We start from the raw sequence: 144,179 nt of genomic DNA on the forward strand, positions 1-144,179 counted from the left end.
ATGTTGATCTAGTTTAAAGCTCTCCTTACAAGTGTAGCAAGGCGACTTCCAAATACATGCTTTCCAGTCTTCGTAAGGTGCACCCCATCTCTAGCAAGTAGTCCATCGTATAAGTAATTCACTCCGTGATCCAGAAATCCAAATCTTTGCTGACGGCACCATCGACGTAGCCAGTTGTTCACCTGCAGAATCTTATTCCACCTCCTTGTTCCATGGCCATCCACTGGGAGGATGGAAGAGAAGACCACCTGCGCTCCCAGTTCTTTCACTTTCTTGCCTAAGTCTTCAAAGTCTCTGCAGATGGTTTCCAGGTCATTTCTTGCGGTGTTATTTGTTCCCATATGTAGTAGCAGGAATGGGTAGTCATCTGTAGGTCTGAAGAGTCCTGGAATCACTGAAACTTGGTGGGACAATACACATGATTGGAATACAAGACTAGAAGGATACAACTTATTTGCAAGAAACAGACTTGATAAACGAGGAGGGGGTGTCGCATTGTATGTTAGAAACACGTATATCTGCACAGAGATTGAAGCTTCAGAGACTGGGAGTTCTGTGGAAACTGTTTGGGTAAGAATACAAGGACAGAACAATGGAAAGGACACCATTGTAGGCATTTACTACAGGCCGCCTGTGCAAGCTGAAGATATGGATGAACTCTTTATGCATCAAATGGCCAAGTTCTCCAAAAAATATGATATAGTTGTCATGGGAGATTTCAACTATCCAGACATTTGTTGGGAATCTCTCTCAGGCAAAACTAACAGGTCAAGGAAATTCTTATCCTCTCTTGCTGACAACTTTATCTTCCAAAAGGTAAGGGAGAAAACAAGGGGAACTGCTACCTTGGATCTAATCCTTATAAACAGGGAGGAAATGGTTGAGGAGGTAAAAGTGGCTGGGACCCTAGGAGGTAGCGACCATGCTATTTTAGAATTTTGGATAACTAGAGGCGGAAGACCTGTGAAGACTCAGACGTCAAGGTTAGATTTCAGAAAGGCAGATTTTAAGGGATTCAGAAAGAGAATTGGAGGGATCCAATGGCTGGATATCCTAAAAGACAAAAATGTCCAGGAGGGATGGGAAATCTTGAAAAATGAAATTCTCAAAGCACAGTTGTTAACAATTCCGAAAAGAGGGAAGAATAGGAAGCATTTAAGGAAACCAGGATGGATGAACACAGAACTTAAGCACATGCTAAAAAGGAAGAAAAAAATGTTTATAAAATGGAAAGAGGGAGGCATATCGAAAGAAGAATATAATGCAGTCTGCAGAACCTGCAGGGCACAAATCAGATTATCTAAAGCTGAAAATGAATTGAGGCTTGCAAGAGATGTCAAAAGCAATAATAAAGGATTTTGGGGATATGTCAAAAGTAAAAGAAAAGTCAAAGATGCTATAGGATTTTTACAGGATGAAAATGATGAAATGGTAAGACAGGATGTTGAGAAGGCTGAACTTTTAAATTCCTATTTTGCATCTGTTTTCTCTCAGAAAGGAAATGTAACATCAACTGTTATTCACTGTCCTATTAAGGGAATAGAAGAATCCAGGATATCTATAAACAGAAAGATAGTGAGGAAACACTTAGCTAACCTAAGTGAATTCAAGTCTCCAGGTCCAGATGAATTACACCCCAGAGTACTGAAGGAGATAGCAGAAGAAATTTTTGAACCCCTCTCCATAATCTTTGAAAATTCTTGGAGAACAGGAGAAGTGCCAGAAGACTGGAGAAGAGCAAATGTTGTTCCTATCTTCAAAAAGGGGAAGAAGGTGGACCCAGGCAACTATAGGCCGGTGAGTCTGACTTCTATACCAGGAAAGATCTTTGAACAAATTATTAAACAACATGTATGTCAATACCTGGATAAGAATGAAGTGATTAAAACAGTCAGCATGGGTTTGTAACTAATAAGTCATGTCAGACTAACTTAATTTCCTTCTATGACGGTATCACTGATTGGGTGGATCAAGGAAATGCTGTAGATATAGTATATCTTGACTTCAGCAAAGCATTTGACAAAGTCTCTCATACAATCCTTATTGAAAAAATGACTAAGTATGGAATGGACAAGGCAACTGTTAGGTGGATTCATAACTGGCTTAGTGATCGGACCCAAAGAGTGGTCGTAAATGGCTGCACATCCAGTTGGAAGAATGTCTCAAGTGGGGTACCACAGGGCTCTGTCCTGGGCCCTGTATTGTTCAACATCTTTATCAACGATTTAGATGAAGGAATTGAGGGTAAACTGATTAAATTTGCTGATGACACAAAGCTAGGAGGGATAGCTAATACTAGAGAAGAGAGAGAGAGGATTCAAAAAGATTTAAATAAACTGGAGAAGTGGGCAGCAACTAACAGAATGGTTTTTAACAGGGAGAAATGCAAAGTACTACATCTGGGCAATAAAAATGAAAAAAGCATATATAGAATGGGAGGAATAGGGCTAAGTGACAGCACATGTGAAAAAGACTTGGGTATACTAATAGATCACAGACTGAATATGAGTCAACAGTGTGATGCAGCAGCAAAAAAGGCAAATGCAATTCTAGGATGTATTAACAGAAGCATACAGTCTAGATCACGTGAAGTCATTATCTCCCTCTACTCCTCTTTGGTCAGACCTCATCTGGAATATTGTGTCCAGTTTTGGGCACCACATTTTAAAAAAGACATCAACAAACTGGAGCAAGTTCAGAAAAGAGCGACCAGAATGGTGACCGGTCTGCAAACCCTGTCTTATGAGGAAAGGTTGCAGGATTTGGGAATGTTTAGTTTGCAAAAGAGAAGACTGAGAGGAGACTTAATAGCTGTCTACAAATACCTAAAGGGCTGTCACATTGTAGAAGGATCTACTTTATTCTCATTTGCACAAGGAAAGACTAGAAGCAATGGGATGAAACTGAATGGGAGGAGACACAGATTAGATATTAGAACTTTTTGACAGTTAGAGTGATCAATGAGTGGAACAGGCTGCCACGAGAAGTGGTGAGTTCTCCTTCAATGGAAGTCTTCAAACAGAGGCTGGACAGACATCTGACTGGGATGATTTAGCGAATCCTGCTTTGAGCAGGGGGTTGGACCAGATGGCCCAGGAGGTCCCTTCCAACTCTACGATTCTATGATATCCTGTCAGACACATCTTTAATTTTTGCACCTGGAAGACAACACATTTCTCTTGAAGTTATATCCGGTCTGCAGATAGCGGCCTCTGTTCCTCTCAACAGGGAATCCCCCATGACCTCCACTCTCCGTTTCTTCTTCACAACATTTTTCTTTTCTCCATCCAGGAGGACTCTGAAGGCGTACAAGGATGATATAAGAGGGGCCAGTTCAACCAGTCTCCTATAAATAGCGCCCTTTTAACCTCGTTCTCTAGTGGGCGTCTGACGTCACATTGCCAATATTAAACTAAATGCGTGAAAATCATCCCCGTCTGTAGCGTCACTTCCGGTGGGTGTGCCCAGTTACCATGATTACTGTGCGGTTCACCTCCTGGAACGCACAGCCAATGCGGAAGTAGTCATGACTTCATGACCCTGTCTCCTCCACTACAGCACCACAATTCATTGTGGGGTATCCAGTGTGCTTGTCATTTAACCCCAACATCGCCGCATTGAAACTTTTAACATAGCTAATAGTGATATAAATGCCACTCATATTTATTATTCCATTTTTATTATTTCTATTTATGTGTTCGTCAATAAATCTCAAAGATTGGATGGGTTAACGCTCAATTGGATCAGTGGATCCAGAGCGCATCAAATTCCATAATTCCTTCCTGTTTCTCACAATTCAGATTGGAGGATTCATCAATTAATTATATCCTGAGACCACACATAAAAGGCAGACATGAACCCACATGTGGTTAAAAAATCCAGGGTTAAAGGATACCCTGTAAACCAGGTCTCACAAATCTGTTCGAGTGACAGTTTTACCCAGACAGGGAGTCAAAAATGAATGGATATTGTACAGTTGCATTCAAAATTGGGACCTATGCATCCCCATTCTTCTCCTATGTCAATGAGTGGATTCAGACATATCTCCCTCATTGAATCTGTTTTAATTGGTGTCCTCATATCAATAAGTCACAGAATTGGACATTCAGGATAACATACACCCAGTATCCATTCCATGAATATAAAGGGAAGTATCATGGATTAAAGGTTTGTAAGCCACTCTCAGTCCGTATTTCCAATTATATTCTCCATCTCCATGTCTAAACCACTACAGAGGGGGGAGCGGGAAAGGGAGTAAAGGATGGGGAGGAGGGGGGGGGATAATGCTGAATTGGAACATAAAGCTATGCAATAGGCCTTATAGCTGACCCGTAGGGCATAAGATCACTTTGGAGTCCAACAAATGACCTCTAGTGTCCAAATTACAGGAAACACCCAAAATTAAGTTGTTCATTAAGGCCTCTTGGGTGACAAGTGTCCAATTTATATATCCACCTGGCCTCTCTTTGCATTACCATATTATCAAAGTCACCACCCCTCAACGGTGGATTCACTATGTCTATACCCGTAAATTTAACTGCACCTGTTCTCCCTTCATGTGTTTACATGCTTGGCCAGCGGGGTGTCCCTGTTGTTTCTAATATCTCCCAAGTGTTCCCCTATCCTCATTCTCATTTCCCTGATAGTATTACCAAAGTAAGTTAGACCACATTCGCAGACAGCTTTGTAAATGACCCCTTTGCTTTTACAGTTAATGAACTCATCAATGTTGAAGGTTTCCCCTGTATTCTCATTGTGAAATTCTTTTCCTGTCTCAATGAAGTCACAGATCACACAATCTCCACACTTGAAGCACCCCTTCGGTCTATTGGGAAGCCACATACTGTTCTTTGGTATGATGAAGTGGCTACTTACAAGCCGATCTCTCACACTTTTACATTTCCTGTATGTTATCCATGGTGTCTCCCCCACTACATCCTTGATATCATTATCCATCCTTAGGATGTTACAATGCTTTTTTAGAATTTTTCTGATCTGGGGCGCCCCATTATCATATGCACAGATCAATCTCACTTTTTGATTATTTGTCTCCATCTTCTCATGTGGTTTAAGCAACATTGTCATTATCCGTCTCCTAGACAAATGATAGGCCTCCGTAAACACCAGGTGAGGGCACCCCCTAGCCAAGAAACGTCTCAGGTCATTGGCTTTGATTTTAAAGTCCCCTTCGTTTGAGCAATTGCATCTCAGTCTCAAGTATTGCCCTTTGGGTATCCCTCTTTTTTGTGCATGGGGATGATGGCTCTCCCACCTCAACACAGAGTTGGTGGCAGTGGGTTTTCGATAGATAGTTGTTTCAATGCTATCACCCCTCCTCGACTTTGCAATAATAACATCCAAGAATGGAAGAATGGAATTTCATAGATAAATTTTAATCCAATTTCATTCACATTCAAGGTCAGCACAAACTCCTTGAAAGATCCTCTTGTACCCCTCCATAATATAAAAACATCATCAATGAATCTCACCCAGAGATCAATGTTTGAAATATACCTCTGGTGAGTGTCTGTAAAAACAATGGTATCCTCCCCACCAGCACAAGAATAAGTTGGCATAACTTGGCACGCAGGAGTTACCCATCAAAGGAGAAGTTAATTTTCCAAAACAAAATCGAGGAGGGTCACTATCAATTTATTGTGAGCCATATATTGGCAACCTCTCTTGCTCAAAAAATGTATGACCCAATTATCCTCCAATGATGTGGTATTGAGGAATGTAAGGCCTCCACGTCTATACTGGCTAGTAGGACACCTGGTTCTAAAAGGATTCCTTCCAATCTCTGGAGGAGATCCATGGTATCTCTTATATACGATGGAAGTGAGCTTACAAACGGTCTTAAAATACTATCAATATACACTCACTGGCCACTTTATTAGGTACACCATGCTAGTAACGGGTTGGACCCCCTTTTGCCTTCAGAACTGCCTCAATTCTTCGTGGCAGAGATTCAACAAGGTGCTGGAAGCATTCCTCAGAGATTTTGGACCATATTGACATGATGGCATCACACAGTTGGCGCAGATTTGTCGGCTGCACATCCCTGATGCGAATCTCCCGTTCCACCACATCCCAAAGATGCTCTATTGGATTGAGATCTGGTGACTGAGGAGGCCATTTGAGTACAGTGAACTCATTGTCATGTTCAAGAAACCAATCTGAGATGATTCGAGCTTTATGACATGGCGCATTATCCTGCTGAAAGTAGCCATCAGATGCCTGTTCTTAGCTGAGAGGAGTGGTACCCAGTGTGATCTTCTGCTGCTGTAGCCCATCTGCCTCAAAGTTCGACACACTGTGCGTTCAGAGATGCTCTTCTGCCTACCTTGGTTGTAACGGGTGGCAATTTGAGTCACTGTTGCCTTTCTATCAGCTCGAACCAGTATGCCCATTCTCCTCTGACCTCTGGCATCAACAAGGCATTTCCGGCCACAGAACTGCCGCTCACTGGATTTTTTTTCTTTTTCGGACCATTCTCTGTAAACCCTAGAGATGGTTGTGCGTGAAAATCCCAGTAGATCAGCAGTTTCTGAAATACTCAGACCAGCCCTTCTGGCACCAACAATCATGCCACGTTCAAAGGCACTCAAATCACCTTTCTTCCCCATACTGATGCTCGGTTTGAACTGCAGGAGATTGTCTTGACCATGTCTACATGCCTAAATGCACTGAGTTGCCGCCATGTGATTGGCTGATTAGAAATTAAGTCTTAACACACAGTTGGACAGGTGTACCTAATAAAGTGGCCAGTGAGTGTATATGCCCACATTTTGACTCACACTTCCTATGCCAGATACGATGGGCCAACCTTTGAGGGAATCTAGGTCCTTGTGCAACTTCGGGAGTGCATAAAAGGTTGCCATCACCGTTTGCCTAGGGAGAAGAAATGCGTATTCCTTTTCATCAATCAGTTTATCCAATTTTGCTTGTTCAAGAATCCCTTTTAATACTGCTAAACACTTCAGGGTAGGGTTCAGTTTTTAAAGATTCTTTTCTTCAAAATTTGCATAAACCTCAGGTAAAGGTAATTTAAAAAATCCAAGCACCAAAATGCCGCCACCATGGGGGACCTGTCAGCGATAGACATATTTTTGAATTTGACCACTGAAGAAATTAAGAATCAAAATCAAAACTGTCAGAGACACAATCTAACAAAGAAGGAAATTATGGTACTGTGTAATCTGGAGAATGACAAAACTATTGATGTAAAACCCTCCGACAAGGGGGGAATGTTGTGGTTATGAGTACTGAAATATACAAAAATGTGTCTATCATTATTGAATGAAAAAACTACCTACACGCAGGTCCGTACTAACCCTACCCTGAAGTGTTTAGCGGTATTAAAAGGGAACCAATTTTGAAAGCCTCTATACAATATCCATTCATTTTTGACTCCCTGACTGGGTAAATCTGTCACTCGAACATATTTGTGAGACCTGGTTTACAGGGTATCCTTTAACTCTGGATTTTTTAATCACATGTGGGTTCATGTCTGCCTTTATGTGTGATCCCAGGATATAATTATTTGATAAATCCTCCAATATGAATTGTGAGAAACAGGATGGAATTATGGAACTTGATGCGCTCTGGATCCACTGATACAATTGAGCGTTAACCCATCCAATCTTTGAGATTTATTGAGGAACACATAAATAGAAATAATAAAAATGGAATAATAAATATGAGTGGCATTTATGTCACTATTAGCTATGTTAAAAGTTTCAATGCGGCGATGTAGGGTTTAAATGACAAAAACACTGGATACCTCACAATGAATCGCGGTGCTGTAGTGGAGGAAACAGGGTCATGAAGTCATGACTACTTCCGCAATGGCTGTGCGCTAAAGGAGGTGAACCGCACAGTGATCATGGTAACTAGGCACGCCCACCGGAAGTGATGCTACGGACGTGATGCGTGAGTTCCACGCAGACTAACAACATGAGGTATAGACATGTGGGGACATCACGATGGGGATGAATTTACCGTATATAGTTTAATATTGGCAATGTGACGTCAGACGCCCACTAGAGAACGAGGTTGAAAGGACATTATTTATAGGAGACTGGTTGGACTGACCACTCTTATATCATCCTCCTCCCACATGGGTTATATTGCATATTAATGCATAGGTGATTCTGGATACTCACCATTGCAGGATCCTTGTATACCCATCATTTTTTTATTCCTCTGATGAATCCCCATAATTGGGGAAGAAACGCGTTGATAAGCGTTATGAATATACATATCTTGGTGCAATGTCAGTAGCAGGTCATATTAGGGTACCGTCCTTATAAGGACAGAAGCTTTACAGGGCCACGACAGGGAGTGATAGAACCTTCCCCCCCCCTTACTTCATTGTTACTATAATAGTATAGCTCCCGTTTTCTGATTACCTGGACACTACTGGGTGATTGGCACGATAGCCTGGCTACTGACAAGAACCTGCAAAAGGGTGAGATTGAGCCATTTTTTAATGAGCACTGTTGAGCACGAGCACTTTACATGTTTATGTTAACTGCGCGGGGTTGCAATAATTTTATATAAAGGAATAAAGGTTATGTTTTAGGAATTTCCTATATAGGCAATCCTCTTTGCTTGAATCTGCTTGGACCCTGAGGGTATTGGTGGGATCATAGAGACACCACAGCTATATTAGTGAGGTACGCCACTTTAATAGGGTGTGTGAGGCAGTGACCCGTTACAGCTAGGGGAGGCTGTTTTCTCCCCAGGATAAGCATGGAAGCGTATTTATGCTATGAGAATGCATCGCGGTCACAGGCGTAGCTGGAGTTGCAATAACAGGATTTTTGGGTTGCTTACCGTAAAATCTGTTTCTCGGAGCCTTCATTGGGGGACACAGAGACCTTGGGTGTATGCTGCTGCCACTAGGAGGCTGACACTATGCACAAAAAAAGGTTAGCTCCTCCTCCGCAGTGTACACCCCACCGACCGGCAGAGAATTCCTCAGTTAGTGAGAAAGCAGTAGGAGAAGTAACAGAATAGGTTGACAACATAAACAACTCAACTGTAACCATTCAACCAAAGTAAGAACAGGAGCTATAAAACATGGGAGGGTGCTGTGTCCCCCAATGAAGGCTCCGAGAAACAGATTTTACGGTAAGCAACCCAAAAATCCTGTTTTCTCGTTCGCCTTATTGGGGGACACAGAGACCTTGGGACGTCCCAAAGCAGTCCCTGGGGTGGGAAACAAACTTCCATCAGGCCAGCGGACTCACCACCGCGGCCTGCAGAATCCGTCTACCTAGGCTGGCGTCCGCCGAAGCGTTGGTGTGGACTCTGTAGAATTTCACAAACGTGTGAACCGTTGACCATGTTGCAGCTTTGCAAAGCTGCAGTGCGGAAGCTCTGTGGCGCACCGCCCAGGAGGCACCCACTGCCCGAGTAGAGTGGGCCCTGATACCCGGAGGGGCTCCGCGACGCTTAACACGGTAGGCTTCCAGGATAGCCGATCTGATCCAGCGAGCAATGGTGGCCTTTGACGCCGGGTGACCTTTCCGCGCTCCATCAGGGATAATGAAAAGAGACTCTGTCTTTCGCAAGGAAGTCGTCCTAGACAGATAGACTCTTACCGCCCTAACCAGGTCCAGCTTGTTCAAGGACCGCTCTCGGGGATGAGTTGGATTCGGACAAAAGGACGGTAGCACGATATCCTCGTTGAGGTGAAACGAGGACACCACCTTCGGAAGGAACGAGGGCGGAGGCCGCAGAACTACCTTATCCTGGTGGAGAACCAGAAAGGGAGAGCGGCACGAAAGAGCTGCCAATTCCGACACGCGCCGGACGGAGGTGATGGCCACCAGGAATGCTACCTTCCAAGAAAGGAGAGAAAGGGAAATATCCCTGAGGGGTTCAAAGGGCAGACCTTGCAGAACCTCAAGAACCAGATTAAGATCCCATGGATCCACGGGCGCCCGGTACGGCGGGACCGTGTGAGCCACGCCCTGAAGAAAGGTCTTAACCTGAGGACGGGAAGCCAACGTTTTCTGAAACAGAATGGACAGCGCCGAAACTTGACCTTTCAGGGAACTGAGGGCAAGCCCCGCATCCAATCCTGCCTGAAGAAACGCTAGGACTGAAGGGAGTGAAAAGGACATGGGCGCGACGTCATTGGTCTCACACCAAGTGAAATAGGCCTTCCAAGTACGGTAGTAAATCTTGGAAGATGATGGCTTTCTGGCTCGGATCATGGTCTGAATTACGTGGTCGGAAAATCCTGCTCGTTTCAGAACCTCGGTCTCAACAGCCACGCCGTTAAATTGAGCGGCCGAGAATTGGGGTGGCAAATCGGACCCTGAGACAGCAGATCTGTTCTGTCTGGAAGCTTCCAGGGGGCGTCCGCGAGAAGGTTGACAATGTCCGCGAACCAAGACCTTCTGGGCCAATTCGGGGAGATGAGAATGACCGGAAGTCCTTCTACCTTGATCTTCTTCAACAGCTTGGGAAGAAGAGGCAGAGGAGGGAACAGGTAGGGAAGCTCGAACTGGGACCAAGGAACGGCCAGGGCGTCGGCGCCCACTGCCAGAGGGTCCCGAGACCTGGACACGAATTGTGGGACTTTCCTGTTGAGGCGAGACGCCATGAGGTCTACATCCGGGGTTCCCCACCGAAGGCAGAGCAGATGAAACACTTCCGGATGTAGGGACCATTCTCCCGCCGCGAGTCCCTCGCGGCTGAGAAAATCGGCGGCCCAGTTGTCTACGCCGGGAATGTGAACCGCAGAAATTGTCGGAACGGAAATCTCCGCCCAACGAAGAATCTTGGACACCTCCGCCAGGGCTGAGACACTCCGTGTTCCCCCTTGGCGGTTGACATATGCCACCGCTGTGGTGTTGTCTGTCTGAATCCGTACCAGCAGTCCCTTGAGGAGCCTTTCCCAGTGGACCAGAGCAAGATGGATCGCTCGAATCTCCAGAACGTTGATCGGCAGCGCTGATTCCCGATCCGACCATCGACCCTGAACAGTGTGGTTGCGGAACACAGCACCCCAACCGAGGAGACTGGCATCTGTGGTTACTATCTGCCAGTGAATGGGAAGGAAGGATCGACCCGATAGAATGAGAGGTGACGACAACCACCAGTTGAGAGACCGCTTGATCCGGTAAGAAAGATGGACAGGGCGATCCAGGGACCGAGGCGACCTGTTCCACTTCGACAGAATGGCCTGCTGGAGAGGCCTGGCATGAAATTGGGCAAAGGGAACTGCCTCTATCGCCGCCACCATCTTTCCCAGGACCCTCATGGCTGTACGGAGGGATGGGAATCGCGAGGTCTGCAGCGATCGTACTTCCTGCTGCAGAGAGAGAATCTTTTCTTGTGGGAGAAAGACCCTTGACCGACGAGTGTCGAACAGAAGACCTAGAAAGACCAGGCGTTGGGTAGGAACCAGACAGGACTTTTTCCTGTTGACGATCCACCCGAAATTGGAAAGAGTGTCCAGGACGATTGACAAACTTTGGTGAGCCTGTTGGAATGAGGGAGCCTTGATCAGAATATCGTCTAGGTACGGGAAAAGAACGAGGCCTCTGACTCTCATCAAAGCCATCAACGCAGCCATGATCTTCGTGAAGACTCTGGGAGCGGTGGCAAGACCGAAGGGCAGTGCGACAAACTGGTAGTGGTGCTGTCGAATCGCAAAGCGCAGGAACTTCTGATGTCCGGAGAAAATTGGAACATGTAAATAGGCATCTTGGATGTCTATTGAGCACATGAATTCCTGCTCCTCCATGGAGGCGATGACCGAGCGAAGCGACTCCATGCGGAAGTGGCGAAGGCGGACCCTCTTGTTGAGCAGCTTGAGATCCAAGATGGGTCGAACTGCGCCGTCTTTTTTCGGCACTACAAACAGGTTCGAGTAGAACCCTGTGAAGCGCTCCGATTCGGGAACGGGCACAATCACCCCGGAACTGAGGAGAGCGGCGATAGCCGTAGAGAACCCCGGGATCAAGGCTGGATCCTTTGGAGGCCGCAATTCGAAGAAACGATCCCGTGGGAGAGAGACGAACTCTATCTTGTATCCTGAGGATACGACCTCCCTGACCCAGGCGTCCTCCACGGCGGCCAGCCAAACGTCCCTGAAGGAAAGAAGTCGACCTCCCAATTGGAAAGGACCCTCGCGTGCCCGATGATAGTCATGCTGAAGTAGACCGTCCAGATCTAGATCTGGGCGGTCTGCCCTGGGAGGAGTGGGGTCGCCAGGAAGGAGTGGGTCTGAAGGAAACTAACTTTCTCTCCTGGCGAGCCTGCGGTCTCTGTTGGCTGGAGGAGTTGTCCTCCGTATTGAAACGGCGGAAAGTCCGAAAGGGTCGAAACTGACGCCTTAGTGGGGGTCTGCGAGGCTTGGACTGAGGGAGGAGTGAACTCGTGCCTCCGGTGGCGTCCTTAATAATCTGGTCCAATTGGGACCCAAAGAGGCGCACCCCCTGAAAAGGCAGGTTAGTGAGGGACTTCTTAGAAGACAAGTCCGCTTGCCATGCCTTTAGCCAAATTGTACGTCGAATTGCAACAACGTTGCTTGACGCCTGAACTGCACAGGATGCAGCATCCAAGGAAGCGGAGAGAAGATAGTCCCCAGCATGGGAGATCTGATTGGCGAGATCGGCCAAATGCTCCGGTTGCGCCTTATCTAAGATGCCCTGACGAAGGTCGTCTGCCCACGTGGCTATGGCCTTTGCTGCCCAGGACGAAGCAAAGATTGGACACACCGCCGCTGAAGCCGCTTCAAAGGCAGACTTCGCCAGGGATTCTATAATCCTGTCATTAGAATACTTTAGGGACGCCACGCCTGAAAGCGGGAGAACCGTGTTATTGGATAGCCTGGACACGGGCGGATCGACCGAGGGAGAGGCCGACCAGTTGTCCGGGAGCTCCTTAGCAAATGGGTAGAGTATGCCGAGACGTTTTCCTCTTTGAAAGCGTCTGGTCGGATCCTCTCTTTCCTTGGTAAAAATTTTCCCAAACTCGGAATGGAAAGGAAAAACCCTGGAGGGAGTTTCTGCCCGTCTGAACGAAACCTCCTGATCTGAGGATTTCGCAGGGGAGTCAGCAATATCGAAGGTATGATGGATCGCAGCAATGAGGTCCTGCACTGTGACCTTCATGCTTGCATCCTGGTCTGAATCCAGCTCTAAAATCCCCTCAGATGACTTGTCCGAAAGCGCTTCCCCTGACTCGGGAGACGAGGCCCGAGAGGGAGGCTGGTGAGAAGGGCTATGCGGTGAGATGGGACTAGGAGAGGATTCCGGCTGGGAATCTTGCCTGGGTCTTTTGCGACTACCGCTGGCTGATTCAGATGGAACAATTTGGGACCTGCTTGGCCCTGCTGAAGAGTCCAGGGGCAACTTATCAAGAACGGCCACCAGGGACTGAGACACCCTGGTGAGGTCTGCCACTGACTGAGATAGCGAGGAGGCCCAGCCAGGCATGGGGGGCTCACTCTCACCTGGGGCCGCAGATGGCTCCTGGACGGCGTCAGGCTGAATTGGATTGCTACAATCCAGGCAGAGGGGAGTGGACTGGCCTGAGGGAAGTTTGCGATTGCACGAAGAACATGCAAAGTACTTGACTAAAGTGCAGGGGGGGGCGGTAGAGCGGGTACGATCAGACTTAGAGTTAGACATAGTGAAAAGCTGAGGTAATGCCGGAAGGTTGGGGGACAGAGGGCGGAGAAGGGTCAGTCTGCAGTGCAGAGCAACTCACGGTCCGGTGTCCCCAGAAGCGATGCTCTGCGACCTGTCAGTGGATGCAGGTCAGAGCGAAATCCGGCCGACAGACCTCCTGAAAAAACCAGCTGGAGATGGTATCCAGTGAGGAGCTGGTGCCCGGCTAACAGGCTGGGAAAATGGCGCCTTCCTGAGAAAAAGCGCGCGTTCAGGAGAGGAGGGAGGGCGGAGCACCACGCAGGGTTAACAATTCACCGCCCTCTAGTCAATAACAGGCTGGGCAGGTGAAGGACAGGCGGTGGGAGGGTCTGGGAAGAGCGGGAGAGAAGCCCGCTTAGAAGAAAGGGGCGGGGGGCGTGGCCGCGACGCAGCGGTAGGCCCGAACTGAAGCCGGGGCCTAAATTAGTTGCGGCGGCCGCCTGTCAGCAGGGGGTCGGCGCGGAGGTCCGAAAAAGTGGGACGCCGCAGTCGCAAGCCGCTCCCAATGGGAAAAAACCCTGTGCTCCCTGTCCCCAGAAAGGGGGGAGGGAAGGGGGGGATGCCCAGCAACATTGAGCTGCTTATAGCCTTGTGGCGACTGCGAGCGACCGCAGCGCCTACAACCGGGGTTCCCCTGTGACCATTGAAGAGGCGACCGTCGGGAATGGGCAGCCAGGTAAATAAATACTCACCCATCCACGATCCGTTACCTGTCTGAAGAAGTCTTGCGTCTCATCCAACCGACAGGCTCTGGTAGGCGAGTGGGAGGGAGACTGGCGACAAGGACCCCTGGAGTCGCTGGCACGTCTTGGTGTCGGCGTCCGTCTGGCTGGTCCTGCCGCGGAGAACTGCAAGGATACGGGGTGGCAGTACACGCCGTACTTGCAGACTCCATGTGGGAGTACAGATGTGACTTTTCACTCTGTATGCCTCCGTAGAACCTGAAAAGGAACGACGCACGACGAGGTAGATATGGGTCTAATGAAAGACCCGTGTCCACCTCCTACTGACACTAAGCTAAACTGAGGAATTCTCTGCCGGTCGGTGGGGTGTACACTGCGGAGGAGGAGCTAACCTTTTTTTTCTGCATAGTGTCAGCCTCCTAGTGGCAGCAGCATACACCCAAGGTCTCGGTGTCCCCCAATAAGGCGAACGAGAAAGTGAAGCAGTGAATGATGTCACAGGCAGGGGTCGTTGTGTAGTCTCCCCAGGATATGCACGGAGGTGTTTGAAGGCCACAGGTGTGCATGGCAGTCACGGGCGTAGCTGTGACTGCAATGCAGTCTGATAATAAAAGTTATTGTTAGTCTTGGACATGTTAGTGTCCAAGACAGAGGTACGGAAAACCTCCTCTGGATGTTGTGCATGAAACAGATTGCAGTATGATAGTGTTGCAATCTGTTCCATTCTGGACCCAGGTTTTCCAAGTGGCTGAAAGTCACAGGTTTCTGTGATAAAAGCCCTGCAGGAAAGGGTTAGTGAGTTCTGAGTAGGGCTTAGTGAGTCTCAGGTGTGTCAGGGCCAGAGTGAAGCCTGGCAACCCGTAGCGTACACAGAGATGCAAGTTGTCTACTGGTCTCGGATGTGGACAGTCCTGTGCCCGAATGAAGACTGGCGTAACGATTGCAAAACAAGTGGATATGGTGCCCGGCTGCGATCCTGGACTGTGTACGGCTGTGTGAATAAAGAGACTATAATGCAGCGGTGCAAGACACCCACGGGAACTAGTCAGAGGAGGACTAGCATGTGTAGTGCCTGCAACATGTAATGCTGTCTGAATAGAGTCTTGGATACTGCACATAGACACCCACGGGAATTAGTCAGAAGAAGACTGGCGTGTTTAGTGTCTGTAAAATGAAGGATGCCGTATAATATACAGTGTATTCTGCAAATGGTGAAATGGATACTAATTATATGCACTGAAGTTATATGCACTTGTGTGGATTGGACTTTTATGTGTGAAGATAACACATTAAAGAGACTCGTGTTTGAATTATGTGGGTTACTGCCTCGTCACTGTGTATGGTGCAACCGCTACCTTAAAGGTGACTTAAGATAAATTCGAGGGGCAGGCGTGACAACGCCCATTGTCACCAATACTACACCCATACATGATTAGCTAGTCGGGACTGGCATGTAAATGCCAAAAGTCACAATATTTTTGTGCAGCTGCCGAGATGCACAAAAATATTGTGCCTTATGAAGGAGTTTATGCCAGATTTCTGGCATAACCATTTTCAAAATATTAGAGACTTGTTTCTACTAAAAAAAAATCAATACACAATTAATTTGGGACAGGTTTATTATAGAAATTAAAGCCAGCAAGCGACACATACCATAATACATTTTTCTTCTACTATATGTCAATAACAGATGTCATTGTGGTCCCAGAATCCCACCACCAGATCTGACACCTGTCATTATTTCAGTCAGCAGGTTGCAATAGTCCTTATTATTTCAATTCTGAAGAAGAAATCTATTCTTCATCTCATTACATTCACCAAACTACACATACTAAGCATAAATTCATTGATGTCCCATTTATCTTCAATTTGATAGCAAGCCAAGTTTATTAGTGGTCATTGCAGTTGGCTACCAAGAGGAGGAACTGCTAGCGGGGCTTCCTTCAGACTCAAGTGGTGGGGTGCGTAAATCCTCTTCATAAAATTCAGACTGGTGGTGATCCCAGACTCGAACTGTACCATCCCACTGCAAGTACAATAAAGGTATTGTCAATTTTAGCTATTCTGACAAATAATGAAGAGCCGTCAGTAAGTTGCATAAAGTTTTTCACAATTGGACCCAATATAAAAACAAAAGACCCCGTAATCTGAATTCTGTAGTGTTATGGCACTGCAGCTTTACATTACTCTGCGTAGATGTTTAGACATAACTTCCATGTTCCAAACTGACAGGTCACTGCTGCAGTGAAATTTTGACTATAGTGACATAATATGAAGAAAACACTGCAGTCAGCAAGCATGTAAGGCCTCTTTCACACTTCCGTTTTTTATAATCAGTCAAAATCCGCCAGGTTTTGAAAAAAACGGATCCGCAATTTTTTTTTGCGGATCCGTTTTTTCCCCATTGACTGCCATTATTGGCGGATTTTGACGGATTGTCGTCCGTTGCATCCGTTTTTGTGAGGATCCGCCATAATGTTGCTGTACGTTAACATCCTCAAAGATTACCAAACGGAGCTTGCAACGTTTTTTTGGCCGGCGGATCCTCCAGACAAATCAATCAATCTCTCTCTCGCTCTCTCAAAACGGTACTTTTTGGCGGATTGTAACTGACACAAAAAACTGAAGTGTGAAAGAGGCCTAACTTAACTATCTTCAGTGTGGATCAGTGAACACTGATGTGGGAATACCAAGGAATTTAAGAGGCAAGGATATTGTAAATGCTTTTACTTTTTCACCAAGAGGCCAAGTTTCGTAACCCAGAGAACCTTCTTTCATATATCTACTTTTATACACTCTCTCAAAATATTTTTCTGAGTCATGAAACTTTTTCATCCTGGGAAAATCCCTTTTATTATTTAAACATACATCAAACATACGAGCACTGAAATTGCTGGTCTTCTCACACTGAGCTGGGACTTCCGACAGCGATGAGGTTTGGGATGGGTCATTGGCATTTGCGAGCAAGGTAACGGTTTCATGTCGTGAATTCCTTTGTACTTGCACTCAATTCCCAAGAGCCTAATCAGAGCCGGAAGTCTTTGCCCAGTGTGAGAGGCCAGAGGATTTCAAGGTGAGTGTTGGGTATCTAAATATGTGACGAGGTTGGGTGATAGCGAGGAGGGTCCAGAGAGGTGAGTATAAGGATTTTTTACAGGGAGACCAGAGAATATAATAAGGGACATTAAATTTGCGAAGGCTAACTTCTGAAAATCGAATTTCCTGGGAAAATCCGAGTGAAAAGATGAAATTGAATTTGTAGACATGATGTGCTCATGTCTACTGCTGATTTTATCCTTTATATAATGATTTACAAAAAAATGACTCAAAATGTATTGAGTGGGGAAGGCCAGCATCTTTGTTGTTTGCATTAGAATGATAATAAATACATGCAGTGTAATGGAAGTATCACTTACAGAGCTGCTCACAAGCCTGTTGTCACATGGATGCCAGCTTACGTCCCGCACACAGGCTTTATGATTCGCCAGTTTCATCACTATCTTACCCGTTAACAAGTCGTAAACTGAGAAAACCAAAAAGATGAGAAACTATAACATGCTCATTAATGTGGTAATACATTTTCAATTGCCCTGGAATAACCATACATTCTTCTTTGCATAAAAGGGTTGTCCACTACTAGGAAAAACCCCTTTTTGAACTAAATGTTTTGGCCCCGATAAAATATAAAACATATGCTCATTTCTCGTGCTGACGCCATTTCAGTAATGTCAGCATTCACAGTCCCGAGGCTCTCGTGCGGTTTTGTGACACGTGGCACACACTCAGAGCTGGCGTCACTGTCTGCGCCTTTGTGCGGATTGAACATGAAGAGGAATTCCAGTCTGCAGATGATCCCTTGCTTCCTCTGAGACAGTGACGCCAGCGCTGATTGGGCACCACGTATCACAACACTGTACAAGAGCCCTGGCACAGCGAGTGCTGACTCCGTAGGAACAGCGCGAGTTGAGTGTAGGTTTTTTCATTTTATTGGGGACAAACATTTAGTTCAAGAAGGGGTTGTCCTAGTAGTTGACAACCCCTTTAATATTTTAAATAAAGGTAAGCTATGTACTTACTCACAACTCGGCCAGTTGAGCACCCACTGTACACATATTGCTGACCAGTGCTGTTCGCAGGTGAGAAGCGACACCTGATCAAAGTGTGCAGGACACCATGGCCACGATAAGTCATCAGAGATGTGTCACCAGGAAGGCGCTTTTTCCTGAGAGCTGCAAAATATACAAAGCAATAAAGGAAATAAAGAGGCAAAATAAAGTAAACACTATTGGTTTAACTGAAGGGATTAATTCACCTTTCTTGGGCACTTGTTGCCATCTGTAATCCCAATTCTGTTGGGAGATTGCTCTATGCGAGGCCTCAAGCCCCTCTGGACCTGAAAATCGCCGGATATCCCACAGCTTAATGCTCTGATCTTTTGAGTTAGAAAGCAGATATCTTGCATCACCCTGGGATTTGTAAAAAAATATTTTGCTATGAGAGGGGAAAAACCATTGGACAAACTTGAAAAAAAAAAAAAAGAACTGAAGATGGAGACATGAAAGGACAAGTAATGTTGGCATAAGTTCATTCAAAATATGAAACCAGAAAAGAAACATACTGTAGAGATTAGAATCTGGCCACAAAGAGTGAGAAACTGGAGATCAAAAGACATAACACTGAAGTTAAAAGATAATATAAAAAAATGAAGTAATTTGGATCACAGTGAGAAGACAAATGAAAAAGAAAAAATCAAAAGCAACACACGATATCCTAACTTCAATGTATTCACCTTGCTGTCAATGAATGTGATACCATCCTGATGTCCAGCTAAGAGGCCAACTGGTTTGGCATCATCCTCACGCATTGTTCGACGATCCCAAACTCTACAAAGAGCATCATCACCGCCAGAATACAAGATGTGACAGCTATCATCAGCAAAAGAGACAGCATTGACATCATCCTGATGAGCACCAATCTAGGCGAAAGGAGGAAAACATGGATTTTTGTGAGTACTCACCATAAAATCCTTTTCTCCGAGACGCTCATTGGGGGACACAGAGACTGTGGGGTGTGTGCTTCTGCCGTCTGGAGGCTGACACTAAGTATACAAAAAAAGAGTTAGCTCCTCCTCCGCCGCATACACCCTCGCCCCCAGACCGGGTGTAACTCAGTTTAGTGCATAAGCAGTAGGAGAACGCGCCTTAAACTCAGGCAAGAAATTATACGTCTGAAAAAGGGACCACCCTGATCCTTACATAAGGATTTGTATAATTCAAAATAAACAGATGCCAACTGGCTAATAGGGTGGGTGCTGTGTCCCCCAATGAGCGTCTCGGAGAAAAGGATTTTACGGTGAGTACTCACAAAAATCCATGTTTCTCCTTCGTCTCATTGGGGGACACAGAGACTGTGGGACGTTCTAAAGCAGTCCCTGGGCGGGATCTTAGCTCACCCAATCCATGCTAATTTGCGCCCCTGATTAGAGGTGCGCAACTGCTGCCTGGAGAATCTTTCTTCCCAGGCTTGCATCCGAGGATGCCTGGGTATGTACGTTATAATGTTTGACAAACGTATGCAAACTGGACCAGGTAGCTGCTTTGCACACCTGTTCCGCTGAAGCCTGGTGTCGCAGTGCCCATGAGGCACCCACTGCTTGAGCCGAGTGTGCCCTGATCCCTGCCGGAACCGGCGTGCCACTGATTTGATATGATTCTTGGACTGTCAGACGAACCCATCTGGCCAAAGTCGCTCTGGACGCAGCGAGTCCCTTCCGCCGCCCTTCTGGAATCACGAATAGAGAGTCTGTCTGGCGGAATGGCGCTGTCCTTGTCACATATCTCCTAAGGGTTCTTACCAGATCCAGGGTGTGCAATGCCTTTTCTACCCTATGCACCGGTGCCGGGCAAAACGAGGGTAAGACAATGTCTTCGTTGATATGGAATGCAGAGACAACCTTCGGCAAGAAGGGGGGAGCTGGCCTTAAAACTACTTTATCCTTATAAAAAGTCAGGAACGGCGGTTTACAAGATAAAGCCGCCAGTTCCGAAACCCGCCTAATAGATGTTATCGCTACCAGAAAAACGACCTTCCTGGACAGGTAAGGTAAGGAGACTTCTTGTAACGGTTCGAAGGGAGGCTCCTGAAGGGCCCTGAGCACTAAGTTCAGGTCCCATGATTCCATCGGTGCCTTATAGGGGGGTACTAAATGTGCGACCCCTTGCATAAACGTCCTAACCTGCCAGACCGAAGCGACCTTTCGTTGGAAAAGCACCGACAGGGCCGAGACTTGCGTTCTGAGCGAACTCGGAGCCAATCCCGCGTCCAGCCCTGCCTGCAGAAAAGCCAGTACGTTGGGGATCGAAAAAACCAGAGGAGCCACTCCGCGATCCCTACACCAACGGAAAAACACTTCCCAAGTCCGATTATATACCTTCGCCGAGGAAGGCTTTCGGGCACTCACCATCGTGGCCACCACATCGCGCCTGAATCCTGCCTGTGTTAACAGCCAAGATTCAATGGCCACGCCGTCAAACACAGGGCCCCTAAGTTCGGATGGCAGATCGGCCCCTGGGACAGTAAGTCCGGCCGATCTGGGAGACGACAGGGTACGTCCACCACTAGTTGAACCAGATCTGCATACCAGGCCCGCTGAGGCCAGTCTGGGGCCAGCAGAATTGCTGGAACCTTCTCTCTCCTTATCTTTCTGATGACTCTTGGAAGCAGAGGTAGCGGGGGGAACATGTACGGGAGCCGAAACTGGCTCCACGGAAGCACCAGAGCGTCTGCTGCGATTGCCTGCGGGTCGAGGGATCGAGCGACGAACCTTTGAATCTTGGCGTTCTCTCTGGATGCCATAAGGTCCACGTCTGGTGTCCCCCACCGTTGGCAGATCTGTTGAAAAACCTCGGGGTGCAGGGACCACTCCCCTGCCGCGACCCCCTGTCGGCTGAGAAAATCCGCCGCCCAGTTTTCGATTCCCGGAATGTGCACCGCTGAAATTACCACGTGGTTTTTCTCGGCCCAACGCAGTACCAGCCCGACCTCGCGCATGGCTGCCTGGCTGCGCGTGCCCCCCTGATGGTTCACATACGCTACCGCTGTAGCATTGTCCGACTGAACGCGCACCGGCCGGTTTGTCAGCCAACGCTGAAAATGTTGCAGGGCCAATCGTATTGCCCGTATCTCCAGAATGTTGATCGGGAGAATTACCTCCCGAAAGGACCACCGCCCCTGGGCTGTGTGACTCTGGAAAACTGCTCCCCAACCCTGCAGCTTGCATCGGTCGTCACCACCAACCACTGTTCCGGGGGAAAGGGTTTCCCCTGAACCAGAGACGAGTCGCGAGTCCACCACTGGAGTGACCGTCGGACCGGTGGAGACAAACTGCACCGATGATTGAGGGAAAGCAGCCTTCGGTCCCATGCTGACAAGAGCGCATGTTGAAGCGGATGGAGATGGAACTGGGCAAACGGGATTGCCTCCATCGCCGCCACCATTCTGCCCAACACACTCATGCCGTACCGGATGGATCTGGAGCCCGGCTGAAGAAGGTTCCGTACCCCCTGTTTGATCCTTTGCGTCTTGTCCTGAGGGAGGATCACCAGCCCCTGGGAGGTGTCGAAAAACATGCCTAGAAATACGATTCTCTGAGCCGGAACCAAGGACGACTTGTTCCGATTGATCAGCCAACCTAGGCGGGCCAGGGTATCCAGAGTGATACCGACATTCTCCTGGCACGCCTGAAACGACGGACCCTTTACCAAAAGGTCGTCCAGGTAGGGTAGTACCGTTATGCCCCGAGCATGCAGGATGGCCATAACCACCGCCATTATCTTTGTAAAGACTCTGGGGGCAGTGGCCAGACCGAAGGGCAGAGCAACAAATTGGAAATGTCGCCCTCCGATCGCAAAACGCAGGAACCTCTGGTGTGGAGGAAAAATCGGGATGTGTAGATATGCATCCTGCACATCGATCGAGGCCAGGAATTCCCCTGGATCCATGGCTGAAATGACCGAAAGGAGGGATTCCATCCGGAATCGCCTGACCCTGATAAACTTGTTCAGGATCTTTAAATCCAGTACTGGCCTTACTGTCCCGTCCTTTTTGGGGACTGAAAACAGGTTGGAGTAAAAACCTTGCGTCTCTTCGCTTTTCGGCACTGGGACAATGACCCCGTTGCGCTGTAGCGTCATTATAGCCTGCAACAGACCTTCCGCCTGCGATTCTGTTCCGGAGAGCCGGGAACGGAAGAAACGCCGTGGCGGGAGTCCGACAAACTCTATCTTGTACCCGGACGATATCAGTTCTGCCACCCAAGCGTCGCGTGCCACTGCGACCCAAACGTGGCTGAACCTTAGTAGGCGTCCGCCCACTCTGTCGTCCGTAGGTACGAAGTGCCTCGAGTCATTTTGCTGGAGGCTTTTGTGATCTGGCCCCCCTCGCTCTGGGCAAACGGCCTCGGCCTCTACCCAGCGGATTGGCCCTGTAAGAAACTTGCCTTTCTCTAATCTGACCATCATTTGCGGAGGTGGATGCCCTGGCCGAAGTCCACCTCCAGGAGCTACGAAAGGGCCGAAAACACCTCTGCGTCTGCCTGAATGCCGGCCAACTCTTCTGTTGCGGTAGAAAACTACTCTTCCCCCCTGTGGCTTCTGAGATAAGCTTATCAAGCTTTTCACCGAACAACCGATTGCCTTGAAAAGGCAATGAGGTCAAGGATTTTTTAGAGATAGAATCCGCTTTCCATAATCTCAGCCATAATGCTCGCCTTACGGCGATCGCATTTGCTGCTGCCACAGCAGAACACTCGGCCGCATCCAGAGCGGCGCCGACGAGATAATCACTCGCTCCTGATATCTGATTTGTCACCTCCAAGATTTCCGCGGGCAGATCCCTGTCTTGGAGGGCCCTATGCAGAGTGTCTGCCCATGAAACCATGGCCTTAGCCACCCAGGTAGCCGCAAAGGAGGGGGCCAGAGCCGACCCTGCTGCCTCATACACTGAGCGGGCAAGCCCCTCTATGAGGCGATCAGTTGGGTCCTTAATAGAAGAACCGCTGGGTATCGACAATAGCGATCTTGATGCTAAACGTGACACCGGTGGGTCCACTACTGGCGACTCCACCCACCCTTTATGGAGTTCAGGAGGAAACGGATACTTTGCTTGCAGCGCCTTTTGCATTGCAAAGCGCTTATCCGGGTGTTCCCTATGTTTCTGGACTAGCTCCTCGAACTCCGGATGTGTGGCAAACCTTCTATGCGGATGCCTGGTTTTCTTGAAGGAGACCTTGTGACCTGAGGCCGTGGACACATCATCCTCGATCTCTAAAGTCTGGTTGACCGCCTCAATGAGGCTGTCCACCGAGTCCTGGTATCCCAGGCTTTCTGGATTCCAGGCTTCCTCCTCCTCCTCCTCGCCCTCGTCCTGATCGCTTCCTGAGCTTGGCGACAGGGAACGAGATGCCCTAAAAATCGCCGCCGACTCCCCAGAGGGCCCGGCCGACGGAGAACGAGCTCTCTTACCATGAGCTTGTCTGGTGCTGGAGCGGCCCCTAACGGACGAAGGGTCCTGAGACGTGGACGAGCTGTCTTCCGCTGGCAGACCACCATCCTTGACCCTGCCCGGGCCCCGAAGGGACTCAATTGCCTTCGTAAGGGACATCATAGAATGCGATAAAGACACTGCCCATTCTGGGGGGTCCTGACCCCTGGGCTCTGCAACAATGGGGGGCTCCTGGGCTCGCTCCGACTCACAGGCTTCGCAAAATTTACCCGGCTGCGCCTTAGGCAGCCTGACCCCACAGGAAACGCAAACAGCGTATAGGAAAGAGTGAGCTTTCCCTTTGCCAGACATATTGCAGGGTAGGGTAGGAGGAGGAGGGTAACCCCTTCCTTGACAACCAGTGCGGCACTCGAAACGGGGTTGCACTCACCCACCGGTAACGTCCCACCTCTTCCACGGGGTGCTCTGGACGCAGCGAAAACCCTGAGACGTGGACGAGCTGCTTCACGTGCCGTTACTCGCCGGGGGCACTGCGGTGCACTTTGGAGAGAGGAGGCGGGGCTTCCGACCGCACTCCGGCGAGGAAATGCGAGGAGGGGGGCGGGAGCCTCCGGTCACTGTGCGCGCCCGCCGCGCTCCCCGGGCCGCCGGAAGTCAATGGGCGGGGCTTCCGGCCCCCACCGGAAGCGGCGGGCGGAACTCGCGGACCTCCCCATACAGCGGGGACCGCGGCCGCCGGCGGAGCTTCAGCCGTACTCCGGCGGGGACCTGCGAGGAGGGGGAGGAGGGCGCGCGCTCCCCGGTCACTGCGCGCCCGCCGCGCCCCCGGGCTGCCGGAAGTCAGTGGGCGGGGCTTCCGGCTACCACCGGAAGGGGCGGGCAGGCCTCGCGCGGCCTTGCGGATCTCCCCATACCGCGGGGACCGCGGCCGCCGGCGGGACTTCTGGCCGCACTCCGCATGTGGCACTACTCGCACCGGGTTCCACCGGGGAGAGAGTCGGGCCCCGTGAGAAAAAGTAACCCCGTCGGGCGGGGGAACAGACAGCCCCGCGGCGCATTCTGGAGGGTCCCGTTCCGGGGGGTGACCCTACAAACAAAGGTGAGCCTGGCCGCCTGGGGGGCTCTCTTGGGGTGCTCTCAACCCCATCCCTGGGCGGGGAGGGGGAGGCTACTGGGGGTGGATGCTTCGATCCCCTGGCTCACCTGCGCCTCCAACTGCACCCCTGGTGTCACTACCTAGGGGTGGAAGGGGCCAACCTGAAATCCCGCGTTGCAGGAGAGGAACAAAACGTGGAGTCCGTTGGGGATCGCCCATCGCTCACACGTGCTCGCCCGTTGTAGTTCATGGGGAAATCGAATCCTCTCATCAGGATGCGTTGCCCCTCTTTACAAAATAAAAAAGAAAAATGGTTGTCTGGGGAAAAGTCCCAGATGTGTCCCTCGGTGCAGGAGAGAAAACACGTGGAGGACTACTCACACGTGGTCGCCCGTTGATGATTTGGGGAGATCGGACCCTCTCTATAGGATCCGTCGCCCCTGTCTTATCTTCAAAGAAAGGAGAAAAAAAAAAAAAAAAACCTAGTCTGGAGCTCCAGACTGCGTGTGCCTCCATCAGACACTAAGCAAAAACTGAGTTACGCCCGGTCTGGGGGCGAGGGTGTATGCGGCGGAGGAGGAGCTAACTCTTTTTTTGTATACTTAGTGTCAGCCTCCAGACGGCAGAAGCACACACCCCACAGTCTCTGTGTCCCCCAATGAGACGAAGGAGAAAAAATGGTGGCCAAAAACTGTAAACTTGGATAATGTATTAGAAACAAAACAGAACACTGGGATGAAATAAGAAGACAGGGAAAACATTCAGGTTTCACTTTATGAAAACACAAAATGTTAGGAAAAATGTTGTACCTTCAGTATGCGACAGTTTTGTTCTAAGTCGTACACATATACACATCCATCATTGGCTCTGTGAAGAGAATGTACATGATCTATATAAATTCCTCATCTAGCTTTCCAGGACATATATCCCTAGGTGTTTGTATTCTTGGAACGGCTATTAAATTAATTTCAAGTTATTTTTTCGTGATAGAAACAAAACAGAGCACTAAATTGCCATTTAGGACTATAAGAAAGATCTAATCCAGCTCTAATGTGTGCTGTAAAGGCATAATCAGTGCCCCGGCTTGACCCAAGCTGACACGTGGTCATGGAATAGGCAATAGTGTGTGTCTGATTTATATGCTATTCATTGTGATGAGTGCCCTGCCCCCTAGAACAAGCTGGGTTATCAAGCGAAACGTGAGTTGGGACACCCTTCCTGGACAACTAGTATGGGAAAAGAACAAGTGAGGGAAATAGTAGAGGCTCTGTTTTGCATACCATTGTTCATAAATGTAAATATTTGAGATAAGTAATAACATGCACCAGAATTTAACATCGGAATTTTGTCAGCATATTATGCGCGCACATACATATATAGGTAAATATCATCGTGCCACTTATATTGTCATAGTTACAAGCACAATCATAATGAATAAAAGCATATTAATCACGTGCAGACGATTGCATATCACATGAATACGTCTCATTTTGGGTCGAGCTGGGGGCTCATCACAATGTACAGCAGAGAGCACAGCATTCCTTTTAGTCTGATAGGATGTTGCAGAGATCAAATAAACATGGCTGTAACCATTTTCCTCCAACTAGTTACAAGACAGTAATAAATTACTATAGATCAGTGACTTCAGTCCAGAGCCTCTCACCTAGCCGAATCAGTTCTCATACTTTGCACTGACGAGGGCCAACAGCCCGAAACACCGTGTCTGCAAATTGAGATTCTGATTTGGCTTTTATCCTAAGTCATATTACAAGACTCGTTAAAGGGTTGATTGTGACTTGTAGGATCGCTACTACCAACAGGTGGCGCTATAGAGTTCAAGTCCTCTTTCTCTCTGAAGAGGCAATTTGCATACACAATAAGGAAAGAGATTAGATTAGGTCAGACTGGCATTAGCCAACTAAAAATTACTACTTTGCTAATTTCTTTCTGATATATTCCCTAGTATTAATCTATAAACGGGGATGACCCACTGTCTGGTATCACACCTATATATTACAGAGACATATTGTACCCCACTGGGCATTTGATGGCATTTTCTGTGTTAGCACTACCCTCTTTCTCCTTACCCGACGGTGTACATTCAGCATTGAGGAGCCATTTATATTCAGCTTGGTTGAGCATAATGAATATACAGGGTACCCCAGCATACCCCCGTTCACAACTAATTCTTTGTTTAATGATACCTGGTGGTCAGGGTTTAGTACATAAAGTTTTATGTGCAATCAGAAGATAAAACGCACAACACAGATTAAAAAGAATACATTTAAGTCTTTTGACCCCCTGTATTTTAGACTTTCCTCCTTTGTTTACATTTATTATTACCAAGTGGTGTATACTAGATGTCAATAACATGGTGTGTTGGGAGTCTCAGCAACACCTGTTATTTATTATGAGGGTAAATATTGGAATAGTTGGTATTTTAAATTTCTCCAACCCTATAAAAACATGTATTCATGGACAATCCCTGTAAAACTTCACTTACCTGTACTGTATTTTGTTTTATACATTTTGAAAGAGTGACCTGCATTGTATGAAATTAATATACTAATTCCGACAGTGGCCTAAGGGCAAATGCTATCATCTTAAATGGTTATACAATGGTTATATACGGTATTTTAAACGGTTTTAGCAGTTATAAAAGATCAGAAAAATGCCTTTTTTTAAGTAAGCATCTAGCATCATTACAGCTCAGCTTCATGTGTCAATGGAGCAGAGCTGTAATATCTAACCTATCCTTTGAACATTTGTGGTGCCATAAGATTTGTGGACATGCCATCAGTAAATTATGCTCCATAAAACTTTATTTATAGCTTGCAAAATTATACTATTAATCTTGGTGGTCTCAGCTAACCCTCTACATGTTCTCAATAAAAAAAATCTATATATATATTTATATGCTTTGCTATGAAAAATGTTCCCCTTTAGGCTCCCATCAGAGGCCTTTCTTTCATCCAGCCAAGTCAGACCTCTTTGCACAAAGGAGGGGCAGACACACCAAAACACTTGTCTGCACATAATGTCTGGTTTGGTTTTTATCCTAAGTCATGTGGCAAGTCAAGGGTTGATACTGACTTTAAGGATTGCTAATTCCTATTGGTGGCACTAAAGTTGAAGTTCTCTTCCTCTCTGAAGACATGACTTTCATCCATATGAAAAAAGTATGAAAAAAAGATTGGACACTCAGGAATGGTTCACAGACAACCCTCACATACAGGGACTACATATAAAGGCTCTAATTTTTTTCTTCTTCATTTCTTATACTCAAATGACTTTTCTGTACGTCCTTGTCAGGTATAAGTAAATTGTCTCTTCAGAGAGGAAGAGGACTAGAACTCTAGTGCCACCTAGAGGAAGTAGCTATCCTGCAAGTCATTATCGACCCTTTAACGAGCCTTGCCATATGACTTAGGATAAAGACAAATCAGAAACAAAATTTGTAGACACGATGTTTCAGGGTTTGGCTCCTCATCAGTACAAAGTATGAGACCTGATTTGGCTAGGTGAGGGGCTAAGAATGGGATTTAAGGGGTAATGTTTCTAATAGTGGACAGTGACATGCCAGGTCTGACATGTCAGTATAGGTAGTCTGAAACGGCTTGCATTGAATTTGCATATTTAATTTCCAAGAGGAGCATGCAAAGCGTTTAAGTCTCCTCATATTGGCATGCCAAACCTGGAATGTCACTCTTCACAAGGAGAGACCTTACCCCTTAGATCCTTGTTAGGCATTGCACAGGTCTGGCTATTACCGCTCATGTTTACTTGTGTATTTTGTATAGACTTATTCATATAAACTATAAAATACTATGTCCCTTACATATCTATTGCTGCTCTTTCCTCTGCGACATTGTAATTGACGTTGCATATTGGCACCATGATTATAAATGTTGCTACACTGTACCTGTTATTTTCCTTGTTGCTCTTTTTGTTACTTATACTCAAAACCTTGGAAATAATCATATTTAAAAAATATCTATGCAGATATATTTCTTATCATACTCCATCTGTATACTCACCCACCAAGCACTTCCCGACCGTCACGGGATACAGTGAGGGAAAATACAGCAAAACGTCTCTGTGATGGACTGTTTGTTAAAAAGAAAGATCAGACAAGAACTTGAAAGGCTACCAATTATTCATATAGTGCAACATAGAAGCCATAATAAATGTAAATGCCTGAACTGTTACAATATTGCTTGAAAAAACATGGTAAACATTTGTGTGGCACAAGTCACGAACATATGGTATGTTCACATTTTGTTCGGGCATCATGTTTGTGGTTATGTTGGAGCCCCCATCTACAGCTTTAAAAAAACGGATTTGTACAAGATCCCTGATGCAGCCATTCATTATAATGGGATAGAAGGAATCACTTTGTACTTAGTCTGGCCTGTGTTCTGGCAGTCTCTGTCTTTTTTAGGAGAGCACAAAATCTTGGTTAACCGCGCCTAAAACATTGATTTTTGTGATAACTCACCGTAAAATCCTTTTCTCCTAGACGCTCATTGGGGGACACAGGTACTGTGGGTGTATGCTACTGCTGCCTGGAGGCTGACACTAAGTGAAAAAAAGAGGTTAGCTCCTCCTCCACCGAATACACCCTCGCCCCGATTGCGGGCGGAAACCATTTTGGTGCAAAAGCAGTAGGAGATCAAACAAAAACACCAAGGTTACTTACCGGTAGCCGGTTTTTCCGGAGCCCATGACGGCACACATGAGAGAGGGGATCCGCCCAGTCAGGACAGGAACCCTACTGAAGATAAAAGGGCGGTACCTCTCCCTCGCTTCAGTTGGTTTACAGAGCATGAGAGGCCCCCCGGGTTAGTACACATGGTAAAACTATCACCACATTATATCTAACTAAAGAAACACCCAAACTATAGTGCACACCAAAGGAGAGAAAAGGGGGGGGGGATATACAGGTGCCGTCATGGGCTCCGGAAAAACAGGCTACCGGTAAGTAACCTTGGTGTTTTCCAGTCTCCCATGACGGCACACATGAGAGACTTTTGTAGAATAAGACATCTTAGGGAGGGACCACCGCTTGCAGCACCCTTCTACCAAAGGTTAGGTCAGTAGAGGAAGACAGATCAAGTCGGTAGTGTTTAAAAAAGGTGGAAGGTGAGGACCAAGTAGCGGCTTTACAAATTTGCTCAATCGATACCTCAGCCTTCTCTGCCCAGGAGGTAGCCACGGCTCTGGTGGAGTGAGCCTTGATGCCTTCTGGAACCGGAGCGCCACTTGCGGAGTAGGATAACATAATGGCCTCCCTGATCCATCTGGCAATGGTACTTTTAGCTACCCCGTGCCCCTTTCTACTACCCTGAAAGGCTACAAAAAGGGACTGATCTTTCCTCCACTGACTAGTTATTGACATATATTGTATTATGGCTCTTCTTACATCTAATGTATGGAACTTTTGCTCCCCCGGGTTTCTGGGATTGTTACAGAACGACGGCAAGGAGATCTCCTGAGTCCTATGAATCTTTTGGACTACATTGGGGAGATAGGCCGGGTCTGGTCTTAGAACCACTCGGTCATCCAAGATCTGTGTATAAGGAGGACATATAGACAGAGCTTGTAGGTCGCTGACTCTTCGGGCTGACGTTAAGGCTACCAGTAAGATTGTTTTAAGTGTAAGTAGCTTTGGTGACAGCTCTAGTAGTGGTTCGAAGGGATCTTTGGTTAAAGCCACCAAAACTAGGTTCAGGTCCCAGGGTGGTATCTTTGGGATAATGACCGGCCTTGACCTGCCACAGGACTTAATGAACCGGGACACCCACCTATTGGCTGCTAAATTGCAGTTATATAGGGCCCCCAAAGCTGAGACTTGGACTTTGAGTGTTAGTGGCTAACCCTAGTTGCAGCCCCGACTGTAAGAACTCTAGGATAGGTCCCACTGGAGCTACATCCCCTAAAGGTTCCCCCAGGAAGTCTAGGAACTTTTTCCACGTTCTACCGTAGATTTGGGATGTTATTGGTTTCCTACTGTTCAACAGGGTGGAGACTAACCCTGGAGAGAAACCCTGGCGACTCAGTAGCGCCCTCTCAAATTCCAGGCTGCTAGATGGAAGCCCTTCACCTGAGAGTGGACCACTGGTCCCTGGGAAAGCAGGTCTGGAATCTCTGGTAGTATCCATGGATCTGTCACTGACATGAGCCTCAGAAGGGAGAACCAAGGCCTTCTCGGCCAAAAGGGAGCTATAAGAATTACTCTTGCCCGATCCTCCCTGATTTTCCTGACTACTACAGGGATCATTGTTATCGGGGGGGAATGCATAGGCCAGGATGAACTTCCAGGGTATTTGTAGGGCATCTACTGCGAAGGGGTTTTCCCTTGGATTTAGCGAGCAGAACTTCCTGACCTTCCGGTTGTGTGCGGTAGCGAACAGGTCTATTTCTGGTCTGCCCCAGGCCTGAACTATTTGTTGGAAGACTCGGGAGTTTAGGGACCATTCCCCTTGTCTTAGATGCCTGCGACTCAGGAAGTCTGCTTGTATATTTTCTGCCCCCTTTATGTGCAATGCTGTGATGGATAACAGATGTTGTTCTGCTAGCTGGAAGAGTAGATCTGATATTTGCATGAGGCCCCGAGATCTCGTTCCCCCCGATGATTGATGTAGGCTACTACTGCCTGATTGTCCGTCATGACCCGGGTGTGGCGGCCCTGAAGTAAGGGAAGGAAATGTTTCACGGCTTTTTCCACTGCCCATAGTTCTTTTACATTTGAATTCTGATCGCTTTCTAGTGAGGACCAGGTCCCCTGTATTGTATGGGATCTCAGGTGTGCTCCCCACCCTGTGGCACTCGCGTCTGTCGTAATGATGTCCTCGACTGGTTTTTGCCACGGGACACCAGCTGTTAGATTCTTTTCTACAGTCCACCAGAGCAGGGAATCTCTTACAGCCACTGAGAGACAGTTTGCCTTCTAAATGCCCTTTTAATTGTTTCTGCGCAGACAGGACTTCCCACTGTAGTTGCCTTAAGTGGTACTGCGCCCATGTTACTGCGGGTATACATGATGTCAGTGAGTCTAAAAGGGACATTGCGTTCCTCAGTGTCATATTTGGCCTTTGTATTGCTGTGCGAGCTAGGCCTCTTATCTTGGTCACTTTCCTCTCTGGTAGGAGGCAGCGTTGTTGCTCGGAGTCCAATATCAACCCTAGGAAGGATTGCTCTTTTACTGGGGTTATCCTTGACTTGGGGATGTTTACTATCCATCCTAGTCCTACTAGAGTTGCTATTACTTCCTTCACTTGAAGTGTGCAGTGGGATTCCGACCTCCCTATTACCAGAAAGTCGTCTAAGTATGGGACGAGCACTATGTCCCTGGATCGCAGAAAGGACATTACTTCGGCCATCACTTTTGTGAATACCCTGGGGGCTGTAGACAGGCCAAACGGAAGGGCTGCGTACTGGTAGTGTCTCACGTGCCCCTGGATATAGAGCGCTACTCTCAAATATCTCTGATACTCCCGATGGATTGGGATGTGATAGTAGGCATCTTTTAAGTCTATCACTGCCATGAGGCAATGCTGGAACAGGATCTTTGTGGCCGTGTTGATTGACTCCATTTTGAAAGAGCAATTGTCTATCCACTGATTGAGTCTCCTCAGGTTGACAATGGTTCTCCAAGAGCCGTCTGGTTTTTGTATTAAGAAGAGGGGGGAGTAGAACCCCCTTCCTTCTTCTTGCTCTGGGACTTCCTGTAGGACTTGTTTTTTCACTAGTCCCAAGACTTCCGTCTCCAGGGCCAGCTGTTGCTCTTGGGCTTTCCTTCTGGGTGTTATTATGAAGGTATGCCTGGGCGGTCGGATGAATTTTATTTTTAAGCCGTCCTTGATTATATTTAGGACCCATGTACTGGGGGAGATATTTGCCCAGGCGGAAAGGAAGAGAGAAAGCCTTCCCCCTACCTCCGGCCCAATGTCATTGGGGAGATTTTTTGGAGGAAGTGGAGGGCCATTTAAATATATAGCCCGATCCTCTTTTTTCTTTAAAGTCCCAGCTTTTTCTATCTCCCGGGGGACGACCCCTGTTAAATCTCCTCCTCTGAAAGGGCTTTTCTTCCTATCCCCCGCATGCTCCAAAATCTCTTCTAGTTTTTTTCCGAAGAGGAATTGGCCATCGCATGGAATGGAACATAACTTGTGCTTAGAGGGTAAATCTCCGGGACACCCTTTAAACCACAGGGCTCGTCTTGCCGCATTTGACAGGCTTGCTGCTCTAGCTGTCAATCTTGCGGAGTCTGCAGAGGAATCGGCCAGGAAAGCCGCTGCTCCGTGCACCAGTGTCAGATTAGCTAGAATTTCGTCTCTAGGAACTCTATCCTTGATCTGGTCCTCTATTTGTTGCAGCCAGACCATGAGGGCACGAGCGGTACAGGTACCGGCTATTGCTGGCTTCAATCCCCCTGCTGAAGCTTCCCAGATGTGCTTCAGAAACCCATCTGCCTTCTTATCAAGCGGGTCTTTCAACACGCCAGAATCTTCTAATGGTAGGGATACCTTTTTTGAGGATCTGGCTACAGCCCCATCAATTTTTGGGACTTTTTCCCAGGTTTCTGAGTCCTTCTGGTCAAAGGGGTACCTCCTCTTTGATGTGGAAGGTAAGCCCCCTGACCGCTCTGTCTTTTTCCATTCCCTGTCAATTAGCGCTTTTATTTTATCATTTACAGGGAAGGTACGCTTTCGCTTTTCCTCCAGTCCTCCAAACATTACATCCTCAAATGATTTGGGAGTTTTTTCTTCTTTAAGGCCCATTGTAGCTCTAATGGCCTTGACCAGTTTTTCTATGTCCTCCGTTGGAAAACATGGACGGCCGCCTATATCGCTGTCCGAGGAGGATTCTGAGGACTGCGTGGAGGAAGAGGAGGTGGAGGGCGACAAAGATCTATCCCGCCCCTTCTGCTTTGGCGAGGCCTCTGAATCGGAGCTCCTTCTACGGTTTCTTTTCTTTTTAAGGGCCGCCTTTAGGGAACCTTTCACCTCCTGATGTATTAACTCCTTCAGACTAGTCACCAAATCAGGGGTCTCCTCCTGTATAGTCTTGTTAATACAGTCAGCGCAGAGATCTTTCTGCCACTGATCTGCCAGCGGGTTTTTACATAGGGCGCATTCTCTATTTTTGGTTTTGCTGCTGGCCTTCCTCGCCCCCTAGTGATCAAACAGAAAAAATGGAACCCCATTACCATAAGGGTGACATTCTCGTAGATCACTCACCACCGCTGTCAATCAGGGGTACCGATCTCGGAGGCTCCTCAGATGCACTCGTGACGTTTCTCCTGGACGTCCCAGAGTCATGCCGATTGCGCTTATGACTGCCGCTCCCACCACTTGAGCGACTGCTTCTGGTATGTTGGCGGCTCGGCCTGGCATCTGGCGAGAGGTCTTGCTGCTGACGCTGCTGCTGTCGCTGCTGCTGACGCTGCTCGTCTTTCCCCACTTCCATTCTGAAGCCTTGGGCATGAGTGCGTCTTCTGTGGTCATCCCCCTTATGTAAGGGGGATCCACTGCACTCTCCGCCTCCTCCGGTTACCCCCACAGCCCCTCCCCCCCTGCCATACCGCCAGGATCTCTCTCCACCGATCGGCGTTCTTCACCATGGGCGCCGCCATCTTGGATTGTTGGCGCCGCCTCCGACGTCACGCGGGCACGCCCCTTCCCCAGCGTGCCCTGCGCGTGACGTCAGAGGAGCGCGACCCGGAAGCGGCCGCTCCCTCAGCGCTCCTGAGCTGCTCCAGAGTAGGGATCACCGGCAGAGGGGGAGAGGGCGGCGCGGCAGCCACGGCAGAGCCCCAGGACCCCCGCCGTGCTGTTCCTGCGCCCGCTCGGACGCTGAGCCCCGGAGGACCCGCGGACGGCGCTTCCTCCATCCCGACGCCCAGCGCTCAGGAGCCCAGCCTGATCTTCTACGCCGGCACGGGAGAGGGGCAGGTAAGTGTGACCTGCTGTCTTCAGCACGGGTCCCTGTCAGGACAGGAAACCCAACTGAAGCGAGGGAGAGGTACCGCCCTTTTATCTTCAGTAGGGTTCCTGTCCTGACTGGGCGGATCCCCTCTCTCATGTGTACCGTCATGGGAGACGGGAAAATCAGACATCAACCTTGATGCAGGTAACAACATGTCTAGAAAATAACCACCCTAATCTCATACAGAAAGCATATTAATTAAACAGAAGCCAACTTGGCTATTAGGGTGGGTGCTGTGTTCCCCAATGAGCGTCTCGGAGAAAAGGATTTTACGTTGAGTTATCACAAAAATCCATGATTCTCCTTTGCCTCATTGGGGGACACAGGTATTGTGGGACGTCCTAAAGCAGTCCCTGGGTGGGAAGTTGACTCACTGATCCAAGCTACATGCACCTCCTGTCTAAAGGTGCGCCACCGCTGCTTGGAGAATCCTTCTACCCAGGCTCGCATCCGCTGAAGCCTGAGTTTGGATATTGTAATGTTTAGTAAACGTGTGCAGGCTGGACCAGGTTGCTGCCTTGCAAACCTGTTCCGTCGAAGCCTGGTGCCGAAGCGCCCATTAGGCGCCCACTGCCCGAGTAGAGTGTGATCTGATCCATGCTGGAATCGGTGCGCCTCTGATACGGTAGGACTCCTGAATGGCCAAACAAATCCATCTGGCTATGGTCGATTTTGAGGCGAGTCCCTTCCTGCGACCTTCAGGGAGCACGAACAGGGCGCCTGACTGACGAAAGGGTGCCGTCCGTGACACGTACCTCCAGAGTACTCTCACCAGGTCTAACATATGCAGGGCCTTTTCCACACGGTGTACCGCTGCTGGACAAAAAGAGGGCAAGACAATATCCTTATTAATATGAAACGAGGAAACGACTTTTGGCAAAAAAGGAGGAGCTGGTCTAAGAACCACCTTGTCTTTGTGAAAGGTCTGAAACGGGGCTCGGCAAGATAACGCTGCCAGCTCAGAGACCCGCCTGATTGATGTTATAGCTACCAGGAACACCACCTTCCAGGAACGGTATGGCAAAGAAACATCCTGTAGCGGCTCAAATGGAGCTTCCTGCAGAACACTTAGGACCAGGTCCCAGGCGTCCATAGGTGCCTTATAGGGAAGTACCAAGTGGGAGACCCCCTGGATGAAAGTCTCCTGCAAGTTGGTAGCAATTCTGCACTGAAAAAGGACGGATAAAGCCCATATCTGTCTCCTGAGAGAACTGCGGACCAAGCCGGAGTCTAGGCCCGACTGGAGAAAAGCCAAGATATTAGGGATGGAAAATCTCCGTGGAGAACAACCGTTGCAAAGAAAACCTTCTAGGTGTGATGGTAAATTCATGCTGAGGCAGGCTTCCGGCTGCTAACCATCGTAGCAACCACTTTGCGCCCAAACCCCGCCTGCGTCAGAATCCAAGATTCAACGGCCAAGCCATCAAACACAGGGCCCCTGAGTTCGGGTGGCAGATCGGCCCCTGAGAAAGTAAATCTGGGCGTTCTGGCAGTCGCCATGGCACGTCGACAAGCAGCTGCACTAGATCTGCGTACCACGCCCGGCGAGGCCTGTCTGGGGCCAGCAGAATCACTGGCACCCCGTCTGCCTTGATCTTCTTGATGACCCTCGGAAGTAGTGGCAGCGGGGGAAATAGGTATGGGAGGCGAAACTGATTCCATGGCAAAACCAGCGCATCCACAGTGATTGCCTGCGGGTCCCGGGACCGAGCGACAAATACAGGCACCTTGGCGTTCTCTCTGGAGGCCATCAGATCCACATTCGGTGTTCCCCACCATTGGCAAATCTGCTGAAAGACCTCTGGGTGTAGTGACCATTCCCCGGACGCAAGCCCCTGCCGGCTGAGGAAGTCTGCCGTCCAGTTCTCCACGCCCGGGATGTGGACCGCCGATATCACCGAGCGGTTCCTCTCGGCACAGCGAAGCAAGTGCCCTACCTCGCGCATGGTTGCCCTGCTGCGGGTGCCCCTTAGGTGATTTATGTAAGCCACTGCCATGGCGTTGCCCGACAGAATCCGGACGGGGCGGCCTGCTAGGTGATGAAAATGTTGCAGAGTCAGCCGGATCGCCCGTATCTCCAACAAGTTGATCGGAAGACGTGCCTCCTGCGGTGACCACCGTCCCTGGGTCGTGTGGTGGCGAAAAACCGCTCCCCAGCCGAGGAGGCTGGCGTCGGTTGTGACCACCAGCCACTGATCTGGGGGAAAGGGTACCCCTGAAGAAGGGAGGAACTGATTGCCCACCACTCTAGTGACTGGCCTGAGAGGACAACTGGCACCGATGATCGAGCGTGAACGGGTTCTTGACCCAGGATGACAAGAGGGCGTGCTGCAGGGGGTGAAGATGGAACTGGGCGAACGGTATCGCTTCCACCGCTGCCACCATTTTTCCTAGAATCCTCATGCAGAAACGGATGGTGTGAGGGACTGGTTGGCGCAGTACCCACACTCCCTGCCGGAGGGCTAGGGCCTTGTCTCGAGGGAGAATTAACAACCCTTGGCAAGTGTCGATGGTCATCCCTAAAAAGGAAATTCTCTGAGCTAGAACAAGGGATGACTTCTTTACATTGACCAACCACCCTAGGCGGGCAAAAGTATCTAGCGTGATGCTGACACTTTCCTCGCATGCCCGCCTTGAAGAGCCCTTGACCAAGAGGTCGTCTAAGTAGGGGAATACGACTATGCCTCGGGAGTGCAGGATGGCGATGGGGACTGCCAGGACCTTTATGAACACTCTGGGGGCAGTGGCTAGCCCGAAGGGCAGGGCTGCAAACTGAAAATGTAGACCATTGATGGCGAAGCGTAGAACCTTTGATGCGGAGGGAAAACGGGGATATGTAGATAGGCGTCCTGAATATCGATAGAGGCCAAGTACTCTCCCTGCCCAATTGCTGATATGACTGAACGGAGAGACTCCATCCGGAAATGTCTGATCCTGATAAATTTGTTCAGGAGCTTTAGATCCAAAATGGGCCTGACAGTCCCATCCTTTTTGGGGACTGCAAACAGATTGGAATAGAAGCGCTGAGTCTTCTCATTTTCCGGTACTGGAATGATGACTCTGTTGTGGCTGAGCGAATAGATGGCTCCTAGTAGAGCCTTTGCCCGGGTATCCACCTTGGGAAGACGGGAAAGAAAAAATCGTCTTGGGGGTACCTGACAAATTCTATCTTGTACCCTGTGGACACAAGCTCTCTCACCCATGTGTCGTGTGCGACATTGAGCCAGGCGTGGTGAAACCGGAGGAGGCGGCCACCTACCTTGCTGGTGCCACCTGACAAATGCCCCGAGTCATTTGGCTGAAGATATTTGGGACCTGGATCCCCTCGACCTGGACTGGTTAGTACGCATCCTCCCCAATGGGTTGGCTCTATATGAGACTTGTCGGTCCCTATTCTGGTTGGGGTGCCCTGACGCGGCGGAATTAGCCGCCGTGGTCCACTCGGGGTTGCAAAAGGCCCAAAAACGCTCCTGAAACTGGTGACGAAACAGCAGTTTGACCTTTTGTTGAGGAAGAGAACCGCTCTTGCCTCCTGTGGAGTCGGAGATGAGCTGATCTAACTTCTCTCAAAACAGGCGGCCACACTAGTATGGTAGCGCTGTCAAGGACTTTTTTGAGGCTGAATCGGCCCGCCATGTCCTTAACCATAGCGCTCTCCTAATGGAGATTGCATTTGCGGCCGCAAGTGCCGCGCAGTTGGCCGCATCAAAAGATGCATTGATCAAGTAGTCCCCGCCATGGCTATCTGATTTGTGATTTCTGATACTTCAGCTGGTAGGTCTATGTCTTGCAAGGCTCTATTCAATGATTCTCACAAAGAAATCATGGCCTTGGCTACCCAAGTTGCTGCGAACGAGGGAGAGAGTGCTGATCGCGATGCCTCAAACACTGAGCGAGCCAAGTTCTCCATGAGACGATCTGTGGGATCCTTAATAGAAGAACCACTAGGTATGGATAGTAGAGTTTTTGTAGCCAAACGCGACACAGGAGGATCCACCGTTGGGGATTCCGTCCACTTTTTACGGAGATCCGGGGCAAAAGGATACTTCGCCTCGAGTGCCTTCTGGCCCGAGAAACGCCTGCCCGGCCGTTCTCTGTGTCGTTGCACTATATCCTCAAATTCAGGGTGAGTGCAAAATACTCTATGGGGAAGCTTGACTCGCTTAAATGACACCTTATGGCCCAAAGCCAGAGTGGAATCATCCTCAATCCCCAGAGTCTGGTTGACGGCTTCTATGAGACAGTCAACAGTTTCCTGACCACCCGGCGTATCTAGGTCAAGAGGTTCGCCCGAGTCGTGACGGGGAGCGAGAAGCAGAGCTCACAGATGCCGAGGCACCGGATGGACCGGGAGACGCCGTGTGGGTTCATTTCCCGGGTCTGCCTGGAGTGAGAGCGGCCCCTGCAGGCCGAAGGCTCCTGTGAGGTAGAGGACCCCTCTAAGGCAGGCGAGCCACTGTCCCTGCCCCTATCTGGGGCCCGAAGGGACTCGATTGCTCTTATAAGTGACGCCATAGATTGCGACAGTGATAACGCCCATTCCGGGGGACTTGGTACACTGGGCTCGGTCGCATGGGAGGGCTCCTGAGCGTGTTCGGACTCACAGGCTTCACATACTTGCTTGACCTGCGCCCGCGGAAAAGCTGACCGACAGGAGATGCATGCAGCGTATAAAAACATATGCATCTTAGGTTTCCCTGACATGCTGTACCTGTCAGGCATCCGCGCGGAAAAAAAACGCCGGGGGAGGGCGCTCTTCGCTTCCCTTAGCGTGGCCTCTCCGTGGGGCTAGGGGGCAGCACTTACCTCAGTCCTATGTCCTCAGCGTGCGAGGCGTCGCTTCAATCTGCGCGCCACAACTGCGGGCAGGCCCCCGGAAGAAAAAAGCGATCCTGGGGGCGGTACTTCCGTGTGCGGCCTAGCTTCGCCTGAAGCCGGGGCCTTAATATCTTCGGCGTCCGCCCAGGCCACGGGGGGCGGGGCCGCCGTGACCCAGAACCAAGGCCGGGACCGCCGCTGCCAGACGCCCATCTCTGCTGCTGCCAGGGAGAAGTTAAGGGCTCCAGCCCTGCGCCGCTGTACGAGCCCTCCCTAGCCATCCTCCTCCCTCCAGCTCAGGTAGAGGGGAGGGTGGCCATATGAAAAAAAGGACAGTGCAGGCACCCTAGCTCCATCTAACCCCTTCAAGGGGTGAGGAGAGGGACCGTCCGCCGCTTTGCCCCACCGCAGTCTTAGCATTGGTGGGGCAGTGGGGGCCGCACGGACTACACTTGTGCCTCTGTGCAGCCTAGGGTTTCAATACCCTAGGGTGGACAGGGCTAAGTCCGGCATCATGTCCCACGGTGTGGGAGAGGATACGTGGAGGGACACTCGCACGTGCTCGCCCGTTGTTGGTTTGGGGAGATCAGACCCCTTCAATAGGATCTGTCGCCCGTATCTCACTTCCATGGTCTGGCAATATCCCACGTTGCAGGAAGGATACGTGGAGGGACACTCGCACGTGCTCGCCCGTTGTTGGTTTGGGGAGATCGGACCCTTTCAATAGGATCCGTTGCCCCTATCTCATCTTCAAGTAAAAAAAGGAATATCTGGAAAAAAATCCCCGTTGCAGGAGAGGATACATGGAGGGAAACTCGCATGTGCTTGCCCGTTGTTGGTTTGAGGAGATCGGACCCTTTCAATAGGGTCCGTCGCCCCTGTCTTATCTTCATGGGGAAAAAGAATCAGTCTTGAGATAGACGTGTGCCTCCGACACTAAGCAAAAAACTGGTTTCCGCCCGCAATCTGGGTGAGAGTGTATACGGCGGAGGAGGAGCTAACCTCTTTTTTTCACTTAGTGTCAGCCTCCTGGCGGCAGTAGCATACACCCACAGTACCTGTGTCCCCCCAATGAGGCGAAGGAGAAAAAGACAGTTGGAACAGAGGCTAGACAGAGCACAAAGTGATTCCTTCTGCCCCAGGCTGTCTAGTCACTGGGCCATGTGATATACATGTTAATGCCCCCAACCAGCAGGACAGGATTAAAATTACTTTCCTAGATGGAAGCACAATGCACAAAATCAACAAGGTACAGAAAATATGTACAATATCCAGAATATTGTTGATGCAAATAGTAGTACCTGAGATCAAGTGCTGTGTGCGATTCTGTGTCCCCATATATATTGCAGAGGTGAACTGTAATCAAAAGAAAAACGTAATTATTGCATATAAAAATATGTACTATAATATCTCTTAGCTATCTGCATATAATATTAATAACAAGTCTGGACAAATCTAAGCCACTACTAGGAACCAGTTTTGGGATCAATGTTTTTCCATCATAGGCAGCTGTTACTTACCCTGGTGCTTCACCACCACTGCTCCTGTTGTTTTTTCTTTTCTTACATTATATAATACAACAAAACATTTCCTTACCCATAACCTCCAGACTGCCAACAAGGTCCACTAATATTTTTGTTGTTTAGCATACAATAAACTTATCAGAGTTTTCAAACTAATATGTCCATATAAGAGGTAAACCATATTTGCATTATCCATTCTCTGTCCCATAGTACTATTATACAAGGTGACATAAAACTGTTTGCTCCTGATGTGTACAACAGAGTTTCAGTGTATTCCTATGTGATGCAGTCACTCCCTGTCTTCTACCTGTCAGCTGTCACAAGCAGGAGGCAGGGGAAACAGACTGAAGTTGCATAATATTCTGCAGCTTTTATAAAAAAATTTGGTGTCTAACTTATACTACAGGGTACAAGTACATAGCCTAAACTTTCAAACAATGTGAATGGTTAAAATAATGTCTTGTTTCTGTGGAATCACATGGCTTATCATAATTCCTCTTATCCAGTCAGCAACTGTGAAAACACAGTAAATGAATGTGTGACCCCTGGTTGATGGAAGTGTGGAATCTATGTCAAATCATGGTTTTCATGCTGCTGACTGTCTAAAAGGGATCATGTAATAAAAGGGATATCTTTTATAGTGACAAGTCAGCTTAATTCAATTGAAGAGTGACTTTACGTAAGCAGACATCCAACTAATTTCTGTCCAATCAAACTAATAACAATCTAAACGTGTGTGTCAATAGCCAATTGATCTGATCAAAGTTTGTAGCATCCTCCTTCAAACTGATCTGACGAGCGTAATAATGTGGTTATCAATCAGAAAGGTTTTAGTGTGTAAACAGCATCTGAAAGACAACTTCAATTGAAAAGTATTATTTTTAGACTATTTATTATTTCATCCATTGTAAGATTATTCGGATTGTTCAGAAAATCCGAATATAAAGAATAGGCAGAGATAAAAATTTTTTATACTTGGATAAATGAGTATATACGAACTGTAGTCAGACCAGCTGGAGTACAGGAAATGTCCTCCGTCTGGAGTAAATGCTACATCAAGGACACTCCAGCCCACATCTCGAGCTTTTATTGTTCGAAACTTCTTGAAAGACCCATAGCGGCAGTCATAAAGGCGAATATTCTGATCTGAAATTGAATAAAAAGCAAAAGACAGGGTTCACTATAGGAGAACAGAAAAATACATTAGGCCCTCAATGATATTCATTTTAGAAATTATGCAAAGTCATTTAGGTTCTACATATACATTTTGTTAAAAACACTGAAACATACATACAAGTCCCTACTTCATAAGGTGGAACCACCCTCTAAAACACTTTCTAAAATATGAACAATTATGTGTAGACTAGAGTTAAACAAAAAGATTTTCAGGAGCCTGTTCCAGCAGGCATGTCGGTAGTTTGCAGCCACCTAACCAGCTAAAGAATTGTTATTTTTTTCACATGACAAGACAGACTGAACATGTGTGCCAAAGTCAAATACTATAGTTAGTGTAATCCACACACAGAGTCATGGCTAAAAGTGTTGGCATCCTTGAAATTGTTCCAGAAAATGAAGTATTTCTACAATTACTAAGTATATCTACAATTTCTACTAGTATTTCAGAGAATTATTGCAATTACACATGCTTATTTCCTCTGTGTGTACTGGAACAACACAAAAAAAACTCCAGAAAGAAAGGCAAATTGGGCATCATTTCACACAAACCCCCCAAAATTGGCTAGACAAAATTGTTAGCATCCTCAACTTAAAGGGAACCTGTTACCCCTTTATGCCGCTATAAGATGTGGACACTGCCATTTAGGGCTTATCTACAGCACTCTATAATGCTGTAGATAAGCCCCGGTCCGACCTGCAAGATAAGAAAAATTAGTTTTGGTATACTCACCCGGGACGGCGGTCCTGTGTGATGGGTGTTGCAGGTCCAGCACATCCCATCTTCACGCGATGTCGTCCTCCTGCTTGCTTGGTGTCGCGCTCCTGAGCAGGTGTAATTCTCTACCCTGTTGAGGGCAGAGCAAAGTACTGCAGTGCGCAGGCGCCGGAAAAGGTCAGAGAGGCCCAGCACCTGCGCACTGCTGTATTTTGCTCTGCCCTCGACAGCGCAGAGAATTACGCCTGCGCAGGAGCACAACACCGAGCAAACAGGAGGATGACATCACATAAAGATGGCAGGAGCCGGACCTGCGACACCCATCGGACCAGACCGCACAGGACCGCCCCCCCCCCGGGTGAGGATAATCAAACTTATTTTTCTTACAGCATTATAGAATGCTGTGGATAAGCCCTGAAAAGCGATGGCCGCATCTTATAGCGGCAAAAAGAGGTGACAGGTTCCCTTTACTATTTGGTTGAACACCCTTTGGAATAAATATTTGCAATCATTTGCTTCCTATAACCATCAACAAGATTCTTACACCTCTCAAGTGGAATTTTTGACCACTCTTCTTTTGCAAACTGCTCCAGGTCTCTCATATTTGAAGGGTGCCTTCTCCCAACAGCAATTTTAATATGCCTTCACAGATTTTCAATGTGATTTAGATCCGGACTCATTGCTGGCCACGTCAGACCTCTCCAGCACTTTGTTTCCATCCATTTTTGGGGTGCTTCTTGAAATATGTTTGGGGTCATTGTCCTGCTGGAAGACTCATGACCAAGGATGGAAACCCAGCTTTCTGACACTGGACACTACATTGCAACCAAAAATCCTTTGGTAATCTTTTTTTTTTAAAATCAGATAATTTTTATTAAACAGGTAAATCAAGTACAACTTTTACCCAATACCATATAATTAGGTATTTTACAGATTTAAAGCAGTCTTACCCAAGAAATGAAAATTGGCACAAAACCCATTTGCCCAAGTACCATCCACAAATACACCCACTCTACACAATCAAACGCCTTATGGGCATCCAAAGAAGCCACCACTCTGTAACCCGCATTATGTAACCTGCATTATCCGCCGCAGCTGAATATTTAAGAATAGCCGCCTCAGATTGATGGCTGTTGATTTATTAGGCATAAACCCAGACTGATCTGGGTGAATCACACCAGTAACCACCCTAGCCAGCCTGCCAGGACTTTTGACAATAATTTGATGTCTACCGATAGAAGTGAGATGGGCCTATACTAATCCAATTTCCGAGCATCTTTCCCTTCCTTAGGCAAAACCACAATCGTTGCCTCCCTCATAGATTCCGGCAGCCGTCCCTCCCCTAGGGCCCCCTTAAATACATCACATAATCTAGGTAACAACACATCCTTAAGATGTTTATATACTTCAACGGGTAAGCCATCTGCCCCAGGAGCCTTATTTGCCATGGAAGTCAACGCCTCCTCCAGCTCTTCAACTGTTAAGGGTTTTTCCAAACTATCCCTATCCTTCGCACTGAGCTGTAACAGGCACACCCCCTCCAGAAAGCAAATACACCCAAAATATCCCTTGTCTCCACCACCAGCCTATCCGCCTCATCATACAGACTATACACATAAGACGACTCCATCTGAGCAGCTGCTATTAATGACAAGAGATGACCCACTTTTTCACCGTCTTCATAAAATGAAACCCTCTGAAACTCCTGCCTCTTTTTTTGCATTTTTTAAATAGATCTTGTTCAGTGCCTCTTGTGCTCCCTTTATGCGCCCCTGTGTCTCTGGGGTGGGCCGACTCCCCGCCTCCCTCTCTGCACTCAAGTCGTCCAACACCTGTCGCTCCTCCTGCCTAGATTCATTCTTGCATCTGGAAATGTCCCTAATGAACAGGCCTCCAAGAAAGGCCTTCATGGCGTCCCACACAGTTCCCTCAGGCGCACTCCTTTCATTACCCTGGAAAAATAATTCCACCTCCCTCCTAATTTTCTCCACATCAATAGATTTTAACCAAGCCGGATGAACTTTCCACTCCCCGCTTTGTCCTGCTCTTCCTAACCCAATCTGTATTACCACCGCCACCGGTTTATGATCTGAGACCACTCTAGGTAAATAGTCCACCTTCCTAACCCACGCATCTAAACGTCTATCTCCAAACGCCATATCTATTCTAGACATAGTGTTATGCGAAGCCGAAAAGCACGAGTAAGGGTTTGTGTCCACGGTCTGGATATGCAGCGCTTTGGACGCAGCGGAAACCCGGCTCCGCCCAAATCGCTGCCCCCTTTTGTATGCGCAGTTATGTTGCAGAAATACAACATGTTGTGTTCCCGTGCGGTCGGCGGGTACATCAAAACGCCATATGCGGACGCATCCGCAAAAAACACATGTCCCTGCGTACCTAATGTTAAAGATAGGTAAGCAGGACAATGCAGGACGCATGCGGAAGTAGACGGGAGCGTAGGCGGAGCTTAACGGAGGACGTACGCAGCCATCTGCAGATCAGCCATACACAAGTGTGAACTTAGCCTTAGTGAGGCACACACAGTCACACAATGGAAAGACTGAGCCAACTTCTCCCCATGTTATCTGGTTTCAGGTGTGATTTTCATATTACCCACACTTGTTACTTTCCACAGTTGAGTTTGAACAAGCGTCACATGCTTGATTACCAAGGTGTTTACCCACAATCTTGGAAAGTTGCCAACAACGTTGTCCAGCCAATTTTGGGGGTTTTATGAGACATGATGTGAAATTTTTTCTGTGCCTTTTTTCTCCAATTTATTTTGTGTTGTTGCAATACACACAGAGGAAATAAACATGTGTATAGCAAAACGTGTCTAGTTGCAATAATTTTGTGGAACAATTTCAAGGGTGCCAACACTTTGGGCCATGACTGAATATATAGCATGGCGAACAGTACAACTGGCTCAAAGTATGGGATTAAAAAAACAAACAAACAAAACTACGGTACCTATGTCAAAATGTTAGATTAGTGGTAGTCCGACACCTTGGACCCTCTACTGAGCAGCTGTTAATAGATCCAGGGGCAGTTGGATGTAAACATTGAAAAGAACATCTCACATTCAATGTGTATTGGCTGCTGCCTAGAAATGCAGGTTATGTCCTATTATCTTCAATCAGTGGTCATTACATTTTGACGGCAGCAGTACAGTTCCAGCGACATTTACTATTGACATCAGGCTCCGAGAAGAGCTAATAAACAACGATTGGTGGGGGTGCTGCGACTCGGACCCCCATCAATTTGATACAGATTACATATTTAAAGTATAAGTCATCAAAACTATATGTTCAGACAATCCATTTAATGATGACAAAGTAAACTATAGAAAAAAAAAAATAGTTATATCTTAATCTCACATACGTGCTCAAAGAAGAATGGAATGTATCACTTATCCCCAGTGTATTGTAAATATAAGAAGCAATTTAGAATGCAAGGCAGATCCCTGAAGGCTTCTCCTTGCCCGCTCCTCTTAGTCTGGCAGATATGTCCCCATACACACACTCACAGAGAAGACAGTGGGGACCTGCCTTGGACTAGTCAGAGACCGATGTTTCCCAGACAGCTTCTCAAAGTATCTTTTGTCTGAAACGCAGCAGCGCTTCAGAATAAGGCTGTGTTCACACGTAGCATTTTTGTTGCAACGAAAATGCAAAAAAAAAAAAAGCATACTATGCAATCCTATGGCATTCCGCACATGCTGTGCTAATGCTGCGGATTTTTCCGCGGCGGAATTCCATCGCGGAAAAATACGCAGCATGCTCATTCTTTGTGCGGAATCATGGGAAAATCAGCACACATAGGAATGCATTGTTCTGCTTACTTTCCGCATGTGGCTGTGCCCACCATGCGAAAAGTAAGCAGAACATTTGCAGATTGTACCCACAGTCTGGAGGAGAGGAGATTATCCTCCGGGCTCTGGGTACCATATCCCTGTAAAAAATACAATTAAAATAAAAAAATTGTCATTCTCACCTTACGATGACCCTCGCAGCGTCACCAGGCCTTAGCGATGCTCCCGGCAACTCCCGATCCCAGTGATACATTGCGACAAAGACCTTTGATGACGTCGCGGACTCGCGCGACCACGATGTCATCAAAGGTCATTGTCGCAATGCATCACTGGGAACGGGACCTGCCGGGAGCATCGCGATGATCGGGAACGCTGTGCGGGACACCGGAAGGTGAGGAAAAACACCATTTTTAATTTTTTAAAAATTATTTTTAACATTAGATCTTTCACTACTGATGCCGCATAGGCAGCCTCAATAGTAAAAAGGTGGTCACACTCGTCAAACACTATGTTTGACGAGTGTGACCAACCTGTCAATCAGTTTTCCAAGCGATGCTACAGATCGCTTGGAAAACGCTAGCATTCTGCAAGCTAATTACGCTTGCAAATCGCTAGTTTTTTCGCGGGAAATAGGCGGGAATTAAAATGCGGTTTTCTTGCATATTTCCAGCGGAATGGAATTCCGGAATTCCTGCGGAAATTTCCGCGGCAATTCCGCAACGAGTGCACATAGCCTAAAAGGTGCACAGCTGAAATTTCCCAGTCAATGTATGAATCATGCTGCTTGTGGTCAATGCAGGACTTAGCATTAAAACACTAAATACTTGTAGATAGTGCAATAAGTAGCAAGATAGAAAATACTATACCCTGGCAAGCAGACATAAAGATGGATCCATCAGAAGCATATACCCCACAGAAGGCCTTCTGAGAGTAAGAATCCGTGGCAGAAACATGGTTTGGCAGAAAGCTGCAAGAAAGCAATTTTAACTGTTAGAGACACAGACCGCTGCAATGTATCTCATTGGGGAGTATTACCAAAACAGGCAAAGTCGCCATGAGCCTAAATCTAAATAAATACTCACTGCGATGTCATGTGGCAGCGCACGCCATGTGAGAATCCACAACCTCCTCGCTCTCTCTGTATTCAACAAATCCAACAATGGTATAAAAATTATAATAAAATATTCAGATTTGTTACCAATACGGTAATTACAGGCCTCATATAGCCAGTATAAAACAATAATAATAATTTGTGAAAACTTAATTTAAAAAGGGGGAATATTACAACAACTTATTGAGGCATATTTAGTAATAGCGTCTAATAGTGATGAGCGAGTATACTCGTTGCTCGGGTTTTTCCGAGCATGCTCGCGGGACCGCTGAGTATTTTGGCGTGAGCGGAGATTTAGTTTTCTTCGCCTCAGCTGCATGATTTGCGACTTGTAGACAGGCTGAATACATGTGGGAATTCCCTAACAAACAGGCATTCCACACATGTAATCAGCCTGTCTAGCAGTCGCAAATCATGCTGCTACGGGCGGCAGAAACTAAATCTCCGAGCACGCCAAAATACTCGGAGGTCACCCGAGTATGCTCGGAAAAACTCGAGCAACGAGTATACTCGCTCATCACTAGTGCCTAGCTTTTGGACAGTGCAAACTTAGATTTTAAAATGCATGGATTTATCACATTTGCTCATGATAAATGATGATGATGGTGCATTTGTCAACTGCCTCGTCTAACTAAAAATTACATATGGTGCAAGTGATGAAAGACCATTTTTTGGAGCAAATTCTACCAGAATTCTCACATAGCTACCTTAAACCCTTCAGGACTAAGCAACTTTTCATTTTTGTCCCCTTTATTGTCCCCAAGAGCCTTAACTTTATTAATGTTCTGCCTACATAGCCATATGAAGGTTTGTTTTTTTGTGGGACGAGTTGTTTTCCAAACAATTTTATTAACATTTTATAACAGAGCATACATAAATGCAATATCGTGAGGCACTCATGACACATGAAAGAAAAAAATAAAAAACAACCATACTATAAATAATAATAGTAAGAACTCATGGAAACATTTCCAGCCAGTGAGACCATTTCTTTAAAAAGGAGGGAAGACAGCCATTCAGCAACGCCAATTTTTGTTCATATGACTTATGTAAAGTCAGCTTTGCAATGATATTGAGTGAAGTGGGCACTCGAGTGGATTTCCAATAAAACGCAATTTCATTTTTAGAAACCAAAAGTAAATGAATAACCAATTTCCTAACAGAAGGATTCAAACGACTTGCATCCAATGAGAGCAGGGCGAACTGAGGAGTCAGTGAAAAAGCTGATTGATCTAAAATATGAGCAATAAGAGGAGATGTCGTCCCAAAAATGCCGAAGACGTGGACAAAACCAAAATAAATGGGAAAGGCTACCATGTTGCCCGCAGTCCCTCCAACAGAGAGGGGAGGTGGAAGGGTTGATAACAGCTAGACGAGATGGCGAGTAATACCATCTCAATATGATTTTAAAGTAGGACTCATGGAGAGCCATAGACATGGTAGCAGAATAGGTTAGGGACATGGTCAGTTCCCAAACCTCTGGAGTAACAGAAAAATTCAAAGCCGATTCCCATTTTTTCATATTTGGGGATTTTATAAATCCAGAATCGTTGTTGAACCACTGGTAGATATAACGAGTGGACCAAAAAATATTATGGCCTAAGTTACATAAAATATTGGCCGCTGGCTTCGATAGCGGAGGGCAACAAGTCACCAGTGGAGACAAAAATTCTTTCAACATAGTAAAGTGTAGAAAAGCAGAGGAGGGAACCCCAAACCTACTCTTAAGATGAGAAAAAGATACAAATTTATGACCATCAAAGATGTCATTTAATTTAGAAATACCCCAGTCAGCCCAGGCAGAATGCAAATCGAATGAATAATCAGAGGCCCGAAAAGAGAGAGGAAGCCTCAACAGGAGTTGAATCCTAGAAAAACCACTCTTAAATTTAAAAAACTTCCTCCAAGCCACAATAGCAGCCATAAAAATTGGATGATTAGACTGAGATAAATGCTTAGATGTCAATAGATTCAAAATAAGAGAACAAGGAGGGGAGTTTTTATTAAAATAAAATTCCAAGTCCACCCATGAAGGTATATGGCCAGATGACCACCAACATAGACTTTGTTTAATAAGATTAGAGTAATAATAAGCTGAGATGTTAGGCAGTCCCATACCTCCACGTAACTTATGTTTGTATAACTGATTTGAAGCAATACGGGCCTTTTTATTTCCCCAAATAAATAAATTAAGGCGTGTCTGCAGACTAATTAAATAAGAAGTGGAAATAAGCAGGGGAAGGGATCTGAAAACATAAAGGATTTTGGGAAGGAATATTGATTTGGCTACTAGACATTTTCCCCACCAGGACAATTCTTTGTCCGCGTAAAAATTAAGGCCTTTAGAAATGGAGGCGATTAGGGAATCTAGATTGGTGGAAGGGATGAGCTGTAGTATTGAATGAAGCCATTCATTTTAGCATAAAATGTACTGGAAAAAATGGGGGGAAAAATTCCAATGGCGAAAAAAAATATAATTCAACGTTTATTTTTTTAGCTTCGTTTTAATGACCTTCGTTGGGTGGTAAAATTGACCAAATAACCTGTCAACACGATACTCCAGATCAGAATGGTCATGGTGAATCCAAACTTGTGTATATATATATATATATATGTTCAATATGTCATTTTAATCAGTTTTTACTGTACTTTTTGTGAGGCATAATGAGTGAAAAAACACATTTCAGGCATTTTGATTCTTTACTTTTTTATAGTGTTCATTCATTTTACGATTTGATAGACCTGATTTTTACAGATGTGTCAATACCAGAAGTTTATTTTTCTTATTATTTTATTTTGCATGGAAGAAATTTATAACGATTTCAATTTTTTTTTTAGTTTTTTCATATTTTTTTAAAACTTTTTTAAACATTTTTGAGTTTTTAGTGCAATTTGGGGTCTCGAACCTGTGATTTTCTGACCCCTTACTCTGACCCCTTACACAATATACTTCGATACTAAAGTATTGCAGTATATAGTAAAATCACAGTCTGCTATAAAGCTTAGCCCATGGCTGAGCTCCGCAGGAGTACCAACATGGCAGTTACAGGGCCTTCAGCCAGTCTCCAGCTGCCATCGGCGCCCTGGATTCTAGTTGGGGTTGCCAATTCACAGGCGCACCAGCAAAAGCTTTATTTAAATGCCACTGTCGGCGATCGACACAGGCAACTAAACGGTTAACAGCAGCAGACAGAGTCCAGCTCTGCCATTAGACACTCTGCCATTAGACACAGATGCCGACTATATAATATACCCATCATCAGATGTGTATCGAGGAAGTTCGACTTCTTAACGCACTGTCACCCCAGCACAAAACGTAGAGTTACACCCATATGTGTAAAGGGCTTAATATATGTGCCCCATTGTTCCTGGAGGCACAAGATCCAACCATAATAATGAAAGTTTACCTCCAGAAGCTGACAGGTAATATTCTGTTGTCTGCGTGCTCCTAGCCTTCCAGTAGCTAGCAAGACCTGTGTTCTTATCTGGCTCTGATCCAGTACTGCGGTGTCTGGCATGGCATCAACTGCAAGAGCAGAAAAGAAAAAAAAATTCATGCAACATATAAAGAGGCGATGTTACTTAGACCGGCAATTCCTACATTGCTCTTAGTGCAAAAAGCTTTGGAGCAAAATGTCACAAGTTTATTAAGAGACACATGCAAATAGTTTCTGCGTGGAGGAAAAGGACTTGAACGCTAGCACAGCCTACTGGAAAGAGCAATCCTAAAAGCCAATATCGAGCCTTCAACAAGCTTTAACTCATCAGTTAAGATGAGAAGCCAAACTAGAAACTCCATTTGTAGACACATATTTCGGGATGTTTGAATGCAAAACAGAAGATCTGACTTGGCAAAATGAGAGTCATCTGACAAGGAGTCTAACAAGGAATGTTTCTCCATGTGGAGAATGCATAAAGAGACTTATAAGCAATGTTATGCTCCTAGAGCTGGGAATTTATATATGCCAATAGCCTCTTCAGAGAGAAAGTGTACTTGAACTGCATCATAACCTATTGGATGAAGCAATTCTAAAGCCCCCGTCACACATAGCGACGCTACAGCGATCCCGACAACGATACGACCTGGTAGGGATCGTTGCTGCATCGCTATGTGGTCGCTGGTGAGATGTCAAACAGTCAGATCTTCGCAACGACGCAGCAACGATCCAGCGACCCGTAGCGACCTTTGTAACGATGTCACGCCATATGTCTCGCTTCTGAGTCGCTGTCGAGGTCATTGTAAAAGCTGTCAAACATACCGGTGCATGCTACCCAGCGATCAAAAAAATGTCCAGACCATTCCGACACGACCAGCGATCTCACAGCAGGGGCCTGGTCGCTGCTACCTGTCAAACGTAGCGAGATCACTGCTGAGGTCGCTGTTGTGTCACAAAACTTGTGACTCAGCAGCGATCTCGCTAGCGATCTCGCTGTGTGTGACGGGGGCTTTAGTCAATCCTTTTTTGCATCTTTGCCTGTTTGTTTGCTAGAAAAACCCCTAATTCTAAATGATACAAAATCTGTAGGGCAGAAGGAAGCTCCACCCTACCACTAAACGCTACCATCTTTCTAGTATTGCGGCAAGAGCTACCAAAAAAAAAAAGTCAGGCTAGAAGTCAGTAGAAAATACTCCCAAAAGACTGACATGGAAAATGAACATTAAGAGCCATGTTACCCTGCCTGTAACAAATTAAATTTATTCTAACAGCAAGGCCCCCTTCCCACGATGAGCGACCTGACAAAAGAAGAGGGTTTTCTTGAAACCATGAACTGAAAAACAGCTACAAGCATATCGTTAATGATCCGAAATCCTGAGCAAAAGAAATACGGTAACAAAAGAGACAGTGACAAATTTTTTATGACTTAAACATTAACCCCTTCATGACCGGAGCTTTTTTACATTTTCGTTTTACTTTCCCCTTCTTCCCAGAACCATAACTTTTTTATTTTTCCGTCAATAAGACCGTGTGAGGGCTTGTTCTTTTTTGCGGGACGAGTTGTACTTTTGAACGACAGTACTGGTTTTTTACCATGACGTGTACTAGAAAACGGGAAAAGAAATTCCAAGTGCAGTGAAATTGCAAAAAAAAGTGCAATCCCACAGTTGTTTTTTGTTTGGCTTTTTTGCTAGGTTCACTGAATGCTAAAACTGACCTGCCATTATGATTCTCCAGGTCATTACAAGCTCATAGACACCAAACATGCCTAGGTTCTTTTTTATCAAAGTGGTGAAAAAAAAATACAAACTTTGTGAAAAAAAAAAATTGTGCCATTTTCTGAGACCCGTAGCGTCTTCATTTTTCATGATCTCGAGTTGAATGCGGGCTTATTTTTTGCGCGCCAAACTGACATTTTTAATGATACCATTTTGGTGCAGATACGTTCTTTTGATCGCCCGTTATTACATCTTTATGCAATGTCGTGGCGACCCAAAAAAATGTAATTCTGGCGTTTTGATTTTTTTTCCCGCTATGCCATTTAGCGATTGGGTTCATACTTTTTTTTTACTGATAGATCTTGAACGCGGCGATACCAATTATGTGTATGTTTGATTTTTTTTTTAATGTTTTATTTTGAAGGAGGTAATTTGAACTTTTATATTTTTTTTAGATTTTTAAAACTATTTTACTTTAAACTTTTGTCATGCTTCAATAGCCTCCATGGGAGGCTAGAAGCTACAATAGCCCGATCGGCTCTGCTACATAGAGGCGATGCTCAGATCGCCTCTATGTAGCAGAATTGCAGAATTGCTATGAGCGCCGACCACCGGGTGGCGCTCATAACAATTCGGCATGAACAACGAACCGATGACCCCTGATCACGTGACGGGGGTCAGCGGTGCGCGTATTTCCGGCCGAATGGCCGGAAGAGCTTGTTAAATGCCGCTGTCAGAGTTTGACAGCGGCATTTAACTAATTAATAGCCGCGGGCGGATCGAGAATCCGCCCGTGGCTATTGCGGGCACATATCAGCTGTTCAAAACAGCTGACACGTCCCGGCTTTGAGGTGGGCTCACCGCCGGAGCCCACATCAAAACAGGGGATACTGACATCGGACGTACTAAACCGTCCAATGTATAAAAAGGTTTAATTTAAAGGGAATCTGTCAGCAAGATTTTCACCCACCCAAAATATTTATATGTGCATTTAACTATTTCGAAGACAAGTTAAGCAATACCTTTACATGGCCAGTCAGTTCCTCCAATACTGAGAAATCAGCCTCTAAATTCATATGCAAATGATGCTGAAGAGCTACTTGTAGATCTGAAGCCTCTGTCACCCCAACTGAGTTCCTCAACCAGCGCTGCCGCCACCTACACTTTGACTGACGGAATCTATGTTGTGTGACTTGAGGCAAAAAAGCCATCAGTCAAGCTCAAGGAGGAGGTAACATTGGGTGGTGAACAGAGCTGGAGTGACAGAGACTTCAGATCTTTAGCCTCATTTGCATATCAAGTAAAACTCTGATTTCTCAGTAAAGGAAGAACAGAGTGGCTATGTAATGGTGCTGCTGGACTTGTCTATGAAAGAGCTACATAAAAATATAAATAGTTGGAATTGGTTGTTGGAACACCTCAGCAGCCTAGCCTCACAACCACAATACTAATGTTCCTAGTCATCATGAATCAGGCAAAAAAGCTAGTGATTAGATCATTATTATTATATGGTCATGTGAATCTCAGAATAATTATGCATTGAGACCTATAAGAAACAATTAATTGTGAGAAAAAAGTTTGAAGATCTTTAATTATTACTTACCAGGAGGATTGTAGCGGTCTCCCAAGCAGCCCTCCCAAGCACTGTCATCATCGGAATCCGACAGCGACTGCACCAAGTGCAAGCTGGCGGGCCCCCCTCCCTGCACTAGCCGAACCTGCCCCCTGAAATACAGAGGATAAAAAAGATTAATAAGAAGGCCACATTCACTTACTATGAATTGGGAGAATGAAAAGATCCCTGACCAGTATAAGTGTGGAATAATGGGAGAATACTTGAGGAGGTGTGTGATGTGTTTTTACTTTTGCAAAAGTATAATGAAATGATCCTGAAAAGTGGATGTCAGGATAGGTGTCAACTAAATGGTTAACGTTAAAAGTAATTTGACTGATAAAGGACAGAATATACTACCTATACTTACATTGGATTGTACACATTAGGTGGCATCTAATGCAATATGCAAGATATAATAATAAGGCTCTCAAAACTAAAAGGGGTACAGCAACTGTTAAAGTGCTAGGAGCTGGTTTTTATTTGGGTAAGTAATGGTCCCCTCACGTCATAGATGCCCACTGACATTAGATCTATTTTAAGGAGTCTTCCCAGACTTGGATTGTGATGACCCATCTGTAAGACAGGTGGGGATCCATCATCGGGGCACTCTCACCAATCATTTGATTCGTAGGTCCTGCGACGGCCAGAAGTAGAGAGCAGAAAACCACAGCTCAGTACACTGTTTAGTGGCCATTTCTCTAATAAATATGCAATATTTAATATGCTCTGCTTCTGTAAAGCTGTGTAAGAACTGAGTCATCAGCTACAGGAGTTGAAAGAGCCCGAGCATCCAACCCGACTATTGACAATGCCTGGCTGATCCATGGGTGGAAGTGACTTCCTAATTTTTATTTCATGGATTGAAAATATGTTTTTATTTCGTTAACCTAACCAAAAAAATGGTTAGACAATATTTTGAGTAAAATGCATAATGCGAAACAGTCAGACATGTATTGAAACAGTTGTACCGTTCAGAGGATTCTCAGGACACTGAAAATCTATGACCTCCTCTACAATAGTGGTCCGCTTACATGGACAGACTGGCGGTATGAAATGACCGCGATCACAAAACCCTTACTGATCTGCAGTCATTTAATAACCCATTTACATAAGCAGGCTAAAGTAAATGATGTGCACTGAGCGCTCTATAATAGATCAGGCGGTTAGTTTTCGGCAGTATAAGTACTGTTTACACGGGACAATGCACCGCCGAAAACAATGATCTTCTGTGCTGCGCAAAAGATTATTTTGCCCGATGAACAAGCGTATTTGCCTTTCTTCCAAAAAAGCAAAATGACATTCTGTGTGCAAAGATGCTTCATACAAAAATCAATAAAATCAATATAAATATACAGGGTGGGCCATTTATATGGGTAAACCTAAATAAAATGGGAATGGTTGGTGATATCAACTTCCTGTTTGTGGCACATTAGCATATGGGAAGGGGAAAACTTTTCAAGATGGGTGGTGACCATGGCGGCCATTTTGGATTCAACTTTATTTTTTAAATGGGAAGAGGGTCACGTGACACGTCACTTATTGAGAATTTCACAAGAAAAACAATGGTGTGCTTGGTTTTAATGTAACGTTATTCTTTCATGAGTTATTTATAAGTTTCTCTTTGTTTACAGCCATTGACATGTTGCAGAGGTTAACACGTGAGGAGCGGATAGAAATTGTGCTGATGTCTGGTGAACGCAGTACCCGGGTCATTGCAGCAGATTTCATTGCAAGACACCCTACGCAAGAAAACTGTCACCATTCCCATTTTATTTAGGTGTATCCATATAAATGGCCCACCCAAAAAAGTTTGCCTCATCACTGTACATAATGTTCTGTGTAAACTGAGGTTCCTGTTCCAATTTTTGTTTTGCCCATTCTGCAAATTCAGCGCGCCGATCTGGGTCACCAGCCATTCCCATTTTATTTAGGTGTATCCATATAAATGACCCACCCTGTAGTATGCAGTGTTTTTTGCATCCATTAAAATCTAAAACCGAAGCAAGTGCCATATTAAATGCTATTTTACCAGTTTTGGAAGCCAAATGAGTTTGCCAACATAGCACACATATTAGGAGATCAACTGTAAATATTTCAGTAAAGCATTCTTTTTTAAAATTTATTTATTAACCCCTTCATCACCCAGCCTATTTTGACCTTAATGACCTGGCCATTTTTTGCAATTCTGACCAGTGTCCCTTTATGAGGTAATAACTCAGGAACACTTCAACGGATCCTAGCGATTCTGAGATTGTTTTTTCATGACATATTGGGCTTCATGTTACTGGTAAATTTAGGTCGATAATTTTTGCGTTTATTTGTGAAAAAATCCAAAATTTGGTAAAAATTTAGAAAATGTTGCAATTTTCACATTTTGAATTTTTATTCTGTTAAACCAGAGTTATGTTACACAAAGTGGTAACTAAATAACATTTCCCACATGTCTACTTTACATCAGCACAATTTTGGAAACAAATTTTTTTTTTGTTAGGAAGTTATAAGGGTTAAAAGTTGACCAGCGATTTCTCATTTTTACAACAAAATTTACAAAACCATTTTTTTAGGGACCACATCACATTTGAAGTCACTTTGAGGGGTCTATATGGCAGAATATACCCAAAAGTGACACCATTCTAAAAACTGCACCCCTCAAGCTACTCAAAACTACATTCTAGAAGATTATTAACCCTTCAGGTGTTTCACAGGAACTAAAGCAACGTGGAAAGAAAAAATGGACATTTAAATTTTTACAACAAAAATTTTCTTTTAGCATCAATTTTTTCATTTTCACATGGGTAACAGGATAAAATGGATCCTAAACTTTGTTGGGCAATTTCTCCTGAGTACACCGATACCTCATACGTGTTCATAAACCACTGTTTGGGCGCACGGCAGGGCTCAGAAGGGAAGGAGCACAATTTGACTTTTGAATGGAAAACATGCTGGAATATTTAGCGGACACCATGTAGAGTTTGGAGAGCCCCTGTGTGCATAAACATTGGAGCTCCCCCACAAGTGACCCCATTTTGGAAACTAGACCCCCCAAGGAACTTATCTACATGCATAGTGATCACTTTGAACCCCCAGGTGCTTCACAAATTGTTCGGTAAAAAAAAAAAGTACTTTTTTTTTCACAAAAATTTTCTTTTAGCCTCAGTTTTTTCATTTTCACATGGGCAACAGGATAAAATGGATCCTAAAATGTGTTGGGCAATTTCTCCTGAATACATCGATACCTCATATGTCGTCATAAACCACTGTTTGGGCTCACGACAGGGTCCGTAAGTGAAGGAGCGCTATTTGACCTTTTGAATGGAAAATTAGCTCCAATCGTTATCGGACACCATGTCGCGTTTGGAGAGCCCCTGTGTGCCTAAACAGTGAAAACCCCCACAAGTGACCCCATTTTGGAAACTAGACCCCTTATGGATCTTACCTAGATGTGTAGTGAGCACTTTGAACCTCCAGGTGCTTCACAGACGTTTATAACGCAGAGCAGTGAAAATAAAAAATCATTTTTTTTCCTCAAAAATGACTTTTTATCACGCTATTTTTTATTTTCGCAAGGGTAACAGGAGAAATTGGACCACAAAAGTTGTTGTGCAATGTGTTCTGAGTACACCGATACCCCATATGTGGGAGGGAACCACTGTTTGGGCGCATGGCAGGGCTCAGAAGGGAAGGAGCGCCATTTGACTTTTTGAAATTAAAATGACCTCTAATCGTTAGCGGACACCATGTCGTGTTTGGAGAGCCCCTGTGTGCCTAAACATTGGAGCTCCCCCACAAATAACCCCATTTTGGAAACTAGATCCCCTAAGGAACTTTTCTAGATGCATAGTAAGCACTTAGAACCCCCAAGAGCTTCACAAAAGTTTATAACCCAGTGCCGTGAAAATAAAATTTTTTTTTTTAACTCAAAAAAATATTTTTTAGTGCACAATTTTTTATTTTCACAAGTGTACCAGGAGAAACTGGACCCCAAAAGTTGCTGTCCAGTTTGTCCTGAGTATGCTGGTACCCCATATGTGGGTGGGGGCCACTGTTTGGGCACACGTCGGGGCTCGGAAGGGAAGTAGTGACGTTTTGGAATGCAGACTTTGATGGAATGGTCTGCAGGCATCATGTTACATTTGCAGAGCCCCTGATGTACCTAAACTGTGGAAACGCCCCACAAGTGACCCCATTTTGGAAACTAGACCCCCCAAGGAACTTATCTAGATGTGTGGTGAGCACTTTGAAAAACCAAGTGCTTCACAGAAGTTTATAATGCAGAGCCGTGAAAACAAAAAATCATTTTTTTTGCTAAAAAAAATGATTTTTAGCCAGCAATTTTTTTTCCACAAGGGTAACAGGATAAATTGAACCCCAAAAGTTGTTGTCCAGTTTGTCCTGAGTACGCTGATACCCCATATGTGGGTGGGGACCACTGTTTGGGCACACGTCGTGGCTCGGAAGGGAAGTAGTGGCATTATGAAATGCTGACTTTGATGGAATGGTTTGCGGGCGTCATGTTACATTTGTAGAGCCCCTGGTGTGCCTAAACTGTGGAAACCCCCCACAAGTGACCCCATTTTGGAAACTAGACCCCCCAAGGAACTTATCTAGATGTGTGGTGAGCACTTTGAACCCCCAAGTGCTTCACAAAAGTTTATAACGCAGTGCCGTGAAAATAAAAAATATTTTTTTTATCTCCAAAAATTATTTTTTAGTGCACAATTTTTTATTTTCACAAGGGTACCAGGAGAAACTGGACCCCAAAAGTTGTTGTCCAGTTTGTCCTGAGTACGCTGATACCCCATATGTGGGTGGGGACCACTGTTTGGGCACACGTCGGGGCTCGGAAGGGAAGTAGTGACATTATGAAATGCTGACTTTGATGGAATGGTCTGCGGGCGTCATGTTACATTTGCAGAGCCCCTGATGTACCTAAACTGTGGAAACCCCCCACAAGTGACCCCATTTTGGAAACTAGACCCCCCAAGGAACTTATCTAGATGTATGGCGAGGACCTTGAACCCCCAAGTGCTTCACAGAAGTTTATAACGCAGAGCCGTGAAAATAAAAAATCATTTTTTTTCCTCAAAAAATGATTTTTTAGCTCGCAAATTTTTATTTTCCCAAGGGTAACAGGAGAAATTGGACCCCAAAAGTTGTTGTCCAGTTTGTCCTGAGTATGCTGGTACCCCATATGCGGGGAGGAACCATTGTTTGGGCGCACGTAAGGGCTGAGAATGGAAGTAGTTACATTTAGAAATGCAGACTTTGATGCAAAGGTCTGCGGTCGTCGTTACGTTTGCAGAGCCCCTGATGTGCCTAAACAGTAGAAACCCCCACAAGTGACCCCATTTTGGAAACTAGACCTTCCAAGGAACTTATCTAGATGTCTGGCGAGCACTTGGAACCCCCAAGTGCTTCACAGACGTTTATAACACAGAGACGTGAAAATAAAAAAAATCATTTCTTTTCCAAAAAAATAATTTTTTAGCCCCCAATTTTTTATTTTCCCTAGGGTAACAGGAGAAATTAGACCACCAAAGTTGTTGTGCAATTTTTCCTGAGTACGCTGATACCCCATATGTTGGGGTAAACCACTGTTTGGGCAAACGTCGGGGCTTGGAAAGGAGGGAGCACCGTTTGACTTTTTGAACGCAAAATTGGCTGGTATCAATGGTTGCACCATGTCGCGTTTAGAGACCCCCTGATGTGCCTAAACAGTGGAAACCCCACAATTCTAACTCCAACCCTAACCCCAACACACCCCTAACCCCAACACAACCCTAACCCTAATCCCAACCCTAACCATAACCCCAACACACCCCTAACCCTATCCGTAACCCTAATTCCAACCCTAACCCTAATTCCAACCCTCTTTCCAACCCTAACCCTCTTTCCAACCCTAACCCTCTTTCCAACCCAGCCCTAACCCTCTTTCCTACCCTAACCCTCTTTCCAACCCTAACCCTCTTTCCAACCCTAACCCTAATGGAAAAATAAAAATAAAAATAATTTCTTTATTTTATTAGTTGATCCTGCCTATGGGGGTGATAAACGGGGGGTTTATTTACTTTTCATTCTATTTTGATCACTGTGAGAGTTTATCACAGTGATCATAATAGAATGAAGGGAAATTGCAGCCGGCGGGCGGACTGCGCATGCGCCCGACATTTTCAAGATGGCGGCGCCCATGGTCCGGGACCGCAGGACACCGGGAGGCGGAGAGGGACATCGGAGGTACCGGGGGGGGGGGTCGGAAGGTGGGGGTAGCAGAGAAGGGGGAGGGGAGCCGATGATGACGGCGGCGGCACATTGCCGTCGTCAGTCGGTATCGGGGGCCGATCGGCCCCGTGAGTCGATGGGGGGGGTTCGGATCACGGTCTCCAGCCATGTCCGATGCTACTGCAGCATCGGCCATGGCTGGATTGTAATATTTCATCAATTTTCATTGATGAAATATTACTATCACTCTGATTGGCTGTTTCACTTTTAACAGCCAATCAGAGCGATAGTAGCCAAATGGGGGCGAAGCCACGCCCCCTGTGGTGAAGAACAAAACCCCCTGTATCTGTGGGTCGGGTGACCTTTCAGTGACCTAGGTCACCCGACCCGCAGGGGGGGTTTAAAGTCATGACGCCACATAGGCGTCATGGGTCGTTCTGGCACGACTTTTCATGACGCCTACATGGCGTCAAAGGTCGTGAAGGGATTAAACAAAGAAAGAACGGAAAACATACACAGTTTGCATATCACCAAATCAGCATATACTCGCTCACCATAATAGTTATGGAAAACAGTAAGCGTATAACAATGAGTTTTCGGTAATACAAATATTAATACACATACTTGGTCATACAGAACTCGAAATATTACAGTACAACTAAAGTACCTATCCTTAAAATAGAACACTAAAACTACCTTACAGCCAAAAACAATTTCCATATGGTTAATAATATGTTACTGCGTAGTGTGAACCAATGTATACTTTACCACTATCTCTATCATATTGGAGCTAGGTCATTAACTACGTGATGATCCACTCCCTGACAGAAGTTATGTCGCGTATCCATGCTATGTAAATAAATTTATCCATTGGTTGTATAAATTATTCTTTTGAAAGCTGAAACCCTCCGAAATGTGGTTTAGATTAAGAAAATAAATTGCCATCAATGCAGAAATAGTGATCATTTAATGGACACAGAATGGTCAGATTTTGGCAAGACAAAAGTTTTGTCGCCTGGTCATATAATGCACCCAATCCAAGTTTACATACTCACCTTTGCTCAGTAAATGATCAGTTAATTAGTGGGTGTGTATAAAAAGAAATCCAGCACCCCAGACCTTCACTTGAGCTGCCACTTGAGCTCTTGACATGCCAAAAATCCACCCTGTGACCAAAGCCTGGATTATCAAAAGGCAGAAGACCAGATCCACTGCAGAGGTGGCTGGCACCTTTAATGTGTCTCAGCGTCAAATACAAAGAATTAAAAAAAGATTCGAAGAGACTGGAGATATGTTTTACAAGCCCAGGTCCGGCAGACCCCGCAAGACAACTGCTCAGGAGGAACGTTTGTTGGTTAGAAAATCCAAGCAAGCCCCTCTTCCACTGCAGCAGAGCTCCAACACGCCTGGTCACCTCAAGTCCATGTTTCAACTAGAACAGTTTGTAGTATTCTGTCTCGAAATGGCCTTCATGGTCGAATCAGTGCCCAGAAACCAGCACTAAACAAAAGGCAAATAAAAAAAGTGTGGCATTTGCAAAGTCCCACAGTCTGCTATAAAGATGGACGCTGGAAAAGTGTCAGAAGGTGGATTTCTCTGATGAATCTTCAGTAGAATTACACCACAGCCGCTGCAAATACTGCAGGAGACCTACTGGAGCTCGTATGGATCCAAAATACACCCAGAAAACAGTTAAATTTGGTGGTGGAAAGATCATGGTGTGGGGTTACATTCAGTATGGGGGTGTGTGAAACATTTGCAAGGTGGAAGGCAATATCAATAGCCTAAAATATCAAGAAGTATTAGCTACCTCTTATATTCCAAATCATAAAAGGGGTCAAATTCTGCAACAGGATGGTGCTCCATCTCTACCATCCATCTCTACAACAAAGTTCTTCCAGGCAAAAACATGGATTTTTGTGATAAACTCACCGTAAAGCAGTAGGAGATCACAACAGACATATCAACCTTAATGCAGGTGACAACATGTCTAGAAAAAACCCACCTAGTATTATAAATACTGTTACGTGTTACAGAACCACTCAGCACCCAGAATATGTTGTGCAGTTATATGTATGTATAATAGGTTCCATGTGAGATGCATGTCCCTAATGCATCAGTTCACAGGCTGCGCCCCTGGGCAGAGGGGACACGATATTCTCCTTTTGTCCGCCCTCCCCCCACCTTTGTAATTCCCACAGTAAACATCGGCAGGCTCCGGCCACCTGTGGCTTTTGTAATGTATGTCTGGCCTGCTGCTTTTCTATTGGCCGGCCCTCTGAATCTGTGTGATATATTCTGGGTCCTGTGAGTAAAGTGTTGTCAGACTGGAAATACATGGAGAAGCAGTGATCTTTTATATACGCCCATGTAACCAAGGAATTCCAGCCAGCGTCATTCATTCAGACTCCAGCCAACGCAGAGCGGACCTCCGAAAACACGGGGTGGTACTGAAAGAGGTACCCCAGCTTGGTAGACCCCGTTACAAATACATATTAATAAATAAGGTAAATAAAGAGCCAACTGGCTATCAAGGTGGGTGCTGTGTCCCCCAATGAGTGTCTCGGAGAAAAGGAATTAACGGTGAGTTTATCACAAAAATCCATGTTTCTCCTTCGCCTCATTGGGGGACACAGGTACTTTGGGACGTCCTAAAGCAGTCCCTGGGTGGGAAGTTGACTCACCGATCCAAGCTACATGCACCTCCTGTTTTAGAGGTGCTCCACCGCTGCTTGGAGAATCCTTCTACCCAGACTCGCATCTGCCGAAGCCTGAGTATGGATATTGTAGTGCTTTGCAAATGTGTGCAAGCTGGACCAGGTTGCAGCCTTGCAAACCTGTTCCGCCGATGCCTGGTGCCGAAGAGCCCAAGAGGCGCCCACTGCCCGAGTAGAGTGCGCTCTGATCCCTGCTGGAACTGGTGTGCCACTGATGTGGTAAGACTCCTGAATAGTCAAGCGAATTCACCTGGCTATGGTCGATTTTGAGGCAGTGAGTCCCTTCCTGCGCCCCTTGGGAAGCACGAACAGCGTGTCCGTCTGGCGAAAGGGTGCCGTCCGCGACACGTACCTCCTAAGAGCTCTCACCAGGTTCAACGTATGAAGAGCCTTTTCCACGCGGTGTACCAGTGCTGGACAAATGAGTTCAAGACAATATCCTCATTAATATGAAACGACCTTCGGCAGAAAGGGAGGGGTTGGTCTGAGAACCACCTTATCCTTGTGGAAGACCAGAAATGGTGCTCGGCAGGATAGAGCTGCCAGCTCTGAGACCCGCCTGATTGACGTTATCGCCACAAGAAATACTACCTTCCAGGAAAGGTAGGCTAAAGAGACCTCCTGTAATGGTTCAAATGGAGCTTCCTGTAGAACACTTAGGACCAGGTTAAGGTCCCAAGCGTCCAGGGGCGCCTTATAATGAGGTACCAAGTGAGAGACTCCCTGAATGATAGTCATTACCTGGAGTTTGGTAGCAATCGTGCGCTGGAATAGAACGGATAAGGCGATATTTGTCTCCTGAGGGAGCTTGGGGCCAAGCCTGAGTCTAGGTCAGACTGGAGAAAAGCCAATATGTTGGGAATAGAAAATCTCAGTGGAGAACCATGGTTCGAACACCATGTGAAAAAGACCTTCCAGGTGTGATGATAAATAGGTCCTGAGGCCGGCTTCCGGGCACTATCCACTGTAGCAACCACATTGCGGCCGAACCCAGCCTGGGCTAGAATCCAAGATTCAACGGCCAAGCCGTCAAACACAGGGCCCCTGAGTTCGGGTGGTAGATCGGGCCCTGGGACAGTAGGTCTGAGCGCTCTGGCAGGCGCCAAGGAACGTCGGCGAGTAGCTGTACCAGATTTGCGTACCACGCTCGACGAGCCAATCTGGGGCCAGCAGAATCATTGGAACCCCTTCCGGCTTGATGATCTTTATGACTCTCGGAAGTAGTGGCAGCGGGGGAAATAGGTATGGGAGGCAAAACTGGTTCCATTGCAGAACCAACGCATCTATGGCAATTGCCTGTGGGTCCCGGGATCGAGCGACAAACGCTGGTACTTTGGCGTTCACTCTGGCGGCCATCAGGTCCACATTAGGCGTCCCCGGCTGAAGTCTGCTGCCCAGTTCTCTACGCCCGGGATGTGGACTGCCGATATCGCCGAGTGGTTTCTCTCGGCCCATTGAAGCACATGCCCTACCTCGTGCATGGCTGCTCTGCTGCGGGTGTCCCCCTAATGATTTATGTACGCCACAGCCGTGGCGTTGTCTGACTGAATCCGAACGGACCGGCCTGCTAGAAGGTGATGAAACTGTCGCAGAGCTAGCTGGATTGCCGTATTTCCAACAAGTTGATCGGGAGGCGTGCCTCCTGCAGCGACCACCGTCCCCAGCCGAGGAGGCTGGCGTCGGTTGTGACCACAAGCCACTGGTCTGGGGGGGAAAGGGCTTGCCCTGGAGAAGTGAGGCACTGGATGTCCACCACCCGAGTGTCTGTCTGACCCGCGTGGACAACCAGCACCGGCGATCGAGAGAGAATGGACTTTTGTCCCAGGCTGATAAGAGGGCGTGCTGCAGGGGGCGAAGATGGAGCTGGGCAAATGGAATTGCCTCCATTGCTGCCATCATCTTCCCTAGGATCCTCATGCAGAAACGGATGGTATGAGGGACTGGTTGGCGCAGTTTCCGGACTCCCTGCTGGAGAGCTAGGGCCTTGTTGTGAGGGAGAATTACCAACCCTCGGAAAGTGTCGAAGATCATTCCTAAGAAGGAAATCCTCTGAGCTGGAACAGGGGATGACTTTTTCAGATTGACCAACCATCATAAGCGGGAAAGAGTATCTAGCGTGATGCTGACACTCTCCTCGCATGCCCAAAATGAGGGGCCCTTGAACAAGAGGTTGTCTAAATAAGGAAAGACAACTATGCCCCGGGAGTGCAGGGTGGCCATGACGACTGCCATGACTTTTGTGAATACCCTGGGAGCGGTTGCCAACTCGAAGGGCAGTGCTGCGAACTGAAAATGTAGGCCGTTGATAGCGAAGAGCAGAAACCTCTAGTTCGGGGAAATAATGGGGATGTGTAAGTAGGCGTCTTGGATGTCGATAGAGGCCAAGTATTCTCCCTGCCCCATGGCAGTGTAGGGATTCACTCTGGTAGGTAATGGCAGGGCTGCAGTAACGAGGCAACACACAGGCTTAAAGTCCAATTTCAGTGGTTTAATGTCACGTTGCAAACAGCAGGTTAACAGAAAATAAGGAAAAACATAAACTTACTCCAGCTTGGAGAACCACTGGTCCCAGACTCACTCTTTGCACGGGACGGGCTTAGCTAAGTGGCTGTCAGGTCCTGCGGCATCCGCCAGGTGCCATTTCCAGGGTTGTTGGGAGTCTTGCTGCTATAGTCCTGCAGCACGGGGATCCTGTGTACAAGTTCAGGATAAGTCCAGCCAAGTTCCTGTAACTTCCAGACACAACCTCACCATGTGCCAAATACTAACCTCTTTTACATAGCCTATAACCCCTCCCACAAGTGAGGTAGACATCACATGGGTTGATCACATGACCATGACATCATTGCAGGTCCTGTCTTTAGGGAAAAACCCGGCCAAATATTAATCTGCTGGGAAAAATGTATCTCCCATCCAGTAAAACACCCTTTACTGTACCACAGCAGATATGACTGAACGGAGAGACTCCATCCGAAAATGCCGTATCCTGATAATCTTGTTCCGGAGCTTTAGGTCCAGAATGAGCCTGACGGCCCCATCTTTTTTGGGCACCGTGAACAGATTGGAGTAGAACCCCTGATATTTTTCGTTCTCCGGTACGGGGACAATGACTCCGTTGTGCTGGAGTAATTTTATGGCCTCGAGTAAGGCCCTTGCTCGGGCAATTACTTTGGGAGGACAGGAAAGAAAAAACCGTTTTGGGGGGTATTTGATGAATTCTATCTTGTACCCCGAGGACACCAGCTCTCTTACCCATGTGTCGTGTGTGACAGAGAGCCAGGCGTGGCGAAACCAAAGCAGGCGGCCGCCTACCTTGCCGGAGTCGCCTTGAAATTGCCTCGAGTCATTTGGCTGAAGATATCTGGGACCTAGGTCCTCTTGATCTAGGCTGGTGGGTACGTATTCTCCCCAACGGGTTAGTTCTATATGAAACCTGCCGATTTCTGTCCTGGCTGGGATGACCGGAAGCGGCGGGATCGGTCGCTGCAGCCCACCCGGGGTTGCGAAAGGACCGAAACCATGTCTGAGGTTGGTGACGAAACGGTTGTTTGACCTTTTGCTGAGGGAGAAAACTGCTCTTTCCACCAGTGGAATCAGAGATGAGCTGATCCAACTTCTCCCCAAACAGACGCCCGCTCTGATAAGGCAAGGAAGTCAGGGATTTCTTGGAAGTTGTGTCTGCCCGCCATGTCTTCAATCATAAAGCCCTCCTAATGGAGATCGCATTTGTCGCAGCGAGTGCCACGCAGCTGGCCGCATCCAAAGATGCATTGATTAGGTAGTCCCCGGCCAAAGTGATTTGATTTGCCATCTCTGATACCTCTGCTGGTAGGTCCATACCCTGCAGGGCTCTGTTCAATGATTCTGACTAAGCCATCATAGCCTTCGCTAGCCAAGTTGCTGCAAACGAGGGGGAGAGTGCTGAACCTTATGCCTCAAACACTGAGTGAGCCAGGCTCTTTATGAGACGGTCAGTGGGATCCTTGATAGAGGACCCACCAGGTATGGATAACAGGGTTTTAGAGGCCAAGCATGACACGGGTGGATCTACCGTTGGGGACTCTGCCCACTTCTTGTGGAGATCAGGGGCGAACGAATACATCGCCTCGAGCGCCTTTTGCCCTGAGAAACGCTTGTCGGGCCGCTCCCTGTGTTGTTGCACTATGTCCTCAAACTCGGGGTGACAGTCAAATACTCTATGCGGCTGCTTTGCTCGCTTAAATGAGACCTTGTGACCTGAGGCCAAGGGGGAATCATTTTCAATCCCAAGGGTCTGGTTGACAGCCTCAATGTTTCCCGGTACTCTGGAGTAACCGAATCAAGCGGCTCATCCGAGTCGTAATCTGAGCTCCCGTTAACGACCCTTGGTGAAGGTGAGCGAGAGGCTGAGCTTATGGATGCTGAAGCACCAGATGGACCGGGAGACGCTGTGTGGGTTTGTTTTCTCCTGCGTCTGCCTAGAGCGAGAGCGGCCCCTGCAGGCCGGAGGCTCCTGTGAGGTGGAGGACCCCTCTAACACAGGTGAGCTGCTATCCCTGCCCCTATCTGGGGCTCAAAGGGACTCGATTGCTCTCATAAGCGATGCCATGGACTGCGACAGAGACAGCCCATTCCGGGGGGCTCGGTCGCAGGGGAGGGCTCCTGGGCACGTTCGGAATCGCAAGCTTCACACATCTGTTTGGTTTGTGCATGTGGGAAGGTGGACTGACAGGAGGTGCACGCAAAGTACAAAAACGTGTGTGCCTTAGCTTTTCTGGACATGCTGGCTGGTAAGTGATATGTCAAGGGCAAAAAGCTTCTTAGCCTCTGGAAAACACAGAGGGTGGCCTTCCTCCAGGGGTAGCAGTTACCCCAGTCCTGTGTCCCCCGTCCTGGATCCTGTCAGGCTTCCAGCCTGCCGATCAGCTGCTTTTTTTTAAAAATAAAGCGCGCCTCGGCGTGTGGGCGGGCCTTCGGACAAAGAGGCGGCCGCTGGGACGTCATGGGGCGGAACTTCTGTCCACGGCCTAGCTCTGGCAACAGCCGGGGACTAAATTTTTGACATCCGCCCGAGGCCCCGGGTCCACCGGAAGTGGCCGCGTCACAGGGGGCGGGACTTCTGCCTGCGGCCTAGCTCCGGCAAAAGTCGGGGACTAAATTTCGGCGTGCGCCCAGACCCGGGGCGGGACCGTCGGAAATCGGGCATAGACAGAAAAAACATGCACCGCCAGCTGCCACGCTATGTGGCGCAACCCATGGAAGCCCGGGGATGTCCGAAAACGGCGCCACCAGGAGTGCCGACCCCGGGGGTCTACAGGAGCCCTCCCAGCCCACCACCTTCCATGCCTCACCCCTAGACATCCATCTTGATCCTCAGGTTAGGGGGGGGGACTGCAAAAAAGCGTAAGAACGGTGCAGGCGCCCTAACTCCATCTTCCCTATAGGGGATGAGGAGAGGGACTGTCCGCCACCTTCTATCACCGCTGTCTGGCAATGATGATGCAGTGGGGGCCGCACGGACTGTTCGTAGGCCTCTGTACAGCCTAGGGTTTCACTACCTTAGGGTGGTCAGGGCTCAGTCCGACATCATGTCCCACGTAGCGGGAAAGGATACGTGGAGGCGACACTCGCACGTGCTCGCCCGTTGTTAGTTTGGGGAAATCGGACTCTTTCAATAGGGTCCGTTGCCCCTGTCTTATCTTCATGGAAAAAGCGAGAGAGTCTGGAAAAAAAGACCAGACGTGTGCCTCCAATGGACACTAAGCAAGAACTGGTTTCGCCTGCAACCGAGGCGAGGGTGCATACTGCGGAGGAGCTAACCTTTTTATGTCATTCACTTAGTGTCAGCCTCCAGGCGGCAGTAGCATACACCCACATTACCTGTGTCCTCCAATGAGGCGAAGGAGATAAGATCAAGGTGCTCAAGGACTGGCCAGCCCAGTCACCAGACATGAACATCATTGAGCATGTTTGGGGTAGGATGAAAGAGGAAGCTTGGAAGACAAAAACCAAAGAATCTAGATGAACTTCGGGAGGCATGTAAGACTGCATTCTTTGCTATTCCTGATGACTTAATTAATAAATTGTATGTTGAACCGCATGGATGCAGTCCTTCAAGCTCATGGAAGTCACACAAAATATTAAATATGACTAATAGCACCACAACTTCATTCACCAATGTTATGCAACATATTTGAATTTTAAGTTAATTATTTGTTTGAATATCACATTACTTTCTGTGGCCGACAAAACTTTTGTCTTGCCAAAATCTGACCATTCTGTGTCCATTAAACGATCAATATTTCTGCATTGATGCCAATTTATTTTCTTAACCTAAACCACATTTCGGAGGGTTTCAGCTTTCAAAAGAATAATTTATACAACCAATGGATGAATTTAACGTCAGGTTATAAGCTTTAATTTACATAACATGGATAAGCAACATAACTTCTGTCAGGGAGTGTATAGTGAGGTGCGACGAGTTCCATATATCCAAAATTTTATTAAATTTCCCTAAGCAGTCCCTATTCTGGTATAATGTTCGCTCATAAGGTATAATTGAGTTTTCTAACTCAATCCAGGCCCTAAGAGATGGATGCGTATTACCCATCCAGCGTAAGGATAATATTTTCCTTGCTAAGAAAAGTGTCTCTCTCAGAAAGATTTTAACATGGTATCCCCACCTCTTCCTCCAGCACACCAAATAAGCACACTAATGGATTCATACGGGAGTATGTACAAGAGAGGTCAACAACGAGGTTACCTCGTTCCAAAAAGACAGGATAACTGGACATGCCATATGAATAAAGTCTGCATCTACTGTATGACATCTTAGGCATTATGAAGAGCGAGACCACCTCATTCTAAATAGCCGTATTGGGTTTAAATATGATTGCTGTATTATACACATTTGGATCATTTTATTATTAGCCGACGGGGATAACTTAGTTGGGGATTCAAGGATCGTCTCCCAGTCCTCATCTTGGAGATCAGGAACAAGGAGTCTCCATTTTTCTCGTACTGTCAATGAAGCAGAATCAGCACCCACGGATAACATGTATGTATATAAAGCAGAGCTAAGACCTTGGGGTCCCTGTGATTTAAGGATCCCTATTAGTGGGAAGGATGATATTATTTGCGTTATATTTACATTACGTAAATGTGATTGAATTGCTGATCTGAGTTGCAGATAGGAAAAGAACTGGGGTTTTGGGATATTATACCTGATTTTCAATTGTTCAAAGGACATTAGGATGCCTTGATCATATAAATCATTTACCGAGGAGACACCATGTGAAGTCCAAAATTGAGCGGACGGGTGATTTAATAGCCCCGGGAAGTACATATTATACCATAATGGCATTTTGGCTATAATGCCATCAAAGTGGACCACCTTTATTGCCTGTTTCTATAGACCGACCGTGCTAACCGAAGTAGTGGTAGTAATCTAGAAGTACTGGGTTTATCCGCTTCCAAAAACCCAACGGGCAATCAATCTTCGCAGCATGGGCCAGGTGGCTCTCTGAATTTGGTAAATAACCCCCGGGCATCCATTTATTCAAAGCCCTGATCTGTCCGGCCAAATAATACAAAAAAAGTCCGGTAATGCCTATCCCCACATTTGTTTAGACCTATGCAGGGATAATTTGAGTTTAGGTCTAGCTTTCCCCCATATAAAGGATGTAGTTAGTGAATTTAGCTTGAGAAGAAAGATCTAGGAACCAGTACGGCACTATGTTGGAGGGAGTAATTAAGCTGCTTCGGAAGTAGTATCATTTATTCAAATTTATATGTCCAGAGACAGATAATGGTAGTTTACTCCATACAGCGAATTTGTGCTTGACTATGTCCAGCAGCGGGAGAATATTAAGTTGCAAATCAAGTCTACTGCACTTTGGCACACATATTCCTAAGTATTTAAAATTAGACACAATAGGCAGTGGGGATAACATTTCAAGCTGATCTGTTGGACAATGAGAGAGAGGCATTAAAGCGGATTTATCTCAATTAATGTACAATCCCGAGTGTTTACTAAATCTATCTATAGTGGTGATCACATGCAGTAATGTCTCTTCTACTTTATCCATAAATATCACCATATCATCCCTGGGCCAGATGGATTCCCTATTGAGCTATACAGGAAATACCGGGAGATTTTGGTGCCGCTTTTGTTGTCGGTGTTTCGGGGGATCTGGAGGGGGAGGTCCTTTTATGAAGCCAATATAATAGTGCTTAAGAAAGAAGGGAAGGACTCTTTAGATTGTGGGTCTTATCGCACCATATCTTTAGTAAATGTGGATTATAATATTTTTACGAAAATCTTGGCTACCAGGCTGAACTCAATTATTTTGGAACTCATACACCCTGACCAGACTGGCTTTATGCCCGAAAAAAGCACCTCCATTAATATTAGACGAGTTCAATCGGTGCTGAAATACAGCTCCCTGATGCCGGACAATAAGTGGGCACTGGCATCGTTAGATGCAGCTAAGGCCTTCGATTCCCTTGTGTGGCCCTTCCTCCACACATGGTTACAGAAATATGGTTTTGGGGATAGGTTTTTAAAATGGGTTAATACATTATATATGAAACCTGAGGCCCGTGTCATTGTAAATGGTTCCATATCTGAATCCTTTTCTCTGCACAGGGGGACTCGTCAGGGGTGTCCCCTTTCCCCGGCCCACTTTGACTTGCAATAGAGGCTCTGGCAATTCGCATGAGAACTTCCCATAACATTATGGGTATAGAGATAGCAGATCGGGTGGATACCATAGGCCTACAGTGGGGAAAAAAAGTATTTAGTCAGTCAGCAATAGTGCAAGTTCCACCACTTAAAAAGATGAGAGGCGTCTGTAATTTACATGATAGGTAGACCTCAACTATGGGAGACAAACTGAGAAAAAAAAATCCAGAAAATCACATTGTCTGGTTTTTTTTCATTTTATTTGCATATTATGGTGGAAAATAAGTATTTGGTCAGAAACAAAATTTCATCTCAATACTTTGTGATATATCCTTTGTTGGCAATGACAGAGGCCAAACGTTTTCTGTAAGTCTTCACAAGGTTGCCACACACTGTTGTTGGTATGTTGGCCCATTCCTCCATGCAGATCTCCTCTAGAGCAGTGATGTTTTTGGCTTTTCGCTTGGCAACATGGACTTTCAACTCCCTCCAAAGGTTTTCTATAGGGTTGAGATCTGGAGACTGGCTAGGCCACTCCAGGACCTTGAAATGCTTCTTACGAAGCCACTCCTTCGTTGCCCTGGCGGTGTGCTTTGGATCATTGTCATGTTGAAAGACCCAGCCACGTTTCATCTTCAATGCCCTTGCTGATGGAAGGAGGTTTGCACTCAAAATCTCACGATACATGGCCCCATTCATTCTTTCATGTACCCGGATCAGGCGGCCTGGCCCCTTTGCAGAGAAACAGCCCCAAAGCATGATGTTTCCACCACCATGCTTTACAGTAGGTATGGTGTTTGATGGATGCAACTCAGTATTCTTTTTCCTCCAAACACGACAAGTTGTGTTTCTACCAAACAGTTCCAGCTTGGTTTCATCAGACCATAGGACATTCTCCCAAAACTCCTCTGGATCATCCAAATGCTCTCTAGCAAACTTCAGACTGGCCCGGACATGTACAGGCTTAAGCAGTGGGACACGTCTGGCACTGCAGGATCTGAGTCCATGGTGGCGTAGTGTGTTACTTATGGTAGGCCTTGTTACATTGGTCCCAGCTCTCTGCAGTTCATTCACTAGGTCCCCCCGCGTGGTTCTGGGATTTTTGCTCACCGTTCTTGTGATCATTCTGACCCCACGGGGTGGGATTTTGCGTGGAGCACCAGATCGAGGGAGATTATCAGTGGTCTTGTATGTCTTCCATTTTCTAATTATTGCTCCCACAGTTGATTTCTTCACTCCAAGCTGGTTGGCTATTGCAGATTCAGTCTTCCCAGCCTGGTGCAGGGCTACAATTTTGTTTCTGGTGTCCTTTGACAGCTCTTTGGTCTTCACCATAGTGGAGTTTGGAGTCAGACTGTTTGAGGGTGTGCACAGGTGTCTTTTTATACTGATAACAAGTTTAAACAGGTGCCATTACTACAGGTAATGAGTGGAGGAAAGAGGAGACTCTTAAAGAAGAAGTTACAGGTCTGTGAGAGCCAGAAATCTTGATTGCTTGTTTCTGACCAAATACTTATTTTCCACCATAATATGCAAATAAAATGAAAAAAAAACAGACAATGTGATTTTCTGGATTTTTTTTTCTCAGTTTGTCTCCCATAGTTGAGGTCTACCTATGATGTAAATTACAGACGCCTCTCATCTTTTTAAGTGGTGGAACTTGCACTATTGCTGACTGACTAAATACTTTTTTTCCCCACTGTATATGCCGATGACATGGTAATATATATGGATAAGGCGGAGGAGACGCTGGCGGGAGTGATTGCCACTATAATTAAATTCAGTAAATATTCCGGCCTGTATATAAATTGGGAGAAGTCTGCTCTAATGCCTCTCTCTCACACCCCGATGCCGCGACTTGAGACTTTCTCCTTGCTGCCTATTGTACCACATTTTAAATATCTGGGTGTTCATATTTCTCAATCCAGCACATTTGATCTCCAACTCAATATTTATCCATTACTAGAGATGTTTAAAGTCAAATTTGCGATCTGGAGCAAACTCCCGCTGTCTGTAGCTGGACGCTTTAATTTAATTAAAATGATACTACTCCCTAAGATTAGCTACTTTCTTCAACACAGTGCTGTGGTGGTGCCTAAGTCTTTTTTTACCAATATGAATTCCCAGATTACGTCTTTTATATGGGCGAAAACCAGGCCAAAGCTCAAGCTGTCCACCCTACAAAGGCCAAAAAAGGGGGGGCAGCACTGCCGGATTTTTTTCTGTACTATCTGTCGGGACAGGCCAGAGCGATAAATAAGTGGATGCCCAGTGGTCATCTTCCTAACTCTGAAAGCCATCTGCTTCATGCCGCACGTGCTGATTGTCCACTGGGGTTTTTGGAGTTGGAGAAGGTTAGTGTCCCACGTCTGCTACCCATGCTTCGTCTGGCAAGATTAGTGTGGAGACAGATTAAGAGGGTGGTTGGATTTAGTGATGTTGTGGCAGAGATGCCCTTATGGAATAATAGTTATTTTCCAGCACTGCTTGTCCACCCGTCTGCCGAATTCTGGCCTCGGCACGATGTTTCTACGATAGGGGATATATGTGACTGCGGTACATTATTATCTTTTGAACAATTACAAACTAAGTGCAATGTCCCGAGGTCGCAATTCTTCCGATATTTGCAATTGAGATCAGCCATTCGCACAGATGTGTCGGTATGAATAATGCTATTTTGTCTCTGCCCTTGTTAGGCATTCTTAAATCACAGGGTCCCCAGGGTCTCATCTCCTCTCTGTATACACACATGCTATCGGTGGGGACGGACTCTGCCATATGCTTGGTTTGGGGAAATGGGAAAGGCTCATCCCTGATACACAGGGAGAGGAGTGGGAGGAAATCCTGGAGTCACCAACTAAGGTGTCTCCGTCAATTAACAATAGAATGATACAACTATACATTATAAACCAATCATATTTGACTCCGACCCGACTTTTTAAGATGGGTCAGATCTTCGGAGTATTTGAGATGTCATACATCAGATGCAGATTTTATTCACATGATTTGGCAGTGTCCAATTATAGCACATTATTGGAAAGAGGTGACATCATTATTAACCTCCCTGGCACAAATTCCTATTCCCCTTGAGCCATTGGTTTGTCTGTTTGGGGTGTGGGATGATGAGACATGGGGACATTATGTGGGGATTTTCTTGCGGGAGACATTGTTTATGGCACGGAAGATACTAGCACTACGGTGGATGGGGGGTTCGGATCCCTCCCTTAGGGCCTGGATTGAATTGGTAAACTCGATTATACCATACGAGCGGACACTGTACCAAAACAGAGGGTGCCCGGGTAAATTTGAGAAGATATGGGAGAGGTGGAATTCCTCTCATCTCACGTTGTAGGATGGAGATATCGCATGACGGGGAGTCAATTATGAGGACACAGGCTGCAAATAGTTGTTGTTTTGTAGTAGTAGTAATGGTTTAGAGGTGTGACAGGCTTTATTATTTGAATAATACCATGCAGACTAATGTAAGGTAACTGACATATTTTATTCTGTAAACAACTGGTATACATACACTGTTTGACATTAATGCTTTGTGTAACGTATACGTTTTATATGGTATTTTCATCATTGTCAGTTCGAATATTGTATACCCTGTCTATGGTTTAATAAATTAAAAAAAAAAAAAGATATAGTTATTATAAGTTTTACAGTGAAATTGCAACTTGGAGAAAGGGGGGCTGAACTTCCCCGGCCAACCCCTTTCGTGATGTAACTGACCCTAGGCTATAAGATATCCCTCCCTTAAAATTCTTCAGTTAAGCTGGAGTTTTCATGCTAAAAAGACCTGCAGATGTCTGGGGACGTATGGCTGCTGCTGCCCATCCCCCAACCACATGGTTTGCCTAATACCAACTAAGCACATGTAAGTGTACTTTCTGCTTTCATCCCTGTTATTTTATATTTGCATTGTACAGTTTTGGCCAAAAGTATTGACACCCCTGCAATTTTGTCAGATAATACTCAGTTTCTTCCTGAAAATGATTGCAAACACAAATTCTTTGGTATTATTATCTTCATTTAATTTGTCTTAAATGAAAAAACACAAAAAGAATTGTCCTAAAGCCAAATTGGATATAATTCCACACCAAACATAAAAAAGAGGGTGGACAAAAGTATTGGCACTGTTCGAAAAATCATGTAATGCTTCTCTAATTTGTGTACTTAACAGCACCTGTAACGTACCTGTGGCACCTAACAGGTGTTGGCAATAACTAAATCACACTTGCAGCCAGTTGACATGGGTTAAAATTGACTCAACCTCTGTCCTGTGTCCGTGTGTGTACGACATTGAGCATGGAGAAAAGAAAGAAGACCAAAGAACTGTCTGAGGACTTGAGAAACCAAATTGTGAGGAAGCATGAGCAATCTCAAGGCTACAAGTCCATCTCCAAAGACCTGAATGTTCTTGTGTCTACCGTGCGCAGTGTCATCAAGAAGTTTAAAGCCCATGTCACTGTGGCTAACCTCCCTAGATGTGGACGGAAAAGAAAAATTGACAAGAGATTTCAACGCAAGATTGTGCGGATGTTGGATAAAGAACCTCAACTAACATCTAAACAAGTTCAAGCTTCCCTGCAGTCCGAGGGTACAACAGTGTCAACCCGTACTATCCGTCGGCGTCTGAATGAAAAGGGACTGTATGGTAGGAGACCCAGGAAGACCCGATTTCTTACCCCGAGACATAAAAAAGCCAGGCTGGAGTTTGCCAAAACTTACCTGAAAAAGCCTAAAACGTTATGGAAGAATGTTCTCTGGTCAGATGAGACAAAAGTAGAGCTTTTTGGGCAAAGGCATCAACATAGAGTTTACAGGAGAAAAAAAGAGGCATTCAAAGAAAAAAAACACGGTCCCTACAGTCAAACATGGCGGCGGTTCCCTGATGTTTTGGGGTTGCTTTGCTGCCTCTGGCACTGGATTGCTTGACCGTGTGCATGGCATTATGAAGTCTGAAGACTACCAACAAATTTTGCAGCATAATGTAGGGCCCAGTGTGAGAAAGCTGGGTCTCCCTCAGAGGTCATGGGTCTTCCAGCAGGACAATGACTCAAAACACACTTCAAAAAGCACTAGAAAATGGTTTGAGAGAAAGCACTGGAGACTTCTAAGGTGGCCAGCAATGAGTCCAGACCTGAATCCCATAGAACACTTGTGGAGAGATCTAAAAATGGCAGTTTGGAGAAGGCATCCTTCAAATATCAGGGACCTGGAGCAGTTTGCCAAAGAAGAATGGTCTAAAATTCCAGCAGAGCATTCTAAGAAACTCATTGATGGTTACTGGAAGCGGTTGGTCGCAGTTATTTTGGCTAAAGGTTGTGCAACCAAGTATTAGGCTGAGGGTGCCAATACTTTTGTATGGCCCATTTTTGGAGTTTTGTGTGAAATGATCAATGTTTTGCTTTTTGCTTCATTCTCTTGTGTTTTTTCATTTAAGACTAATTAAATGAAGATAATAATACCAAAGAATTTGTATTTGCAATCATTTTCAGGAAGAAACGGAGTATTATCTGACAAAATTGCAGGGGTGACAATACTTTTGGCCACAACTGTACATATTTAATGTCTCACCTTTGTAACAACTTTTTATCTATGGAATCACTGCCCTCTTTGGGGAATGAATCATAAAATTATCAGTCTGTCTTCATGCTCTAAGAAACGAACTATGCGCCTTTTTTAGATAATCGCTACTAATTTGGGGGTTTGCCACGGACCCTCTTAATTAACTCTTTAAGTGAATCGTGGCTGGTGGCAGCGTGGTGTGTTCGGTTGGTTGGACTAGTTGGCAGTACGGAAGGGTCTTATATGCTGAATAAGTGGCTGCGGCCAAAGCACTGATAATTCCCTTACTGCAGTAGTCTAATTGCCCGTGCACAACAAGCAGCCCATCCGGCGACTAATTATCCTAGGTGCAGTTCCCTGACTGACCTGAGGGTAAGGTGGGGCGCCAGAGAGCTGCAAGTTCCAAAGTGTAACTGAGAAAGTGGGATATCCATAAATCCCCACGGTTCTTGGAAGGTTGTTAGCAGTGGTGGGGCATCCAAAATACCCCCCTGCGATAAATTGTTAGGGCAAGATTAGCTTGCTGTATATTTTTGTCACATGGTGCCAGTGGTGGGATAACTAAGATAAGCCCCCACTGTGCCTGTGATAGCCGTGTGCCGGCAGTGCGTCGCGTCCCTCCGTCCGCTGACATACCGTTGTCAGCGGTGGGATCGTCACATATTGGTGGCAGCGGTGGGATCGTGACGGGGGAGGGGGGGTTCAGATCTTACGTACTTTTTTAACTTTTCAGCCGCACCAGAGTTTCTTGAATGGTGCATGGTTGATGTTTTTATAAATTATGATGGACTGATTAAGTAGATTTCTTATCCCTTTGTTTTCAGCCACAACAGCACTTTAGTAAGGTGCAGGCGTTAACTGCCTGATTCAAGCAATATAAACAGTTCTGTGCAGTACAGAATGTATTGCAGAGTCAGTATTTTGCTAGGACACTTGCAGCTGAGCCTCAGAGGGGGGAGGTCCAGGGAAATGAAAGTGAGAGTAGAGAGGGATCAGCACATAATCGGATATGCACACCTCCCTACTTGTAACTTATGACAATTGGAGTCTCTCCTTCTGAGCAATAGATAATTATAATAAAAGGCTTACAGCAGACCTCAGAGTGTTAACCAATATAACAGATCACTAGCTAATTGCTGCAGCTTCTGCAGCCTCAATAAGAGTAGTGGGCGCACAGGGAAAAGCACTAGTGTTAGTACAGTTGGTGGGGCTGGCTGGTGTTCTATGTCATTAATGAGGGAGAGAGCATGGGGCCCATTTCTCAGGGCTCACACCGCGCAAACCCCCTCACATACCTCTGGAAGTTCCACGCACTGACCAGCCAGCTCCTCCTGAGACGGGTGTTCATGCACTGAGCTCTCCACCACCGAAGCGAGCAGCAAAGAAAATGGCCACCATCTCTTGCAGACTCTGTCCTCCACTTGGGCTTTCCCAAATCCAATCCGACCAGAGCCACACTTCGCACCTCCATAGGAGCCGGACGTCTCCAGGCGCCCAGGGGATCATAGCAACGTCTGGATAGGTCCTCTTGGGTGATATAATAGCAAGTTTTAGATCAGGATTATGAAAGCTCTGCCTAGACATGTCCTCTCTGTTCCACTACATCGCCACGCCCCAGTAAAGCATATTCATTAGGAAATTACTTCTCATTTAGGAGTCCCACCAACCTGATGGTCCTAACACATAAACCATAAGGCAGTTGTGATAAAATTACCAATCCTGTCTAACCTACATAGTGGTGAGGAACCTCAAATTTTTATTGTATGTTTTGGACCAGTGGTAAAACATTCAGGGTCAAAAACATCCCAATATCCCAGAAATCTGATTACCAAGATATTCAAAACTCAAAAATGATTTAGATCTCAATTTTTTTTTTTTTAACTCTGCTGATGAGAGATTACCACCATCATCAAGAGGAAGTAACGACAACTTCTCCCAATTAATTACCAGGTCAGAATAGGAACCAAAGAGCTTCACTGCATGAATAATTCTAGGATGGGTGTTACAGGTAGCCTTTATACAAAATAAAATCAACATCCAAATACTGTAGTATCTTATTCCCTCGCCACCACAACCAAATACACTAATTTCAGCGTTTTCTCTCATTTTAATTGCCAGAAGATCAATGAACATACCAAACAGTAATGGGAAGAGGGAGCCACCCTCTTACGAACCTCTGGATAAACTACCGTATATACTCGTGCATAAGCCGACATTTTCAGCCCATTTTTTTGGGCTGAAAGTCCCCCTCTCGGCTTATACGCGAGTCATATACGGGGGTCGGCGGGGGGAGGGGGAGTGGGGGGTGTCAGAGACCATACTCCCCCCTCCTGGCATGGTCTCTGCAGCCCCCCTGCTTCCCCCATGATCTCAGTGTCCCAGCTGTTCCTGCATTCAGCGGTCACGTGGTACCGCTCATTAAACTCATGAATATGCGCATATTTAATGAGCGGTATCACGTGACCGCTGAATGCAGGAACAGCCTGGGACGCCGACATCATGTTGAAAGCAGTGGCTCTGGGCTGAAGAGACCAGGCGCCAGGAGGGGGGTGGTGAGTATGATGGGGGAGGACGGGGAACAGAGCAATACTTACGGCTCCCCATTCCATCGCTGTCTCCGGGTCCTCTGGCTGTAACGTTTAGCGGAGGGCACGATGACGTAGTCAGTGCGCGCCCTTTGCTATCGTCACTGCACAGGACCCGGGAAACAGCGATGGAACCGGGAACGGTAAATATAGCCATTGCCGGGGGCCTGAGCCAGCGGCTACACCGGCACCTGGCCCCCAGCGACGGAGAGGTGAGTATGTCTTTTTTTTTTTTTTTAACCCCTTCATGACCCAGCCTATTTTGACCTTAATGACCTGGCCATTTTTTGCAATTCTGACCAATGTCCCTTTATGAGGTAATAACTCAGGAACGCTTCAACGCATCCTAGCGATTCCGAGATTGTTTTTTCGTGACATATTGGGCTTCATGATAGTGGTATATTTAGGTCAATAATTTTTGCGTTTATTTGTGAAAAAAATGGAAATTTGGCAAAAATTTTGAAAATTTTGCAATTTTCAAATTTTGAATTTTTATTCTGTTAAACCAGAGAGTTATGTGACACAAAATAGTTAATAAATAACATTTCCCACATGTCTACTTTACATCAGCACAATTTTGGAAACAACATTTTTTTTCGTTAGGAAGTTATAAGGGTTAAAAGTTGACCAGCAATTTCTCGTTTTTACAACAAAATTTACAAAACCATTTTTTTTAGGGACCACCTCACATTTGAAGTCACTTTGAGGGGTCTATATGGCAGAAAATACCCAAAAGTGTCACCATTCTAAAAACTGCACCCCTCAAGCTACTCAAAACTATATTCAAGAAGATTATTAACCCTTCAGGTGCTTCACAGGAACTAAAGCAACATGGAATGAAAAAATGGACATTTTAATTTTTCCAACCAAAATTTTATTTTAGCATCAGTTTTTTCATTTTCACATGGGTAACAGGATAAAATGTATCCTAAAATTTGTTGGGCAATTTCTCCTGAGTACACTGATACCTCACATGTGGTCATAAACCACTGTTTGGGCGCACGGCAGGGCTCAGAAGGCAAGGAGCGCCATTTTACTTTTTGAATGTAAAATATGCTTGAATGTTTAGCGGTTGCCATGTCTTGTTTTAAGAGTACCTGTGTGCCTAAACATTGGAGCTCCCCCACAAGTGAGCCCATTTTGGAAACTAGACCCTCCAAAGAACTTATCTAGATGCATAGTATGCACTTTGAACCCCCAGGTGCTTCACAAATTGATCTGTAAAAAAAAAAAAGTACTTTTTTTTTCACAAAAATTTTATTTGGCCTCAGTTTTTTCATTTTCACATGGGCAACAGGATAAAATGGATCCTAAAATTTGTTGGGCAATTTCTCCTGAGTACATCAATATCTCATATGTGGTCATAAACCACTGTTTGGGCGCACCGCAAGGCCCGGAAGGGAAGGAGCGCCATGTGACTTTTTGATTGGAAAATTAGCTCCAATCGTTAGCGGACACCATGTCGCATTTGGAGAGCCCCTGTGTGCCTAAACATTGGAGCTCCCCCACAAGTGACCCCATTTTGGAAACTAGACCCCCCAAGGAACTTATCTAGATGTGTGGTGAGCACTTTGAACCCCCAAGTGCTTCACAGAAGTTTATAACGCAGAGCAGTGAAAATAAAAAAATAATTTTTTTTCCTCAAAAATGATTTTTTAGCCCGCTATTTTTTATTTTCCCAAGGGTAACAGGATAAATTGGACCCCAAAAGTTGTTGTCCAGTTTGTCCTGAGTACACTGGTACCCCATATGTGGGGGAAAACCACTGTTTGAGCGCACGGCATGACTCAGAAGGGAAGGAGCGTCATTTGACTTTTTGAATGGAAAATTAGCTCCAATCGTTAGCGGACACCATGTTGTGTTTGCAGAGCCCCTGTGTGCGTAAACTTTGGAGCTCCCCCACAAATGACCCCATTTTGGAAACTAGACCCCCTAAGGAACTTATCTAGATGCATAGTGAGCACTTTGAACCCCCAGGTGCTACACAGAAGTTTATAACGCAGAGCCGTTAAAATAAAAATATTTTTTTCCCTCAAAAAATAAATTTTTAGCCTGCTATTTTTTATTTTCACAAAGGTAACAGGATAAATTGGACCCCAAAAGTTGTTGTCCAGCTTGTCCTGAGTATGCTGGTACCACATATGTGGGGGGGACCACTGTTTGGGCACACGTTGGGGCTCAGAAGGGAAGTAGTGACGTTTTGAAATGCCGACTTGATGGAATGGTCTGTGGGCGTCATGTTATGTTTGCAGAGCCCCTGATGTACCTAAACAGTGGAAACCCCCCACAAGTGACCCCATTTTGGAAACTATATCACCTAAGGAACTAATCTAGATGTGAGGTCAGCACTTTGAACCCCCAAGTGCTTCACAGAAGTTTATAACGCAGAGCTGTGAAAATAAAAAAATATTTTTTTTTCCTCAAAAAGTGATTTTTAGCCCACTATTTTTTATTTTCACAAGGGTAACAGGATAAATTGGACCCCAAAAGTTGTTGTCCAGGTTGTCCTGAGTACGCTGGTACCCCATATATGGGGGGGGACCACTGTTTGGGCACACGTTGGGGCTCGGAAGGGAAGTAGTGAAGCTTTGAAATGCCGACTTGATGGAATGGTCTGTGGGCGTCATGTTACGTTTGCAGAGCCCCTGATGTACCTAAACAGTGGAAACCCCCCACAAGTGACCCCATTTTGGAAACTAGACCCCCCAAGGAACTTATCTAGATGTGTGGTGAGCACGTTGAACCCCCAAGTGCTTCACAGAAGTTTATAACGCAGAGCTGTGAAAATAAAAAAATATTTTTTTTTCCTCAAAAAGTGATTTTTAGCCCACTATTTTTTATTTTCCCAAGGGTAACAGGATAAATTGGACCCCAAAAGTTGTTGTCCAGTTTGTCCTGAGTACGCTGGTACCCCATATATGGGGGGGACCACTGTTCGGGGACACGTTGGGGCTCGGAATGGAAGTAGTGACGTTTTGAAATGCCGACTTGATGGAATGGTCTGTGGGCGTCATGTTACGTTTGCAGAGCCCCTGATGTACCTAAACAGTGGAAACCCCCCACAAGTGACCCCATTTTGGAAACTAGACCCCCCAAGGAACTTATCTAGATGTGTGGTGAGCACGTTGAACCCCCAAGTGCTTCACAGAAGTTTATAACGCAGAACCGTGAAAATAAAAAATCTTTTTTTTCCACAAAAATGATTATTTTAGCCCCCATTTTTTTATTTTCCCAAGGGTAACAGGAGAAATTAGACCCCTAAAGTTGTTGTGCAATTTTTCCTGAGTACCCTGATACCCCATAAGTGGGGGTACACCACTGTTTGGGCACACGTCGGGGCTCGAAATGGAGGGAGCACCGTTTGACTTTTTGAACGCAAAATTGGCTGGAATAAATGGTGGCTCCATGTCGCGTTTGGAGAGCCCCTGATGTGCCTAAACAGTGGAAACCCCTCAATTCTATCTCCAACCCTAACGCCAACACACCCCTAACCCTAATCCCAACCCTAATCATAATCCTAACCACAACCCTAATCCCAACACACCCCTAACGAAATCCCAACTCTAACCCTAACCACAAGCCTAACCGTAATCCCAACCCCAACCCTAACCCTAAATTCAACCCTAACCCTAAATTCAACCCTAACCCTTAGTCCAACCCTAACCCTTAGTCCAACCCTAACCCTTAGTCCAACCCTAACCCTTAGTCCAACCCTAACCCTTAGTCCAACCCTAACCCCTAGTCCAACCCTAACCCCTAGTCCAACCCTAACCCCTAGTCCAACCCTAACCCCTAGTCCAACCCTAACCCTTAGTCCAACCCTAACCCTAGCCCTAACCCTAGCCCTAACCCTAGCCCTGGACCTAACCCTAATGGAAAAAAAAAAAAAAAAATATTTTATTATTTGTCCCTACCTATGGGGGTGATAAAGGGGGCGGTGATTTACTTTTTATTTATTTTGATCACTATGAAAGTTTATCATAGTGATCAAAATAAATGAATCTGCAGCGTTGCAGATTCGATTCGGCGCACTGCGCATGCGCCCGCCATCTTGCAAGATGGCGGCGCCCATGACGCTGGACGGCAGGACACCGGGACGGATAGCGGGAGATCGGAGGCACAAAGGAGGGTGAGGGGGTGATCGGAGGGTGAGAGGGGATGATCGGAGGGCTGGGGGGGCGGAGAGAAGGCGGGGGGGGCAGATCATGACGGCGGCTGCCGATCGGTGCCGTCAGAAGGTGGCGGCAGCCGATCGGTGCCGTCAGTCGGTGTGGGGGGGGTCGGGTCTCGGTGTCCAGCCATGTCCGATGCTATTTCAGCATCGGCCATGGCTGGATTGTAATATTTCACCAATTTTCATTGGTGAAATATTACAATCGCTCTGATTGGCAGTTTCACTTTTAACAGCCAATCAGAGCGATCGTAGGCACGTGGGGGCTAAGCCACACCCCCAGGTGTTAACTCTGAAGGGTCCTTTGTGTGCGGGTCGGTGACCTTTCAGTGACCCCGGTCACCCGACCCGCAGGGGGGCTATTTATAGCATGACGCCTACGTAGGCGTCATAGGTCGTTTGGGCACTGCTTTTCATGACGCCTACGTAGGCGTCATAGGTCGTGAAGGGGTTAATATCAGCAGTGACAGCAGCAAAGGGGGGTATTTATGTATGGAGCTTCTACTTGGGCCACCATTAACCCTTGCGCAGCATATGGGGGGGTATTTTATGTATGGAGCTTCTACTTGGGGCACCATTAACCCTTGTGCAGCATATGGGGGTATTTATGTATGGAGCTTCTACTTGGGTCACCATTAACCCCTGTGTATCATATGGGAAGTATTTATGTATGGAGCTTCTACTTGGGCCACCATTAACCCTTGTGCAGCATATGGGGGGTATTTATGTATGGAGCATCTACTTGGGCCACCATTAACCCTTGTGCAGCATATGGGGGTATTTATGTATGGAGCTTCTATTTGGGCCACCATTAACCATTGTGCAGCATATGGGGGGTATTTATGTATGGAGCATCTACTTGGTCCACCATTAACCCCTGTGTATCATATGGGAGGTATTTATGTATGGAGCTTCTACTTGGGCCACCATTAACCCTTGTGCAGCATATGGGGGGTATTTATGTATGGAGCTTCTACTTGGGCCACCATTAACCCTTGTGCAGCATATGGGGGGTATTTATGTATGGAGCATCTACTTGGGCCACCATTAACCCTTGTGCAGCATATGGGGGTATTTATGTATGGAGCTTCTATTTGGGCCACCATTAACCAATGTGCAGCATATGGGGGTATTTATGTATGGAGCTTCTACTTGGGTCACCATTAACCCCTGTGTATCATACGGGAGGTATTTATGTATGGAGCTTCTACTTGGGCCACCATTAACCCTTGTGCAGCATATGGGGGGTATTTATGTATGGAGCATCTACTTGGGCCACAATTAACCCTTGTGCAGCATATGGGGGTATTTATGTATGGAGCTTCTACTTGGGCCACCATTAACCCTTGTGCAGCATATGGGGGTATTTATGTATGGAGCTTCTACTTGGGCCACCAATAACCATTGTGCAGCATATGGGGGGTATTTATGTATGGAGCATTTACTTGGGACACCATTAACGCTTGTGCAGCATATGGGGGTATTTATGTATGGAGCTTCTACTTGGGCCACCATTAACCCTTGTGCAGCATATGGGGGGTATTTATGTATGGAGAATCTACTTGGGACACCATTAACCCTTGTGCAGCAATATATGGGGGGTAGTTATTCTTGGAGCATCTTGTTGGGCTACAATTAACCTTTTTACCGCATTTTATGGGGGCATTTATTTATGGAGCATCTTTTTGGACCACCATTAACCCTTGTGCAGCACCACCCTCGGCTTATACATGAGTCAATAAGTTTTCCCAGTTTTTTTTGTGGCAAAATTGGGGGGGGGTCGGCTTATACGGGGGTCGGCTTATACACGAGTATATACGGTAATTGATTCAGAAACTTCCATGTTAATTTACACTCTGCTCCACGGCCGCTAAGTCATGGACACTTCCTGGGGATGGAGATTCATAGCGCATGCGCCATTGAGGTGTTCTGACGTGCTGGTGATTCATACTCTCATATGTTTTAATCATGACTTTGTATGCTGATTGGACACGCGTTCTTATAAATATCCAGCCTGTCCCTTCCTATTCACACACCTCCTGATGCAGAGACACGAAACGTGCGTTGGAGTGATTTTGACATTCACTGGCTAGATGTAACTCTTCTTTACAAATGCTGCTACATTTATGTGATTGATTTTAGCCTCATTTTTTTCTTATTTAACACATCAGTATTTAGCTTTTATTTATTCCACTTTGGTGGGTATATTATCTACTTTTGTTATATATGGCAAGTTTTTGCATATACAGCTTGTTAAATTAGCACCTTTGCACATGCACTTACAGTTAGGCTTTATAATTAACAATTTTTATGCACGTCATAATATTATTGTTAAAGGGTTTTTTTCACTCATTCATAAATGTATTTGTAGGAGACTTTAAATAATATATTTTTTGATTTTTTATCTTCCATGGTTAATGCATTAAATAATTTTTTTTGCACAGATACCATGCCATAATTGCATATTTTGCACATATTTATTAAAGGGCATCATGCAAGTTTTTTGAATCATGGTGAAACATGTATGCCAGTGTTATTGTCTTATTTTTGTGGTATAGTGGCCTTTGTTTCATGACATACCGTATATTTTCATTTAGTTTTGAATAAATATTTACATTTTTTGGATTATACTCTTGGTTGCATCTTTTGTTGTTACCTATTAATTTAAGTAGATCTTTGGCTTTTTTCCAAATTCAATCCATACCAAACATTGTTACAGCACTTGGTGTTAGTGCCATCAAAAAATCTTCCATCAAAAATTTTCCAGAGTCCAACATTTGGACCAAATTGTATCCCTTTAGCATCCATCTCAGCATGGTCATTAAGGAGGTTGGTGTCTCATTTTCTCTGTTCCAGCCTCATAGATGTTGTAATTGCAAATACATATAATATAGAAAGGGATCTGGTATTGCTAAACCACCATTAGTTTTAGTCTTTTGTAAGTTGTAGTCTTTTGTAAGTTGGAGTACCCTTTGTTGGAGTCCCCTTCTTCCATATCAAGTCACGAAAAATACTGTCACTTTTATAGAAAATACGCCTAGGCAGCCAGACATTGGCATAGAGAGCTTGTGGCATAAGGACCATTTTAATTAGGGTTGGCTCTCCCGATTACAGTCAATGGGAGTTTATACCACGCATTGCTTTTTTTGTTGGAATCTGACAGCATTGGTGATATATTTAGCTTTTCATAATCTGTTAAACTTTCACTGATTTGAATTCCAAAATACTTAAATTATGTCACTACTTTTAGTTGACCACAGAATTCTTTATATGCAGATGGCTTTGGGCCTAGGGTTATAAGAGAAGATTTATCCCAATTAATTGTAAGATCCAAAAGGGTTCAAAAATTATTTAATACTAGCTAAGAGCCCGGTGTTGCCGGGCATAGTAACTAACTCCCATCCCGCTCTCTACCTCCGCAGCCCAGTTCTCCATCTGCCATCCCGCATTCTCCCTTAGCAGCCCTGCTCTCAATCCACCATTCCGCTTTCTCCCTCCACAGCCCGTCTCCACTGTCCGTCCCACTCTCTCCCTCAGCAGCCTAGCTCTCCATCCGTGTCCTGCTTTCTCCCTCAACAACCCCGCTCTCCATCCGCCATCACACTCTCCCTGCACAGCCCCACTCTCTCCCTCCACAGCCTCGCTCTCCAGGCGCCAGCTCACTCTCTCCCTCTGCAGCTCTGCTCTCCACTGGCTGTCCCGCTCTCTTCCTCCTTAGCCCCTCTCTCTACTGGCAGTCTCGCTCTCTCCCTATGCAGCCCCGCTCTCCACTCACCATCCCGCGCTCTCCCTCTGCAGCCTCTGTCTCCACTGGCCGCCCTGCTCTCTCCCTCTGCAGCCCCACTCTCCACTGGCCGTCCCGCTCTCTTCCTCTGCAGCCCCGCTCTCCACTGGCCGTCCCACTCTCTCCCTCTGCAGCCCCGCTCTCCACTCACCATCCCGCTCTCTCCCTCCGCAGCCTCTGTCTCCACTGGCCGTCCCGCGCTCTCCACTCACCATCCCGCTCTCTGCCTCAGTAGCCCAGCTCTCCACCGGCCATCACGCTCTCCTTCCACAGCCCCGCTCTTCATGCGCCGTTCCGCTCTGTCCCTCCTTAGCCATGCTCTCCCTTGCAGCTCCACTCTTCACCCGTGTCCTGCACTTTCCCTTTGCAACCTCGCTCTCCAGCCGCCAGTGGGCAGGGCTATGTGGAGTGGGCGTGGCTTGAAACATACACACATACTCAGCTTTTTATATATACAGTGGGGAAAAAAAGTATTTAGTCAGTCAGCAATAGTGCAAGTTCCACCACTTAAAAAGATGAGAGGCGTCTGTAATTTACATCATAGGTAGACCTCAACTATGGGAGACAAACTGAGAAAAAAAAATCCAGAAAATCACATTGTCTGTTTTTTTTTCATTTTATTTGCATATTATGGTGGAAAATAAGTATTTGGTCAGAAACAAGCAATCAAGATTTGTGGCTCTCACAGACCTGTAACTTCTTCTTTAAGCGTCTCCTCTTTCCTCCACTCATTACCTGTAGTAATGGCACCTGTTTAAACTTGTTATCAGTATAAAAAGACACCTGTGCACACCCTCAAACAGTCTGACTCCAAACTCCACTATGGTGAAGACCAAAGAGCTGTCAAAGGACACCAGAAACAAAATTGTAGCCCTGCACCAGGCTGGGAAGACTGAATCTGCAATAGCCAACCAGCTTGGAGTGAAGAAATCAACTGTGGGAGCAATAATTAGAAAATGGAAGACATACAAGACCACTGATAATCTCCCTCGATCTGGTGCTCCACGCAAAATCCCACCCCGTGGGGTCAGAATGATCACAAGAACGGTGAGCAAAAATCCCAGAACCACGCGGGGGGACCTAGTGAATGAACTGCAGAGAGCTGGGACCAATGTAACAAGGCCTACCATAAGTAACACACTACGCCACCATGGACTCAGATCCTGCAGTGCCAGACGTGTCCCACTGCTTAAGCCTGTACATGTCCGGGCCCATCTGAAGTTTGCTAGAGAGCATTTGGATGATCCAGAGGAGTTTTGGGAGAATGTCCTATGGTCTGATGAAACCAAACTGGAACTGTTTGGTAGAAACACAACTTGTCGTGTTTGGAGGAAAAAGAATACTGAGTTGCATCCATCAAACACCATACCTACTGTAAAGCATGGTGGTGGAAACATCATGCTTTGGGGCTGTTTCTCTGCAAAGGGGCCAGGACGACTGATCCGGGTACATGAAAGAATGAATGGGGCCATGTATCGTGAGATTTTGAGTGCAAACCTCCTTCCATCAGCAAGGGCATTGAAGATGAAACGTGGCTGGGTCTTTCAACATGACCATGATCCAAAGCACACAGCCAGGGCAACGAAGGAGTGGCTTCGTAAGAAGCATTTCAAGGTCCTGGAGTGGCCTAGCCAGTCTCCAGATCTCAACCCTATAGAAAACCTTTGGAGGGAGTTGAAAGTCCGTGTTGCCAAGTGAAAAGCCAAAAACATCACTGCTCTAGAGGAGATCTGCATGGAGGAATGGGCCAACATACCAACAACAGTGTGTGGCAACCTTGTGAAGACTTACAGAAAACGTTTGACCTCTGTCATTGCCAACAAAGGATACTACAGTGCCTACAAGTAGTATTCAACCCCCTGCAGATTTACACATTCGGAATTAACTTGGCATTGTGACATTTGGACTGTAGATCAGCCTGGAAGTGTGAAATGCACTGCAGCAAAAAAGAATGTCATTTCTTTGTTTAATTTTTTTTTAAATTGTGAAAAGTTTATTCAGAGGGTCATTTATTATTCAACCCCTCAAACCACCAGAATTCTGTTTGGTTCCCCTAAAGTATTAAGAAGTATTTCAGGCACAAAGAACAATGAGCTTCACATGTTTGGATTAATTATCTCTTTTTCCAGCCTTTTCTGACTATTTAAGACCCTCCCCAAACTTGTGAACAGCACTCATACATGGTCAACATGGGAAAGACAAAGGAGCATTCCAAGGCCATCAGAGACAAGATCGTGGAGGGTCACAAGGCTGGCAAGGGGTACAAAACCCTTTCCAAGGAGTTGGGCCTACCTGTCTCCACTGTTCGGAGCATCATCCGGAAGTGGAAGGCTTATGGAACTACTGTTAGCCTTCCACGGCCTGGACAGCCTTTGAAAGTTTCCTCCCGTGCCAAGGCCAGGCTTGTCCGAAGAGTCAAGGCTAACCCAAGGACAACAAGGAAGGAGTTCCGGGAAGATCTCATGGCAGTGGGGACATTGGTTTCAGTCAATACCATAAGTAACGTACTCCACCGCAATGGTCTCCGTTCCAGACGAGCCCGTAAGGTACCTTTACATTCAAAGCGTCATGTCAAGGCTCGTCTACAGTTTGCTCATGATCACTTGGAGGACTCTGAGACAGACTGGTTCAAGGTTCTCTGGTCTGATGAGACCAAGATCGAGATCTTTGGTGCCAACCACACACGTGACGTTTGGAGACTGGATGGCACTGCATACGACCCCAAGAATACCATCCCTACAGTCAAGCATGGTGGTGGCAGCATCATGCTGTGGGGCTGTTTCTCAGCCAAGGGGCCTGGCCATCTGGTCCGCATCCATGGGAAGATGGATAGCACGGCCTACCTGGAGATTTTGGCCAAGAACCTCCGCTCCTCCATCAAGGATCTTAAGATGGGTCGTCATTTCATCTTCCAACAAGACAACAACCCAAAGCACACAGCCAAGAAAACCAAGGCCTGGTTCAAGAGGCAAAAAATCAAGGTGTTGGAGTGGCCTAGTCAGTCTCCTGACCTTAACCCAATTGAAAACTTGTGGAAGGAGCTCAAGATTAAAGTCCACATGAGACACCCAAAGAACCTAGATAACTTGGAGAAGATCTGCATGGAGGAGTGGGCCAAGATAACTCCAGAGACCTGTGCCGGCCTGATCAGGTCTTATAAAAGACGATTATTAGCTGTAATTGCAAACAAGGGTTATTCCACACAATATTAAACCTAGGGGTTGAATAATAATTGACCCACACTTGTATGATTAAAATTTATTAAAATTTAACTGAGCAACATAACTTTTTGGTTTGTAAGATTTATGCATCTGTTAATAAATCCTGCTCTTGTGTGAAGTTTGAAGGCTCTAACTTATTTGCATCTTATCAAACCTGCTAAATCTGCAGGGGGTTGAATACTACTTGTAGGCACTGTATATCACAAAGTATTGAGATGAAATTTTGTTTCTGACCAAATACTTATTTTCCACCATAATATGCAAATAAAATGAAAACAAAACAGACAATGTGATTTTCTGGATTTTTTTTTCTCAGTTTGTCTCCCATAGTTGAGGTCTACCTATGATGTAAATTACAAACGCCTCTCATCTTTTTAAGTGGTGGAACTTGCACTATTGCTGACTGACTAAATACTTTTTTTCCCCACTGTATATATACTGCTGTCCTCTGACGGTATTAGCATATTTAAATACTAGATGGAGGCTCGATGCTAACGCATCGGGAGGGCAGTAATGTCACGATGGGGGCAGGCTTTGCAGCATTGAAAATCTCTCCTCATGCTCACCCACCTATCCAATCTCTCTTCCCCCATGTGCTGACTTCTCACGTCTGTGCTCTCTTCTTTGACCTGTCTACCCCATGTGCTATCCCCCTTGTCTGCTGTCTCTCTCCTTCCTGTACTGTGTTCTACCCTCATGTGCTGTCCCATTTGAGCTGTTTCTCCCGTGCTGTCTCTCTCACCCCTGTGCGCTCTCTCTCTCCCCCATCTGCTGTCTTTTCCTCACATGTCATAAAGTTCATTTTAAAAATTGTCTGTGGCTGACCATGTAAAGAACATATCACAGCTCCTGGGCAGGAGAGGAAGCAAAAGATAATACTGAAATTACAGCAGGAGATCGCAGAGGATACACTTTGTAAGGTAAAATATTGTTTCAGTGAAATATTTTACCTCACAAAATGAATCCTCTGTGATCTCCTGCTGTAATGTCAGTATTGTCTTTTGCTTCCTCCCCTGCCCAGGAGATGTGGTATGCTCCATACACGGTCAGACACAGACATTTTTTAAAAAGAACTTTTGTTCGTGGGAAACCCCTTTAATGTGACCGGCTTCCTCTGCCTGTAGAAACGTTGCGCATCTGCCGCCAGGATCAGCCGAATGATTCACTGCGCTTGCGTGGAATTCGCGCAGGTGCAGTAAATCAGACTGCCACCATCTTTGTGCAGACAGATAGTGGAGGTCACATTAGAACTGTGCGTGCGCTCCTCCTGTACAAAGATGGCGGCGGTCAGTGAATCATTCGGCTGATCCCGGCGGCGGTGTGTTCATGACGGTGTTCTGCTGGTGGTACGGCGCAAGAGGCTGCGTACGGCATGTTCAGTGTGTGTGTGGGCTGATATTAGTAGCCTAGGAAGGGGCCATGGATATTGGCCCCTCCCAGACTAAAAACATCAGCTCTCAGCCGCCCCGGAATAGGCGCATCCCTAAGATACGCCAATTCTGGCACTTAGCCTCATATCTGTGGGGTTGAGGTCACCTTTGTATTGTCTCGTGACATCAAGCCCACAGGTTAGTAATGTAAAGGAGTCTATAAGACACCTATCCATTACTAACCCCATAGTGATAGACTACTTTATTGAATCTTAATTAAACCATACTTACTGAACGCCTAATACACCGAAGTCAACGTCTCCTGCAACAAAAATAAAATAATAAACCACAAATATTCCTCACCTGTCCGCCGAGAAGGTAATGCATAATGTCCCATGACGATCCTGATCACTTTGAGAGCAGTCACATTACTGATATGACTGCTCTCAAAGACAGACGGCGATACATTGACAGAAGGTAATTGCTCCCGCAGTGTATCACTGAGCTGACGTGGAAAAGTTCACACACAGTGGTGCTGCAAGTCAGAGCACCGGACCTGATCAGCTGATGAACTCCAGTGAACTCTCACGGCAGCTCAGTGATACACTGAGAGGAGGTAATCGCTCCCGAAGTGTACGGCCAGGGGACGGATAGAGCGGTAACATCTCCCGATGTGACTGTTCTACACGTGAGATCGCCGTGGGACACTCGGGATTATGTGGACTACGGCGGACAGGCGAGTATATGCTGGTTTATTATTTTACATTATTTCTAGAAAACGAGGGAGTCGGGGATTTGGCGTTAGGTGAGTATAATGGGTTTTTATTTCTATGTGAATATGTACAGTATGTAAGTTTACTTTTTTTTTTAAACTATGAGCACAGGTGCCGGCAGATGATACTACACCTCCCATCAGTGACAGCAGTCGTAGCCCGATGGGAGCAGCAGTCTATTCGGCCCACACCTGCGGGTCACTGTCACAGCTGCAGGGTCATGGTGACATCTGCCAGCACGACCTCGCAGTGCTCTGACCGACGGTCTTATTGGCGGTCACGTTACTGCCGATAAGAACCACCGCGTCAGTGTTTCCCACGCTGTCACACAGATGACAGCATGGGAAACACCATAAGAAGCCGGTAAAATGCGAAACAAAAACTCAGCAAATCCGCAAATAATTTTATACCTGTGTTTTTGCTGTGGATTTGACTGACTCAATTGAAGTCAATGTTTGCGGAAACGCAAAAAGAACTGACATGCTGCAGAAAAAAAAACACACTGCAAATGCGGAAACGCAAAAAGAACTGACATGCTGCAGAAAAAAACAAACTGCAAATACACACGGAAATTTACTCATCATGGGCACAACACTTCAGTATTGTCATTCAATTCCCTTGCATATGAATGTCATTGCGTTTTTGGACCATTTCCGCGCGGAAAAAAAAGCAGCGAAAAGTGCACATTAAAGTCCTGTGATAGTTGGGGACCGCAATGAAGGTTTTGCACTGGGCACATGAGTTTTTAGTTAAGTCACTGTGTAAAGTAGAACTATCAGTATGAGAAGAAGGGACAGTTGCAGCCGGAAATATTGGAGCAGCTTACAGAATGTGGACGTTTTATTTAGATCTGGTCCTTGGTTGTGAGCTGTCAGTGCAGATATGGAGCAAACATTTATAAGCTGGGAAAATACTTGGATGATGAAAAGTAATATTACTGAGGATCTTTATTTGGTCTCAAAGTAAAGGCATTGTTTTAACAATGTATAACAGTATTATTTCAGCATTGTAGAGCCGTTACACGGATCATTTTGCCACTGTTATTTGGGAATTGCACAGGAACATATGCCCTTTAATTTTTTTTTTTTTTTGCATTACAAGGCAAAGTGTTACTGATCATTTTCTATGGGAATTATTATTATTTCTGCACTAAAGATATTACTATGTTAGCATTATATATTATATAAAAGCAGTACATTGACTAAATGGGAATGTATCCATTCGCAGTGCCTGAAATACAGCAGTTTGAGCAGCAGCAAGAATAAGAATATGGCACAATAAATTATGTGACTTCAGGGTAAAAAACTACAAAGCTACAGAAACTAGAAACTGTAAGGAAAGTGCTATATGTGAGAGAGTAGCATGAAAGGCAGACAGAAGACACTTCAAGAAAGATTATGACTTTTTAGTTGTTGCTGTAAGATCTTTGTTCTTGAAATTATCTAAACATCATCTATAAATGTGATATATAACATTTAAAAGAAAATATCTGATCGTTGTCTTAACCCTAAGCATCATGTGGAATTAGAAACTATTGGCAAGAATTACCACTGAACAATTGCCAATTGGTAATATGCTAGCTGATTGATGGTCATTTAATAGCCCGCTTAAAGGTGGACCACATTTTCATGGTGACAGGACAATCATTATTACCATCATTCTGTGAGCATAGAATAACATTGCTCTCGGCAGCACATTGTCTGGTTTACACAGGAGACTGTGCTGCCAAAAATGAAGATTTTTAAGCATGCTTAAAAATCGTTTCACCAGACGAACTAGCGTTTTGCTCATTTGTCAGTTCAGTTGATTGTCAGGATGTTTACACAGGCCAATTATTGGGAAATTAGGGTTCGTAAGAATAATTGTACCCCATAGATGCCCAGTGTAAATGCACCCTTAGTTTGAATAGGAAGTTTGATGGCAACATGCATGACATTGGCCTCGGAATAAGAACTAAAGTCCTCAATATGTAGAACATTTGCTGATAATTTGCTGATATTCTCCTGTTTGTACTTCAACTACATTTAGATGTATTTGGTTGTACTAACAAGCAATCCAGTTAGAAAAAAGAAAGACATGAATAGCACGAAAATATTGTAGTGCATGGCCTTCAGACGCCAACTAATCACTCGTAACACCAATGCTACAATAAAAGATGGAAGTGTTATCCTAAATCCATGATTCCTCTTTTCACCAGCTGCAATGTTTCAGCTTACGGTGGAGGTTTTCTCAATGTAGATACAGAGGAATAAGTGGGTCAAGACCCATAGGACTATATCAATTTGGGAATAGGTAAGGGTGTAATGCTTCATGTATGGATGAAATAGAAGTATATATATGTGATCTGTACAATGACATGTGTGGGGTGTTGTTACCTGCGCAGAAGATACGCCAATACCTGCGCCAGGTCAACGTTCTCCTCGTCATCATCATCCCGTAGCCCACGCGATCCTGAGTTGTTGCGGGATCCTCTTGGCGAATCACCTGAAGATCCTCCTCCACCCGCACTGCTGCTACTGCGTGTTCCCATCCTCCATTCCCCTGTACACCATATAAGCCTTAATAAGACAGTCTTTGTCACACAGAAAAAAAAGACAAAAATCAACATAACAGACACATATTTCTGCAGGCGTTTTCGCTTATGGACCTTGTATTTCTCAGGGTTTCTCTTTTAGTGCACTCACAAATAACATATTTACGTCAGCAAGATATCTAATGAAAAATGACTATTAAACTGGTAGTCCACAACCTGGAAACCGATTTTAAAATTAAGTAGACCCCCTTGTAAAAAAAACAAACACAAAAAAAAAAAAACTCACCTCTTGCACGAACGCCAATCCAGCAATATTGGCTCCAGGTCTGTAGGGGGTTTTCACGTAACATTGTTTTGTAATTTGAGCAATGCAGCCAATCAGCAGCAACTATTAGCCTGACACTCAGACAGGCATAAGAAGAGAGAAAACAGCAGCCCCATACCAGCTGCTGATTGGCCACCAGGTCCATGATGAGACTACTTAATGTGAAAGAGGTTATCATGATAGTGAACAATCCCTTTAATAATGGAACAAGTGAAACTAACTGATACTAATATAGCAAAGAAACAATGCGGTCAGCATATAACCAACACCTATAGATCTGAAAGAACTTAAAATGTTTATTTAGCCCCATAATGAGTGTTTTGGTCCTAAAATATCACTTGGCTTTGTACCAGAAATATGAGCCAACTTTTGATGGCAGGGATGCTATTATGCCATGCCTTTCCAGCTAAACCATGCCCCGTGTCAAGAGAGAAGAGCAGAGAAAGTTTGTAAAATACAGAATTGTAGTGGAAAAGGCACGCAAAGGTATCTAAACAAGTTTTTTTTTTAGTAGATTTGTTCCACAAACGCCTGAAAACACTTCATTTCTATTTGAAAACCACTTTGCATTTAATATGTTCACTATTTTGAGCATTTTTTTACTTAAGGTTTTGAACAAGTCCTGGTGGAAAAAAAAAATGCTTATCTTGTCTGTGATGTGGCCCCTGATGGAAAAAGCTTCAAACTAGGCAATGTCCAATCAAAGGGTAAAAAAAAAAAAACCAATAAACAAAACTCCAAATTAGGCAATGTCCAATCAAAAGGTTTAAAAAAAAAAACAAAAAAAAACTCTTACCAACCTTTTCCTAAAGCAATTGCCATTAGAAAACTTTTAGTTTTAAACGGACTCAAAAAAAAAACCCCTGCCATGTACACAGACCCTAAGACACTTTTTCAGAACTTTGTTGCCATAAAAGCTCTCGAGGAACATTTACTCTTTGGCCCCGATTTAACAAAGCTTTAACGCACAAAAACTGGCACAAAAGTTTTGAAAAGCTGCAAAATGTTGGAGCAACTTGGAGCTGCGCCAAAGTTTTACTATTCTTTCTGCTTTAATGCCAGTTTCTCCGAACTGGGAGACCCCTTATACACAGTATACGCTCCTGTATACAGCCCCCTATGGAGCATGGTAGTAGTACATACATGTGGTGTGCTCCATTAGAAGCAGTGACCCCTTATACACAGTCTACGCTCCTGTTTACAGCCCCCTATGGAGCATGGTAGTAATACATATGGTTAGGTCCATATATATTTGGACAGAGACAACATTTTTCTAATTTTGGTTCTAGACATTACCACAATGAATTTTAAACAAAACAATTCAGATGCAGTTGAAGTTCAGACTTTCAGCTTTCATTTGAGGGTATCCACATTAAAATTGGATGAAGGGTTTAGGAGTTTCAGCTCCTTAACATGTGCCACCCTGTTTTTAAAAGGACCAAAAGTAATTGGACAATTGACTCCAAGGCTATTTCAAGGACAGGTGTGGGCAATCCCTTCGTTATGTCATTCTCAATTAAGCAGATAAAAGGCCTGGAGTTGATTTGTGGTGTGGTGCTTGCATTTGGAAGATTTTGCTGTGAAGGAAACAGCGGTCAAAGGAGCTCTCCATGCAGGTGAAACAAGCCATCCTTAAGCTGCAATACAGAAAAAACCCATCCGAGAAATTGCTACAACATCAGGAGTGGCAAAATCTACAGTTTGGTACATCCTGAGAAAGAAAGCAAGCACTGGTGAACTCATCAATGCAAAAAGACCTGGGCGCCCACGGAAGACAACAGTGGTGGATGATCGCAGAATAATCTCCATGGTGAAGAGAAACCCCTTCACAACAACCAACCAAGTGAACAACACTCTCCAGGAGGTAGGTGTATCAATATCCAAAACTACCATAAAAAGAAGACTGCATGAAAGTAAATACAGAGGGTTCACTGCATGGTGCAAGCCACTCATAAGCATCAAGAATAAAAAGGCTAGACTGGACTTTGCTAAAAATCATCTAAAAAAGCCAGCACAGTTCTGGAAGAACATTCTTTGGACAGATGAAACCAAGATCAACCTCTACCAGAATGATGGAAAGAGAAAAGTATGGCGAAGGCGTGGTACAGCTCATGATCCAAAGCATACTACATCATCTGTAAAACACGGCGGAGGCAGTGTGATGGCTTGGGCATGCATGGCTGCCAGTGGCACTGGGTCACTAGTGTTTATTGATGATGTGATACAGGACAGAAGCAGCCAAATGAATTCTGAGGTATTCAGAGCCACACTGTGTGCTCAGATCCAGCCAAATGCAGCCAAACTGATTGGTCGTCGTTTCATACTACAGATGGACAATGACCCAAAACATAAAGCCAAAGCAACCCAGGAGTTTATTAAAGCAAAGAAGTGGAATATTCTTGAATGGGCAAGTCAGTTACCTGATCTCAACCCAACTGAGCATGCATTTCACTTGTTAAAGACTAATCTTCAGAGAGAAAGGCCCACAAACAAACAGCAACTGAAAACCACCACAGTGAAGGCCTGGCAGAGCATCAAAAAGGAGGAAACACAGCGTCTGGTGATGTCCATGAGTTCAAGACTTCAGGCAGTCATTGCCAACAAAGAGTTTTCAACCAAGTACTAGAAATGAACATTTTATTTACAATTATTTAATCTGTCCAATTACTTTTCATCCCTTGAAAAACAGGGTGGCAGATGTTAAAGAGCTGAAACTCCTAAACCCTTCATCCAATTTTAATGTGGATACCCTCAAATGAAAGCTGAAAGTCTGAACTTCAACTGCATCTGAATTGTTTTGTTTAAAATTCAATGTGGTAATGTCTAGAACCAAAATTAGAAAAATGTTGTCTCTGTCCAAATATATATGGACCTAACTGTACATGTGGTGGTCTCCACTAGAAGCAGTGACCCCTTATACACAGTATATGCACCTGTATACAGCCCCCTATGGAGCATGGTATTAAGACATACAAGTAGTGTTCTCCACTAGAAGCAGTGATCCCTTATACACAGTATATGCTCCTGTATACAGCCCCGTATGGAGCATGGTTGTAATACATACATGTGGTGTGCTCCACTAGAAGCAGTGACCCCTTATACACAGTATACACTCCTGTATACAGCCCCCTATTGAGCATGGTAGTAATACATAGATGTGGTGATCTCCACTAGAAGCAGTGACCCCTTATACACAGTATATATTCCTGTATACAGCCCCCTATGGAGCATGGTAGTAATACATACATGTGGTGGTTTCCACTAGAAGCAGTGACCCCTTACACACAGTATACGCTCCTGTATACAGCCCCCTATGGAGCATGGTAGTAATACATACATGTGGTCTTCTTCACTAGAAGCAGTGACCCCTTATACACAGTATATGTTCCTGTATACAGCCCCCTATGGAGCATAGTAGTAATACATACATGTGGTGTTCTCCACTAGAAGCATTGACGCCTTATACACAGTATATGTTCCTGTATACAGCCCCCTCTGGAGCATGGTAGTAATACATACAGTCATGGCCAAAAGTTTTGAGAATGACACAAATATTAATTTTTACAAAGTCTACTGCTTCATTTTTTCTAATGGCAATTTGCATATACTCCAGAATGCTATAAAGAGTGATCAGCTTAACAGCAATTACTTGCAAAGTCAATATTTGCCTAGAAAATGAACTTTATCCCCCAAAACACATTTCAACATCATTGCAGCCCTGCCTTAAAAGGACCAGCTAACATCGTTTCAGTGATTGCTCCATTAACACAGGTGTGGGTGTTGATGAGGACAGGGCTGGAGATCAATCTGTCATGATTAAGTAAGAATGACACCACTGGACACTTTAAAAGGAGGCTGGTTCTTGGCATCATTGTTTCTCTTCTGTTAACCATGGTTATCTCTAAATAAACACGTGCAGTCATCATTGCACTGCACAAAAATGGCCTAACAGGGAAGAGTATCGCAGCTAGAAAGATTGCACCTCAGTCAACAATCTATCGCATCATCAAGAACTTCAAGGAGAGAGGTTCCCTTGTTGCCAAAAAGGCTCCAGGGCGCCCAAGAAAGACCAGCAAGCGCCAGGACCGTCTCTTAAAAGTGTTTCAGCTGCGGATCGGGCTACCAGCAGTGCAGAGCTTGCTCAGGAATGGCAGCAGGCAGGTGTGAGTGCACGCACTGTGAGGCGGACACTCTTGGAGCAAGTCCTGGTCTCAAGGAGGGCAGCAAAGAAGCCACTTCTCTCCAGGAAAAACATCATGGACAGACTGATATTCTGCAAGAGGTACAGGGAGTGGACTGCTGAGGACTGGGGTAAAGTCATTTTCTCTGATGAATCCCCTTTTCGATTGTTTGGGACATCTGGAAAACGGCTTATTCGGAGAAGACCAGGTGAGCGCTACCACCTGTCTTGTCTCATGCCAACTGTCAAGCATCCTGAAACCATTCATGTGTGGGGTTGCTTCTCAGCCATGGGAATGGGCTCTCTCTCAGTCTTGCCTAACCACACAGCCATGAATAAAGAATGGTACCAGAATGTCCTCCAAGAGCAACTTCTCCCAACCGTCCAAGAGCAGTTTGGCGATCAACAATGCCTTTTTCAACATGGTGGAGCACCTTGCCATAAAGCAAAGGTGATAACTAAATGGCTCAGGGAACAAAACATAGAGATTTTGGGACCATGGCCTGGAAACTCCCCAGATCTTAATCCCATTGAGAACTTGTGGTCAATCATCAAGAGACGGGTGGACAAACAAAAACCTTCAAATTCAGACAAAATAAAAGCATTGATTTTGCAAGAATGGACTGCTATCAGTCAGGATTTGATCCAGAAGTTGATTGAGAGCATGCCAGGGAGAATTGCTGAGGTCCTGAAGAAGGGTCAACACTGCAAATATTGACTTGCTGCATTAACTCATTCTAACTGTCAATATAACCCTTTGCTACTCATAATATCATTGCAATTATATTTCTGTATGTGATAAAAACATCTGACAAACACACATAAAAACCAGAGGCCAGCAGATCATGTGAAAATATAATATTTGTGCCATTCTCAAAACTTTTGGCCATGACTGTACATGTGGTGTTCTCCACTAGAAGCAGTGACCCCTTATACACAGTATATGTTCCTGTATACAGCCACCTATGGAGCATGGTAGTAAAACATACATGTGGTGTTCTCCACTAGAAGCAGTGACTCCTTATACACAGTATACGCTCCTGTATACAGCCCCCTATGGAGCATGGTAGTAATACATACAGGTGGTGTTCTCCACTAGAAGCAGTGACCCCTTCCACACAGTATATGCTCCTGTATACATCCCCGTATGGAGCATGGTAGTAATACATACATGTGGTGTTCTCCACTAGAAGCAGTGACCCCTTATACACAGTATATGCTCCTGTATACAGCCCGCTATGGAGCATGGTAGTAATACATACATGTGGTATTCTTCACTAGAAGCAGTGACCCCTTATACACAGTATATGTTCCTGTATACAGCCCCCTATGGATCATGGTAGTAATACATACATGTGGTGTTCTTCATTAGAAGCTGTGATCCCCTTATACACAGTATATGCTCCTGTATACAGCCCCCTGTGGAGCACGGTAGTAATACATGTGGTGTTCTCCACTAGAACCAGTGACCCCTTATACACAGTAAATGTTCCTGTATACATCCCCCTATGGAGCATAGTACTAATACGTATATGTGGTGGTTTACACTAGACGCAGTTACCCCTTATACACAGTATACACTCCTGTATACAGCCCCCTATGGAGCATGGTAGTAATACATACATGTGGTATTGTTCACTAGAAGCAGTGACTCCTTATACACAGTATATGTTCCTGTATACAGCCCCCTATTGAGCATGGTAGTAATACATACAGGTGGTGGTCTTCACTAGAAGCAGTGATCCCCTTATACACAGTATACGCTCCTGTATACAGCCCCCTCTGTAGCATGGTAGTAATACATACAGGTGGTGTTCTCCACTAGAAGCAGTGACCCCTTATACACAGTATACACTCCTGTATACAACCACCTATGGAGCATGGTAGTAATACATACATGTGGTGCTCTCCACTAGAAGCAGTGACCCCTTATACACTCCTGTATACAACCACCTATGGAGCATGGTAGTAATACATACATGTGGTGCTCTCCACTAGAAGCAGTGACCCCTTATACACTCCTGTATACAGCCCCCTATGGAGCACGGTAGTAAAACATACATGTGGTGTTCTCCACTGGAAGCAGTGACTCCTTATACACAGTATAAGCTACTGTATACAGCCCCCTATGGAGCATGGTAGTAATACGTACATGTGGTGGTCTCCACTAGAAGCTGTGACCCCTTATACACAGTATATGCTCCTGTATACAGCCCCCTATGGAGCATGGTAGTAATGCATACATGTGGTGGTCTTCAATAGAAGAAGTCACCCATTATACACAGTATATGCTCCTGTACACAGCCCCCTATGGAGCATGGTAGTAATACACACAGGGGGTGCTCCATCAGAAGCAGTGATCCCTTATACACAGTATATGCTCCTGTATACAGCCCCCTATGGAGCATGGTAGTAATACATACAGGTGGTGTTCTCCACTAGAAGCAGTGACCCCTTATACACTGTATATTTTCCTGTATACAGCCCCCTATGGAGCATGGTAGTAATACATACATGTGGTGTTCTCCACTAGAAGCAGTGACCCTTTACACACAGTATATGTTCCTGTATACATCCCCGTATGGAGCATGGTAGCAATACATACATGTGGTGTGCGCCACTAGAAGCAGTGACCCCTTATACACAGTATATGCTCCTGCACACAGCCCCCTATGGAGCATGGTAGTAATATACACAGGTGGTGTTCTCAATAAGAAGCAGTGATTCCTTATACACAGTATACACTCGGGTATACAAACCCCTATGGAGCATGGTAGTAATACATACATGTGGTGTTCTCCACTAGAAGCAGTGACCCCTTACACACAGTATACGCTCCTGTATACAGCCCCCTATGGAGCATGGTAGTAATACATACATGTGGTGTTCTCCACTAGAAGCAGTGACCCCTTATACACAGTATATGTTCCTGTATACAGCACTCTATGGAGCATGGTAGTAATACATACATGTGGTGTGCTCCACAAGAAGCAGTGACCCCTTATACACAGTATATATTCCTGTATACAGCCCCCTATGGAGCATGGTAGTAATACATACAGGTGGTGTTCTCCACTAGAAGCAGTGACCCCTTATACACAGTATATGTTCCTGTATACAGCCCCCTATGGAGCATGGTAGTAATACATACATGTGGTGGTCTCCACTAGAAGCAGTGACCCCTTATACACTGTATATGTTCCTATATACAGCCCCATATGGAGCATGGTAGTAATACATATATGTGGTGGTGTCCACTAGAAGCAGTGACCCTTTATACACAGTATATGCTCCTGTATACAGCCCTCTATGGAGCATGGTAGTAATACATACATGTGGTGTGCTCCACTAGAAGCAGTGACCCCTTATACACAGTATATGCTCCTGTATACAGCCCCCTATGGAGCATGGTAGTAATACATACATGTGGTGTTCTCCACTAGAAGCAGTGACTCCTTATACACAGTATATGTTCCTGTATACAGCCCCCTAAGGAACATGGTAGTAATACATACATGTGGTGTTCTCCACTAGAAGCAGTGACTCCTTATACACAGTATATGCTCCTGTAAACAGCCCCCTATGGAACATGGTAGTAATACATACATGTGGTGGTCTCCACTAGAAGCAGTGACCCCTTATACACAGTATATGCTCCTGTATACAGCCCCCTATGGAGCATGGTAGTAATACATACATGTGGTGGTCTCCACTAGAAGCAGTGACCCCTTATACGCAGTATATGCTCCTGTATACAGCCTCCTATGGAGCATGGTAGTAATACATACATGTATAGCCCTTCTCCTTACGAGTGGCGGTCGTTTATCGCCCTCCAGGCTCCTCCCGCCAGTTTCTAGACCAATTCATCACCTGGCTTACTCACTTTCTATCCTGTGACATCCCCACCCTCATCATGGGAGACTTTAACATCCCCATCAATGATCCGCTCTCCCAGTCTGCCTCTCATCTTCTTTCTCTAACTTCTTCATTCGGCCTCTCACAGTTTACTAATTCTCCTACACATGAGGACGGGAATACTCTGGACCTGGTTTTCTCCCGTCCCGGCTCGCTGCACGACTTTACTAATTCACCCCTCCCGCTCTCGGACCACAACCTTCTTTCCTTCTCTGTCAAAAATTGTCTCCTCACCCGGAACACCCCCACTTACCACACTTATCGGAATACACGTACCATTAATACCCAACAGCTTAGGGACAATCTCCACACATCTTTAGCCCCCATCTCCACCCTCTCCTGTCCAGACATAGCATTGTCACACTTCAATAATACACTGAAGAATGCCCTAGATGAAGCAGCACCTTCTATACGCAGAAAGACCCGACACAGACAACGGCAGCCCTGGCACACAACGCAAACACGCTTTCTTCAGCGCTGCTCGAGGTGTGCAGAGCGGCAGTGGAGAAAATCTCTCTTAGCAGAAGACTTCATCCACTATAAGTTCATGCTCAAAACCTATAACTCTGCCCTTCATCTGGCCAAACAATCCTACTTCACCACCCTCATCACCTCACTATCCAACAACCCAAGACGACTTTTTGAAACCTTAAACTCCCTCCTGAAACCTAAAGTACAGGCCCCCATCACCAACCTCAGCGGTGAGGATCTGCCAACTTATTTCCTAGAAAAAATCAACCACATCCATCAGGATATCTCAGCCCTATCTCCTCAGTGCCTGGATCCCCTTCCCTGCCGCACCTCAAGCTCACTAGACATCTTTGAGCCTGTTTCAGAAGAAGAAGTTTCCAAGCTCCTCGCTTCTGCTCGGCCTACAACCTGCAACAGTGACCCTATTCCTTCACAGCTCCTGCAGTCTCTCTCACCAGTGGTCACCACTCACCTGACTAAAATATTTAACCTCTCTCTTTCTTCAGGTATATTTCCCTCCTCATTTAAACATGCCATCATAACCCCTTTACTTAAAAAGCCATCCCTGGACCAGAACTGCACTGCTAACTACAGACCTGTCTCTAACCTTCCCTTCATATCTAAACTCCTGGAACGCCTGGTCCACTCCCGTCTAATCCGCTATCTCTCGGATAACTCTCTTCTCGACCCCTTACAATCTGGTTTCCGCTCTTTACACTCTACTGAAACTGCCCTCACTAAAGTCTCTAATGATTTAATAACAGCTAAATCGAAAGGTCATTGCTCCCTGCTGATTCTCCTGGATCTCTCTGCCGCATTTGACACTGTGGATCACCAGCTCCTCCTCACTATGCTCCGCTCTATAGGCCTCAAGGACACGGCCCTCTCCTGGTTCTCCTCCTACCTCTCTGACCGCTCCTTCACTGTATCTTTTTCCGGCTCCTCTTCCTCTTCTCGTCCCCTTACTATTGGGGTCCCGCAGGGCTCAGTCCTAGGCCCCCTCCTCTTCTCTTTATACACTGCCCCTATTGGACAAACAATCAGCAGATTTGGGTTCCAGTATCATCTCTATGCTGATGACACCCAATTATACACTTCTTCCCCTGACATCACCCCTACCCTAATTCAAAATACCAAGGATTGTCTGTCTGCTGTCTCTAGCATCATGTCCTCCCTCTATCTGAAACTAAATCTCTCTAAAACTGAACTTCTTGTGTTTCTCCCCTCTACTAACCTCACTCTACCTAACATCGAAATAACCCTGGAGGGTTCAACCATAACTCCCAAGCAGCATGCACGCTGTCTTGGGGTCATATTCGACACTGAACTTTCCTTTACTCCGTACATCCGATCACTCAGTCGCTCTTGTCACCTGCATCTTAAAAACATCTCCAGAATCCGACCTTTTCTCATCTTTGAAACTGCTAAGACTCTTACTGTCGCTCTTATTCATTCTCGCCTGGACTACTGCAACTCTCTTCTGATCGGTCTCCCTCTTACCAAACTTTCTCCTCTCCAATCCATCTTGAATGCGGCAGCCAGGGTCATATTTCTGTCCAGCCGCTTCACCGATGCCTCCATCTTGTGCCAGTCATTACACTGGCTACCTATTCGCTACAGGGTCCAGTATAAACTCATCTCTCTCACCCACAAAGCTCTCCACTGTTCTGCACCGCCTTATATCTCCTCTCTCATCTCTGTCTATCGCCCTACACGTGCCCTCCGTTCTACAAATGACCTAAGACTAACATCCCCCGTAATCCGAACCTCGCACCTCCGCCTCCAAGACTTCTCTCGTGCTGCTCCAGCTCTCTGGAATGCACTTCCCCAGGCGATCAGACTGATACCTAGCCCTGACCTATTCAAGCGCGCTTTGAAAACCCATCTCTTCAAACAAGCCTACCACATCAACTACCCAGCAAGCTAACTTTGCCCTGTTCCCTCCTTCCAAATATTATTCTGAATCTGCACCCTACTATTCATCTGTCTCCACACCCTTCATGCACAGGATAACTGCACTTGATACTTGTCTATTGCACTTAAACACACGGGCTGATGACCGGATCATGCAGCTTTATATGAAAATCCCTATTATAATTGCCAGACCTGAATTAACAAGCATTTTTCACCTACTGTGTCCCCCCATTTCCTTGTAGATTGTAAGCTTGCGAGCAGGGACCTCACTCCTAATGTCACTGTTTGAATTGTCTTAACTTGTATTGAATTTATTGTCTGTACATGTCCCCGCTTAATTGTAAAGTGCTGCGGAATATGTTGGCGCTATATAAATAAAAATTATTATTATTATTATACATGTGGTGGTCTCCACTAGAAGCAGTGACCCCTTATACACAGTATATGTTCCTGTATACAGCCCCCTATGGAGCATGGTAGTAATACATACATGTGGTGGTCTCCACTAGAAGCAGTGACCCCTTATACACTGTATATGTTCCTGTATACAGCCCCATATGGAGCATGGTAGTAATACATATATGTGGTGGTGTCCACTAGAAGCAGTGACCCTTTATACACAGTATATGCTCCTGTATACAGCCCTCTATGGAGCATGGTAGTAATACATACATGTGGTGTGCTCCACTAGAAGCAGTGACCCCTTATACACAGTATATGCTCCTGTATACAGCCCCCTATGGAGCATGGTAGTAATACATACATGTGGTGGTCTCCACTAGAAGCAGTGACTCCTTATACACAGTATATGTTCCTGTATACAGCCCCCTATGGAACATGGTAGTAATACATACATGTGGTGATCTCCACTAGAATCAGTGACCCCTTATACACAGTATATGTTCCTGTATACAGCCCCCTATGGACCATAGTAGTAATACATACATGTGGTGTTCTCCACTAGAAGCAGTGACCCCTTATACACAGTATATGCTCCTGTATACAGCCCCCTATGGAGCATGGTAGTAATACATACATATGGTGGTCTCCACTAGAAGCAGTGACCCCTTATACACAGTATATGCTCCTGTATACAGCCCCCTATGGAACATGGTAGTAATACATACATGTGGTGGTCTCCACTAGAAGCAGTGACCCCTTATACACAGTATATGCTCCTGTATACAGCCCCCTATGGAGCATGGTAGTAATACATACATGTGGTGGTCTCCACTAGAAGCAGTGACCCCTTATACACAGTATATGCTCCTGTATACAGCCCCCTATGGAGCATGGTAGTAATACATACATGTGGTGGTCTCCACTAGAAGCAGGGACCCCTTATACACAGTATATGCTCCTGTATACAGCCCCCTATGGAGCATGGTAGTAATACATACATGTGGTGGTCTCCACTAGAAGCAGTGACCCCTTATACACAGTATATGTTCCTGTATACAGCCCCCTATGGAGCATGGTGGTAATACATACATGTGGTATTCTCCACTAGAAGCAGTGACCCTTTATACACAGTATATGCTCCTGTATACAGCCCCTTATGGAGCATGGTAGTAATACATACATGTATTGTTCTCCACTAGAAGCAGTGACCCCTCATACACAGTATATGTTCCTGTATACAGCCCCGTATGGAGCATGGTAGTAATACATACATGTGGTGGTCTCCACTAGAAGTAGTGACCCCTTATACACAGTATATGCTCCTGTATACAGCCCCTTATGGAGCATGGTAGTAATACATACATGTAGTGTTCTCCACTAGAAGCAGTGACCCCTCATACACAGTATATGTTCCTGTATACAGCCCCGTATGGAGCATGGTAGTAATACATACATGTGGTGGTCTCCACTAGAAGCAGTGACCCCTCATACACAGTATATGCTCCTGTATACAGCCCCCTATGGAGCATGGTAGTAATACATACATGTGGTGGTCTCCACTAGAAGCAGTGACCCCTTATACACAGTATATGCTCCTGTATACAGCCCCCTATGGAGCATGGTAGTAATACATACATGTGGTATTCTCCACTAGAAGCAGTGACCCCTCATACACAGTATATGTTCCTGTATACAGCCCCATATGGAGCATGGTAGTAATACATACATGTAGTGTTCTCCACTAGAAGCAGTGACCCCTTATACACAGTATATGCTCCTGTATACAGCCCCCTATGGAGCATGGTAGTAATACATACATGTGGTGGTCTCCACTAGAAGCAGTGACTCCTTATACACTGTATATGCTCCTGTATACAGCCCCCTATGGAGCATGGTAGTAATACATACATGTGGTGTTCTCCACTATAAGCAGTGACTCCTTATACACTGTATATGCTCCTGTATACAGCCCCATATGGAGCATGGTAGTAATACATACATGTGGTGTTCTCCACTAGAAGCAGTGACCCCTCATACACAGTATATGCTCCTGTATACAGCCCCCTATGGAGCATGGTAGTAATACATACAGGTGGTGGTCTCCACTAGAAGCAGTGACCCTTTATACACAGTATATGCTCCTTTATACAGCCCCCTATGGAGCATGGTAGTAATACATACATGTGGTGGTCTCCACTAGAAGCAGTGACCCCTCATACACAGTATATGATCCTGTATACAGCCCCCTATGGAGCATGGTAGTAATACATACAGGTGGTGGTCTCCACTAGAAGCAGTGACCCCTTATACACAGTATATGCTCCTGTATACAGCCCCCTGTGGAGCATGGTAGTAATACATACATGTGGTGGTCTCCACTAGAAGCAGTGACCCCTTATACACAGTATATGCTCCTGTATACAGCCCCCTATGGAACATGGTAGTAATACATACATGTGGTGGTCTCCACTAGAAGCAGTGACCCCTTATACACAGTATATGCTCCTGTATACAGCCCCCTATGGAGCATGGTAGTAATACATACAGGTGGTGTTCTCCACTAGAAGCAGTGACCCTTTATACACAGTATATGTTCCTGTATACAGCCCCATATGGAGCATGGTAGTAATACATACATGTGGTGTGCTCCACTAGAAGCAGTGACCCCTCATACACAGTATATGCTCCTGTATACAGCCACATATGGAGCATGGTAGTAATACATACATGTGGTGGTCTCCACTAGAAGCAGTGACCCCTTATACACAGTATATGTTCCTGTATACAGCCCCGTATGGAGCATGGTAGTAATACATACATGTGATGGTCTCCACTAGAAGCAGTGACCCCTTATACACAGTATATGTTCCTGTATACAGCCACATATGGAGCATGGTAGTAATACATACATGTGGTGGTCTCCACTAGAAGCAGTGACCCCTTATACACAGTATATGTTCCTGTATACAGCCCCGTATGGAGCATGGTAGTAATACATACATGTGATGGTCTCCACTAGAAGCAGTGACCCCTTATACACAGTATATGTTCCTGTATACAGCCCCGTATGGAGCATGGTAGTAATACATACATGTGATGGTCTCCACTAGAAGCAGTGACCCTTTATACACAGTATATGTTCCTGTATACAGCCCCGTATGGAGCATGGTAGTAATACATACATGTAGTGTTCTCCACTAGAAGCAGTGACCCTTTATACACAGTATATGTTCCTGTATACAGCCCCGTATGGAGCATGGTAGTAATACATACATGTAGTGTTCTCCACTAGAAGCAGTGACCCCTTATACACAGTATATGCTCCTGTATACAGCCCCATATGGAGCATGGTAGTAATACATACATGTGGTGTTCTCCACTAGAAGCAGTGACCCCTTATACACAGTATATGTTCCTGTATACAGCCCCGTATGGAGCATGGTAGTAATACATACATGTGGTGGTCTCCACTAGAAGCAGTGACCCTTTATACACAGTATATGCTCCTGTATACAGCCCCATATGGAGCATGGTAGTAATACATACATGTGGTGTTCTCCACTAGAAGCAGTGACCCCTTATACACAGTATATGCTCCTGTATACAGCCCCATATGGAGCATGGTAGTAATACATACATGTAGTGTTCTCCACTAGAAGCAGTGACCCCTTATACACAGTATATGCTCCTGTATACAGCCCCATATGGAGCATGGTAGTAATACATACATGTGGTGTTCTCCACTAGAAGCAGTGACCCCTTATACACAGTATATGTTCCTGTATACAGCCCCGTATGGAGCATGGTAGTAATACATACATGTAGTGTTCTCCACTAGAAGCAGTGACCCTTTATACACAGTATATGTTCCTGTATACAGCCCCGTATGGAGCATGGTAGTAATACATACATGTAGTGTTCTCCACTAGAAGCAGTGACCCCTTATACACAGTATATGCTCCTGTATACAGCCCCATATGGAGCATGGTAGTAATACATACATGTGGTGTTCTCCACTAGAAGCAGTGACCCCTTATACACAGTATATGTTCCTGTATACAGCCCCGTATGGAGCATGGTAGTAATACATACATGTAGTGTTCTCCACTAGAAGCAGTGACCCCTTATACACAGTATATGTTCCTGTATACAGCCCCCTATGGAGCATGGTAGTAATACATACATGTGGTGGTCTCCCCTAGAAGCAGTGACCCTTTATACACAGTATATGTTCCTGTATACAGCCCCGTATGGAGCATGGTAGTAATACATACATGTAGTGTTCTCCACTAGAAGCAGTGACCCCTTATACACAGTATATGCTCCCAGTTTCCATGCTGCCCGCCTGCTCCCAGTATCAGGGGTCTGTAGCACACTGATCCCACCGCAGCTTGTCAGCACGAGGCCCATTTACTATTTTTGTGAACTCTTCTGAGAGCGAGTGAAGGATCGCCTGCAGCCCGGCGTACTGGCCCGCACAGCTGACGTTCCTGCTCACAGAAAGCCAGACCGCTGATAACATAGCTGGGCCTCACGGCGTCAGCCGACTAGCAGTGCAGTGATGGTTGCACAATAACAAGCATACTCCTGGAGCCGGTCCTGCCCGGTGACATTACACGGGCACGCACAGCTGTGAGCGGCTCCTCGGCAGCTCCGCCTGGCAGAGAGACCGCGGAGAGGTAATCATGCTATACATAAGGATACATACACACAGTGTTTACATCTCTCCAGAACGTCTCTCTTCAGCTTCCGGTTCCCAGACTGGACACGTGACTGCTGCCTGATTGGGTAACAGGTCGCCTGAGGTTTCCAGCGCCGCCAGCGATTGGTTTTGGATTGTCCCGCCCCCTTGTTTACAATTTTGCACTGTGGAAGAGCGAACATATGCTCATTGGTCGGTTCGGTTACCGAGGTGACGGTTAACCTCTTCGTTGCTGCAAATACCATGGTGAATGCAGTCTATTGCTCCCTGGTATCACCTGTTTCAGACTGTGACTACAGTGTTTGTCAGTGAGATCAGTGACAGGAAGGAAGTCTTTACATTTACATACAACCTCTAATATCGCTTCTGTAGCAAGTCCTCACCAATTACACATTTAGGGCTCATACTTATTTGCGAGAAATATGGACAAGTGCAATCCGATAAAAAATCAGATTGCACTCAGACCAATGTTATTCAATAGGTGACATCTCATTTGCAATTTTTTTCTCAGCTGAAATTGGACTGAGAAAAAAATGGCAGCATGCTGTGTATTGCTGCGTATCTCGGACGTGACTCGCCAATGCAAGTCAATGGGTGCGAGAAAAAAATCGCACAGCACTCACACCATGTGTCTTTAGAAAAGCCTGCAATTCATGTGAGGATACAGTAAAATCTCGCTGACAGGTTAGAAAAGAATAGATATATACACATTGAATATATATACACGTCAGTGACAAGTACAATTAGTATAGTGGTTGTGCAAAATTATAGGCATGTATTTAATTAATAAATGATTATTTCAAGGAAAAAAATGGTGTGGGGCCCCCATATAATTTATAGCCAGCAATAGCTATGCAGACAGCTGAGAGCTGATATTTATAGCCTAGGAAGGGGCCATGAATAGTGCCCCCTCCTCCGGCTACAAACATCAGCTCTCAGCCGCCCCAATTCAGGCACATAGCCTTGCTCTTCCCACTGCCCTGTAGCGGTGGCATATGGTGTAATAGTTGGGGGGTTGATGTCACCTTTGTGACATCAAGCCCCAAGGTTAGTAATGAAGATGTGTCAACTAGATGCCCCCCATTGCTAACCCCATATAGTCAATTAGTAAATAAAACACAGGCACCCTTTAAAAATTCCTTTATTTGAAATAAACAGACTCCTTTATTGTTCTTAATTAAACCTTACTTACAACCTCTGCTAATTCCCTGAAGCCCTCGTTCTCCTGTAAAAAAACATAAAATAATAAACCAACAATATACCATCCCTGTCCGTCGTTCTGTCCCACGCTGTAATCTATATCTGGGGGATATACAGTCTGCAACCAAGACGGTGCTTAGATGTGACCATCCTGGCTGCAAACTACTGGGGAATGAATGAAATGCTGCCAGCACAGACTCAGTGACTAGCGGTGACGTCACCGAGTCTCCGCTCCCTCACTGCCTGAACTGAGACGAACTGTGAGGCTGTGAGGGAGCGCAGCGTCAGTGACATCACCGCTATTCACTGAAGGTGTTCTCGCAGCCACCGTGAACAGCTGTGACCTCAGAACCGGCATTTTCCCACAGATCTGAGGTCACAGCAGTTCAGGGCAGCTGCGAGAACACCTTCAGTGAATAGAGATGATGTCACTGAGTCTGCACTCACTCACATCCTTGAAGCGATGGCCGGAGGAACCACCACAGTGCAGGTAGACTACGGTACACAAGATGAGGTGCAAACAACAAAAGTAAATTTATTGGAAGGCAACTAATGAAGTAGATAAGGAAGGTGCAAACGGGTATGCAGTGGCAAAAGATAATTTGACAAGAGTTATATTTAGCTGGGTCGTCAAATAGCACGGTGCTCCAACTATTACAGATCCATATATTTCAAACAGACCAAACAAAACTATGAACACAGAATGATGCTACTCTAACTGTAGCCTACCTGGCCTCTGCTACACAGGCCACACAGCTGCCATGTTCTGCTATTGAAGCCTACCTTAGGCCTTAGCATGTGCACAAATGGGGTTAAACTCACAGTAGCGTTGAGGACTCCAGTCCCGGGGGCCCCCAGCAGTCCTGTATGATGGTGCGCACGTCTGTCTGGAAGATCCGTGAAACGTGGTCTTGTCCTTGCTTCAGGGTCCTGTAGGTGATCATGGAAACTATAGATTCCTTTCTCAGTCTCTTCGTGGCTTCTCCCAATAGCACAGGACAGCCACCTTTGCTATCCCAGAAGAGTCTGTACAATCTCACTAGTCCAGTAAGTCTCAGGCTGTGCATCCTCTTTTCACAGCTCCATGCACAGCAACTCTCCCCAGCAGCTTCCGCTCAGAAGTACCCACTAGCTCAAACCCCTCCCCTCTACAGTCTTGGCAGAACATCACACAGTCTTTTGCAGGGGAGAGCAGAACGTTCCAACACACCAACCAAGGGGGTGCTGTCTCTTAAAGTGGCAACATGTCTCTTACTGTCCATAACAGCACCACCCCCTTACAGCCTGACTCCCGCTGAACTCTTGAGCATGGGAAAATGAACTGGCATTTTCCCACGCTCAAGAGTTCATCTCAGTTCAGGCTGTGAAGGAGCGCAGACTCAGTGATGTCACTGCTAGCCACTGAGGCTGCGCTGGCAGGACTTCATTTATTCCCCAGTGCATTCCACATATCCACACACACACATACATTTAAATATTTTACATAGTCTCCTTTATTATGTATATGGCTGTCCCTTATACAGTGCCCTCACTTGCTATGTACAGCACCATCCCTTACATATTGGATATATATATATATATATAATATACGTAGCTTTGTCGCCATAAAAGGAGGGGGCCCAGACACATTTCTTGCACATGGTCCCCAAGCTGTCAGCGTGCGCCCCTGATATAAACATAACCAGAATTGTGGACTAAAGAGAAGACAATAGCCCTAACTGGAGGGAACTCCCAAAATAATGCAACTAATGAATAAAGAGCATAAGGAGATTTGAAATCCGACTATAGAGTAAACTAAGTAGATTAAAGGGAATCTGTCACCCCATCTTATCCCTTTCAGGTTACATTGGGGGCTTATCTGCAGCATTACAGAATGCCGTAGATAAGCCCCTGATGGCCGTGCCGGCAGCTGATAGGGCTAAAATGGGGTGACAGATTCCCTTTAAGAAGAGTCACATGCTCTGTTTATCATAAAATACAAAATTTTATTTAGATCACACAATAAAATAGGTTCAAGTAATAATATATCATGAAATGAACAAAAGCTGTAATGTGAGAAGGCAGGCAACAATACAGCCATGAGGCGATAGCACAGGCAGTATTGTGACGAACAGCCCACGGCCGTTCGTCCACTTACGGGCGACGACTAACGGGGGTCCCGCTGCCACCAAAACGCGACGGACAGCGGACCCTGTGTCACCACTATGTCACGATCCCACCACTGACACCGGTGTATCAGCGGACGGAGGGACGTGACACAATGCCGGCACACGGCTATCACAGGCGCAGTGGGGCTTATCTTAGTTATCCCACCACTGGCACCATGTGACAAAAATATCCAGCAAGCTAATCTCGCTCTACAATTTGCCGCAGGGGGAGTTTAATTTGGATGCCCCACCACTGCTATCAATCTTCCAAGTTCTGCGGGGATTTGTGTATATCCCACTTTCCCAGTTCCACTTTGGAACTCGCAGCTCTCCGGCGCCCCCCTTACCCTCAGGTCAGTCAGGGAACTGCACCTAGGATAATTAGTCGCCGGACGGGCTGCCTGTTGTGAACCGGCAATTAGGCTTCTGCAGTAAGGGAATTATCAATGCTGTGGCTGAAGCCCCTTACTCAGCAATATAAGACCCTTCTAGACTGCCAGCAAGCCGTAATAGCCGTACACAACGCGCTGCCACCAGTCACGGTTACTTAATTCACAGTGTTAAATTAAGTGGGTCCGTGGCAAACCCCTTGAATTAGTAGCGATTATCTATCAAAGGCGTATAGTTCGATTCTTAGAGCATGGAGACAGATCTAAATAATTTCATTTATTTTCCGAAAGAGGACAGTGATTACAGATAAAAGTTGCTATAAAATTGAGACATAAAATATGTACAGTACAGGTATAAAATAAAAGTGGAGAAAACAAAGAGATTACACTCACAGTTCCATATTGTTCCTTAGGCAGACCATGCGGCTTTAAGGGGGGAGGAGCCACACGTCTCCATTCATCTGGAGTTCTTGTCAGCACGACGACTTGAGCTGTTCTGAGCTGGTTTGCCCAGGAAATGCCTTATAGACTTTCCTATGTGACATCACGGAGAGGTGCATTCTGGGTTGATCCCACCTCTCTTATCCAAGTTATGTTTTGGCTACAAAACTTAGATTAGCTATAACTTTATGGGAGAAGCTGGTATGGACTCATCAGTGGTATCATGTTTCCCAGCGTAATGAGCCCATCAAGAAAACATCAAACATCTATGCGATATGACCGTCCATTTGGGCGCAAATCCTATCTCATGTTCTGGACAGGGTAGAACTTCAAAAGATACGCGGTCTCGAAGCTGGGACCGCTCAGGTTACAAAAATATGATTTTCATATCTCTGCTTGGTACGGTTTTCGCAGGGCAGGCTCTTATAGTTTTATTCAAACCTCTTTGTTTCAAACAAAGAACCATCCCGCACTTTTTTCTCTCAGCTGTGGAGAGGAAACAAATGGTTGTAACAGCAGGGGGTCTCCTATTACTAGTGCGAACACAGGCTGTAGAGGAGGGGGGTGGCACTGCTCTGTGTGTGTGTGAAGGGAGGAGGGGTGAAGCTGCAGAGCTAGCAGCCTGGATTGTCATATGTGCCGGATCTTTCTGGAAAGTTACAACAGAAAACATCATATTTTGTAGACAAAACCCCATACCTCACAGACATTGTACATCACACCTCCCCCCTTAAGAGGGCGCTAAGGAGGCATTACCTCTCGGTAATCGGCCATGCGCACCTCAGCGGGTTCGCCCCGGCGGGACAACCCATCGGCATTGCCGTTTTCACTGCCCTTCCTGTGTTTTACAGTAAAATCGTACTGTTGAAGGGCAAGGCTCCAGCGGAGCAATCTTCCATTGGTTCCCGACACGGTGTGCAACCAGCTCAGAGGGTTGTGGTCGGTTACCACCGTGAAGGCGCGCCCGTACAGGTAGGGCTGCAAACGTTGCAGTGCCCACACCATGGCCAGACACTCCTTCTCGATGGTCGAGTATGCCACTTCCCTCGGCAAAAGTTTCCGGCTCAGGTACAACACGGGGTGCTCTTGGTCCCCCGAGTCGACCTGGCTAAGCACAGCACCGAGGCCAAACTCGCTGGCGTCGGTCTGTACCAGAAACGGGCGACTGCTGTCGACTGCTCTCAACACTGGAGAGTTGCACAGGGCTGCTTTCAAAGCTTGGAAAGCCGCCTCACAGTCATCTGTCCAGTTGACTGTTTGGGGTAGCCTCTGCTTGGTGAGGTCAGTCAAGGGTTTGGCAAGGGCGCTATAGTCCTGTACGAACCGCCTATAGTACCCTGCAGTGCCCAAGAAGGACTTCACCTGTTTCTTGGTCCTGGGGGTGGGCCAGGACACGATTGCGTCCACTTTTCCTGGCTCCGGACTCATGGAACCCCCGCCTACCCGGTGCCCCAGGTAGTGGACCTCGCGCATGCCTATCTGGCACTTCCCCGGCTTGATGGTCAGGCCTGCCTGGTGAAGACGCTTGAGCACCTCCTGGAGGTGCTGAAGGTGTTCCTCCCAGGTGGAACTGAAGACGGCAATATCGTCTAAGTACGCCACTGCGTACTCCTCCAGTCCCCGAAGCAGGTGGTTGACCATCCGCTGGAAAGTGGCAGGGGCATTCTTCATGCCGAAGGGCATGACCGTGGACTCGTACAGTCCAAAGGGGGTGATAAAGGCGGATTTCTCCTGCGCCTCAGGGCTCAGGGGAATCTGCCAGTATCCCCGACTCAAATCCATGATGGATATGTAGTTGGCGTTTGTCAACCGCTCGAGCAGATCCTCGATGCGCGGCATCGGGTGGGCATCAGAGGTTGTGATGGCGTTGAGCCCCCTGTAGTCCACGCAGAACCGGGTGGTTCGATCCTTTTTAGGCACGAGGACTACAGGTGAAGCCCACGCACCTTTTGACCGTCGAATCACCCCCAGCCTTAACATCTCATCGATCTCTTGGCGCATGACTTGTTGCACCGTTTCAGAGATCCGATAAGGTGTTCGCCGTAATGGGGCATGATTCCCGGTGTCCACCTCATGAACCGCTAACTCCGTCCTCCCAGGACGGTTGGTGAACACGGGCCGGAAGAGTTCCAGGGTGGCCATCAACTGCAACCGCTGGGACACGGTGAGCGAACCACTTATCTCCATGTCCTCAATGGACCCATTGGCCTTGGCCTGGGCCAGCATGTCCAGGAGGGAATCTTCCTCCCCATCCTCTGGCAGATTGCAGACCGGTAGGACGCAAGCTTCACGTTCGTAGTGCGCCTTCAGCATGTTGACGTGAAAGGCCTTGCGCCTACCCCGAGCATGGTCAAGCGTGACCACGTAGGTGACCGGGTTGAGCTGTTGGTGGACGACGTATGGGCCTTCCCAGGCTGCCTGAAGCTTATCCGTTGGTACAGGGACCAGCGCCCACACCTTTTGACCCACCTGGTAGGTCCGCTCCCGGGCGTTCTGGTCGTACCAGTGCTTCTGGTCAGCCTGAGCCTGCGTCATGTTGTCATGCACCAACTGCGTCAAGGTCTGCATCTTGTCACGGAAGCGCATGACATAATCCACGATGGACACTTCTGTGGGGTTTGGCTCATCTTCCCAGGATTCTCTTATCAACCCAAGGGGTCCCCGGACTCGCCTGCCATACAGGAGCTCGAAGGGGGAGAACCCGGTCGAGGCCTGCGGAACTTCTCTGTAAGCGAACAGCAGGTGTGGGAGGTACCGCTCCCAGTCGCGCCCTTGGGTCTCAACCAGTATGCGGAGCATCTGTTTGAGGGTACCGTTGAAGCGTTCACACAAACCATTAGTCTGTGGGTGATACGGACTCGATACCAGGTGCGTCACCTGCATTTTCTCACAGAGAGCCTCCATTAGGCGAGACATGAATTGGGGCCCTTGATCGGTAAGCATCTCCCTGGGAAATCCTACCCTTGAAAAGATGGTCACCAGTGCGTCAGCCACCTTTTCTGCCCTGGTTGAAGACAGAGCTACTGCCTCTGGGTACCGGGTAGCGTAGTCTACCACGGTGAGAATGTATCGCTTTCCGGAGCTGCTGGGGACGGACAGCGGTCCTACAATGTCCACCGCGATTCTCTGGAAAGGCTCCTCTATCACCGGCAAAGGAATAAGGGGAGCCTTAAGAGCAGGCCCCGCCTTACCCACTTTTTGACAGGTGGCGCAGGAGCGGCAGTAGTGTGTTACATCTGTCCCCATCTTGGGCCAATAGAAGTGTTGAGACAGCCGTGCCTTTGTTTTGCTGATCCCCAAGTGTCCAGCGAGTGGAATCTCATGGGCAATCCGCAACAACTCAGTTCTGAACTGATAGGGGACGACCAGCTGTCTTTCCCTCAACCACTCCTTTTTAGGATCTCCGGGTACTGTCTCCCGGTACAACCTTCCTCGTTCCCAGAACACCCTCTCCTTATCAGACTTGGAGGTGGGCGTCTCGGCGAGACCTCTCAATTTCTCCAGGCTGGCATCTGAGTGCAGAGCAGCCTGGAACTCCATGCTGGAGGCTGCCAGAAGTGACGTCAGGGTCCCCTCTTTACTGGGACCCTCTGGAACCGGCTCTGGGTTCACCTCTGGTTCAGTCTCTCCTGTAGCAGCAGAGGGTCCAGAAGACAGTGCGTTACCTGCGATCTGGGCACTCTGACTGCGTGTGACAGCTGCTATGTATGCTGTCTCCCTGGGGATTTCTGCAGACCCACCAGCTGGTGCTGCCCTGGGCTCTACCTCCCCATCCACCCCCAACACTTCAGGAGCAGTGCTACTTATGGGCCAGTTACCTTCCTCGGTGGCACTGGTCAGCTGCATGGCATTACCTTCCTCATGGTCCCCATGCACCTCCCCATTTCCTTGAGCACCGTTGCTTACTCCTGCCAGGGGTTCCTCAGCCGTCTCACTCCGCAGAGTGACGGGGCTGAGCACTTCGGTACCTGTGGACACATCTACCGCTTCAAAGAAAGGGTTAACGGGTTCAGTCGGCACAGATACATCAACATCATCATCATCCTTCCTAGGAGAAGAATGGTTATCAGTTTGCTTTGGTACATTCACATCAGCATCGTACCTGGGGAAAGAATGGTTGTTAGTTGCATCATTACTCATCAAGGCATTAGCAGGTAACACATTCAGTTTCCCATCATCAACATCATCAGGGTTAACGTTACCCTTATTATCAGTTTGGGGAGGGGTGTCAGGGACATAGTATGCAACCATCCTCCCCAAGTCAGTCCCCAATAAAACATCAGTGGGCAAATTTTCAGACACTCCCACCTCCCTCAACCCGCTCCCGGCACCCCAGTCAAGAAAAACTCGTGCCACTGGCAAGGGACAACGGGTGCCTCCAATCCCGGTGACAGTCAGGGTTTTCCCCTCAACAAACTCTTCAGGGGCCGCCAGTCCAGGACGGATGAGGGTTCGTTCAGCCCCGGTGTCCTTGAGGCCTGTAGCAAGACGGGCCCCCACCTGAACAGGTTGAACGTTGTCGTCAGCCCTCCCAACCACACCTCCCACCAAAAGAACAGAGGCGTTGGGCCCGGGGGCCTTGGCTGGGGGGTTCTTCGGCCTATCCGGACAGGTGTAAGAGAAGTGACCAGGCCGCTTGCAGTGGTGACACAGGCGACTGTCAGTAGCCGGCCTGTTGTTGGCAACAGGGACAGGGCCTCCGGAGGGACGGCTAGCTGGGGCATTGGGGTTGGTTGCTGGCTTACCCCCTTTCCAGCTGGTGGTGACTGGCCTCCGCGTCTCGGGCTTCCGGTTGGCCTCGTGGTTGTCGGCGATCTGCGCCGCTTTGTCCGCGTTCGTTGGTTCGCGGTCCAGGATGAACTGTCGGACCTCAGCTGGGCAGAGATGCAGGAACTGGTCTTTGATCATCAGGTCCCGTAGCTGCTCAAAGGTTTCAACGGACAGTCCATGGATCCACTGGTCAAAGTGGGTCCTGAGTCCTTGCACCACATCACTGTAGCTATCGTGTGGGCCACGTTGGAGGTGTCGGAACTTCTTTCGGTATACCTCAGGTGTCAGCCGGTATTTGGCGATCAGCGCCTGCTTTATGGCGTCATAGTCGTCATCGGCTTCTGGCGGAAGAGAAGCAAATGCCTCCAGGGCTTTGCCTTTTAGCCCTGGGGTCAAGTACCTTGCCCATTGGTCTCTAGGCAGCTGGTACTGTCTGCAGGCTTTCTCAAAGGCTCGCAGGAACGTGTCCAAGTCCCCATCCTTTTCCATCACGGGAAAATGCTCTGGCCGGGGTTTAGGAGTCTGGACGCTGCTGGGCTCACGGCTTCGGGCTGTGGGGGCATTCCACCCCCGCTGGAGCATCTCCAGCTCATGGGCCCTCTGAGCTTCTGCATGGCGCTCAGCTCTCTCGGCCTGGGCTTGACGCTCGACCCTCTCAGCCTCAGCTTGGCGCTCACGTTCGGCTTGGGCCTCCTGCCGATATTGCTGGATCAGCCTCACCCGCCCATCCCTGTCTTCGGCGGGGAGTTCGTCCAAGGCCATTTGCAGATAGGGGTCCACCCCGTTCTGGTTGAATGTGGGGCCAGCGCTCAGGAGTGGAGCCTCTGCTGCAGCCCCATGGCAACTTGGGCCAACTTCTGCGCTCGCTGGATTCTGGCCGTTGTCCAGCTGCACTAGAGCCGCGATCATTTGATCTTTGGTTCCTCCTGCGGCGTCTATGCCTCGGTACGTGCATAACCCAGCAAGGGTGTCCTTTTTCTGCTTCTGATACCACTCCACTGTCATCGCCGCCATGGTTGCCAAATAAAAGATAGAAAAAGAAAAACGAAGAAACGGGAGGGGGATACTTGCAAGTACACACTAATGTCTCAGGACTAGTAACCACTGAGTCTGTTCTCCAAAACCTATGATGCAGGATTCCCGCAGGAACCGTGCAGGTCTTTAGTGAGAGGAATGATTGCTCAAACCAAATCACTAATGCTCTAGGATTATCCCACCGCTCTGCCACCAATATGTGACGAACAGCCCACGGCCGTTCGTCCACTTACGGGCGACGACTAACGGGGGTCCCGCTGCCACCAAAACGCGACGGACAGCGGACCCTGTGTCACCACTATGTCACGATCCCACCACTGACACCGGTGTATCAGCGGACGGAGGGACGTGACACAATGCCGGCACACGGCTATCACAGGCGCAGTGGGGCTTATCTTAGTTATCCCACCACTGGCACCATGTGACAAAAATATCCAGCAAGCTAATCTCGCTCTACAATTTGCCGCAGGGGGAGTTTAATTTGGATGCCCCACCACTGCTATCAATCTTCCAAGTTCTGCGGGGATTTGTGTATATCCCACTTTCCCAGTTCCACTTTGGAACTCGCAGCTCTCCGGCGCCCCCCTTACCCTCAGGTCAGTCAGGGAACTGCACCTAGGATAATTAGTCGCCGGACGGGCTGCCTGTTGTGAACCGGCAATTAGGCTTCTGCAGTAAGGGAATTATCAATGCTGTGGCTGAAGCCCCTTACTCAGCAATATAAGACCCTTCTAGACTGCCAGCAAGCCGTAATAGCCGTACACAACGCGCTGCCACCAGTCACGGTTACTTAATTCACAGTGTTAAATTAAGTGGGTCCGTGGCAAACCCCTTGAATTAGTAGCGATTATCTATCAAAGGCGTATAGTTCGATTCTTAGAGCATGGAGACAGATCTAAATAATTTCATTTATTTTCCGAAAGAGGACAGTGATTACAGATAAAAGTTGCTATAAAATTGAGACATAAAATATGTACAGTACAGGTATAAAATAAAAGTGGAGAAAACAAAGAGATTACACTCACAGTTCCATATTGTTCCTTAGGCAGACCATGCGGCTTTAAGGGGGGAGGAGCCACACGTCTCCATTCATCTGGAGTTCTTGTCAGCACGACGACTTGAGCTGTTCTGAGCTGGTTTGCCCAGGAAATGCCTTATAGACTTTCCTATGTGACATCACGGAGAGGTGCATTCTGGGTTGATCCCACCTCTCTTATCCAAGTTATGTTTTGGCTACAAAACTTAGATTAGCTATAACTTTATGGGAGAAGCTGGTATGGACTCATCAGTGGTATCATGTTTCCCAGCGTAATGAGCCCATCAAGAAAACATCAAACATCTATGCGATATGACCGTCCATTTGGGCGCAAATCCTATCTCATGTTCTGGACAGGGTAGAACTTCAAAAGATACGCGGTCTCGAAGCTGGGACCGCTCAGGTTACAAAAATATGATTTTCATATCTCTGCTTGGTACGGTTTTCGCAGGGCAGGCTCTTATAGTTTTATTCAAACCTCTTTGTTTCAAACAAAGAACCATCCCGCACTTTTTTCTCTCAGCTGTGGAGAGGAAACAAATGGTTGTAACAGCAGGGGGTCTCCTATTACTAGTGCGAACACAGGCTGTAGAGGAGGGGGGTGGCACTGCTCTGTGTGTGTGTGAAGGGAGGAGGGGTGAAGCTGCAGAGCTAGCAGCCTGGATTGTCATATGTGCCGGATCTTTCTGGAAAGTTACAACAGAAAACATCATATTTTGTAGACAAAACCCCATACCTCACAGACATTGTACATCACAAGTATTATAGCGTCAATGTGGGTATTGCTTACAAGTAAATTATGTGTCCCAGTGTAAAGGTCATCGTCACAGCAGAAGCATACCCCATATGGAAAATGGGGAAGAGGAATCTGACAATCTGATTCAATTTTTTATTTATATACAACGGTGTATGGTTTTGAGGCCAGTTTCTTTTTTCTTCTCTTGCAGGTCGGATCGGGGGCTTATCTACAGCATTATAGAACGCTGTAGATAAGCCCTGAAAGGCGGTGGCCATAACTTGTATTGACCAAAACTAGTGACAGGTTCCCTTTAGGCTACGTTCACACGTAGCGGAACTCTCGCGGAAATTACTGCGAGAATTCCGAATTCCATTCCGCGGGAAAATCGCATTTTAAATTCCAGCAATTTTCCCGCGGAAAAACTAGCATTTTGCAAGCGTAATTAGCTTGCAGGATTGCTAGCGCTTTCCAAGCGATCTGTAGCATCGCTTGGAGAACTGATTGACAGGTTGGTCACACTCGTCAAACATAGTGTTTGACGAGTGTGACCAACTTTTTACTATTGAGGCTGCCTATGCGGCATCAATAGTAAAAGGATGTAAAAAATAATAATAAAAAAAATATATATATTGTTATTCTTACCTTCCGGCGTCCCGCGCAGCCTTCCCGCCTCCCTCCACGCTCCTGGTCCCAGTAATCCTTTGCGAGAATTACCGCGATGACGTCCGTTCTCGCGGGATCGCGACGTCTCGCGGTCATTCGTGATGACGTCGCGCGAATGACCACGAGACTTCGCGATCCCACGAGAACGGACGTCATCGCTCACAAAGGATTACTGGGAACGGGAGCGTGGAGAGAGGCAAGAAGGCTGCGCGGGATGCCGGAAGGTGAGAACAACAATATTTTTTATTTTAAATTCTATTTTTTACAGGGATATGGTACCCAAAGCCCGGAGGACATTCTCCTCTCCTCCGGACCGTGGGTACCATCCGCAAATGTTCTGCTTACTTTTCGCATGGTGTGCACAGCAACATGCGGAAAGTAAGCAGAACAATGCATTCCTATGGGTACGGGATCGCCGTGATTCCGCTAAATTAATGAGCATGCTGCGTTTTTTACCGCGAAGCGATTCCGCCACGGTAAAAACCGCAGCATTAGCACAGCATTGCGGAATCCCATAGGAATGCATGGGATGCTTATTTTTCGCTGCAAAATTGCGTGGTTAAAACCGCAGCGAAAACGCGAAAAAAAGCCACGTGTGAACATAGCCTTAAAGTTCAAGTATAGTCAGTTGTGAATTATGATGCTTTGAACATTGATACAATCAGTTTACAGTCAGCAAGGTCGCGGGAGAAACCTGACTGCTATGGGGCCCCTTGGAGTCTAGTTACACTCCTGTCTTGTGCACCCTTTTAAGGTTCTATTGCCAGTGATGACTACACATTTAAGTGATGACTACACATTTATGACTTGTCAGTAACCGACCATGTAAATGTAACTAGACTTCCCTGAGACCTTGGTAAAGACTTGCCAAAGCATGGTGACTTGCTGGGGCTTTCAAAACTCCCAGCACCTGGGGCATAGGCACTGCCAATCGTTCCTTTGCTATACCCCTATATCCCCACTAATTATTTTATCTAGGTTGTTGGCAGAGACATTTGCATGTAGTATTGGCATTGTCCTAATGTCCTGTAGTGCAGCGGTATCCACGCTGTGCAGTGATGCGGCAGTGACCCAGCAAAGTTCAAAACAAAACATGCTTAAATGTCCAAAACTCATACAGTACACAGCACACGGTATCTTCTGGATCGCAGCTGGGAAACACGACAGTTCATAAGTTCGTCTAGTTGCCAAGGGCGACTGCACCACCGTATCACACTGCGGGGTGCCAGGATCTAGCTCTGCTTGGCTGTGTTCCCTCACACAGGTTGAGCCTTTTGTAGAGCCATTTGCTCTGCTTGCTGCTAACTCCACACTGACACAGCCAAAACCCTTCCTGCAGGGTTTTTCTAAACTGGAAACTGTGGCCATGGGCCACTTGTAAGATCCGGCCTGGAGGAAACAGACTGACCCCACTACCTTCCTGCAGTCCGGTTAAAAAATAAAAGCCCATACCGGGTTTTCCTGAATAATGCCTTGGCCAAATAGCTTGACCAGGTTCATGCTTACTTTTATTTTGCCTTGTGAATCACAGGCATCCTGCCATGACCACAAGGCACTCCAGCGAGTCTAATACGCTTCTGAGCGCATCCTGGGAGACACATAGCGACCCTCGCAAATGACACCAGTTGCTGCCTCACATACCCCCCTCTTTTCAAACTTGTGGGGTTGAACATTTGTCGCCATACATGGGGCCTGTGACAGGGCATTCACATTTCCCTGTGACTTCCCCGCCTGGTGTTCCACGGTAAAATTGAAATTTTGCAAAGAAAGGAACCATCAGGTGACCCGTGCATTTCTCTCCTTGGCATTCCTCATGCAGACCACAGTTGAATGATCTGTCACCAAGTGAAATGGTCGACTGAGCAAATAATAGCGTAGGGACTCTAAGGACCACTTAATGGCCGGGCACTCCTTCTCCACTATGCTATAATTTTTCTTGGCCGGGGTGAGTTTCCTACTTAGGTAGGTGACCTGATGCTCCACTCCATTCCTTCCCCTCCTGCGACAAGACTGCTCCCAGGCCCATGTTAGAGGCATCTGTCTGCACAATGAAGTGTTATTGAAAGTTGGGGCTAATGAGGACGGACTGTCCACACAGCGCCACCTTCATGGATTGGTACGCTTCCTCCACCTGGGGGTTCCACCGAACCATGACAGAATTCTTTCCCTTGAGGTGATCGGTGTTTTTCTCCCTAAAAAATTAGGCATAAACCTCTGGTAATACTCAATGACACCGAGAAACACTCTCAACTGTTTGGTGGTTACAGGTTGGAGCCAGTTCTGAATGGCCTCGATTTTATTTATTTGGGGTTTACTAACCCCACGGCCTATCACGTACTGGGCTTCCTTGAGTCCTATCGCACATTTCTTGGGATTCACCGTCAAGCCCACGGCTCTGAGGTAATCTTCTACCGCTTGTACCTGGGACAAGTGGGTATGCCATTCAGTACTAAAGATGATGATGTCATCTAAGTACGCTGACATATATTTCTGATGGGGTTCTAGCACTATGTCCATCAACCTTTGGAACGTAGCTGGGGCCCCATGTAGTCCAAAGGGCAAGACTACATAGTGGTAAAGACCCTCCACTGTTATGAAGGCGGTCTTTTCTTTTGCCGACTCCGTAAGTGGCACCTGCCAATAACCCTTGGTCAAATCGAACATGGTGAAGTACTGGGCCTGACCCAGGCGCTTAATAAGCTCGTCCACCCTGGGCATTGGGTAAAGGTTGAACTTTGAAACCTCATTTAACTTACGGAAGTCATTACAGAATCGTAATGACCTGTCTAGCTTCTGGATTAGCACAATTGGGCTAGCCCAGTCACTCCGGCATTCCTCAATAACTTCTAGCTGAAGCATTTATTTCACCTCACTCAAGATGGTTTGTCTCCAGGCCTGGGGCACTGGGCATGATTTAATTCGTACCCTTATGTGAAGCTCAGTGACAGTGTCATGCTGGATGACCGAGATATGAACGGGTAGACCCGAGAATACATCGGTATTCCCTTGTACCAATTTCCACACCTCTCGCCGCTGCTGTTTTGAGAGCGTGTCTCCTATCTTTACCTGTCTTTCGGACTCCATCTGGGCCGACATCGGAGGGTCCCCAGATGATATGTCGATAGTCACCTCTATAAGCATACACTCCTGGTCCTTCCATGGTTTTAATAGATTAACATGATACAACTGTTCGAGTTTTCTTTTCCTGGGCTGGTAAACTCTGTAGTTTACTTCGCCCACTTTTTTACCGAACTTCATATGGCCCTTGCCACTTAGCCATAAGCTTGTTTTCAGTGGTTGGCACCAAAACCAACACCTGATCTCCTGCTTTAAAGGAACGGGCTGTGGCCTTCTTGTTAAATACGCGGCCCTGCGCTGCCTGAACATCCACCAAATGCTCTTTTACAATAGGCATGATCGCAGCAATTCGGTCCTGCATATTGACCACATGCTCAATGACATTCTTATGTGGCATAGGTTCCTGCTCCCACGTCTTTTTTGCTACATCCAGCAGACCACTAGGATGCCTGCCATACAGTAACTCAAAGGGTGAAAATCCAGTGGAAGACTGCGGCACCTCGCGAATGGCAGACATGAAGTAGTGCAACAACATATCCCAATCCATTCCATCCTTGGAGACTACCTTCTTCAACATGGATTTGAGCGTTTTGTTGAAGCGCCCGACTAATCCGTCGGTCTGAGGGTGATACACCGATGTGCTCAAATGTTTTATCTTGAAGAATCTGCACAGTTCCCTCGTCACCTTGGACATGAAAGGAGTCCCCTAATCAGTGAGGATCTCTGGCGACAGAACATGGCAAACAACTCCTGGGTGGCGTAGTCTATGGCTACTATTATGTGTTGGTGGCCCCGGGCGCATTTTAGTATTGGCCCTACCAGATCCATCGCAATCCGCTCAAAAGGTACCTCTATAATGGGCAGAGGCACCAATGGACTCCGGTAGTTTGCGGTGGGTGAGGTTCGTTGGCACTCTGGACATGTATGGCAGTACCTCTGGACCTCAGCGTAGACCCAAGTTAAAAAAAAAATACCGCAGTATGCGCTCATGCATCTTTTTGGCCCCTAAATGCCCTCCCAGCATGTGGGTGTGAGCCATGTCGAGCACCGCCCGACGATAGGATTGGGGCACTACCAGTTGTTCTACCACCTCATCCCGGATTTTATCAACTCTGTATAATAACTCCTGGTTGATCGCCATACGGGGGAACACCGTCTCCATACACGGTTGCTGAACCACCCCATTTACCTTGATTACTCTTTCTTGTGCCCGGGTCAGAGTGGGATCCTGGAGCTGAGCTGTCCCGAACTTACAAGGGACACTTCCAGCTCAGGGATCGGTGGAGTCTCCTCGACCTCTCCTGCCAATACATCTAGAGGAAACCTATCAGGGTTACACTCTGTCCCTAGGTTAGTGACCCCTACGGCATGTATCCCTGATTCAGGATCTTCGGGTTCCATGCCCGGAATAATGTTTACCCTGGAAAAGGACTGTGACCGCGCTTCCTGTCTCACACAGCAGTCAGCGGTGTGGCTGGATATCATCATCATTCAGACCTGCGGCCGCTATGCCAATGAGAAAAAGCTACAGGCGATGGTGATGCTGTGGCTGCGGGAGAGTGTACAGAGAGGTGAAAGGTGCTGTCTGCTGTGTGTGTGTGTAGAGATGAGTGGTGGTGGTGTGTGTGCATGGGTAGCGCTGCGGGGGAATGTGCAGAGGTGAATGGTGCTGTGTGTGTCTCTGTGTGTGTGTGTGTAGATGGAGGAGAGGGCAATGGTGGGGGTGATGGGAGAGAAGGCAATGATGGGGATGATGGGGAGAAGGCAATGATGGGGTGATGGAGAGGGCAATGATGGAGGTGGTGGAGGAGAAAGCAATAATGGGGTAGGTGGAAAGGGAAATAATGGGGGGTGGGGGAGGAGGAAATTATGGAGGTGGTGGAATGGGCAATGATGGGGTGGTAGTGGAAAAGGCAATGATGGTGGCAGTGGAAAGGACAATGATGGGAGTGGTGGTGAAGGAGGCAATGATGGAGGTGGTGGGGAAGAAGGCAATGATGGAGGTGGTGAGGAAGATGACAATGATGGGGGTGTTGGGGAAAAGGCAATGATGGTGGTGGTGGAATGGACAATGATGGTAATCGTGGAAAGTGCAATAATGGGGGTGCTGGGGGAGAAGGCAATGATGGAGGTGGTGGAATGGGCAATGATGGGGTGGTGGGGAGAAAGCAATGATAGAGGTGGTGGAAAGGGCAACGATGGGGTGCTGGGGGAGAAGGCAATGATGGGGGTGGGGGTGAGGACAATGACGGGATGCGGCGTTAGAGGACAGTGAGGGGTGTGGAGGATTGGCAAGGGAGGAAGGTGGATTTCTGTCTGGGGACCAAGAGGAGGACCCTCAATTTATCATTAAACCGTCCAAGATGGTTACTGTCGCCCCAGTCAACCTGTCGCAAATTCCCTCAGGAAAGACCCGTGTGGCTGAATCTGAGAAGGAGCGGGTTTTGTCATGGGGGTCACTCGTCCAAGGTGGCTGGTCATGCGGGACAAAGGAAGACACGACAATTGATTTCTTTCCACTACTGGTGGCCATCCATGAGGAGGGAGATCTATGCTTATGTGGCTGCCTGTCTGATTTGTGCCCGCTAAAAGGTTCCCAGAAGACTTCCTACTGGTTCTCTCCTGCTGTTACCCATACCTTCTGGTCCATGGCAGCACATAGCAATGGACATCATTATGGATTTGCCAGTATCCGAGAGTTGCACCATTATCTGGGTAGTCGTGGATCGCTTCTCCAAAATGAGCGCATTTTACCCCTTGTATGCTCTTCTGTCTGCTCCAAAATTGGCTGACAGCTTCATCAAACATATTTTCTGCCTGCATGGATTTCCTCATCACATTGTATCCGATCAAGGTTCACAGTTCACTTCCAGTTTCTGGTGAGCTCTGTGTAAACATCTGGATATCGTCTTGGATTTCTCCTCAGCCTATCACCCTCAGTCCAATGGACAAGTGGAGCGTGTCAACCAGGTCCTGGGCAACTACCTGTGACACTTCGTCAATACCCACCATAATGATTGGGTGAAATTACTTCCCTGGGCTGAGTTCTCGTACAACAATCACGATGGTGAAGCCTCGGGAGAGTCTCCGTTCTACATTGTGTTCGGTTGGCAACCCGAGGTTCCCCTCCTCATGACGGTTCCTTCTGATGTGCCTGCGACAGATGTCCTTTCCAACGATTTGTGAAGTTATGGAAGGATACCAAAGCCACTTTAGAAGCATCCTCCACCTGTATGAAGAGACATGCAGATAAAAGGCATCTGGATCCTCCGTACTTCCGCCATGGTGACAAGATATTGCTCTCACCCAGGCACGTTCGACTGAAGGTTCCCTCTTACAAGTTGGGTCCTCGTTTTATCGGGTCTTTTGAGGTGCTGAAGCAGATCAATGAGGTCTCCTATAAACTGAAGTTGCCTCCTCCATTACGGATTCTGAATTCTTTCCATGTATCTCTGCTGAAGCCGGTCATCCTGAGCCCCTTCTTCAAGGATCCCCGTGTTTTTGAAGTGGAGAATATCTTGGCCATGAAGAGGGTGAGAAGCAAGGTCTTCTTTCTAGTCGACTGGAAAGGATTTGGTCCCAAAGAAAGATCCTGGGAGCCTAAGGAGAATATTCGCGCTCCGATTCTTCTCCAGAAATTTCTAGATGGCCTGAAGAAGAGGGGGCAGTAAGGAGGTACTGTTATCACCACACCGGATCCCTGCTCTGACAGGCAGGGTTTACGGCATGTGACTTCACTCACCCATGCTGTGGACAATTCTTCCCCATGCTCTGGGACATTATGTATATATTGCTTCCTCCCCTCTGGGGAGGTGCCTGAGTAACCTTGTTTGCAGTCTATGTTGTGTAAGGTCGCATAACTGTTCCTGCTGCACTCAGGTGGAAATCCTGCCTGGTGCACTCTAGTGCAAATCCTGCTTGCTTCCCTCTGGTGCAAATCCTTTCTGCTGCACTCTAGTGCAAATCCTGCTTGCTATATTCTGTTGCAAATCCTGCCTGCTGCACTCTGGTGCAGATCCTGCCTGTGAAGGGGGTGTACTGGGGGCTAACTTGTGCCCTGCATCCTTGTGCGTACCTAGTTAATAAAATCAAGTACGTTGTATGGGTAAAATGGTGTGTTATGAGAAACTGTTTTATTGTGTATTAATATGTTGAACAATGTACTGATGTTTGTGTATTGTGTAAGTTATATACCTCTAAGGGTATCGTTACAGTACGTGACGCATCAGCGATCCCGACAACGATACGACCTGGTAAGGATTGCTGGTGCGTCGCTAAATGGTTGCTAGTGAGCCGTCAAACAGACAGATCTACACACCGACGCAGCAGCGATCCATACAACGACCTCGGTGGTCGTTGGTATCTTGTCACACAGCGGCTATTCAGACGACTCCCGCCTGCGTCCATGAGTACTGCGTCAAACGCTGCGATGCGTGCTGGCCAGCGGGACACCAACGATGAAAAAATGGCCCAGGCCATTCGAGCACAATCAGCGAGATCGGAGCGAGATTGCTGGCGAGATCGCTGTTGAGTCATAAAATCGGTGACGCTTCAGCGATCTCGCTAGCGATCTTGTTATGTGAGACGGGGCCTTTAGAGCTAGTGTCACTGCACCGCCAGACTCAGGGCCTGCTGTCCCGGCCTCGGCCAGTAGGAGGTGCCGGACTATCACATCACCGCCAGACTCAGGGCCTGCTGTCCCGGCCTCGGCCAGTAGGAGGCGCCGGACTATCACATCACCGTCAGACTCAGGGCCTGCTGTTCCGGCCTCGACCACTAGGAGGCGCCGGACTGTCCTATCACCGTCTGACCCGTGGCCTGCAGTCTCGGCCTTGGTCTCTGGGAGGCGTTGTGCTTCAACCCCGAGTGGTGGCGGCGATAGTCATGAGGCTCCTGCGCAGGCGTCCGCTGGACGCAGGCTTCGCTCCTCGGTCAATCATGAAGGGGCTGGTGCATTACCATCCAGCCTGGTCCTGGGGGCGGTCCGGATGACATCATCAGGCCACGGGCCTGTAAGGGATGACCTGATCCCTTAAATACCTTGGGACTGCTCTTGCAGGCCGCCGGATATATTCTTGGTTCCCCTGCGTGTTACTGTGTGAATTGCTGTTTTACTGACTCTGACTTTTGCCTGGACTTCTGACTTTGCTTCTGCCTAACGATTCTGTACCTCTGCGACTCTCCTGGTTTATGACACTGACTTTGGCCTGGATTCTGACTCTGCTTCTGCCTAACGACTTTGTACCTCTGCTGCCCTCCTGGTTTATGACTCTTACTTTGGCCTGGATTCTGACTCTGCTTTTGCCTAACGATTCTGTACCTCTGCTGCCCTCCCGGTTTATGACTCTGGCTTCGACCTGGAATCTGACTCTGCTACTGTCTACTGTTTTTATACCATTTCTGCCTGACTGGTTTAGTCTCGGATATCATTGCCTCTGTGTCCTGTATTGGAACACCTTTCTGGCGACCGTCCTGCTCTGGTTATTGCTCCTATTCAGACAGCGCCTCCTGGGCTCTGCTATAAATCCAGATCCCTGTATAGGGGTAAAGGGTCTCAGTGTTTCTCGGGGTGCTGTCTGGCTGCAGTCCAGACCGCAGGCAGACGTCACATTATATCCGGCCATAAAAATAAAACGGCTTTTTGTGTCTATACTTAACACCGATAAAAGCAGTTTTCCTCACCTTTTTTTTTCCTTCCTCTTGACTGAGCTGATTCTTGGCCCAAACACCTGTTACATTGCTCAGCCTGGGAAGTCACTCTCAGGCTCAAACATGCTGCAGCCTGGAAGCTTCAAGGAAAATGCTGGCTGTTGGAAATCCACATTCCTGGACCATCACCCCCTGGACAGCGTTGGGGGTCAGGTATTGCCCGCAAAAGCGGCCAAACTGTTACCAGTTTCCCTTTCTTTTGCTAAGAAACGTCTGTGTGTGAAGGCTTATGTGGATTGTGGTGCTGCTGTCAACCTTATGGATTTTTTATGTGCTAAGAGCCTTGGTGTACCTCTGTCAAGGCTTAAAGCGCCTATTCAGACTACTGCGATTAATGGTACATCTATATTCCAAGGAGGCGTGGAATTCGTTACTGCCGAAATTTCTATGTCAGTGGGGACGTTACATAACGAACAAATGTCATTTTTTGTTATATACAATTTATCAGATCCAGTGGTGTTAGGCATGCCATGGTTGCACCAACATAATCCGATTATTGACTGGCGCATAGGTGACGTTGTACGCTGGAGTCCATGGTGTCAGAGTAACTGTATGTCTTTTTCAGTGAACCAGATTAAAATTAAAACACCTTCTATTCCATATGCGTTTAGGGATTATGAAGATGTTTTCTCTATAGTGGAGTCGGAGAAACTACCTCCTCACAGAGAATACGATTGTCCTATCGAATTGGTCCCTGGTGCCCATCTCCCTAAGGGGAGAATATTCAACCTCTCTGGTCCTGAGCGTGTAGCCATGAAGGAATACATTGCAGACAGCCTTCGAAAAGGCTTCATTAGACCTTCCACCTCACCTGTAGGAGCTGGGTTTTTCTTTGTAGAGAAAAAAGATGGTGGACTCAGACCATGCATTGACTACCGTGAGCTGAACGCCATAACGGTAAAAAATCAATACCCGCTGCCACTCATTCCTGATCTGTTTAACCAGTTACTGGGAGCTCGCTGGTTTACTAAGCTTGACCTCCGGGGGGCATATAACCTGGTCCGCATAAGAGATGGGGACGAAAGGAAAACGGCCTTTAATACACCCCTTGGCCATTTTGAGTACCTGGTAATGCCCTTCGGACTCAGTAACGCTCCTGCAGTGTTCCAGCACTTCGTCAATGATATTTTTAGAGATATTTGTGGGGTGTATGTCGTCGTATATCTGGACGACATTTTGATTTATTCTGCTGATCCTGTGACTCATGCTCAACACGTCCGTTCAGTACTGCAAAGACTGCGCGAAAACTCTTTGTTCGCGAAATTTGAAAAATGTGTTTTTTTTGTTTTTTTTTTTTTTTTGTTTTTTTTTTTGCCGAAGAGGTGCAGTTCTTAGGATACATGGTCTCAGGCAAGGGGTTCCGCATGGATCCCGCCAAGATTCAACCCATTAAGGATTGGGTACAACCCAAATCACTGAAAGCACTCCAGCGATTTTTGGGATTTGCGAATTATTATCGCAAATTCATCAGGGGATTCTCAGAGATTGCCAAGCCACTCACGGACCTTACCCAGAAAGGGGCGGACGTGACTAATTGGAATCCTGAGGCAACCAGGGCTTTTTCCACACTAAAAGGGTGCTTCGTGGCCAACCCGGTGTTGATTCAACCAAACTTGGACCACCCGTTTATTGTGGAGGTGGATGCCTCCGAAGTCGGAGTGGGAGCAGTGCTCTCACAAGGCTCTGCATCCCTCACTCAGCTTCGTCCATGTGCCTTTTTCTCCCGCAAATTCTCTGCCACGGAGAGAAATTATGACATCGGCAACCGAGAATTATTGGCAATTAAGTGGGCCTTCGAGGAATGGCGCCACTTCCTCGAAGGCGCCAAACACAAAATTACTGTTATTACCGATCACAAAAACCTAACCTACCTAGAGTCGGCTAAAAGACTAAACCCTAGGCAGGCCAGGTGGGCCTTGTTTTTCTCCAGGTTCGATTTTTTTTTTTTAATCACCTTTCGCCCCGGAACCAAAAATGTGAGGGCAGATGCCCTCTCCCGCAGCTTTTGTCACACACACACCGAGGACTATGAACCAGCTCCCATATTGGCAAATGGCGTTGTTGTGTCGGCAGTATCTCTGGACCTTCTGGAGGAGATCCGTAGGTCATCAGAACAAGTTCCTGACTCTACGCCCCCCAAAAAATTATTCGTCCCAGCTACTTTTCGCTTACGAGTGTTAAAAGAATCTCACGACTCCGTCCTGGCAGGCCACCCTGGTCTTAATAATACCACTAGGCTGGTAACCAGGAACTTTTGGTGGCCAACGGTGGCCAAGGACTGCAAGGAGTACGTCTCAGCGTGTGAAGTCTGTGCCCGCGCCAAGTCACCCCATAACCGTCCTGCCGGCTGGCTTCAGCCCTTGCCCACCCCTGAAAGTCCATGGACCCACATCTCCATGGACTTCATTACAGACCTGCCACCTTCTGAGGGGAAAACTTGTATTTGGGTGGTGGTGGACAGGTTCAGTAAACAGTCTCACTTTGTTCCCCTGTCCGGCTTACCCAACTCTGAAACCTTAAGCAAGTTGTTTGTTCTTCACGTTGTACGTCTGCACGGCGTTCCGGCAAATATCGTATCCGACAGGGGTACCCAGTTCGTCTCGAAGTTCTGGAGGGCGTTCTGTAGACGTATTGGTGTTGAGTTGTCTTTTTCCTCGGCATACCATCCCGAGACGAATGGTCAAACTGAGCGTGCCAACCAAACGCTGGAGCAATACCTCCGCTGCTATGTCTCAGCACATCAGTCAGATTGGGTGGAACATTTGCCATTGGCAGAGTTCGCTCTCAATAATAGATACCAAGACTCCATCAAAACCACCCCCTTCTTCTGTAACCTCGGTCTACATCCGCGCTTTGGATCATTTTCGGCCAAGATGTCGGAAATCCCAGGGGTTGAGCAAAGTATACATCGTCTAAAGACTATTTGGTCCGAAGTAAACTCTAATTTAAAAGGGGCTCAAATTAGACAGACTTCGGCAGCCAATAGACGACGATCCCAGGGGCCGCACCTGGGAGTTGGTGACAAGGTTTGGCTCTCTACAAGAAACATCAAACTTAAGGTACCGTCAGCCAAACTGGGTCCCAGGTTCATCGGACCATATGAAATATTAGAGGTAATTAACCCAGTAGCGTTTCGGTTAAAACTCCCGCAGTCTTTTAAAATTCCTAACGTTTTTCATAAGTCCCTCCTCAAGGTATACCGCTCCCCAATTCGTCCCGTCCGGTCCCCTCCTCCTCCAGTTTTGGTCAAAGGCGCCTTAGAGTACGAGGTCCAAGGCATATTTGATTCCCGTCTAGTGAGAAACTCGGTACAATACTTGGTGCATTGGAAGGGCTACGGCCCAGAGGAGAGGTCCTGGGTCCCCGCTAGTGACATTCGTGCAAAGCGGTTGATTAGCAGGTTTCACCTCCTCCACCCTGACAAACCGGGTTTTGAGGGTCCAGAGGCCCCTCTTAGAGGGGGGGGTACTGTCACGGCACCGCCAGACTCAGGGCCTGCTGTCCCGGCCTCCGCCAGTAGGAGGCGCCGGACTATCACATCACCGCCAGACTCGGGGCCTGCTGTCCCGGCCTCGGCCAGTAGGAGGCGCCGGACTATCACATCACCGTCAGACTCAGGGCCTGCTGTTCCGGCCTCGACCACTAGGAGGCGCCGGACTGTCCTATCACCGTCTGACCCGTGGCCTGCAGTCTCGGCCTTGGTCTCTGGGAGGCGTTGTGCTTCAACCCCGAGTGGTGGCGGCGATAGTCATGAGGCTCCTGCGCAGGCGTCCGCTGGACGCAGGCTTCGCTCCTCGGTCAATCATGAAGGGGCTGGTGCATTACCATCCAGCCTGGTCCTGGGGGCGGTCCGGATGACATCAGGCCACGGGCCTGTAAGGGATGACCTGATCCCTTAAATACCTTGGGACTGCTCTTGCAGGCCGCCGGATATATTCTTGGTTCCCCTGCGTGTTACTGTGTGAATTGCTGTTTTACTGACTCTGACTTTTGCCTGGACTTCTGACTTTGCTTCTGCCTAACGATTCTGTACCTCTGCGACTCTCCTGGTTTATGACACTGACTTTGGCCTGGATTCTGACTCTGCTTCTGCCTAACGACTTTGTACCTCTGCTGCCCTCCTGGTTTATGACTCTTACTTTGGCCTGGATTCTGACTCTGCTTTTGCCTAACGATTCTGTACCTCTGCTGCCCTCCCGGTTTATGACTCTGGCTTCGACCTGGAATCTGACTCTGCTACTGTCTACTGTTTTTATACCATTTCTGCCTGACTGGTTTAGTCTCGGATATCATTGCCTCTGTGTCCTGTATTGGAACACCTTTCTGGCGACCGTCCTGCTCTGGTTATTGCTCCTATTCAGACAGCGCCTCCTGGGCTCTGCTATAAATCCAGATCCCTGTATAGGGGTAAAGGGTCTCAGTGTTTCTCGGGGTGCTGTCTGGCTGCAGTCCAGACCGCAGGCAGACGTCACAGCTAGGTATAGAGATAGGGAGATTTAGTGATAGAGTAAGGTTTAGTATTAGTAATGGAATTATAGGGTTAGGACAGTGGGGGCACTGTAGATTATTAGATTAGATTGGCTAAGATAAGAACTAGTTAAGTGAATAGGAGATCTCTAGTGGGAGTGTAAAGGTACTGGAGTGAGGTTCGTTGGATGCAATGAAGAGCCTGAGGCAGAGAAGGGGTTAACAGAATTTACTTATACAGGTTATTGACGTGCAAGGAATACTTCGCACAGGGAGATGAGACCAACAAGGAAAGGTCACAGGAACACTAAGCGCAACAACAGAATTTGAACAAAAACATGATATTTGGGGGAAAGTGTGTACGAAAGAGGTAAATTATCACTTGAAGTTCTTGTTTTGGAGGAGCTGGAATATCTCCCGCCAGCGTCGTAGATCGTGGACAATGTCTCTGGCTCTGTTACGGAGGAACGAAATGCACTGTCTCCCGACCATGCCGATGTATCCGGACTCTCTTGTCTTGAGTACGTTGGAATGTAGAAACAGTCTTTCATTGATTCATCTGGGATGGAGCAGAACACAAACAGCATGCAGGCTTGCAGGCCATGGCAGCGTGCGAACCTCTGATGTACTCGCTATGAGCAGAGCGAGCAAAATTATTTTTCACTGGGAGCAAGATGGACCTGACCAGTAAGGGAATGTCCAGGGGCAGTTCAGTCAGGACACAGTCCGTTGGTGAGTCAATCCGCAGGGAACTAGAGGATGAGGCGTTAGCAGTCGGAGCAGTGGGGAGGGAGTCAACCTTCTCCTTGTTCTCCTGTCGCCTTCCCACCAAATCTCCAGCTTTCCCGCACTCAGCCCCTTATATCTCCCTCACGCCCCCTGCTGTCCAGTACAAAGGTACTCCCCAGATGAATCATCCCTCGGCAACACTGGTGACAGTAATGATAGTTCCGGCCCCAAAGTGTACAGAGAACCGCTGACTCTGTCCTGGCTCATCTTATTACACCCCCCCTCTTTTTCATTCGCCATTCCACGTGTGAGGCATCTTGAGAAACACTAGACCGTTGCTTGTCTCTCTTAGCAACTTGTTGCCAAATGAACTGATCCTGGTTGTAATGACTGGGCTGTTGTCCAAACGTTGTGAGTTCAGAGCGACGTAGATGGGAAGGAATAGTGGAGTTTTTCTGCATGACAACACCAGGTTGTCCTAGTGGAGGCAAAGTTGGGTCTGTACCCGCTGTAACATTTTCTTCTGGGGTCTCAGGGCCCTGACTAACAGGCGTATCCTCAGGTTGTTGCTCAGGACTTTCTTCCTCTTCATCTTCTGTCATGAGAGGCACCACCTCAGGAATCTCAGGTGTTTCTTCCTCTTGTATGGGGTCTTCTGAGAGGCATGGCTGGAGTATACTTCTGTGTATTACTCAAGTGGGAGCATTCTCTTCTCCTTCTGGATAAATGTAAAATACAGGTGCTTCTGTACCGACCCGACGTTTCACTCTGTACCTTCCCACTGGTTTTCCAGTTTGTCCTGTGGACGTTTTTCCCACACCAACACTCAATTACGAACCTGAAGATCTGTCCTCCGCAGAAGGAGCTTCTCAGGGTGCTCCAACTTCCGGAGCCGAGTCTGTACTAGACCGATGTAAGGTGTTAGGAGGGGTGGAACGCACTAAATAAAATTATAAATAAAGTGCGTTCACTGCTCGGGGTCCACCGTGCGGTAGATGGTATCTGGCGGTAGAGTGCACAGGGTTCAGACTTCACCCAGGTGCACTGAGCAAGCTCTGTTGCACTCAGAGCTGCAAGGATAAGCACATGAACAGATAAGGCTGGAGCAAGCTCTGTTTCACTCACAGAGCTGCAAGCATGCACAAGCTCTGTTGCACACACAGAGCTGCAAGCATACACAAGCTCTGTTGCACACACAGAGCTGCAAGCATACACAAGCTCTATTGCACACACAGAGCTGCAAGCATAAACAAGCTCTGTTACACTCACAGAGCTGCAAGCATATACACATGTGCAATAACGCTGAGTCTGTTTAAATGTCACAGGAGCTCAGCGACACAGACACGGTATCCGGTCACAGGAGTGGCCCTAACTGACAGCACCAACTCCGTCTAGACCTACCGTGGACGTCTGGAAAATAGGGCATTGCACGTGTGAATGCACCTAGTGATGCATCTGCAGCGCGACGATAACTAAGCCGCTGAAGAAACGCCAGTGTCAAGCAGGCGCAAGCTGACGCTAGCTGCTGAGGCGCTGGAGCAAAGGCGCGCTGGCACTGGCGCTAGTACTGGCTCTAACTCAAACTTTCACACATTCGTAATAACCAAGGAATGGGGGTTTGAAATGAGTCATTCACCAGTCCATGCATCCATCAACAAACATACAGTAGCAAGTATGACTATACTAGCGCATGGCGGAACAGCCATGCGTGCTTTTTATAGCGTACGGGACCTGCCGGAAATCTCCAGAACTCCAATAGGAGCCAATAGGATTCAGAGCAGGACCTGAGCACCTGACTCCTGAACTCCAATATGAGCTCGTCCTGTGAGCATGCTCAGAAGCTGGCACAAATGACTTAGCCTCTGGAGATAAATGTGAGGACCTGGGTTTCTGCATAGGTATGGCAGAACTCAGATTCCTAACATAAGGTCTACAGCTGGTTATGATGTTCTCGGACCCAGGTAGACACCCCGTCCGTGGGTAGTCCTTCCCCAGGTCCAACTGTAGTTCCGTGATTTCTTTTCCTGTTTGGCCGAACAACAAGGAGTAGGGCGTGTAACAGGTGGTTTGATGGATTCGATTATTGCAGATCCACACGAGCTCAGACGTGTACTCGGTCCACCGAGCCTTCCTATCGTCTACCAGGGTCCTTAACATCTGGATTAGAGTACAGTTAAATCATTCGCAGGCCCCATTTCCCTGAGGATGGTACGGTGTGGTATGAGACCTGTCAAACTGATAGATCTGCTGTAGCTAATCCATTACTCTTCCCAAGAAACAGGCTCCTTGATCAGAATGGATCTGCTGCAGGCCTCCACAGACCTTGATTAAATTTTTACAGATGGCGTGTGCAGCAGACTCGGCCGTTTGATCCCGGGTGGGTGTCATAACAGTGGACTTCGTGAAATGATCTACCATCACTAGACAGTGGTCTGTTGTGAGTTCATTCTTTGGTTCACCAGTTGTGAGTTCCCCTTCCAGACTCCCTCTGGTGGTAACAGGAGGTAGTGAGGCTGATTTGATCGGTGGAAATCTGCCACCTGAGAATGAGGATGACGATTGGACCTCATGATTCTCAGATTGGATTTAAGACAGCCGACGCCCTATTCAGTTGCTGGTGATTCCTTCTGGCTTGTCAGCTCTTGGTTTTCAGCTCTGTTCCAGTCATCTAAAGCTAAGTTTTTCTGCTAATGTTCACACTTGATTTTGTTGGTCTATTCAGTTTTTTGTGTGGTCAGCCAGCCCCGGCTGGGGGCTGTGCTGAATTTTCACTCTTATTTATCAGTATTTTGCCTATTGGCTTTTTGTCCCTTACTAGTTCGGTCTCTTTTTTGCTCTGTCTCAGAATATTTCAGAGTGCTGATATAGCGGGAGAAGTCTAGTGACTTCAGGGTTAATTTTGCTATCAGAAGTGTTGGACATGATTTTTGTAGGGTTTTTTGCAGACAGTGTCTTTCCTTTCCTTTCCTGTCTAGTTAGTTTGGGCCCCATCATTTGCTCAGCCTATTTTTCTGCCTGTGTTTGTGCCTTCATCTTGTTTCACCGTCAATACATGTGTGGGGGCTTTCTATCCCTTTGGGGTCTGCTCTGGGTCTGCTATTTAGTCCTCCGGCCGTGACGAGGCGTCTAGGGACATCGTAGGCACGCTCCACGGCTACTGCTAGTTGTGTGGTAAGATCAGGGATCTGCAAAGTTACCAACCTCTTTGGTTTTCTGTGACTTAGCTTGTCTTGCTTTTTTCTCCTCGGTGACCCATTCATAACAGTGGTCATATCCTTGGTGTGCCGGCCCGATGGTCAAGTAGTCGATGGTCAACAATTCCAGGGGGGCCTATGTCACTATAGTTTGTGTAGGAGTTCTTTGTTCTGGGGATTTGGCCAATTCACATGCCCGACAGAGTCGACAAGCCTCTTCAACCGCTGCTCTTAACCAACGGTGGTAGACAAACCGCTGTAGTCACTGGAAAGTTTTTTCAAGACCGAAGTGAGCCCCTTTTTCATGAGCCTCAGTGGCTACTGTAGACAGCACCGTGTCCGGAACCACTACCTGCCAGGGGGCTCACAACTCTTTTTGCAATTGGACTTTCCGATATAATAGCCCGTTTCTCATCTGGAGGCGCTCCCACTGCCGAAGTATCTTCAGCGCTTCTGGAGTCAGAGTACTCCTTTGTTCTTGACTGGGCAGTTTCTTCAGTGTTACCCATTGTCTAAACAAAGCAAGTTCACGGTCTTCCTGCTGCAACCGGACCCACTCATTCTGAGATTTTCCCAACACTCCTTAATGGTGGGGGGTCCATATCTGGTCCAGCATAGTCGCCACAGTCCCAGCGGTCTTCTGGAATCGGGAAATCTCCTCCTTCTCCAGCATCTAATTTTTATTCTTTCCAGGTGTTGCATGTCTTACTTTGGACAACGCGTCGGCGTGGGTATTCTCCGCCCCCCTCCTGTAAGCGATTCTACATTGAAATTTCTCCATCCAGGCCACCCAACGCTGTTCCATAGCCCCTAACCTAGCGTTCTGCAGATGCACTAACAGATTGTTATCGGTGCGCACCAACACCTTGTCATGATCCATGCTGGATCAGGACTGAAAAAAAGCACAGGTAACCTTTTTTTCTCTTAAGCAGTGCTTAAGTTTGTTTTTTGCCCCCGGTGGCCATTACAATTATTGCACTGTGGTGTCGTTTGTTCTAAGTTTGGCCCCGGTGGTGGTGAGCGTCATTGCACTCTGGTTTCTTTAGTTAAGTGCACATGATTATAATGCAGGTGTGATTGCTCTGGCTCTGCTATAAAAGAGTCACAGGTGTTGCAATCAGTGTTGGTGATAGTGTTCATTTCAACCATCCTTGGTGGAGGAAGGAGCTGGAGAGCGTTCCTTGCCGCACTGTCTTGGCCCTGGTGTGGAAGGAGTCATAGGGGATTTCCTTGTAGCTCTGGCAGAGCTTGGTGGCAGCCATTCAGGAGGAGAGCTGCATTATGGTGGTGGACTCTGTTACCAGGAGCAAGAGCAACAGAGTAAAGCTAAGTGGTGTTTCCCTGTTTGTGTTTTTCCTTAGTGTGTATTAGTACAGTGGTGGGGCCAGTGCCTGCACCACCCAGCTCCCTAGCAAGGGATAGGTGTATGGTGTGTTAGGACGACAGGTTCCTGATTGGCGCCCGGTGCGGAACCGGCATAGGGAACGTTAGGAACGTTAGGGACACTGACTCAGGGGAGTGCAGGAGGTCTCCAACTCCCCTTACCCTATCGCAGAGCCCACCGTTGTAACTGTTTCCCCTTTCCCCGCGTCTTGTTGTTTTAGTTACCGGCCAGCGGGTCGCATCACACAGGACGGGTCATCGTGACATTATCACCAACCCATAACCTTTGCCCAAATGCTGCAGACCCTTACTGAGGAGATTAGGGGGCTGTGCGGTGAGTTGGTGCAGCAACTGCAGCAGTTGGTGGGCTTTGGGGGCTTGGTTCAGAGACAGGCTCAGCCAGAACCCAAGATATCCCTCCCTGACAGATTTTCTGGAGGGAGAGATCAATTCTTGGTGTTTCAGCAAGCCTGTAAATTATATTTCAGACAGCGCCCTCGTTCATCAGGGAGTGAAGAGCAACGGGTGGGAATCATTATGTCCCTTCTTAAAGGGGATCCCCAATCCTGGGCCTTCTCCCTATCGGACGATTCTCCATCATTGGTGTCCGTGGACGAGTTTTTTGCGGCTCTGGCGCTTGTGTATGGGGATCCTGATGGCGTCGCCCTGGCAGAATCCTGAATCCGTAGGTGTAAGCAGGGAGCCCGGGTTGCTGAGGAGTACTGCTCAGAGTTTAGGAGATGGGCCACTAACACTCAGTGGAATGACCCTGCACTTAGGAGTCAATTTGTGCAGGGTTTGTCTCCAAAGT

At 46.8% G+C, this 144,179-nt stretch overlaps 1 protein-coding gene across 5 annotated transcripts; it reads right to left on the reverse strand.

Moving 5' to 3' along the window:
• Positions 1–15,960: 15,960 nt before the first annotated feature.
• DCAF11 (DDB1 and CUL4 associated factor 11) lies at positions 15,961–112,546 on the reverse strand. Of its 5 annotated transcripts, none has more exons than XM_073575378.1 (15): positions 112,395–112,546; positions 96,345–96,487; positions 54,859–54,980; positions 51,508–51,626; positions 48,072–48,127; positions 47,856–47,956; positions 42,287–42,433; positions 41,066–41,120; positions 28,994–29,062; positions 25,766–25,823; positions 19,149–19,334; positions 18,672–18,825; positions 18,436–18,588; positions 17,776–17,882; positions 15,961–16,385 (listed from the first exon to the last, which is right to left on the reverse strand). In XM_073575378.1, exons 2-15 carry the CDS (start codon positions 96,377–96,379, stop codon positions 16,269–16,271), a joined length of 1,479 nt encoding a protein of 492 aa, XP_073431479.1. In that variant the 5' UTR covers positions 96,380–96,487; positions 112,395–112,546; the 3' UTR covers positions 15,961–16,268. The 5 variants fall into 5 exon arrangements, with proteins under 5 accessions (XP_073431479.1, XP_073431478.1, XP_073431476.1 ...); XM_073575377.1 differs by having other exon boundaries at positions 96,322–96,487; XM_073575375.1 differs by lacking the exon at positions 112,395–112,546 and adding an exon at positions 112,272–112,314 and having other exon boundaries at positions 96,322–96,487.
• Positions 112,547–144,179: the final 31,633 nt, after the last annotated feature.

This window comes from Dendrobates tinctorius, unplaced genomic scaffold, assembly GCF_039654945.1.
Source record: "Dendrobates tinctorius isolate UK_male_01 unplaced genomic scaffold, ASM3965494v1 ptg000044l, whole genome shotgun sequence".
Classification (NCBI taxonomy): Eukaryota; Metazoa; Chordata; class Amphibia; order Anura; family Dendrobatidae; genus Dendrobates; species Dendrobates tinctorius.

Coding starts and splice junctions, on each gene's coding strand:
- DCAF11 (XM_073575374.1), bottom strand. CDS start 112,096: ATGGGCCTCGTGCTGACAAGCTGCGGTGGGATCAGTGTGCTACAGACC. Junction 54,981..96,321: donor TTGGCGTATCTTCTGCGCAG/GTAACAACACCC, acceptor TCTGTATTTCAG/GGGGCAGGTTCGGCTAGTGC. Junction 29,063..41,065: donor CACACAGCACTTGATCTCAG/GTACTACTATTT, acceptor TTTAACAAACAG/TCCATCACAGAGACGTTTTG.